General features: G+C 53.6%; 7 protein-coding genes, 1 long non-coding RNA gene and 1 pseudogene across 18 annotated transcripts; 3 read left to right on the top strand and 6 right to left on the bottom strand.

The window, feature by feature from the left end:
* Positions 1–1,447: 1,447 nt before the first annotated feature.
* Positions 1,448–11,419, bottom strand: CHMP1A (charged multivesicular body protein 1A). The gene is made up of 7 exons (XM_079118488.1): positions 11,307–11,419; positions 9,067–9,086; positions 7,650–7,727; positions 6,180–6,326; positions 5,077–5,205; positions 4,550–4,737; positions 1,448–3,122 (listed from the first exon to the last, which is right to left on the bottom strand). The coding sequence occupies exons 1-7, from the start codon at positions 11,311–11,313 to the stop codon at positions 3,101–3,103; spliced, it is 591 nt and encodes a 196-aa protein (XP_078974614.1). The 5' UTR covers positions 11,314–11,419; the 3' UTR covers positions 1,448–3,100.
* A 30-nt stretch (positions 11,420–11,449) lies between these two features.
* Positions 11,450–17,678, top strand: SPATA33 (spermatogenesis associated 33). The gene is made up of 3 exons (XM_079118489.1): positions 11,450–11,605; positions 11,677–11,835; positions 16,492–17,678. The coding sequence occupies exons 1-3, from the start codon at positions 11,569–11,571 to the stop codon at positions 16,701–16,703; spliced, it is 408 nt and encodes a 135-aa protein (XP_078974615.1). The 5' UTR covers positions 11,450–11,568; the 3' UTR covers positions 16,704–17,678.
* A 2,277-nt stretch (positions 17,679–19,955) lies between these two features.
* On the top strand, positions 19,956–26,836 carry CDK10 (cyclin dependent kinase 10). 3 transcript variants are annotated; one of them, XM_079118485.1, is made up of 13 exons: positions 19,958–20,099; positions 21,937–22,009; positions 22,608–22,679; positions 23,248–23,350; positions 23,481–23,562; positions 23,851–23,918; positions 24,305–24,357; positions 24,482–24,551; positions 25,151–25,210; positions 25,390–25,513; positions 25,585–25,724; positions 26,141–26,193; positions 26,374–26,836. In XM_079118485.1, the coding sequence occupies exons 1-13, from the start codon at positions 20,013–20,015 to the stop codon at positions 26,469–26,471; spliced, it is 1,083 nt and encodes a 360-aa protein (XP_078974611.1). In that variant the 5' UTR covers positions 19,958–20,012; the 3' UTR covers positions 26,472–26,836. The 3 variants fall into 3 exon arrangements, with proteins under 3 accessions (XP_078974612.1, XP_078974611.1, XP_078974613.1); XM_079118487.1 differs by lacking the exon at positions 21,937–22,009 and having other exon boundaries at positions 20,081–20,099; XM_079118486.1 differs by lacking the exons at positions 24,305–24,357; positions 24,482–24,551 and having other exon boundaries at positions 19,956–20,099.
* A 177-nt stretch (positions 26,837–27,013) lies between these two features.
* On the bottom strand, positions 27,014–31,168 carry SPATA2L (spermatogenesis associated 2 like). 2 transcript variants are annotated; one of them, XM_079118475.1, is made up of 3 exons: positions 31,068–31,168; positions 30,436–30,739; positions 27,014–28,949 (listed from the first exon to the last, which is right to left on the bottom strand). In XM_079118475.1, exons 2-3 carry the CDS (start codon positions 30,736–30,738, stop codon positions 27,969–27,971), a joined length of 1,284 nt encoding a protein of 427 aa, XP_078974601.1. In that variant the 5' UTR covers position 30,739; positions 31,068–31,168; the 3' UTR covers positions 27,014–27,968. The 2 variants fall into 2 exon arrangements, with proteins under 2 accessions (XP_078974601.1, XP_078974600.1); XM_079118474.1 differs by having other exon boundaries at positions 30,992–31,137.
* A 3,786-nt stretch (positions 31,169–34,954) lies between these two features.
* Positions 34,955–46,121, bottom strand: VPS9D1 (VPS9 domain containing 1). Of its 7 annotated transcripts, XM_079117724.1 has the most exons (16): positions 45,584–45,825; positions 44,367–44,442; positions 42,977–43,069; positions 42,712–42,874; positions 41,537–41,648; positions 41,386–41,448; positions 40,912–40,964; positions 40,729–40,816; positions 40,472–40,557; positions 39,832–39,941; positions 39,445–39,753; positions 38,361–38,490; positions 37,901–38,109; positions 37,534–37,645; positions 36,225–36,329; positions 34,955–35,785 (listed from the first exon to the last, which is right to left on the bottom strand). In XM_079117724.1, the coding sequence occupies exons 1-16, from the start codon at positions 45,680–45,682 to the stop codon at positions 35,692–35,694; spliced, it is 1,902 nt and encodes a 633-aa protein (XP_078973850.1). In that variant the 5' UTR covers positions 45,683–45,825; the 3' UTR covers positions 34,955–35,691. The 7 variants fall into 7 exon arrangements, with proteins under 7 accessions (XP_078973850.1, XP_078973853.1, XP_078973848.1 ...); XM_079117727.1 differs by lacking the exon at positions 45,584–45,825 and adding an exon at positions 45,995–46,121 and having other exon boundaries at positions 39,445–39,941; XM_079117722.1 differs by having other exon boundaries at positions 39,445–39,941.
* A 344-nt stretch (positions 46,122–46,465) lies between these two features.
* On the top strand, positions 46,466–59,258 carry ZNF276 (zinc finger protein 276). Its single transcript, XM_079117729.1, has 11 exons — positions 46,466–46,692; positions 47,624–47,927; positions 48,461–48,507; positions 48,596–49,042; positions 50,311–50,389; positions 51,451–51,534; positions 56,780–56,890; positions 56,955–57,030; positions 57,388–57,505; positions 58,423–58,522; positions 58,592–59,258. The coding sequence occupies exons 1-11, from the start codon at positions 46,479–46,481 to the stop codon at positions 58,860–58,862; spliced, it is 1,851 nt and encodes a 616-aa protein (XP_078973855.1). The 5' UTR covers positions 46,466–46,478; the 3' UTR covers positions 58,863–59,258.
* On the bottom strand, positions 59,175–100,118 carry FANCA (FA complementation group A). Its single transcript, XM_079117721.1, has 43 exons — positions 100,049–100,118; positions 99,699–99,808; positions 99,266–99,359; positions 96,978–97,111; positions 96,761–96,856; positions 95,406–95,479; positions 93,860–93,972; positions 93,234–93,316; positions 92,700–92,733; positions 92,139–92,205; positions 89,673–89,782; positions 88,625–88,701; positions 88,175–88,316; positions 87,826–87,959; positions 86,567–86,677; positions 84,594–84,689; positions 84,457–84,516; positions 82,422–82,510; positions 81,691–81,751; positions 81,569–81,618; positions 78,948–79,021; positions 77,062–77,175; positions 75,425–75,561; positions 75,059–75,129; positions 74,709–74,802; positions 74,393–74,580; positions 73,408–73,504; positions 72,378–72,551; positions 71,213–71,286; positions 69,639–69,767; positions 67,183–67,267; positions 65,309–65,460; positions 64,713–64,818; positions 63,763–63,819; positions 63,510–63,614; positions 62,808–62,920; positions 61,828–61,963; positions 60,953–61,015; positions 60,507–60,612; positions 60,056–60,128; positions 59,720–59,891; positions 59,535–59,627; positions 59,175–59,395 (listed from the first exon to the last, which is right to left on the bottom strand). Exons 1-43 carry the CDS (start codon positions 100,092–100,094, stop codon positions 59,288–59,290), a joined length of 4,302 nt encoding a protein of 1,433 aa, XP_078973847.1. The 5' UTR covers positions 100,095–100,118; the 3' UTR covers positions 59,175–59,287.
* A 5,232-nt stretch (positions 100,119–105,350) lies between these two features.
* On the bottom strand, positions 105,351–112,999 carry LOC306647727 (DNA mismatch repair protein Msh2-like; annotated as a pseudogene). The gene is made up of 3 exons (XR_013766937.1): positions 112,934–112,999; positions 106,424–107,399; positions 105,351–105,706 (listed from the first exon to the last, which is right to left on the bottom strand). The product of XR_013766937.1 is annotated as a DNA mismatch repair protein Msh2-like (transcript).
* Positions 113,000–113,038: 39 nt separating this feature from the next.
* Positions 113,039–115,016, bottom strand: LOC306648818. The gene is made up of 3 exons (XR_013760501.1): positions 114,836–115,016; positions 114,565–114,708; positions 113,039–113,812 (listed from the first exon to the last, which is right to left on the bottom strand). It is a non-coding gene; the product is annotated as an uncharacterized lncRNA (long non-coding RNA).
* Between the last annotated feature and the right edge of the window lie 3,561 nt (positions 115,017–118,577).

The following is a 118,577-nucleotide window of genomic DNA, read 5'->3' as shown; positions in this document are numbered from 1 at the left end:
GGGAAGGGTCCCCCTGGAGGGCTGCAGAGGTATAATGTCTCACTTGGCTAGCTATGAAGTGCTTCTCACAAGCAAGGCAGCAAGCAATGAGCCAGGCCACACCCATCACCCCTGTGCCTCGGAGGCTGTGGCAGGAGGATCCAAGCTTTGGTCAGCCTCAGCAAATCAGTGGGATCATCTTTCAAGATAGGAAAAGTACAGAGGGCTGGGGGTATGGCTCAGCACAGTGCTGCAAAACATGGTGAGCTGCCATGCTGACTCCACAGCAACCTAACAGAAATCAGGATCTAACCCAGGCAGCCAGAGGGGCGCCTACCTGCCCTCCAGGCACACTTCTGACTTGGAGAGCACTTTCTGCTCACAATAGTTACTTTTTGCTCATCCCCCATCCCAACCTGGGGTGGGCCTGACCTGAGATGGGGAACAGGGTTACCCAGTGTGCAGTGTGAGCTGGTCTCACCTCACTACAGGAATCCCCCTGCCCCAGGCCTCCTACTCAGCAACAGAGCCCTGCTAGCATCTGGCAGGCCCGAACAGTGCTCTAACCAGTGACCCTGCCTTCAGACAGCCTGACCTACGCCTACCCTATGTGTGAGGAGGTGACCACATGTGCTCCTGTGCTCATGGAGGTTGACCGCTATGCGCACTCGCAGGTCCTTTGGCTGCAGGGCTAAGTGGTAATGAAGCTGGGCGGGGCTCCAAAAAGGAATCCCCGATGCCAGACCCTGCCTATGGGTGCTCGTTTCTAGCCACCACAAGCCACAGTGAGCCTGGCTATAAGGCGCTAGTGCCGAGCACACTTCACCCAGTAAAGCACTCCCTGCTGTCATAATCGGACTCATCCTTAAGTTCTTCTGCGATGTGGTCAAGAGCCTGAAAAGACTGGGGTGGAGATCTGTCTCTGGAGACCTCCTCAAGCCCCTGCCTGGTGACACTCCATCTTCTATAACACACAGGCCTTTTCCGAGGACCCATCAGAGGTCAGGGAGTCCTGGGAACAGGCTGCACAGAGGTGTCAGTGCAGGTGGGTTCCCTGGTTGTGCCCAGCAGTGTGGCATCTGTCAGCTCTCCTCCAAGGACCTGCACCTGGCCTTCCCACAGCTCCTGCCAGGACAAGATGGAGGCCACCGCAGATGCAGAAGAAGCCACGGGGCTGCTGAGGCCGAGGGGCCGGGGCGGGTCCCCTGTCCTCTGCAGGTACAGTGCAGGATGGGGAGGCTCCCACAGTGGAATGTACATGAAGGGATCTACCAAAAAATGATGGCCACCTGAAGAGGGTGTGCAGAATGCAGGTCACTGTCCAGACCAGACACAAACACCACCCTGCGTGGTTATCGCTGGGTGAGCAGGGTCCACTCCCCAGCCAAGAGGTGGATGTGAGGACCAGGCTTTCACTGTTGAAGATGAAACAAACACGTACTAGACAGGCATGCAGAGGGGCCCACGGGCCCACTCTGGCAGGAAGGTGCCTCCTGGGAGCATATTGAGGGCCTGCAGGCAATGACAGGCACTTGGCTTCTCAGACCAGAGCAAAGCTCAAGCAGGTTCAGGCATCAATTTATTTATTTACAACAGCGTTTTAGGAAGAAGGCAAACACGCCCACCCTGCTCTGCCCCAGCACTCCACCTGCTAGTGCTGCCCAGACCTTGGCACCCACTGCACCTGAGCAGGGCTCTGCGAGCTCCCCGAGGCTGTTCCCCAGGGGACATCGACTCTTCTCTCCACACCCAGCATGCAGGTCGACGGCCAGGGTCCTGATGGGACTACGACCAGACAGTGCCTTGACCACCCCCATTTAGAACGACCAATGCTACCCCTTCCCCCCAACACCACCCACCGTACAGAACCAGGGCTCCAAGTAACAGAAAGAACGCAGGACAGTGAATCCTGGTCAGAGTCGCCACATTTCTGCACTGGAACCTGGGTCTCTTTGGGTGGGCATCACTGGTGGTCCCCCACACCCATGCTGAGAAAACTGGAACCCAGCTTTCTACTTCGGCCAAAAAAAAAGAAAAAACCCAAACCCCAAGAACTTTGAGGACATTAAGTAAACTTTAGGAAACAGAAAAAACAAGATAGCAGCCTATGCCCCAACCCTTGGGTCCTTCCAGCCAGTCTCACAACATACCTGTGGCAGTCCTCAAAGAGCCACCAGGCTGGCTGGGGCTGAAGGTGACGGTCCTGCTCCCTTCCCTAGCCACTCTGGCTTCCAAGCGGAGGAGGGAAGCGGGGCAGTGGCCAGGGGAGTGCCCGCTAATTTACAGTAAAAGACAGACTGTGGCAACCCACTGAGGAGCGGGAGGCACTGGCAAAGGCCCTGGGAAAGAGGCCATGTGGCTGGGGGAGCCTCGGGTTCTGGCTGGCACTGCGGGAGACACAGCTTAGCCCAAGTGGCCCAAGGCACCTCCAGAGGCAGCTGCCCAGCAAGGATGAGAGCCCCAGGGTAGGCATACCTGGACTGGGAACTGGGTAATGGTCTGTCCCAGTGACTGGTCACCTCTAGGAACTGAGGGAGCCAAGGGTAGGAGGCCCCAGCAGGGCCAAGACCCCAGGCCTGAACCACAGAAGAGAGTCATTACCTATAAATATCCAGGAAAGTGTCAGTGGTGCTGGACACAGGTCCACAGGCACCTTTTGTGGCAGGCTGTCTGTCAGGGGTAGGCCTCTAGGAGCTGCCTGGCACAGGGGTGGCCCCGATCCCCACTGTCTGACAGTAGGCAGCAGGGATGTGGCCCCTGGAGTGTGAAGGCCCCACAGCACTGGGCTCAAGTCCACACAAATCCTCTGGCCAGTCCTGTCAACTCAGCACAGTGGAGGACTGCAGGGAGCATGCCAGGCTCCAGCGTTGGCCCAGAGTCAGCTACCCACACCAGGGTGCGCAAACTCAATACCAGGATGCAGATCCACTGTCTGACCTAAGAGGAACAGGATCAGTTCTGAGTCCACCCTGGCATGGCCTGACAGATGTGAGGAGCTGAGAGGCCACGGCTGCCGGATGCAGCTCTGCAGGATCAGAAGACGGTGAGGGACAGTGGGAAGGAGAGATGAGATCCACCAGCACATCACAGGGCAGGAGAGCCAGTGCACGTGGAGGTACAGTTAGTTCCTCAAGGCAGCCAACCTGGGAAATCAACAAAGGGTTACGTGAGACAGGAAAGGCAGCGACCAGCTAAAACGCTGTGTTCACACGTCAGATGCTCAGAGCCAAAGGACCCTCCCTGCCCAGAGCTCACGATCCTTTTCAGATTTCCAAGGTCATCCTGAGACAACAGGAGTAAAAACACCAGAAACAGTCAAGTACCATGAGCCATACTTAGAAAAAGTAGATTTCCTTTTTTCACCCCAGTTCTATGGCTTGAACCCAAGGGTGCTCGACCACTGAGCTACATCTCCAGCCCTCTTTATTTTATTTTATTTTTTATTTATTTATTTATTTTTTCTGAGTTCAAGCAAAGATTGATTGACAGAGAGGGTCTGCCAGGCTGCCCCTCTGCAAGGAGCAGCAGCCTGCAGGAAAAACTTCTAAACTACATAGTCATGTACAATGGAGTAGTTAAAAAATAACAGGTCTGGCCCTGTGATTGTTACTTGACATCTTTGCTGTGGTTTTGGTTGTTAGGGACTCTTTCGGGGTAGCCCTACTGGGAAGGTCATGCCTGGGTGGGCAGGTGCTGATTTTCAAAATGGAGTTAATTTGGCCTCAAGACCTAACAAAGAGTATGTCATTTTATATGAGGGACTTGAGCATCTGAAGGTTTTGGGTATCCTTGAGGGTCCTAGAAATCAACCCACAACTACCAAGGGATAAGTGTGTTTAGCAAATGGTGTGACTCCCTACTGTATCCAGCATTGACCTAGGGGAGACTGGACTGTGAGGAGAGGGTGGGGGAGGACTTTGGATGGAGCTAAGTGGACAAGGTAGTGTGAGAAGGCTGGGGTGGGTTCATTCAGGGAGGGGGCAATATCCCAACCAGTATGGAAGAATCAACCTGGCTATAGATGATAAAGCGATATGACTCAAAGTGTTTGTCATCTATAAAATAGTTTCTTTTTAAAAATATTTTTTTTTAGTTGTAGGTGGACACAATACCTTTACTTTATTTATTTATATGTGGTGCTAAGGATCAAACCCACTGCCTCACATGTGTTAGGTGAACATTCTCTTTATTTTGAAACAGGGTCTCAATAGGCTGGCCTCGAATTTGTGATCCTCCTGCCTGAGCCTCCCAAGTAGCTTTGATTACAGATGTGTATGACTGCAACCAGCAAAGATTTCCCTTTCTGAAAGGAGCTATGTGTACACAAACCTGTGATACCATATCAGACACAAACTGCCTCTATGCAGGGCTGACCAGGCAGATGAAGAAGAAATATTGAGAGCCCGGACAGGGGTGTTCCTTGAGCTAAAGATCCACCACTTACAACTGACAGTCTGACTGCAGTGGGTAAGATGACCTAGCCTCAGCCCAAATGCCTTTAGTGTCTCAAACTTGCAGCTGCCCCCACAGACAGAGCACAGGCTGATGGCTGCTCAGGGCACCACCCTACCTCCGGGACAGCTGGTCCTCCTGGCTGCGAACAGAGCTCTCCCCGACGGCAGAGGCACCCTCTGGCAGCTGGCTGAGCTGGTCCAACACCTCCAGGCCATTCTCCTCAGCAATCTGCACAATGAGGCTGTCCACCTGCTCCTGAGGTGTGGTCAGTGTGGTGGCTGAGCTCATGGAGTCCTCCATCACCTAGGGAAGAGCATTCTGGCCAATCAGGGCCAGGGCTGCAGCAGCCCTCCACAGCCTCACAAGGCCCCGTCTCACTTTTTCAGTCTCCACCCACAGGCACCTTCCTCTCACGCTGGTGTTTTCAGGATGCTCTCTGCTCCCTCATCCTTTCCTGCTGCTCCTTCATCTCATTCCCCTACTGTGTGCACCAGCTCTGAGGGCACTATACACATCTGTGCGCTCACCTATCATCTGGTGTTCCCTACACTCCCTCTCCAGGTCCTGGTGGAACCACTTCAGAGGACTTTCAGCAACACCAGGATCGAGCACCCTCCAGTCCTCAGCATAGCAACTACGTACCGACGTGTGCACATCCAGATTCTGCACCTGCTGCTCAAACCTGTCCATCACGGCAGAGACCTTCTGCAGGTCCATGGTGCTCAGGGCCTTGTCCAGTGCTTTGGTTACCTGCGCCATGTTCTTTGTCACCTGGGACAGGAGAGGGTTGGGAAGGAAACAGGACTAAGGGCGAGCAAGGGTTGCCCACCAAGAATAGGTCCTCTGAACTCCAGATCCTTAGGAAATGCTATCAACTGAATACACAAGCACAGGACCCAGCACATGAACACTTAAGAAACAGTGAGGAAATTCACAATAGCCAGATTGTGGAACCAACCTAGATGCCCTTCAATTGATGAATGGATAAACTGTGATGTGTGTGTGTGTATATATATATATACACACACACACACAATGGAATATTACTCAGCCATAAAGAATGATAAAATTATGGCATTTGCAGGCAAATGGATGAAACTGGAGAATATCATGCTAAGTGAGATAAGCCAATCTCAAAAAACCAAAGGACGAATGACCTCGCTGATAAGTGGATGATGATACATAATGGGGGGTAGGAGGGGTTAGTGATAGGGTTAGAGTTAGGGTTAGGGAAGGGGGCAATAATGGAGGAAGGAAGGACTATATAGAGGGAAAAAAGGGGTGGGAGAGGTGGGGGGAAGGGAAAAAAATAACAGAATGAATCAAACACCATTACCCTATGTAAATGTATGATTACACAAATGGTATGCCTGTACGCCATGTACAGAGAAACAACATGTATCCCATTTGTTCACAATAAAAAAAAACAAACAGTGAGGACATGGTAGTGCTGCATGCTTGCACCTCTCTTTCAGAGGGGCTCTGCTGTGAAGCTAAGGGGTCTAATGAGACTCCTCAGCCCACCTGGGACAAATCTGGCCACACAGGCTTTGCATCTTATGCTTTGCAGAGGACCCCTGCCCACTGAGTGGCCTTCCTGAGCCCTTTCCTGTGTCTACCCAGCACTCCCACTGCCTCAGCTCTGTGCTGACCCAGCTTCCCTACTCTGGGGCTGCCCCAGATCCAGCCGCCAGACCCTTTTCCTGCTTCGGTCAGCACGAGTGATACCAGGACCCCACACTCACCCCCTTCATGGTCACGGCCATCTGCACCTTGGAGGTCACTGCATCCACACGGGATGCCATGCGGAGCCAGTTCACGCCTTCATTCTTTTTGCGGATGGCATTCTCAGCATAGACTCGGGCACACTCCACATTTTTCTGCTGAAGAGCCTGATTCAAGGCGAAAAGTCCATGGGGGAAATTGGCAGTTTGTCTGCACACTGACTAGGAGAGCCTGGTGGTGACCTCTTCAGCACGTGGTTTGCTCTCATGAAGTGGGGAGGCCCTTCAGTCGTCCCCAGGCACCTCATCGACAGTATTCATGAGGGCCGGGGTGTGACTCAGTGGTGGAGCCCTAGCCCAGCATGTAGAGGCCCTGGGCCCCACACCTAGCATGTGCACACCTCAACTGGGACCTTTGTAAAACTGTGATGCCTAAGCCAAGCCCACCGAGATCAGGGGCTGGGTCCGAGGGTGGACGGCAGTCGGCCCACCAGGGTGGTTGGCCTGCTGCCGCTCACCCCAGCCACTGCTGCACAGGAGCAGAGGACAGAGCCAGAGTCCAAAGTAGATACCACTGCTGTGGGAACGGCACAAGTCACTGTCACATAGACTGTGGCCAGCTGCCTGGGAAGCCAAAATCCATACTTCCAAAGCTGCTTCACCAAGGAAGGAACATTTTATTGCTGTTGTTTTGGTGTTGGGGACTCAACCCCAGGGTGCTCTACCACTGAGCTCCAACCCCAGCCTTTTATTTTCATTCTGAGATGGGGTCTCATTAAGCTGCCCAGGTCGGCCTTGAACTTGCAATCCTCTTACCTCAGCCTCCCGTGGAGCTGGGATTACAAGTATGCACCACTGCATCTGGCTTTTTTTTTTTTTTTTAAATCTTTTTTTTTTAAGCAATGCTGGAGCTTGAACCAATTACTTCCTGCATGCTAGGCAAGTGCTGTACCACTGAGCTACATCCCCAGACAAGAAGGCAATGTTTTAAGAGCTGCCCAAGATTTTAATGGAAGTTCCACCAAGAGCAGGGGTCCCCAACTTTCTTTCTGCCCTGCCTTCTCAGGATTCTCCCAGGAGAGGCCCTCAGAGAGTTTCCAGCCCTGTCACATCACATGGAGGTCCCTCTACCTCTGCCCAGATCCTGATGCCCAGGGCACCAGCTCTGTAGAAGAAAATGATGCGATCATGGCAGGGATAGCTAATTTAGGCACTATTTAGGCAAAGCAACTTCAGAATGTCAGAGGAATAAAAGGATGGACATTCAAAGAAAACCAGCAGAGGCTGTGCACTAATCACCCCATCTGCACATCCCCATGGGCCAGGAAGGTAGAGACAGTTGCTGCCCCTTCTCCCAAGCCTGCTGGTCTCAGGTATGGAAGTAAACACTGCAGGGCTCAGAAGTCACAGTGTGGATCCTAGAAGACAGCACCAAAACAAAACAGAAAAGCGCAGAAAAGAACAGAACCAAAAATTGGAAAAGCCACACACCTTCTTCACTTTGGCCTGCTCTGCCTTGGAGTCTTTCTCTGCCTTCTTGGCCAGCTTCTCCAGCTGCTTTGCTGTGAACTGAGGAGAAACCGAGACATCCTGAGCTGGACTGGACACCTGAAGCTCACATTCAAGGTCCCACTCCCCATCCCTCCCACCTCTGCCCACCCTGGATTAGCCACAAACTGCAAAGGCAGAAGCCCACCATCCTAGGGTCGAGATTACAATAGCTTGAGGAAGGAAGATGCCCTCTGACAGGTTTTCTAAAACATCCATTCTCTCCACAAACATCCCAATCCAAGCCCTCCCCCAGAATGGAAGGCTAGAAAGGTCACTTTTGTGGACCCCAATTCCTGCTTACAGAAGACCACTGATTTGTTTCAGGATACCCCCAAATAATAACACAGAATTCCAGATAAAAATACTGAAAATGCTGGGTGCAGCAGTGCACACCTGTAATCCCCATGGCTCAGGAGGTTGAGGCACAAGGTTCCCAAGTTCAAGGCCAACCTCAGCAAGGTAGCGAGGCCCTAAGTCACTTAGTGAGACCCTGTCTCAACATAAAAAAATAAAAGAGGCTGGGGATGTAGCTCAACAGCAAAAGTGCCCCTGGGTTCAATCCCCAGTACTAACCAACCAACCAACCAACCAAGGAAACACACAAAACCTAAAAGTATCATCTCCCCAGGACTCTGCAGACGGCTCCCAGAAACCTGTCCTGCCAACACCAGGAAACATCAATACCCATGACGCCTTGCAGCTGCCTGGAGCCAGTCACTCCTGGCCACTGCCACACCACCAGGGGTTGGCTTACTGGTCTTCCATGCCCCTGATCTGCTGAGGGCCTGTGCCTACAGTAGCAGTGCCTCACAAAGATTTGGTGTGATGTGAGGCCACTTCAGAACTACATATGGCCGTCTGTGGACCCCACCTCTGCTCAGCCTCAGTCAGTGAGAAGCAAGTTACAGATACAGTTAACTCTGGATGAGTAACTGCGGGCCATTCAAAGAAAAAGTGTAGAAATGTGCCTAGGGTTATTAGGAAGCCCAACATGAGGGTTACACTCCAAAGTTCTTTGAATGTGACTTTCAAGCACCTCAGGGTGAAGCTTAATTGCTTAGTAGGACCATCAAGGTATACACATAACACCCAGGCTTGTTTCTTAAGAGATAATACATTCAGTCTTTCATGGATGAGCTAGCGTGATCTGCTTCCACTCAGTCAGAGACAAGGAATGAATTAATGTCATAGAGCCAGCTCAATAATCCCATCTTTGGTCAGCAGTCTGGGCAGGTGTTCAACTGTTATAATCTGTCCCAACTTTGTGTTTCTAGGATTCTGAGTGTTACTTGTACTATGTGTCCCCATTTGCTAATCACCAGGACAGCGCTAAGACAGATGGTCATTTAATACATACCTTCAACTGGAACAGGGTATCTGTAAAGAGAGAGGACATGGTTTGAGGACTGGAAGAAACATGACAAGCAGCAAGTCCAACGAGCAGATGGGCTCACTGAGACCCCTGCAGACACTAGGAGATGGCGCAGAACAGAGAGCTGACAGCACTGGCTGGGGCCTGTGCAGATGGGCTCACTGAGACCCCTGCAGACACTAGGAGATGGCACAGAACAGAGAGCTGACAGCACTGGCTGGGGCCCGTGCATGGAGTCGGAAGACAAACTAGTGGTCACCCCAGCCTTGCTAGTCGCAGGGCTGTAATCAACCGAGGCACTCCCTTAGCCAGTGTCCTTGTCAAGAATGTGGGGTGGGTGTGAGGACAGGTCACGTGACACACGTAGCTCCTGGCCATGGTGAGGACTTGAGATGGTGGTTTATACGTAATGCAACTTTACAAAAGACCCTGGGAATCCTTACCGACCTAATGATGTTCAGTACTTAACACTCCACTTTTTATGTACTCAATCTTCCAAAGGTAAATGGGGGGCTGGGGCTGGGGCTCAGTGGTGCAGCACTTGCCCACATGTGTGAGGCACTGGGTTCAATTCTCAACATTACATGTAAATAAGTAAAATAAAGGTCCACTGACAACTAAAAAACATTAAAAAAAAAAAAAAAAAGTAAATGGATAAAAATAGCCAAGTGATAACCAGCTCCATGGCAGCTGCCATTTCTAAGCCTTCTGGCACAGGATACCTTCCCTGCCCACACTGCAGATGGAGTGTCCTGAACAAATCCATTGTTGCCCCAACTCACTGCCTGTTCACCACAACTCAAGGGCCAGGTAGACTTGGATTGATATCAATTTACTCAATTTCTAAATCTGGAGAGTGCTGTGAAACCTGCCTCCTGAAGGGTTCACCACCAGCACAGAAAGAGGGCTCTAGGGGGTTTACCTTAACTTAGAATGAAGGAGAGCTGGCTGCTGAAGGGTCCCAGAGAATTCACCCTCACCCAGCCCAGCATGGGAGTGCTGAGAGCTGGCTTCTGATGGGTGCGTCACCCCTCAGCCTCGAATGAAGGTCCTGAGTGCCAGCTCCTGAAAGGCTCACCCCCAATTCCTGAATAAAGGTGCATTCCACAGGTGCAGGTCAAGGCTCCCCTTTGAGCTCCGTGCATCTAGCTATCTATCTTTTCTCAGTACAGGGGCTCCTCAAGGCCAAAGTTGGCTGTGACTCTGGAAAACAAGGCTACCCTGACACATGGGCTAGCTAAACAGCGCCACCAGGCCCAGTCCATCCCACCTGGCAAAATCCCCTCTGTTCTAGTCTAAGGGCCCTCATCCAGACTGTGTGAACAAGATCACGAAGAACAAACAGCTGGAGAAACTGGCTGAAGAACGTCTCCTCCAAAGAACCAGGAGAGCTTTTTCTTCAGGGGCAGTTAGGTTAGGTGTTACCTCTCATCACTCCAAGGTGATCTGTAAAGAATTCCTGAATTCCTGCATGTTTTCTTCATGACAATGACGTGATTATATACTTTCTCCCCAAGCATTTTGGAAAAAAAAAATGCTTTTGAAAAGAAAGTACCTTTTAATCTATCACACTACCCCATAAATGTTTCTGCAAATAGAGGTACCTTAGTTTTGCCATAGGTTCTTCTTGTTCTTTGGAATCCCTGGGCCCAGGCACCACAAAGTGAAGGAGGGCCAGGGAGTCAGACTGCCTGGGTGGATGGTTCCCTTCCAACCCATTTCCCTATCTGTAGGATGGCTGTGCAGCTCCAATCTCAAAGAGCTGTTGTTGGGCTCACCCCTGGGCCTGGCACTTGGAGCTCTTTTCCTATTTCTCTGAGCGGTGTTCTGGGGTCACAGAGTGCAACCACACCTTTCCTGGTACCTCTGTCCAGGCATTCTAAGGCCCCAAAGGCAAAGGTGTACATGGTGAGGAAGGCTCCAGAGTCCTGGTCTCCTAAAGGGATGCGGGGCCAAGACCTGGGGGTGGGTCTCGCAGGTCAGGATGTGGGGTGGGGGATCAGAAGGCTGGTTAAGGTGGGATGTGGGGTCGGGGCCCGTAGTAAGAGTCTCTCGGGTCTTGATGTGGGGTCGGGGCCCGGGAGGCCGGCTTCGGGTGGGGATGTGGGGTCGGGGCCCAGGAGATGGTCTCCCGGGTCGGGGGCCGGGTCTCTCGGGTCCGCGAGGGGTGGGGCTCGGGGGTCAAGCCCCAGGCCGGGGTCCTGGAGTCCGCGGCCGCCCCTTACCGTCCATGGCCAGTCCAGCAGCAGTACCCCCGGGCCCGCGCAGGCGTCTCGACCCAGCCTCTCAGCTTCGCCGGGTGGGGACTTCCGGGTCGCCGCCACTTCCGGCCGCCGGCCGCTCTCGCGAGAGGATGAGATCGCGTGAGGAGCGCGGTTGCCGCGGTGACCGGCGGCGCCGCCGCCCACGGGCGGGCTTTGTGAGTCTCTGCGCGCGTGGCCGCGGAGGTGCTGGGACCCCGGTGCGCCGCGGGCGGCGGGCTCACCTATGGGACTTTCCAAAAGCAAGCCCAAGCCCAGGAAAGGTAAAGGGCGCGCGCGCCGGGCTCCCGGGCCCCGGCCGGCGGGCCGCGGCTGACGCTCTCGCGTGTTTCAGGTGAGGAGCCGAGGAAGGGGTCCTCCTACTCGAGCTCGCGGTCCAAGGACAGGCTGACGGAGGCCAAGCTGGCAGACCGGGAGCCCGAGCGGCTCGCCGACAGCCTCCTCTCGAGGAAGGGGTCGGCCAAGCACGGAAGGCCTTCTGCGTCGTCGGAAGGTAGGGGCAGGAGGCCGCCTGGCAGGGCGTTCGGGATGGGCCGTTTCCAGGACCCTGGCCGCGGGGCGGGGGTTCGTTTCAGGGCCTTTGTGCAGGCGGTGAATATCCAGAACTCTTGGTGGGACAGTAAGTCCGTGAGCGACTAGGTACGTACGGAGTCTGGAGCACTCGGAGCGAAGCCACCGGTGTCATCGCGAGGGCCGGACAACTTGGGGACCACTGTGATGCCTTCGGTGTGCCAGGCCCCGGAGTGGACCTGGGGGCACTGCCCGCCGCAGGGAGCCGTGAGGAGCCAGCCAGTGAGACAAAGGACTGAAGCAGTGAGCAAGTTTGTCCCCTTAAGCCGCTTAATGTGGAGTGGAGGCGTTGAGGCCGCAACCGCGGGAAGAAGCCGGAACGCGTCTTCCGTCTCCTTTATCCTGTGGATTTGGAGGGGACTGTTACGTATTTAAACAGGGAGGGGTGATGGACTCTGCCTTGGAAAAGTGTTTCTGGCTCCAGCAAGGAGGCTAGTTGGGAGAAGCACAGAGCTGTAAGCTGGTGGGAACCAGTGAGGCTGTGGCACTAGGAATTCCAGAAGGACCCAGGAGGTGGAAGCAGCAGAACCTGCTGTCTGATGGGATGGGGTTCATGGGTCAGATGAGAAAGAATGATAAGAGGAGCAGTGATTGGGCAGGAGCTGGACTGCGCAGCTCAGATGAGATACCTGTAGGCCATCAATGGCCGCAAGCAGGAGGCAAGGTGAAATTCAGGAACTCCACTTAAAGGTAGGAGGCTGCAAGAAGAGCCAGGATCCTAGGATTGCCTTTGTCTCTCAGGGTGCCTTTAGCCATAGTTACAAAAAGCCACCAAATGCAACTGAGGCCAAAGCCTCACAGAGGATGGAAGGGTTGGATGTCATTCTGCTGAGCATTCAGAATGGTCTGCTCAGCAGCTCAGCATTGACTAAGTCCTGACAAGGACTTGGCTGTTCTGCTCTGCTGCCCTCATATCAGGGTGGCTTCTTCCATAGTCCCAAGGTAGCCAGAGGGCCCCTGGTTTTCCTCACTGTCGTTAACAAAGAGAGCTTTCCCAAGTGGACTTCAGCCACCCTGCCTGTCTAGGTTGGGCTCAGCTTTGCAAATTCACCAGGACTGGAGGAGCCATGAGGCACTACAGCAGGCAAGACCTCTGTCAGCAAGGAACTGCCAGTTGAAAAGGCACCAGGCAGCACCTGTCACACAGCACCTCTTCAGAGGCAGGGACATGAAGAGAAAACAGCAGGTCAGGAAGCAAGAGGGAAGATGAGCTTCAAGATAGAAGGGAGAATGTGTTCCTCCATGCCGTGGAACGTGTTCTGCAGTAACAGGGGACCAGCCGCTGACGTGCTGCACTGTGGAGCAACCCCAGAACATGATGCCACATGAAGGAAGCCAAGTGCACAGTGCAGTACAGGATGAGTCCTTGTATCTGAAGGTCAGCTCAGTGACCTCCTGGCAAGTACAGGGGTGGGGATTGGCCACATTCAGCACAAAGACTTCTTGGGATGATGGAAATGTTCTTAAAACTGAATTGGGGGGTTGGGGATATAGCTCAGTTGGTAGAGTGCTTGCCTCGCAATCACAAGTCCTGGGTTCAAATCCCAGCGCCGCAAAAAAAAAAAAAAAAAGTCTTTGTTTACATTTGAAAACTGAATTAGGGGACTGGGGCTGGGGTTGTAGCTCAGTGGTAGAGCACTTGCCTGGCGCATGTGTGAGGCACTGGGTTCGATTTTCAGCATCCCATATAAATAAAGGTCCACGAATAAACTACTTAAAAAAAAAAAAAAAAAGAATCGGCCCAGCACACCAAGGGGTTGTTTTCTCTCCCTTTGGAGCTGACCTGTATTTTCCATTGATCGTTTTCCTTGCTTTACTCCAAAGGCATCTCTCTTTTGAGATTGCCATCCCCTACCCTGTTCTCCCTTGAATGTGTATCCACTTTCCTAAATAAACCTGTCTGTGCCTTAAAAAAAAAAAAGTATGGAATTAGGCCAGGTGCAGTGATGCATGCCTATAATCTCAGCTCTTCAGAGGGCTGAGGCAGGAAGATGCCAGGTTCTATACTAGCCTCAGCTACTAGGCAAGACCTATCTCAAAATAAAAAGTCCTGGGGCTGTAATTCAGTAGTAGAGCACCCCTGGGTTCAATCTCCAGTACCAAAAGAAAAGAAAAAAAAAAAAACTGGATTGGGCTGGACCTGGCTGTGCACACCTGTGTTCCCAGCTACTCAGGAAGACTGCTTGAGCCCAGGAGTTTAAGGTCAGGCTGGGCAATTTAATGAGACTCTGTCTCAAAATAAAACAAAGGGTCGGCAGTAGAGCACCCAGGTTCAATCCCCAGTACCACAAATTAAAAAAAAAAAAAAAAAAAAGGAAAAAAACAAAAAGAACTGGTGATGTGGCTCAGTTGTAGAGTAGTAGAACACCCCTGGGTTCAATCCTAGCGTGGGGGCATGGGTTCCATCCTGACACACACACACACACACACACACAAATCCAGTCTCAAAAGGTCACATGCTGTATGATTCCATTTGCGTAACATTCTCCAAATGACAAAATTATGGAGAACAGACAAGTAGTTGTGGGGAGGGGGTGGATGGCGGGGATCTGTGGTGAGGGAATAGTCCTGTGTCCTACGTGGCATACATCTGTACACCTTGGGTCAATGCCAGTTTTCTGGTGTTGATATTCACTCAGTTATAAAAAGTGTAATCACTGGGGAGAACTGGGTGAAGGGTATATGGGAATTTTCTGTTCTACTTTTGCAACTTTCTGTAAATGTATAAATTTTAAAAAATAAAAACTTTAAAAATATATCAAAAGTTGTAATTAAAATGCAGTTCCAGAATTTTTTGCCTTTTGCTTCAAATCAGACTAAATAAATGGCAAGGATGGATGACTTCAGGTTTTTTAAAAAATGTCTTCCAGTTTCAACCACTATTATGAAAAATATGAAAATTTGAGACTATAGCAGTAAATTCCAAATATTTGTTGTAATTTGAAAAGAAAGAGGATGCTAGACAGTTACATATATTTCTAAATCCTGGTTCATCTTGTGACATAGACTTACTGGACAGAAGCAAAGGTCCAGTGTGCAGTTAACTGTTTGATGTGGTAAAGAAGCATAAAGACAAGATATCAAGATTGATTTCATATCTGGAAAAAATATATACTTCCAGTACAAAAGAGCAGAACAATGAAATGGAAAACATGAAGAACTCTGTGTGTGCTTGTATGTGTAATGAGAGTAAAATAAAACTGGCACCAGGTAGAAATGATATTAGCCAAATTATATCATTATATTGTGCATATGCAAATACTTAACAATGAAACCCACAATTATGTATAACCATTATACACCAATAAAAATATGGAAAAAAAAAAGTAACTTTGATGCTTGATATCAAGGCAAAAAACAAGTGGAAAAGGGAAGAATTGTATAATAAATGATGCTAGAAATACTGCCTAACACTTCTAGGAAAAACACAAGTTGGATTGTAGCCTTTTGTCATACACAGATGGTTTCCAGATGACCAAGTGATCAGAATAAAATGATGTAAATATGAATCTGATTTTTCTAAACCTCAAAAACGGACGTCACAAAGGAATATTGAAGGGGCTAGGAAGACTGAGACAGGATGATCACAAGTTTGGGTCCTGCTTGGGCAACTTAATGAGACCTTTTGCAATTTAGTGGGATCTTGTATCAAAATTAAAAAAATAATAATAAATAAAGGCTGGGAATGTAGCTCAGTGACAAAGCACCCCTGGGTTCAACCCCTGGTATCAAAAGAAAGAGAAGAAAAAGAAATATTGAAGATCTGCCAGGGATGATTGTGTAGGCCTGTAATCAGCCTGGGCAATTTAATGAGGCCAGGTCTTCAAAAAAAAAAGAGGCTGGGATATAAGTGCAAAAGAATGATACACCTGTACACCTGCAGAATGTCTTTCTAGACCAGTTCTAGAAATCTTGCCTGGCATGCATGAGGTCTTGGGTTCAATCTCCAATGCTGCAAAATAAATAATAAAAAACGTGTTGATATCACCAACCATCCACTCTCCCCTGTAACCAGGTTCATGCAATATTAAGGGAATTGGGGCACGTGAAGCAAGCTCCAAAGGAACATGACCAGCATGTGACTGAGCGTCTTGTCTGTGCATCTCACTGGGCTCCCATGTGCCCCAGTGGGTGGAGGGAGGAGGCTGGGAACCACTTGGCTTTCCTATCTTGTAAGGTGACAAACTCAGTCACCTTAACAAGTGTATGCAAATGGCAGTACCTGAAACAGCCTTTTCTAGCAATTTTAGCAGGTAAAGTTCTGTACAGAGGTGTCTCCAGAGTTAGAACCCTCTGAGCATCTGGGGCAGATCTGCCTTTATATCCTCTCCTTCCTGTGTTGTCACCCTGCAGGCTTCTCCCCAGGGCACAGGAAATCTAGAAAGTCTCCCGTTTCTCCCTTGAAGGAAAGCACTGTGCAGCTGAGTTGTAAATCCATGTGAGCTTTGGAACATTCATGCACTGTCTCTCCTGCTAACCCTGAGCCCAACTCCTTTACTCTGGCCCAAGACAGGTCTTGTCTGCATTGTGGAAGTTCCCCACACACCCACTAAATGCCTGGATGTTTTCTTCCCTCTAGAGAAACCTGATGTAAAGCAAAAGTCGAACAAGAAGAAATTTGTCATTCCGCAGATCATCATCACTCGGGCCTCAAATGAGACTCTAATCAGCTACTGTTCCACTGAAAGCGAAGAGCAGAGAACCATTCGAGAACAGGCTGATTGGGGCCCCTACCACCGACACAGGAACCCCAGTACAGTGGCTGCTTATGATCTGCATACTAAAAAATAAACAAGCACCCCCAAACTCTGAGTCTCAGCCACACTGGCAAAAGGGCCACCCTCCCTGCCCCTTGGGAGGCAAGGGGCCCTCAGTCCACTAGGTTCTGCCACAGTGGCCACCTTGGTCTTACCTTCCCCAGGGCCACTGGCAGCTTGATGGAGTTTCAGTGACAGGTTCAGAGTGAACTTTGTGGTGCTAAATGAATAAACTAGCATGTCCCTGTTGGAAGTGGCTGGCTGTGCCGGGTGATGGGCAGCAGGCGGCACCATGGACTCTGATTTAGGTGGGCAGTAAGTACTTGGAAGTTATAGAAAATGGCCTGTCCCCAGACTTGGAGAAAAGGCCAGAGTCTGAGTACAATCTTTAAGGTGTAATGTTGTAGAGCAGAGAGTTGCAGGGCTGCCACATGCTACTGGCTTCTGTGCTGCCTGTGACTTGACCTATTGTGTCCAAGGCCCAGAATAGCGCAGGATGTACCCTGGGGTGGGCAGACAGGGTACTCAGGCTTTGGAAGTGACCTTGTCAATGCTATCCTGTCTTTCTGGCCCTGTGGACAAGGGTCCTGGTAATGAAGGGCCACTCTGGGATAAAGGGATGATATCATTAGAGAACTCAGCTGACTCCACCCTCATCAGCAATCTTCAAGTCAGATTGTTACCTGACAGTGTTCTGACCTGTCTGATCTCATGAATTTTGTAACATTTTGTTAGTTTTGTTAGTTTCTAGATTGGCTGACCTCAGAGGACAAACCAGAACCAGGGGACAGTGGCATGTCCACTAGGACATGACCACAATCTTCTCAGGTATTGAGACAAGAGGGCCCATTGCCTGTCACACACACTGACCTTCCCCCCCACCTTTCTTTTTTGTAATTTATTTTCTATTTTGAGTCAGGGTCTCACTGAGTTCCTGAGGCTGGCCTCAAATTTCAATCCTCTTACTTCAGCCTCCTGAGTTGCTGAAATTACAGGCATGAGCTACCAAGCCTGGCTCCAGCAGCTTCAAATATATATTTACATACATGTATTGGATTTCCATCCTGTACATACACAAGTCCTATCTAGTAAATATACAGACATACAAACACACAGCCTTATAAACTGGGCTGGAGATTGGCAGGCAGACGTCCCTGGGTCTTCACTGCAGAGCTCTGCTCTTCCTAAGTGAAAGGAGGTATTTGATGGTGGAGTACCCGCTCAGGAATGCTAAGCTCGAATGCCATCTCAAGGAGCCCTCCCAACTGCCACCTTATGCCTGTGTCATAAAACCTCTCTATTATGTACATAATACAACCTTGTCTATGTAGTATGTACATGTACATGTGGGCTTAACACATGCATACATTCATATATACATCTTTATTTCACACATACATGCAGACCTACCTACTACATACACATATGCAAACCTATCTAATATGTACATAAGTTCTACCTAGTACGTACGTACATACAACCCTATCTTGCACCTTATCAAAATATACATGTAGGCCTATTTAGTACACACATATGTATATACACATACCACTTAAGTAATGAGCAGATAAATTTTCAAAGTCAAAGTACAACATAAAGATGATTTTAAGCTGGTCATGGTGGTGCATATCTGTAATCCTTGCAACTTGGGAGCCTGAGACAGGAAGATCACAAGTTTGAGGTCAGTCTGGGCAACTTAGCAAGAACCTGTCTCAGGGACTCTGGTTGTAGCTCAGTGGTGGACCCCTTGCCTAGCATGTGTCAGGCACTGGGTTTGATCCTCAGCACCACATAAAAAATAAGTAAAGGTATAAAAATACAATAACATTTTTTTAGAAAGACCCTGTCTCAAAATAAAATAAAAAGAGAAGGAGGAGGATGACTGGGAATGGGGGATGTAGCTCAGTGGTAGTGCACTTGCAAAGCATGCACAAGCCCCTCAGTTCAATCCTTAGTTAGAAAAAAAAAAAAAAAAAGAAAAGAAATGGCATTGTTTAAAGACTTGTGTGATTGTGTTTTAAACTACTCAGGAGAAAGCAGTCTGGCAGAAGTCTGTTTTTAGATATCTGAGATTTGCCACTGAAGTCCTACTTTGCACTGACCTAAGTGACCGGAGCCTAGATGGGACTATGCTCAGGGCGCCTGGGAGCAGGAACAACCCAGTTTTGCAACCTCAGACAAGTCAACCACAAGGGATTGGTGGCAAATGACATTTTATGTTGCATTGCATGCCACACACAGCTGAGTGCAGTTCCCTGGGACCACTTGGGCCTCCTGAGCATTCCCTAGTCAGTACGTTTCCCTCCCAGCTTTTCTCCCAGCTGATTCCAGAGCCAAGCAGCTTTCCCCGACCTGCAAAGAGAAATGTAAGAGTGGAGTGGGAGTACAGGATCTTTTTACCAGTGCCACCTCTGTATTTGGCACATACAGGCTGAAGGAAGACAAGTCCCAATGTACAGCTGGTAGAAGTCCTGTGCTGAGCAATCAATCCCTTACTTCCTTCCGAATGATGGGCACCCCTCCTGCCCAAGGCTCCAGCCTGTCCCTAGAGATGGGGTGAGTTGCTGTCATGCAGGACTGAACTCCTGGGGAGGCTACTCTTGGGCTGCCTCCTGTTGCTCAGTGGCATCACAGAAGAGTTCAAAGCACTGGAACTATGGTCCATCTGCTAGAACTGCTACTTGTCCTTTAAACATCTCTGAAGCTACAAGATGTGAAAGAAACATCAGAAGTGGGGAGGGGAGACATTTTCTTCTATTTGGACAAAACCAATTTGAGCCTCCTCTAGGACTGACTGCGGGCGGTAGTTTCAGGCCTGCTCCCTCAACTGGATTTCAATGGAGCCAGATTAGAAGACTCGCAGCCCTGATGCTAAGCCTCCCGTCAAGGGCACTTTGTAAAACTTCCCACCTCGCTTCCTTCTTCCACTTTGCAGGGCTGGGCCGGAGACTGGCAGGCAGACGTCCCTGGGCCTGCCTGCATTCACTGCAGGGCTCTGCTCTTCCAAAGAGGAGGGAGGTGAGGGATGGTGGAGTACCTGCTTAGGAATGCTAAGCTCGAATGCCATCTCAAGGAGCGTTCCCACCTGCCACCTTCCGCCTGTGTCCAGCACAGGACTTCCACCAGCTCTGGGGCGTCCCGCCAACCCCACGTGCTTAGCGCAGAGGAGGCACTCAGAGGCGGGTGGAAGGCTGCAGCCCGGGATCAAGGCGCGGGCAGAAGCTCCGCAGGTGGGACTTGCCAGGTCCTCCCGCGGTTCCCTTGGTAACCGTTGCCACCTGTAGCACGACCCGGAAGCAGATCGCGCGCCTGCGCGCTCGCAAAGCGGCGGACGGCCCTCGGCATGGCGGAGGCCGACGCCGAGTCGGAGCACATCCGTCTCAAGTGTATCCGTAAGGAAGGCTTCTTCACGGTGCCCGCGGAGCACAGGGTGCGACGGGCGCGACGGGCGCGACGGGCGGGCCGGGCGGGCACTGCCGTCCGGACGGGCTCTGCCGCCGCAGCGGGAGCCGGGCGAGCACGGGCGCAGCGGTGCCCTCCGCCTGCGCCGGGCGCACTCGAGGCCCGCCAGGCTCCCGCTGACCCCTTTCGTGGTGAAGGTGCCGAGTGGTTTTTAGCAAGGTGGACATAGGTGTAAGGAAAGGTTGGAAACGGCGGGGTTGAGTTTCAGCTTACGGGAATCAAGAGCCAGACGTGGTCGGGCACGCCTGTAACCCCAGCGCCTCGGAAGGCCGAGGCAGGAGGATCGCGAGTTCATAGCCAGCCTCAGCAATTCAGCGAGGCCTTAAGCAACTCAGCGAGACCCTGTCTCTAATAAAATATAAAAAACGGGCTGGGGACAGTGGTTAAGCACCCCTGGGTTCAATCCCCAGGACCAAAAAAAAAAAAAAAAAAAAAGTATCAAGAGATTGTGACCCAGTGGCAGCAGAACCACACTTGGTTTCTGCTGGGGTCGCACAGCATTCAGATGTGCCCCAGCAGCTTGCAGAGTTCAGAACACCGTGCTGGACGCTAAGGCTAAAGCAGTAAGGGGGGAATTGCCCTCAAAGGGGAGGACAAGGCTGATGGCATTAATGAGCAGCGCATGAGACTGGAAGTATCTTGGGTTTTAGAGAAGAGTTGCTGTTCAGCTGGGGTCAGGAAGAAATTGGCAGAACTGGCATTTCTTTTGGACCAGGAAGTGTGACCAGATTGGACATGAAGATGAGAAGGGGTGGCATGCCAGACTCAGGAGGCAAGGACAAAGCCTGGAGAATCAGTGTGGATAGGGAGCACCAGGAGAGTAGGAGTGTGAGAAGGGATGCCTGGCGGGTATCCTGGAGGGTGCCAGGCCCATGTCAGAGTAACAAGACTAGGGGGTCAAGAGAAGGGAAAGCAGGTGGAGCCGTTAGAATCGGAGCCTTGCTGCAGATACTGCTTAGGTCCAGGAAAAGTGCTCATTCAGTCCTCCAGAGACACCACATCATGGAGGGTTGGCAGGGTGCAGGCTCTCCAAGCGGACAGAGCTTTATTTCCTGTCTTCACTAACATTCTAGAGAGGTAGCTATTTTCCAAAAGGTGGACCTTGAGCGAACCAGGCGAGTACTCCACTGCTGAGCTACACGCCAGCCTTCTTCTGCCTGTAGCTCCCCATTTCTCATCCGTATGCTAGCCTCCCTGGAGGGGAGTGAGGGGTAGCCAACTTCCTTTGACCTGGAGGTCACACGTGGCACTTCTGCTCATATCCCAAAGCCAGCTGCCAATGAGCAGTTTTTCTTTTCTTTCTTTTTTTTTTTGGGGAGGGGGGGTTGGGGGGTGTTCTACCACTGAGCTACATCCCCCACCCTTTTTAGTTTTTATTTCGAGACAGGGTCTCACTAAATTGTGAGGCTGGCCTGGAACTTGGGATTCTCCTGCCTCAGCCTCCTGAGTGGCTGAATTACAGGTGCACCACTGCACCCAGCCTGAGCCATTTCTTAACACAGAAACACATCACAGTGACTGAGTGGTGGAGGTAGTATTCTCTGCCACAGTGGTGCCTGTGTGCACAGTGGGTGACTGCTGCAGACAGCAGGCATGTAGACAATGGAATTGAGAAGGAATGGCTAGGCCACCTTTGTATTTCATTCAAAGTGGGCCCAGTATCATCCTCCCCCTTTCTTAAAAGAGAAGCCCAAGTGTGTGGCTGCTTTTCTTTGGTGAGCAGGACACAGGCAGGCTTCTCAGGGCCAGGCAGGTGAGAAATGCCTGTTCTCAGTTGTTGTACTGGCAGCACCTCTCTCTTTCAGTTGGGACGATGCCGAAGCGTGAAGGAATTTGAGAAGCTGAACCGCATTGGCGAGGGCACCTATGGCATTGTGTGTGAGTGGCCACCATAGGGTGACTGCTGAGTGCAGACTGTGTTGCCACTTGGCAGCTGTGGTGGGCTGGCAAAAGCCTGTTCAGGAACTGTAACTCCTGGTGCAGTTGCCACAAACTTTACACCATGTCTGGGCAAACCTGTTTCAGGGTCCAATATCAGTAACCCAAACATATAACCATGTAACAGAGATAGTTCTTAGACCAATGAAAGATAGAATTTCCAAAAGCAGTTGAAGTTCATACTGGCTCCATTGGTGTGAGACTTCTGCTGAGTGTTTGGAACAACACTTTCAAGGAGCTGTCCAGATAGAAACGTCTAATGTGAAGCCATGAGCTAACACGCTGACCAAGAGGAGAATGCACAGAGAGCTTGAGGCACTGGAGGCCAGGTTTTGGAGAGTAAAACTGGGCATTCCCACCCAGCTCCAATGAGGGAGCACCCAAAGAGCTCCTCTTTTGGATAGGGGTATTGCTTGCACAGAGTGAGGACTGAGCACTGGTAGGCGATAGGTTCCCAGAGAATAGGAGAGGAACCTGGAGGAGCTCAGGAGGGGTCCTGCGTGGCACAGGGGGGCTTGTGATGGGATTTCCGTTCCAGATCGGGCCCGGGACACACAGACAGATGAGATTGTTGCGCTGAAGAAGGTGCGGATGGACAAGGAGAAGGATGGTGAGTGGGGAGAGAGGTAGACCATTGCAGCTAGGACCTCAAAGCAGGAAAGGGTAGAACTGAACCCTCTGGGCAGTCTGCAGGATGGTTAGGGGCTGGCTCAGCCTGTCACCTCCAGGCTAAGTCTGTGCAGTCTGTCCCCACTGCCTGGAAGCATCTGGATTCTCTCCTGCCCTTCTTCTCCCTCCAGTCTGGTGATTCACCTCACTTTTGTCTCCACATCAACCTGGCACCCTCACTGAGCCCCAGCACCTGCCTTGGATCCACCATGGATGCCCTCACACAGAGCAGTTAGCACAGAGTTGCTGATTTTATTGATAGGTGACGGTTAAGAGTGGTGTTCAGGGCTGGGGCTGGGGCTCAGTGGTGGAGCGCTTGCCAAGTGTGTGAGGCACTGGGTTCAATTCTTGGCACCACATATAAATAAAGGTGTTGTGTCCATCTACAACTAAAAAACAAATATGTGGTGTTGGGATGGCCGTGTCTCCCTGAGCTGGGGACAGTGGTAGTCTTTCAGTGGGTGTTCCCAGAGCAGGGCAGGGGCTCACTGAGCCCATCTCTGTTACAGGCATCCCCATCAGCAGCCTGCGGGAGATCACGCTGCTCCTGCGCCTTCGGCACCCAAATGTTGTGGAGCTCAAGGAGGTGGTCGTCGGGAACCATCTGGAGAGGTGCTCCTGCTGGACCTACAACCTGTGTGGGCCCTGTTCTCCCGTGCCACCTTCCTGCAGCAGGAGAGGGCCTCTGCCCAGCAGGGAGAAGATGGGAGAGGGCATGTGTCTTCCTGTATTTTTCTTCCAGCATTTTCCTAGTGATGGGTTACTGTGAGCAGGATCTGGCCAGCCTCCTGGAGAATATGCCGACACCCTTCTCTGAAGCCCAGGTATGTGAGGGGCACATCACAAGCCCTGGTCAGCGCACACTGTACCAGACGTGGCTGTCTGGGGGGGGGGGGGGGGGGGTATCAGCCCTTTTGAATGTGGTGGAGTGCAGGAAGCCACACATCAGCCACTTGGGAGAGAGGTGGCAACTGCACCTTCCTGGTTAGGCTGGACAGAGCAGCTGCTAGGTTCCTGAAGCTGTGTGATGACCGGCTGGCCACCAGTAGGGATGTGGAACATAGAGGCTCCACCATGGGATTGCCCTGACCCTCACCTGGGCCTCTATACAGGTCAAGTGCATTGTGCTACAGGTGCTCCGTGGCCTCCAATACCTGCACAGGAACTTCATCATTCACAGGTGAACTGAGGTAGCCCAGAGAAGATTAGGGCAGTTGCCATTCTTGCATTGGGCAGGGTGGTCCTAGCCTCCCCCACTGCAGTCATTCAAAGTGCCCCCCAGCAGCAGATGTACAGAAGTTCTCCAGGTGCTTGGGGGAAGTCTCTCCTGCCAGGTACTGCTGGGAGCAGGGAGTGGGGGGCGGGCCTGCATGGCCTGGAGCAGGAGGCCGGCCTTACCTCAACAGTTGGAGCTCCTGCACCCAGCTGCTCCTGTCCTTGCCATTGCGCCCCTTGCTTTCGAAAGGCTCAAAGTGGGTGGGGACAGTGTAAGACCGGCTGTGATGTCAAGACTGGTGAGTCTGCCCATGGAGCTTGCTTCCTGGGGACACTGATGTTCTGTCTCAGGGACCTGAAGGTGTCCAATTTGCTTATGACCGACAAGGGCTGTGTGAAGACAGGTGGGTGCAGGGTGCTGGCCCCGTGTGTGTGGAGGTGGCTTTCTGTGGGCATACCTTTGGTAATGGGGGTGTCGGTCCTTGCAAGCACCCTGAAGAACCTCTCCTCCCCCTGCCTCTGCTGCAGCGGATTTTGGCCTGGCCCGGGCCTATGGTGTCCCAGTGAAGCCAATGACCCCCAAGGTGGTCACCCTCTGGTGAGTCCCTCCTGGGGATGGGTGTACCAGTATAGATGAGCTGAGAGTCTAGGAGACTTATAAAGGCTGGGCCTAGGACAGCTTCCCAGGGCAGCCAGGGCTGACCTTGCAAAGGGTGACAGCTCGGCTTAGTGGCCTTAAGGAGCCTGCCTTGTCTAGATGAGGCACCACTCTCCTGAGGTTGTGTCTTCAGAGCTGGCTCTGAAGCACCTTGGGAGTTGGGTGGTCTACAGAGCTCTTTGGAGTCACGCTGTTAACATGCAAACAGCCTGTGGCAAGGGAGACCATGGAGTCTCAGACCTGGACCAGGGCGCCTATGTGGCGCCTCTGCAGTATGCACTCAACCCCACTGAAGTGGGCTGGTGGCCGCAGGCCTGCGCTGAGTCCTGGTGGTTCTCTCAGAGTGTGGGACGTTCATGCGGTGGCTCTCCATTAACAGCTGCAACCACTGGGGCGCCTGGTTTTCAGGCCTATAGTGGAGGGCAGTTGGACCGGCAGTAGTGGTCCTGTTGCTCAGGCTGTGTGGACCCTCTGGGAGGCTTGGCCCAGGCTAGAGGAGAGGGCACGGCCACAGCGAGCTGCAGTGCCTTTCCGTGCAGGTACCGAGCTCCGGAGCTGCTGCTGGGAACCACCACCCAGACTACCAGCATCGACATGTGGTGAGAGTGGCCGGTGGAGCGCACCTGGGCAGGGCAGGCATGGGGCTGGGTCCCGTGGGCCTGAAGGAAGCATGAGAGTGCAGCTGCAGAGAGGCCCTCAGGAGCAGCCTGCCCTTGTCGTGCCCTCCTCATGCGTCTGGTGGCACGGCACTCAGGTCCATGACTTCTCTCCCCTGCAGGGCAGTGGGCTGCGTCTTGGCTGAGCTACTGGCCCACAAACCCCTTCTCCCAGGTACCTCTGAGATTCACCAGATCGACCTGATTGTGCAGCTGCTGGGGACTCCCAGCGAAAACATCTGGCCGGTGGGTAACCTGGCAGTGCCCTGTTCCCCCTGTGCCCAGCCCCTCTGTGGCTCAAGCCCTGCCTCCTACAGGGCTTCTCCAAGTTGCCCCTGGTTGGCCAGTACAGCCTAAGGAAACAGCCATACAACAACCTCAAGCACAAGTTCCCCTGGCTCTCTGAGGCTGGACTACGCCTACTGAATTTCCTCTTCATGTATGACCCCAAGAAAAGGTCAGATCCCGCCTGTGGGCAATACTGAGTCAGCTCTTTGGGATGGGAAGACCCTGATCTCTACAAAGGTGGAAGGATCCTTCAAACCCACATCATTTATTTGTTCTCATGGTGCTGGGTCTGAACCTGAAGCCTTGTGCAGGTTGGGCAAGTGCTCTACCCCGCCCCAGCTTGCAGAGCCCTTGAAAGGTGGTTTCTCCTAACGTAGGCGGCATTGCTGCCAAGATGTCCAGGTTGGGTTGTTTCTGCTTCCCCTGGTTATAATCTAACTCTCTGAGGTTCCTCTTGGTTTCTGGGCCTCTTTACCATCAGCCCTGCTATTAGAAGTTTGAAACAGGGTCTGCTGATTTGAGCTGGGGTGTGAGGGAAACAGACTTTTGAGGCCAGCATCCCATTAATGGGCTGCTTTTCTCCAGGGCAACTGCAGGAGACTGCCTGGAGAGCTCCTACTTCAAGGAGAAACCCCTACGTAAGTTCCCTAGACCCCTGGAGCTCTGTTCTCTGGGGACTTGCTTGCCTAGTGGCCCTTTTTCATGGTGGGTGGACCCCCAGGGCAGGCAGGATGTAGACACCCCTGGGTAGGTGAGGACCTGCTCTGCTGGGAAGCCATGCTCCCTGTAGCCCAGCACTGAGCTGCTCCTCTCTGTAGCCTGCGAGCCGGAGCTCATGCCCACCTTCCCCCACCACCGTAATAAGCGAACTGCCCCGGCCACTGCTGAGGGCCAGAGCAAGCGGTGCAAGCCCTGAGGTCAGCCCACATGCACACGTGCCCGCGCCAAATGACCAGGCCAGCCACGAACTGGGAATGCCCTACAAACCAGGCTGTGCCTCCTGGGAAGTCAGGGGATGCGGCTTGGCCCCACGCCTACCCTCGACCATCCTGTTGCTGTAGCTGACTCCACCTGCTGTTTCTCTGTGCCCAGAACCAGGGAGGGTATGGACATGGGGTGCTGTAGGGGCGGGGGCTCCAAATTGTGAACCCAGGTGGGCTGGGCTATTGAGGCAACACCTGGTGACTGCACAGGGTCTTTTCTGGCAGAAACTTCTGAGGAGGACACACTGGTGCTGAAATCTCAGCTGGTACAAATTAGTGAGGTCTTGGAACTAGGGTTGGGTGACCACAGGGGCTGCCCAGGACTCAGAGAGGCTGTGGTGACCCTTGGCAAGGCTGGGAAGGAGGGGCCAGGTGTAAGGTGGGGGCCATGAGAAGGGGTACCCTTGAAACTCCGAAGGAGAGAAGTAGTTGGCTCCCATCCTAAGAGTAAAGAGAAAAACTTTTCTAATAGACCTGGTTTCACCGTTGTTTAATGTACTGTGGGGTTCTTATTTGCGTGACATGGACAGTGTCCTCTGAGTGCACTGGGGAGGAAGGGTGGGATGGGGATACAGAGGTTGCTGTACCTGTCCCCTGAAGGTGGTGCACTTCCCCATCCCTGGGTGGGCTGGCAGTCCTGGGGACCCTGGTCTAAGGAGCCTGAGGTTGCCCCCAGGGAAAGCAGGCTGTGGTTTCTCCTCTGGCATCTGCAACAGCTGCACAGAGCCACCGTGGACATAGCAGTCTGATGGTCACCCTGCAGGACTTGCCCCCTCTTCTGCTGGGAGGCAGCAGGGGTGCTGGTTGCTGAGACTTGCACTCTCCACAGGGTAGAAGTGGCACAGCTGCCTGGGTTCCACCAGCAGCACCTCCTGGCTGTGACCCCATGGGGGAGGCCAAGGCCCCCACAGCTAGGTTGACATGCACCTGGCTGCTTCCCAGACTGACTCAAGTGGATCTTGGGACCTTCATGGTGTCCCTTGCAGATCCTGAGGAAGCCACATGGAGGGTGGGCAACCTGCTGTCCTGAACCACAGGCTGCAGGGAATGGGCCAGGAGCTGTGGGCCAGCCAGCAGGTGAGGGGCTTTTAAAGGGGTGGGGGTCCTTCTCGGGGATGGGTTTGGGCACTGTTGACAGGGACCCTTCACTCACCATACTTGGCATGGGTCTGGGCTTGGAGGACAGGGACACATTGGCAGGTATGTCAGTCCAGCTCAGGGCTTACTGCTGCTAGGCCTCAGGCCTGAGCCTGGGGCTTGGGAGAAGGGCCTGACACTGGTCCCAGGCAGGAGCTTTCCATGGAAGGCTCTACCCCCACCTCCCTGGACTCCTCCAGGGATAGGAAGGCCAGGGTAGTCAGTGGCTTTGGCCCCTCCTCGAGAGCAGCACCGTGGAAACCTCTGAAAACCCTCGAGCTGGGCCAGTGGGGCTAAGGGTGGGCCCCGGGGCTGCTATAGAGCAGGGTGTCCACCTGTGCACGCTGCAGCCACAGGCGCCTCTGGGCATCGCTGAGCAGTGCCCGTAGCGAGTGACTGGGGCGGCAGGCTGACAGGGCAGTGCAGTGGGCAGCATGTAACTGGTGGCAAGTGTCACAGCAAAGGGTAGGCAGGGCACCAGGGGCTAGACAGCTGTGTGCCTGGTAGCCCAGGGGCTCAGGGACAGGGCCATAGGCCGAGGCTGACACCCCCTCTGCCCGCACATGCCTGGGGCTGGCCCGCCCTGGACTCCCAGGACCTTCAGGAGCAGCCAAGTCCCCAGGCCGAGTCAGCTCACCATGCAGTGAGAAGAAGGAGAAGGCAGAGGGCTCAGGCTCCAGCTCCTCCTCCAGGGCCCCATAGGGTGGGCTGCTGGCCCCAGGCAGCTCCTCTGTAGGAGGCTCCCAGGCCCCACCTGCAGCACCCCACAGTTTGGCACTCTGCTCCCAGAGCGGTGGCCTGTAGGCCAGTTCCACAGGGGGCGAGTCTGCACCTGGTGAGGGCTCCCCGTAGAGGCTGGCCTCCTCTGAGCCCTCGTCCTCCTGCAGGTCCCGGTATAGGTCCAGTGGGGCCCTATAAGCAGCAGGGGTGCCCCGGGGAGGCAGAGGTGGTGGCTCCTCGTCCTGGGCCAGCCGCTGCTGCAACCAAGCCACACAGGAGGCTACGTCCCCACTGGCCCGCCGGGCCCTCAGCAGCTCTTCTGCTGGCAGCACACTGGTGCCCAGCTGGGTCAGCACCTCGCCTAGGATCTCACACTCCAGCCGAAGGGCGAAGCAGCCCAGGGCCACCTGCACCAGTTGGCAGGCAGGGGGCAGGGCGGTCACCATCAGGCGGTGGCTGTCCCTGCGCACGTAGCCCATCTTCTGGAAGCTCTGGATGAGGAGCTCCTCGGAGAGCACGCCCTTCAGCACGTGCACGTAGCCCCCCGAGAAGGTCTGCAAGGGAGGGGCCTGGTCAGCTGCTCTCTGCCAGCCAGGCCCCAGGACTGCTCTCACCTGTCTGGGGCAGGCCCAGATGTCAGAGCCCTGCCTAGAGCGCAGTTCCACTCGGACTCCACCTCCTCTTACCCCTGGACTTTCTATTGTAGTCTGTTCCCCTTAACAGGTGGCCTCTTAAGCACTCTCCTGCTTTCTACTTCTTCACAACAGTGCTGGAGACCTTTCCTTACCAGGGCCCAGGGAAAGAGGCTTTGTGGCTTTTCCTGCTGTGTAGTATTCTCCCACAAGGATGAAAGTTCTCAAAGCACTCCAGAGATGGTTCAGTTTTGTTGCAATGCAGGGCTTCTCCAATGCAAGGCAAGTGCTTTACCAGAGTTACACCCTAGTCCTCTCCTGCCAGTGGGTGAGTACCCTGAAATGGCTTTCTAGACTACAAAGCTGTATGTTTCAAAGCTGGAAGAACGAAAAGGATCATCAGGCCCATAGCCTTGAGCCTCTCCTAAGTAAGTTCTGAAATTTCAGGGCTCTCCAGAGCATTTCTCTGCTTACAGCATTTGGAGGAACACACACCTCCCAGGCACTGAGCACCAGCAGTAGCACTTCCTCTTCTGTAAGCCAGATGGGCTTGACTATTGTGTTCCTTTCTCAGATGAAATGGGCTTGGAGGGATTAGGTAACTTGTCCAAAGCCACCCAGCCAGGAGGCAGAACCAAATCACAAGCCAGCTCTGCTCCTTCCTAGCCTCCCCCTGCGCTTGTGAGCACCTCAAGGGCAGGCCTGTCCATTCTGCTTTTGTCCCTCAGTGGGGCTACCCAGCCCTCCTTACCCGCTAGTCTGAAGGGCTGAATCTAAGTTCAACAACCTCGGACCAGCAGGTGTCCCAGTGGAGCTGCCGGCTCCCGAGCTCCTCCGAAGGGGCTGCCCGCTGCTAGGCAACCGGCGGGGGCGTACCTCGCCCACGTGAGCACTGACGTTACCACCCTCCCACTCCTCCCAATTAGCTGGGAGCATCCGGCGGCCCTGCCCCCTCCAGCTCAGGCCGCTCCTCGGGTAGCCAGACCCGCACTGGATGGACTTGGCCTCCGAGCCCGGCTCGGGCTGGGAACCAGGTCCGTGCCGTCCCCCTCTCTACGGTTTTCCCTCTGCCTCAGCGTCCTCCTTTACAGATCAGATCAGGCGGAGGAGTCATGATGCCTATGGGCTTTAAAGTCCCCCTGTACGCCTGTCCTAGGATTTCCACGGCAACTAGGGCCGCGGGGCCCGGCAGATAGGCACCCAAGCATGTCCTGTGCCCACCCTTGTTCTCAACACTGAGAGTGACCATGGGGACCTCAACACGCCCACGACCTCTTAGCGCTCCGAGCGCTGAGGACTCCTGAAACCCCGAGAGGAGGCGCACTCCCGACCCGACGGTAACCAGCCCCAGAAGCCTAGGCGGGCAGCGGAGCTGAGGCTTTGCCACCGGCGGCGCCCGGCGCCCTACCTTGATGGTGGTGAACTCCTTTCTCCAGGGCAGCAGGTACAGGTGCACGGCTGCCAGCTCCAGCAGCTCGAAGGCCCGGGCAAGGCCGCGGAGCGCGGGCGCCAGGTCGGCGCGGCCCCACAGGCCGTCGGTGAGCAGCGCCAGCGCGTCGTCCTGAAGCGCCCCATGCAGGTCGAAGTCCTCCACCAGGATCTGCCAGAGCACCGCGCGCAGCGAAGGGTCCCCGCACACGCCCGCGCGGCCCCGCCGCAGCTCGCGCTCCAGGCACAGGCGGTAGTCCTCGGACAGCGAGCTGCTGCCCATCCTGGCGAGCGGGGCGGGGCGTCAGGAACTGGAGATTCCTCCCTCCCGACCCGGAGTCCCGGACCTCGCCATGGGGCCGGGCCCTGTCTACAGCTTCCCGCCAGATGAACGCCCCTGCTGCCCACACAGCTCCCACACCTGCAGACCTCCGCCCTACCAGCTGGGCGCTCCCCCGCGCAGCACCCGCGGGCGGCCTCCAGTGTCTACAGCCTCCCCCGGCCGGAGAGTCCAGCCCTGCTCGCGGTGCGCATACAGCGTGGACAGCAGCCCTTCCCTGGCGTCCCTCGCCCACCAGATGGTGTTGTGGACCCCACGGGCGACGGCGATACCTGGCGGTCCCCAGCCGTCCGCGAGCCGCCGCCGCTCCGGTGAGCCTTCCCACAGCCGCGCGCTTCCGCGGGTGTCGACGCCGCCCCGACCCTGGCTGTGACGGCGGGGGCGGGGCGGGGGCGGAGCCGAGCGCGGCACCCCGCCCCGCCGGCGTGGGCGGAGCCGAGCGCGGCACCCCGCCCCGCCGCGCACCTGCGCCGGACCCCCCCGGACCCGCCCCCAGGCCCGCCCGCCGCGCTGCGTGAGCGTCCCGCGAAGTTGTGCCCCGCAGCCCTCCCACCGGGCGGCCGCGCCCGCTCGCTCATCCAGCCACACGACTTCCCGAGCGACCCTCCGAAGCGCCCGGATCTCGCGGAAGCAGGTGGCCCCTCTCCTGGCGGCCATTGGCCGAGTCCCTGGAGGGCGGGACCCCCGGCGGGGCGGGGCCGGGCTGGGCCGGGCCGGCGGCGCTGGGGTGGGATTAGGGACAGGTATTTATACGCCGGTTAAAGCAGCAGCCTCAGGCGTGGCCTGTCCCCACTGGCTCTGCTCGCTGCTCCCTACCTCCCAGCCCCTGGGCCTGAGAGCATCGTCTGGGCATCTTCGAGGCGAGAGGAAGGCGTCCCTCTCTCAGCCAGCCTGACTTCAGCTGCAGAGCTGGCCGGCCGCACATCCACCAGGCGTAGTCTGGGCCACGACCCTCAGGGTCGTTTGCCTTCCCTTCCTCTGGTTTCCTTTGCTCCAGCCCGGACTCAAGTCGCCTTCCTCGCAGTCCCCTGAGGTGGGCGGGCGGAGGAAGTTAAACGCTTGAGGCTGCCTACCGAATGCAAGCAGGGTATTCTTCTATGTCCACCTCTCGGGCAGCTTCTGCTCCTTTCCTCCTCAGGCCACCAAAATCAAGGCCCAAATGTGTCCCAGAAGGGACCTGCCTGGGAAAAGGTACCTGCCTCCTCTTAGAATTTTCACCAGAATATTTTTAGATGTTTCTAAAGAGATTTTTAAAACATTGTAACCAAGTAAGCAGATCTCCCGGAGGCATTTTGCTGACTGCTACTAAACTGGGAATTCTTGGCTTGGTTTTTTAGGCACCCAAGGGGTCCCACCAACCCTAAGGGGAGCTGACTTCGTATGCCTGCCGGTCTTCATTTTTTTCTTCCTGTCAGAGAAGGATGGAGTGAACCTGGGATTGATTCCTCTATCTCCTAGCTTCCTTCCTCTTGAACCAGGGTGTGTTTGGGGCCTGTGGCACTGGGACTTCAGAGGCCAGATCATCAAAATGCCATGCCCAGCAAGGCACAGTGGCACACACATCTTAATTCCAAAAACTCCTGGGGCTGAGTCAGGAGGGTCACAATTTCAAGGCCAGCCCAGGCAACTTAGGGAGACAGTGACTCAAAAATAAATAAAAAGGGCTGGGGGGTGTGGTTCTGTGGTGTAGTTCCCCTAGGTTCAAGCTCCAGCACCACCACAAAAAGAAAAGAGAAAAAGTGGGGGTGTGGCTATGCTCCTGCCTTATTTTGGGACACAACTCTTGCGCCCCCAGCTGGTGCCATACGGGCACTGGCAGGGGTGGATCCCTGTATACCTGCAGTCTGGGAATACAACTCCTGGGAGACAGGGCTTTCCAGGACCACCAAGATGAGGTCATTTTGAACTGGGATGGGCCCTAATCCAAGATGATTGGAGTCCTTGCAGGAAGAGAGAGTTTTAAACACAGACACATGAGGTAGAAGACCATGTGGAGATGGAGACGGAGATGGGATGAGACAGCTCCAAGCCAAGGACCTCAGGGATCCTGAAGATGCAGTAGCTGGAATAGGCAGGAAGGAGTCTTCCCTAAAGCCGTCAGAGGGAGTGCAGCCTTGCTGACACTGAGACTTCAGATTTCTGGCCTGCAGAATCATGAGAGAGTAAATTTCTGTTGTTTTGGAACCCCCATTTTGTGGCATTTTTGTTACAGCAGCCATAAGATACATATATAGTCCTCGCATGTTCTGACAGTCCTGAGGTCCCAGCTGACCACCAGCAGTTGACCTCAGACATGAACAGATAGATCTTCAGATGGATCCAAGCCCTCAGCATTGGGTTACCCCCATGTGGAAGCTGCCCTACCTGATCTGGGGCCCCTCTTACCCTTCCCCAGATGCAAGGTACATGCACAAAACCAGCTGGTGCATCCTCACTTTGGTTCCTGCTTGCCCAAGGATGGATGCTGTGCCCCTTCTGTCAGTGGGTCCATCAATACTTATATGGCTCAGGAGTGCAGCTCATCACTGCTGCCCCACAACTGTGTCCTCTCCAGTGTGACAGGTATGAAGTTCCTGGATTTTTGTTTTTTGTTTTTTTTTGGGGGGGGGGGGCGGGTACCAGGGATTGAACTCAGGGGCACTAGACCACTGAGTCACATCCCCAGCCCTATTTTTGTATTTTATGTAGAGACAAGGTCTCTGAGTTGCTTAGTGCCTTGCTTTTGCTGGCTCTTAACTTGCAATCCTCCTGCCTCAGCCTCCCAAGCCAGTGGGATTATAGGCATGCACATGACCGCACCCAGCAAAGTTACTGTTTTAACTTGCGGTTTTGTTTTATTTTTAATTTTTTCTGTACCAGAGATTGAACCCAGGGGTGTTTAAATTAACCACTGAACTACATCCCCAGCTTTTATTTTTTAAAAATATTTTTAGATGTTGATAAACCTTTATTTTTTCTATTCTTTTACTTATATTCAATGCTGAGAATCAACCCAGTGCCTCACACATGCTAGGCAAGTGCTCTACCACTGAGCCACAGCCCAGCTCCCCCAGCTCTATTATTATTATTTTTTATTTTGAGACAGGGACTCACTAAGTTGCTGAGGCTGGCTTTGAACCTGCCATTCTCCTGCCTCGGCCTCCTGAGCTGCCAGGATTACAGGTGTGTGCCACTGTGCCCAGCTTTAACTTGCATTTCTTTGTTGTGGTTCTAAAACCTACCTTCCTCCCACATGGCTAGTGTTTTTTTTTCTTCCCTATACATGGCCTGTTTGTAGCCATTTTTTGTTTTGTTTTTGTAATTGGGGCTTTTGCCTTTTATTGACTTGCAGGATTTCTAAAGGGAAGGTTGGTACTTGTCCTTCCTGTTGCAGAAAGACTGAGGGACTAAGCAGCACCTGGACACACCCAGGAGACAGCTGGAGGCAGCCCCAGCTCTCCCCAGGCAGAGCCAGCAGATGCAGTCCCAGGACTCCCTCATACACAGCCCTCCTGTACCGCTCTGTGCGGCGGGACTTTAAAGCCCATCTTCTCAAGGCCTGCTGAGGGCACAGGGATGTTGCCACCCCCTAAGGCTCCCTGCAGCCTGCCTCCCTGCCAGATGCTGTCCGAGCACAGACATCACGAGGCACCCATGGAAGCACTGCCCTGGCGAGCACTCGTCTCTGTTGTCCCCATGTGGGATCAGGGCCACCTCAAGGCACTCTGCACGTTCACTTGAGAGGTGCTGCAGACCAAGGACGTGTGTGTCCCCACGTGGCAGCTCAGACATCACACGTGGCTGTTGCGGGGCACTTATACGTGCGTCTGTGGACAGGCCGTCATCACAGGGCACCTGCATGCACCCCTGTGCGGACAGCCTGTGTCTCATGGGGAATGATTCCTGAGGCCGTGGGTGCTGCTCAGAGCTCCAGAAAGGAGTTCTGGCCTGGCCCTGGCCTCCCACCAAGTCCCTGAGAGTTGTGCTTCCTGGAGGGAAGCCTACACCTGCCTGGTCAAGAACAGCCCCAGGAGGCCCCTGCCCTTGTATAAATGGTCTGGAGGCAGGTTTAGTGTGGGTATCTGGACTCAGTGGTCTCTGCAGTGCCCAGAAGAGGGTGGCCATGTTGAGCCCTGACATCATCTGGCCAGTGGGGTGGAGACTGAGCAGCCACACAGAGTCAGACAGCAGCGACTCTTTATTTTAGGCCAGGTTGGTGGCCACACAGGGCGTGTGGCAGTCAGGTGACCCTTGGGCTCACACTGGCCAGGGAGAAGCTATATAGAGGTGGGAGCTGGACAGGGGCCCTGGAATATTCATCACCCACTACCAAAGTGAGCCAGGGGCAGGGAGTGTCAGAGCCCCAAACTCAGGACAAGAAAACCCAGACCAACACAAGTGAGCAGGGCAGCTGCTGTCCAATCAATCACAGTCCCATACCACCATGCCCAAGCTATTGGGGTGGGACTGGCAGGCTCTGGCAAGAAACTGGCTCAGAAGTGCTTCAACTGTTCTGGGGGAAGGGGGACTGCTGCTCTGGCCAGGCTCCTGCCTCCCTGCCTTGTAAGGGCCACTTTAGTGTTGGGAGGCTGGGTTGAGCCTGCCAGTTGCACAATGCTGGAGGCCTTGCCAGGGGTGTGCAGGCCCCAGGAAAGTAATAGCTCCAGTTTCCCTTTACTGGGTCTGAGGCCAGCAGAGAACAGAGCAGGGCCCACTCAGAGGCTGATTCTGCCCCATTCTGTTGGGAGAAGCAGCTGCCTAGCGCCTCTGGGGCAGATGTTAGAAAGGGGCCCGAGCAGGAGACCTCTGCACATCTGGCCCATGCCCCACCCCAGGGCCAGGCGTGCAAGGCAGCATGGAGGCCACAGGCTGTCTTCAGTGGTCCTGTGGCTTCAGGTCCCTGGGGCCTGGCCTCCACTACTTGCCCAGGGCCCCCCGGGGCAGCAGTTCCACGTAACTCAGGGCGCTCTGCAGTGATGTCAGGCAGTAGCCCTCCTCTCCAATCAGGTAGCTACAAGGAGGCAAAGGCATGTGTCATCTGGAGGGGCATAACGCCCCAGCACTCTGAAAAGCGACATCTGCTGTGACAGGGCAGGACCTGAGCCTGAGGTAACAGAGTTGGGCTGTTGGGGAGGCCTTTCCTCACCACCCGTGTTTGTCTGTGATTTCCCTGAGCAGATGCTGCCAGGGCCTGCTGAACAAGGGACGTGGGACACTGAGTGAGCAACCCATGCACACATGCACCTCAAGCACGGCTCAGAGGTGGTGCTGGGGCCTCAAGCCTGCCTTGGCAGCCCATCTGCCCAGCCTGTCATGGCCTAACACCACTTTCAGATTGGGGTGAAGTCCCCTGGTGGATATGCCTGTCCTGTCCCCAGCCCTTCCCAAGGAGACACCTGGCTGGGGGTACATGCCCAGCCCTGCCCCTGACTGGCCCAGGGTGTTCCTACCCCTCATGGGTGAATTCCTCCAGAGCAGCACACTCAGACACCAGCTGGGGGAGCCCACTCCTCAGCACCACGAAGGACAGAATGGGCAGCAGGTCATCAGCACCACTGCTGGGCAAGAGCACAGTGGCTGGGAGATCCATGGCCAGAGGGTCCTTCCACTCCCCAAGCCTGGGAGCCCTGGAGTAGTCTTGGCCTTCCTGACTGCTCTCTGTATCCACCTGCCCATCAGCAGAACAAACCTCCTACTACAGCGAGGCTGTGCCCAGAGGGAGCAGGGACACTTGGCAGCCACTCCCTTGTCTCCAGTCCTGAGATCTCACTGGCTTTCAGGAGCCTGGAAGCAGGATGGAGGGATGATCCCCTTCCTAGTGGTCTGTCCCTGCAGGGTCCCTGCAGTATACTGGTGGTTGTGGGGAAGAGGCTGAGCAAGGAGCCAGGGAGACAGCCAAAACCTGAGACAGGGGCTTGAGCTGATCCCCTTCCCTGCAGGCAGGAGATCCCCTCCACCTGCTGCACTTGTTCATGAGTCTGTCACCTATAGAGACATGGTGGCCCTGCACTGGCTGCACACCATGGCTGGTGTGGGGCAGAGACTGGGACTCACATACTCTTAGCCTTGGAATTCATAAAATGGGTGAAGAGGTCAGTGGGAGCCAGGCCAGCTTGGTCAGCTCCTTCCTATCAGAGCCTGAAGTGGCTGGGAGGAATCTGCTCCCTTCCCTTGGGTGAAGCTCTGCCCTGCACTGCTGACCTCACACAGGGGTCTGACCTTGACCTGCAAGGTCCCAGGTGCAGGGCAGCAGGAGGCAGAGCTCATGCAGGGTTGAGGGAGGACATGGCCTCCAGGTCAGAAGGTTGCTAAGTCCAGGGGCATCAAAGTAAGGCACCCCAGACCCCTGGGCTAGGCACTTGGGTGGGGAAAAAGCAGCCCATCCAGGACATGCCAGCCATGCCCCTGGCTGGGAGGTCAGTGCAGGACCCAGGGACTTCAAAGTAGGCAGCTCCCCTGTTCACTCTAGATGTGTGCCGATGGGGGGTACCAGCATGTGTCCGTGTCCCTGAGAAGCCTGCCCAGCCTGAGGCAATGCTAGTGCCTTGCCCAGATGGGTTGGATGTGAGGGCAGGGACTGGGCCTCAGTGGACTGTGCTAAAGTGAGCAGCCATGGATGCTCAAGATGCAGGATCGCCGGGTCCTCCTCAGCTTCAGGGCAAGTGGGTGAGTTCTCTCCTACCTAGGCCTCTGAGGGCAGGACAGCACCTCCTACCTCAATATCCCTCCCAGGGTGCCCCAGCCCCTCCTAGGACTCACATGGCAGCAGCCGGGGGTTGGGAGCTGGCCTGGTGCGTGGCTTCCTGGGCATGGCAGTACTCCTCTGCACAGACGCAGATGGCCCGCAGGGTCCGCACTGTGGCACAGATGCCTGACTTCAGGAGCGGGGAGTACAACAGAAGGACCCAGCAAAGACAGGAAGACCAAAGGTCCCCATGTGAGAGTCCTGCTGCTGTCCACCCACTCCTGATGTGCAGGGCTGGGAAGAGCTGGTGCCTCCCCTCCCAGGGGTGCTGCCCTCATGTTTTGCCAGAGGGTGTCCTGTAGCCCAGAGGGGCAAGCACAGGCCCAGGCCACCCATGAGATGGGGGCCTTGTAACCTCCCGCCTCTCAAACCTCCTCGCACCAATGCACTCCAGCTTCTTCTGGGGGCAGCTCTCTAGGACCAGCAGTCCCAGCTCCTGGACTGCGGTGCTGTAGGGGTAGGTGGTGGCCCCCTGGGCCTCAGGGTGCTGGGGGAGGAGCTTGGCGGGGATGCCGAGTGCTGTGGGAGGTGCATTCCTGTAGAGCTCCATGCTCCTCCTCAGGGCAGCTTCCTGGGTGCAGTGCACACTCCTGGGGCAGAGAGAGAGGTCAGCTCAACCCTGGAACAGAGGCAGAGCTGTGGCTGGGGGCCCCTGGAACTCTGTCCTGGGGAGCCCTGGCAATGAGCTCAAGCAAACAGCCCAACCATTCCCAAGACCCGAGTCACCTGTGAACTAGACACCCAAGGATGGCCTCAGGCTCAGGACAGCACGCAGTGCTCCAGAGCCGGTCTGCACCTGCAGACGCCAGGTCTGGGGATGTTTGGTGGGCTGGGTGCGTACCTGTAGAGGGCCAGCAGCAGGGGCCACAGTGGGGAGAAGAAGGGCTCCTCAATGCACGCCAGGCAGCGGTCCTTGCAGGTGGCTGTGTTCAGGCTCTCGAAGGCCAGAAGGGTCAGCGAAAGCAGCCTGTCTGCCAGGAACAGAGTTGGGGCTGTCCAGACAGGCCCTTCCACTGCCATTACCTCTGTAGGCTCTAGGTCCAGAGCCATGGTGTCCTCCTCCCCAAGAGCCAGCCTGTGTGGCTGAGCCACAGGAGGTATTCAGGCTCGGTGGGGAAGTGGTCCTTCCACTTGCCTTTAATTCCCCCATGCCCACCCCTGCTGTGCTGGGTGAGTGCAGCCTGGGGCAGCAGGGAGTCTGAGGCCAGAGCCCTTCCTGCACCTCCTCCCTGGGGCTGATATCCTATGCTGCTCCAGTGTAGCTAAGGGGTCTGCAAAGGAGAGGGAAGGATGGCCCTTTTCTGAAAAGGACCTGCTCCCAAGTCTGTAGGAAACTACGAGCTTTATAATCCTATGTGCAGAGAAGTCAGGCCCCAGAAGGGGCATGACCAGAGCCCTCAGGACATGGGCAGCACAGGAGCTAGCAGCCCCTTCCCCACTCGTTCTTAGAAAACCTTGGAGGCCTTTATCCCTAAAAGGGACTCACAAGACACCTGCCATCCCGAGCCCTAGAGTCCCTGTGCTGTTTCTCAAGTGGAAAGGCTGAGGAGTGAGCTGCAGACTCCAGATGGCTGCACACACTGGACCAGCAGTCCTTGGGCTGGGAAAACGTGAGCCTAGCTGGACCCAGGGCACAACCTGCTGTCCAGAGTTCGACAGGCAGGCCCTCTTCCAACGGAAGAGTTACAGGGACCAGGGATGGGACAAGGAGGATGGACAGGCCATTTTGCCCTGCTCCCTGTGTATCCTAGAGAGGACACAGCCTGGGACAGAGCGAGGCCCTCCCTGGGCTTCCACACTAGCTGCCCATTCTCCAAGGGCCTGGCTGGGTCAGGTTCCACTTAGCCACATGGCGGGTGGACAGAGGCTTCGCTGTCTAGGGTGGGGCTTCAGGCAGGGGCTGCACACCGTGCCCGGCGGCTCACCGACAGCATTGTGTATGTCCTTCACTGTACTCTTCAGGCACTCCAGCAAGGGCTCCCTCTTCATTCCTGGGGTCTGTGGCTCGGGCTGTCCCCCAGGACCCCAGCCCCACCTCTCAGACATAGCCAGAAACTGCTCCAGGTCCTCAAAGGAGCTGTCCTTGTCTGGCAGGCAGGCTGAGGCTTCCGTCAGGGGTGAAGGAGGCCCAGCCGGGCTGCTGTCTGCCCCTCTGTCCAGGGGCCTGGGTTTGAGTGGGGGCATGGTGAGCATGGCAGGGGGTCCATCCTGGGGCCTTGGAGCCACACTGGACTCTGGAGGGGAGAGCATGCAGTAGAGGCTCTGGGAGGACCGAAGCCGCCGGCTCCCAGGGGCCAGCAGCACATCGGCACCTGGGGCAGACGCAGTGCCGAGGGCGCCCCGGCTCACAGCGGGGTAGAGGGCACTGTACACCGCACACTGGAGCTTCTTGAGGAGCTGCGAGATTGGGTGGTCAGGAAGGCTGCAAGGAAAGTGGTGGGCTGACGGGCAAAGGCAGCGTGATCCAAGGGGCCGCCAGGAGGGCATGCACGACTGCCCACCCTGGCCTTGCTCCTCAGCAGAGAGCATGAGCCAGAGGCCTCCACGGGGCTGGACGCAGGCCTTGGGATGGGAAACCAGCTCCAGCCTGTCACCCTCTGTGGTGTCCCCCTGTCCACAAAAGACTTAAGAGACTCCTGTAGGGTTTCCTGTTGGCAAATGTTGCAAATAAAGTGTGACCTGCCCCATCTGGGGAGGCTGGAGGAAACCAACAGAAACCATAGTGCAGAGGCGGCCGCAGCAGAGAGCCCAGCCTCCACCAGGCCACAGCTGCTGGATGGAGCATCAGAGGCCCCAGTGCCTCTGCCAAAGTTCCTGCCCCTGTGGCCTGCTGCCCTGCCAGCTGCCTCCCCAGCCCTCCCAATCTTTTTTTTAAGCCTCTTCCATAGTATCCAGCTTTTGTGGGAGAAGCCCCCAGAGGGCTGGTGGGTGGGTCTATGGGGCCCAGAATACCTGAGCAGGTGGGAGACCAGGTTGGTCACCAGAGACAGGTCCCCTGGGTTCCTCTTGAGTTTGGTCTTCCAGTGCTTTGGCCAGTCCTGTAGGACAGGGGGCCTTGGAGGAAAGCACTGTGGGTCCCACAGGATGGGATGCACCTTGTCCCCGGACAAGGGTGTGCAGAAGCCCTCCCAGGGTGTGGGGAAGACCCAGCACCAGTAAGCCACGTAGTCGTGGCTCCGCCGCCCACCTGCTCAGCCAGCAGGACTCACGTGGTCTTGCTCGTACTCGAGGATGGCTGCATAGAGAGCCCGCTGTTCCCGCTCCTCTGGGGTCAGGGCAACCTGACTGCAGAACCTCCTGGAGGAAGGATGAGCTGGGCCCAGGGCTGGACTCGTGGGCACAGGGAGCCCCCTAGGCCTCCCACCACAGCCGAGAGCCCAGCGGAGACGCACCTGTTGGCAGCCTCCTGAAGCCGCAGGCGGCGCTCCTCCATCTTCCGCTGGAGCTGGGGCAGCAGAGTCAAGGTACTGGCACGTCTGAACTGAAAGGACCTCCCCTTCCCAGTCCCTCACCAGCTCCGCATGAGAGATCCTGGGGTCCAGCAGGCAAGCAAGGCTGCCACTGCCCTCCAGGGGCACAGATCAGCAGGGGTGCAGATCAGCAGGTGGGCAAGGCCAGGACAGGCAGTGACCTGGGCAGGGTCATTCCCAGGGAAGATGTCTGGGGGAGTCACAGCTTATGAACTTGAAGGATGAATGGAGTCACTTGGTGCTAGAGGGGATGGGCAGCCCATGGAGCAGCCAGGAGCAGGACAGCCATGGAGGACAGGGCCCTCCCTAGGCCCACTCTGCCCCATCACTGCCCTAAACTCAAGACCACACTCTGACTCTCTCCTTGAGGACCACTAGGATGGGCAGAAAGGATGCTGTCTCCTCCCGGGCTTTGGCGATCACCAGATTCTCCATCATCTGCCGCTGTAGAGACAGAGTCTAGGAGGGGAAGGATGAGTCAGGCCTACTCCTCACCCACCTCTTGGGCCCTTCCTGACCAACCCCAGGTCCTCCCTGGCCCACTCACCAACGATGTCTTCTGCATGGCCTGGCTGGGGTCCAGACGGGCCATCCTGGCCTCGTAAGTAGCCTTCAGCTTCTGGTTCTGCAGGGAAGCTTCCTCCAGCGGTGTCAGCTCTCTGGAAATGGTGCATGCTGCTGTCCAGACCCAGGACCAAGTGCCTAGTGGCTTAAGCACCTCCCTCGTGTCCCTCCTGACCTCGCTGAGACCAGGACATGGTGGTGAGGGCTGAAGGAGATGCAGGGGTGGCTGGGTAAACTAGACGTGCCTCCCCTCTAGTCTGCCACTGAAACATGAGACTCCTTACTGCCAGGATTTTTGACCTATCAAGAGAAGCTGGACATTTGAACTTCATTGAAAATTAGTTACGTACCTATGGGAACAATATGGAACTCTTGAAAAGCACACTGTATGGGCCTAACAGATTTGTTTGCAGCCTGCAAAAGGGAACCCTGTCTACTTGGGTCACTATATCTTCAAATAATGCCTCCCTTCCTTTCCTTTCTCCTCTTTTTAGAGCTCAAAAAAACATGCTGGCCTTCCATTTCTCGAGTCTGTGACACCTTCTCAGTTCTTTTGACCGAGTGCCAATTTCCTGCTTCTCTCCCCAGCTGTCTATGCCACTGTAGAGTCACTAACTTCTTTTTGTGTATATGTGTGGATTCCCACTGGACAGTATAATTTATTCTTGTTCCCAGCTAGTTGTTTTTAAATATTTTTTTAGTTGTAGACAGACACAATGCCTTTATTTATTTATTTTTATGAGGTGCTGAGGATCAAACTCAGTGCCTCACGTGTGCTAGGCAAGTGCTCTACCACTGAGCCCCAGCCCCGACCCACCTAGTTTTTAAAAGTAACTTTAGGATTGTGTGTCTTGTTCCATTTCTGTTCAGTTCTTTCTGTACATGGTCTGACCTCACAGTTTCTTGTTCCCAGCAGGTGTTTTCAGATGCAGAGTGTCTGAGAGCACCACCTGAAGACTCTGCAGGTGTGCTTTTGTTGTTTCTTATTTCCTTCTCTGCTTGGCTATCTCTGGCTGTGGGCCTCTGAGCTCATGAAAGAAGGTGGTTTCTTCCTAAGACGACTTGCAGACCCATTTTAACTAAGTTCCCTATGGTGGGCTCACTATGCTTGGCCTCCAAACCCAGTTCCCAGCCTCAGTGCACCTCCCTCCATCTTACTTCTTAGAGCTTTGTGAGTCTACCACCTGGAGTTTCTGGAAGATCTCAGGTGGCAGAAAAGGAGAAAGCTTCCCTCCTTCATCTGAACACACCCGGCGATGTCGACTGGCAGGTGAGGGGACTGGGGCAGCCACGGGCATGGCTGGCTTCAGGTGCATTTTTCCTGCAAGCACACATAGCCAGAATCAGCAGCGGGGGGCCCATCACACAAAGCAGATGCAGACTGGGGGACACCTCAGGAGAGCCTCCTTTTCTGGGTACCCACCGAGCTTGGCAGCTGTTGACTGGGCCCGCTCCAGACACTGCCCAGCTAGCTTCAGCATCTTTGAGGTGTCAGGGGGCACAGTCTCACTGGCTTCTGGGGAGGCACGAGAAGGCTGGTTGTAGTCAGGTCTACTGTGAATCGGAAGCTTGCTAAGATAAGAATGGGCAAGCCCATCCCAACTCACTCTGACACCCACCGGGGCTCATGGTCATGTGCTCAACGGGTCTGAATGTCAGAGCCCTGTACCTGTACTGGACTGTTACTCCTCACTAGGAGGTCTTACCTGCAACTACTGCACCTCTGGGGCAAGGGCCATGCTGCCTCTGTGGCCACTGCACAGAGACAAGGACGTGTGGAGGGACTCTTGGGGCCATCTCTGCCTGCTACATGTGCTCACAGAACTGCCTTCCTGCAGGTTGGCAGCAAGCCCGTCCTCCCACCCTGTCTCCTACCCAGGGCCTCCAGTGTTGCCCTTCCCTCCACAGAACCAATCCCAAGCAGGCGCCCACTCTGTCCTGGACCCCACCAGCCCTAGCTCCTAGACCTACTGCCCTGCTCCCCTTACAGCAGAACCCGTAAAACTCCATTTTCTCATTCCCAACTCCCCTGAAACTGTCCTTACCCATGACCAACTTGCCAAAGATGGTAGCCTGCTCAGGTTTCTCTGTCTCCAGGGATGTCACTTTCCCTTGATAGCATCTCTTCCCAATGCCTCAATCATGGAGTGTGAGAGGTCAGCTGAGCTCCCTCCCTCTCTGGGGAACAGGGGTGACCACTGGTTTTCTCTGACTGGCGCCTATGTCCACTGGGCTGCTTACTTTCAGACTTAATATGTTCATGGTGGAATTCTCCACTTCTCCCTTCACAAATCTGTTCTGTCCCACCATCCACCTGAGCTCCCCCTGCCCTCAGTGAGTCTGGTCAGTCCCACTGCAAGGTACATCCCAAGCCTCTTGCTGCTCCTTCCTCCAGTGGTTCAGCTCCAGCTGTCCTCTCGGAAGAGGTTCCTTCAGTCTCTGCTCCCATGCAGGCCTCTCCCACAAAGCTCAAAGCCTCCATGAGCTCTTTTGCAACTCACAGAGGCACATAGAACCCTGCCCACACCCATTCCCTTCTCGGGGCCTTTGCATGTTCTTCGGCTAAGAACACCCCTGCTTCTGTGCAGCCCACTCCTTTCTGCCTTGGGCCAGTGTCTTGTCCTCCTGAGAATCCATCCCCTTGCCCATAGCACTGCCCCTTAATGCCACCATGCCACACTACTACAGTTCATGCTCATGACCCACTTTCAGCTAATAATTAGGCTGGAAGGACACAGAGATCTCAGACCTGGGAAACATCAAGAGCTAAGCTCCCACAGCGTGCCCTCGTGAGAGGCAAGGCTGAGCCATACCTTGATTTGTTTCAGCTTCTTCCAGTAAAGCCTGCGAGATGTAGTGGATGCTCCTCAGGTATTCTGTGTATGCCTCCTGTGTCCAGGGGAGAGAAATGGCAGAGGTCAGGCCACTAGAGGGGGTGATGACAGCAGGTCACTGGTATTTCGTGGGAACAGGAGCAGTAGTGCCTGCTTATCCTTGAGAGACACTCCTAGCCTGTGGTGATTCACCTGGGGCAGACAGTATCCCTACTGTCCAGACTTGAAGGAAAAGATGCCTAAGAATGATGCCAGAGGGCTTCGTTCTACAACGTCTGCACTGGGCAGTGAGAGCCGGGACCACCTGGGCATCAAGCTCCCTTTGATGCCTTTCTCTCCAGCACAGGAAAGAACTGATTCATTCAGTGGCCTTGGGAAGCAGCTTCAGCAGCTGATGCCATTTTTCACTCTGTGCAACAAGTTTCCTTCCTGTGCAGCGCAACCACCATTCACTGGCTTAAGAAAAATATGTCCTGAGAAGTTAAGGAGGGAGTGAAGCTGCAAATCTCACTCACTTTATGGCTTAGGTTCAGGGAAACCCTGTTCCCACAACCAAAGAACACATATCCCCCCGCTCCCAGGAGCTGAAACAGCTAAATTCTGCGTTTCTAGGGTGCGACTGCTCCGACCAGGGCTCTGACAGCTCGGGATGGGGAACCACCGCACGGAGTGCTAGTTTTCTTTTAAACCAGTTGTCAAATCATCCACCTTTAGTTAAGTCTGCACTTCAGAGACAAGAACAAAATGGATTCCAGCAGGACTTCTGACTCTTGCCCCAGAAAACCAACTTGGGCAGCTAGTGTGGCTCCATCGGCTTTGTCTACCTGGTGGCCGTCCTCTGGGTGGCAACCCTTCTCAGGTCAAGTCACACCCCTCCCTGCCTGCATTTCCTTCCAAACGTCCTCTGAAGGCTACTGCACACCTCCGCGTCGCCCGAGAGCCGGCAGGCGGCCTGCTCGGGGTTCGTCCCGGGTTGTCTATTGCCCAGAAACACACGGACCTGTCAGTCACGTAAGCCCCGGGATGCTTCACACCCACCCGGGCTCGGGTTCTGACTCGCTGGCCAGACGGAGCTCTGCCCGGCGCGGCGCGCTGTCCGAGTCCACCCCGCGCCCACAGCCGAGCTGCCGGCCGAAGGCGCCCAGCCACCGCCCACCCTCGCCCACCAGCCGCCGCGGCGCCCCGTCCCGTCTCACCCGGGGCCGGTTGCCAGCGTCCAGCTCGATGGCCCCGTTGGCCAGTTTCATGGCACTCTGTAGCGGCCTCGCTGCGCTGTCCCCGGCCGCAGCGGCCATAGCACCGGGCGGGGGAGGCGGTAGCGGCGGCGGCGGCCGAGAGGCCGGGCGAGAGGCCGCCGGCCGGAACCCAATACGCGCGGCCGCGGGAGCCACCGGAGTTGCGTACTGCCGGAAGGGGCGCGGCTCACTTCCGGCTGCCCGCCCCCGCCCCACTGAGCAGGCCTCGGCCCCTCAGGTGGAGGGAGCGCGGCGCGGGGGCGGGTCCTGTCAGCGGTCGGGGGCGGGCCCTCTCCCCATCCGGACCAGAAGATTGGTGGAGAGAGCCTCCTCGCGTGGCTGCCGAGAGCCTTTAAGAGCAGCAACCCGCACCTCTGCGTCTGCGGCCGATGGGCCTCTCGGCCGCCCGCGCTAGGGCAGGAGGGCTAGCGCGCTTTCCCCTCGCGGGTTTGTCACGAGTTCCAAGCGACTCTTGTCCTCCCGAGGCCAGACCCGCGGTGGCAGCAGCGGGCAGTGTGGTCCTCGGCCGAACAGGACGCGTTCCCTGCCTCGCCGGTGTCGGGTCCGGAGACGCTGAACGGCTGGGTCAAGCCGAACTAAGCGCGCCGGCGAGTGGGGCGGAGCGGAACCGCGCGGGACCGAGCGGACCTTCGCAGCGTGGGGCCGAGCGGGGCCGAGGGAACAGGCCCGGCGAGTCGAGAGGGCCCGAGCGGAGCCGAGCGGGCCCGAGAGGGGTCGAGCGGAGCCGAGCGGGCCCGAGGGGGACGAGCGGCCCTGAGCGAGCAGAGTCGAGCGCAGCCGAGTCCGCCCGAGGCGTCCCGAGTAACTCGGCGGGGCTGTAGTGGCGGCCGCCGCCATGAAGCGGGACCGGCTCGGCCGCTTCCTGTCTCCGGGGCCGGCGCGGCCGCGCGGGGGCTCGGGCGGCAGCTGCGGCGGCCGGGCCCGGGGCCGACCCCCGCGCGGCGGCGCGCCAGGCGTGGACAGGGCGGCGGCCTTGGCGGCGGCGCAGCTCGGCTGGGCCCCGGCGCGGGCCTGCGCGGACGCGGGCGAAGACGGAGCGGATGAGGCAGGTGGGTCGGGCCGCTTGGGCGCTGCGGGCCGGGGTCGCTGGCCACTTCGCCCCGCTGGCGCGGCGGTCCCAAGCGCAGAGGGCGTCGGGGTTCACAGAATGCTCCCGGCCAGCTGTCGGCCGTCGTGGCGGTGACCTTCGGCAGGACGGCGACCCCCTAGGCTGCTAGGTGTTCAGTACTCAGATTTTGACGTCGAGCAGCTCCGGCCTTCATTCCTGATGTTTTTTGGTGCTGGGGATTGAACCCAGCCGTGCTGTACCATTAAGCTACATCCCCATCCCTTTTTGCTTTTGAGATAGGGTCTCGCTAAGTTGCTGAGGCTGGCCTTGAACTTGCATCCTCCTGCCTCGGCCTTCCGTGTTGCTGGGATTACAGGTGTGCACCACTGCTCCAGGCCCTGCTCGTCTTTGTTCTGTGCACTCTTGAGATAACTGCTTATCTCCCTGAGCCTTAGGTTCCTGTTGGTGAAAGCTGATCCGTAAGGTGTGGTAGAACCGAGTTAATTGTGAACTACTTGTGCCCACCTGCTGCAACTTCTTAGGCTCATGGCAGCAGTGTACTTGGTCCATGTAATGCCTTTGCCCTTTTGAGAAGGCCTTTCTGTGCACTCTTGTTTAATCACTGGGACCAGGAAATGAGGTGGCATCCTCATTTGGCAGACAGGAGACTCAGGGATGGATGGTATGAGCACAGCTTCTTTCTAGAGCAGGAACAAAGTTCCATCCTTGCGGAGACATTTGGAATTCTTGAACCAATGAGCTTCCCAAAGGCTGGATGTCCAGCTGAGCCCAGCACCTGAGGCCTTCCTCCCAAGGCACCAGAGTGTACTTCCCCACAGGCTCTGGGCACTGGCTGAAGAGTTCAGCAGAACTTCTCAGGTATCTGCACAGCTGCCAGGCTTCCTGCTGACTGTTAACATTGCTTTGCCCAGGAACAGGCCGGGCTCTTGCCATGGGGCATTGTCGCCTCTGCCACGGGAAGTTTTCCTCACGGAGTCTCCGAAGCATCTCTGACAGGGCGCCTGGGGAGAGCTCAGAGAGACCATCCCCAGGGGAGCGTATCTTCGCCAGGGACTTCCAGCGTCTGCTGGGTGTGGCTGTGCACCAGGACCCAGCCTTGTCCCAATTTGTCTGCAAGAACTGCCACACCCAGTTCTACCAGTGCCACAGCCTCCTCAGGTCCTTCCTGCAGAGAGTCAATGTCACCCCAACAGGCCAGCGGAAACCTTGTGCAAAGTAGGCCTTTTTTTTTTTTTTTCTCCCTTTTCAGTAGTGGGTATCAAACCTAGGGCTTCACACATGCTAGGCAGGTGTTCTACCGCTGAGCTACAACCAGGCCTAGTAGCCCCAGAGTAGGCTTTTGTTTAGTTTTTTAGGAAATGTTCAGGGGTTCAACATGTCACAGGAAGCACCTGGTATACTGGGAGCTGTTTCAGGGCCAGGGAGTACCGAGGTGGGAGTGTTTGCAGTGGGACAGATGGGCAGTGACTGGCTCTGCAGAAGCCAGTGTAAGCAGCCCTGGGACTGCAGGTACCATGGACCCATAGGAAGGCTGCCGGACCCTGCCCAGACTTCAGAGATGAACTGGGAAGTGTTGGGACTGGCAAGGTTTTCCCAGGATTCTAACGGCAAGGGGCAGCCCTTGGAACGGAACAGGTCTCCCAGCAGAGGGTTTCCAGTGGGAGGCAGCTGGAGAGGTTCCTAAATCGGGAGCCCTGCGGTGGGCCTGAGGTTCTGCATCTGCTTATGGCCACACTGATCCTTTTCAGGGTTGGTGCTCAGCCCCCCACAGTGGCAGAGGAAGGAGCTCGTCTGGGTGAGTCTGCCTCTGGTGTGAGGGTGGGCTTCACTTGGGCCGGGAGTTGGCCTGCCATGGGGCTGACATCTCTGTTGACTCTCCTCAGTGGATCTGATCACCTCGAGCCCCCGGTGCCTGCACGGCTTAGTGGGGTGGGTGCACGGACATGCGGCCAGCTGCAGGGCCGTGCCCAGCCTTCAGAGGACACTGTCCTCCGAATACTGCGGCATCATCCAGGCTGTATGGGGCTGCGATCAGGGCCACGACTACACCATGGACACCGACTCCCGCTGCAGAACCCTCTTGCTGGACAGTGCACTGGCAGTCAAGTGGGCCTGGGACCAGGAGACGGCCCCACGACTCACCCAGAACCAGGAGTCCAGCCCCACAGGGGCTGCCCCTCAGCTCTCCCAGGGCAGAGGGACCACAGTTGAGGCTGAGACCAAGATGCTGCCCAGCATGGATGTGGCCTCACCTCCCTCAGACGGCAGCCCTGTGGGACCTGGGCCAGGCCCCCCACCACAGCCCAGCCATCCCCCCTCCGAGGCCCCAGGTAGGAGGCACCTGGAGCCTGTGCTAGGCCAGGATTCTGTATTCCCTTAGTGGGGCAGGGTCTTCAGCTGAAAGTGAACTTCCACACCCACCTGGGCGTTGGTCATGCAGGGAACTGGGATCTGACAGGAAAAGATTTGGAGCCAACCTCCTCATCCTGGGAGCAGGTGGGCACCAGCCTGTCTTGGCTTTTCGTCCCTTCCCAAGCAGGCTCTGCTCTAGCAGTTATTGTGAAGTTGCTCATCTGATGTCTAGTCTTCCTCCAAGCCAGTGCTCAGGGCAGAGGACACCAAGGGAGAGGACGATGGGGCCCTTCTGTGGGGATGTGGGGAAAAGAAGCCACTGCTTTGGGCCAGCTGCCTGCTGACTCCCTGGCGTAGGCTAGTGTGGCAGCTTCTGCTGCTAACTGGCTGAGGGGAACAGCCCTTCTGTGGGACCCAGACCCCACTTTATGGGGTGCAGCTGCCCCCACATATTGTGTTGGGAGGGCCAGGGCCAGCTTTCTGCTTACCTCTGGTCTTCTATGAGCACCTGCCCACCTGTGGGCACTTGGCTGGCTCCTATGTGAAAGTTCACGGTGGGTCTCTAAAGAAATGCAGCCACCCAGGTGGTTCAGCTAGAGACACATGGACAAGACAGCACAGCTCCAGGGAAGGGCCTTGGGGGCAGAGTCATGAGTGTCACAGGTATTTCAGAGTGTAAACTGCACAAGAAAATTTGATAACAATACTTTTTTTTTTTTTTTTTTAATATTGTTACTGTATTTTTTAGACCTTATTTTTTAATGTGGTGCTGAGTATCGAACCCAGTGCCTCACACATGCTAGCCAAGCACTCTACCACTGAGCCACAACCCCAGCCCGATAACAATACTCTTAAGCCAGGTGTAGTGTGCACCTCTAGTCCCAGCTACTCAGAAGGCTGAGATGGGAGGATCGCTTGAGCTTGGAAGTTCCAGACCTACCTGGGCAGCGTAGCAAGACCCATCTCAAAACAAAACCCAAAACCCAATAATCTTAAGTGTCCCAAAACTTCCAAGTATGGGTCACCCACCTAGATTGAGGGCCTGAGTCTGGCAGGGGTCAGACTTGCTGATGGCAAACATCTGGGTGGTTTCTGCACCTCTGGGCATGGGGATTGGGCTAGGCTAGAAGGGGGCCTGAGGCCTGAGGACCCCAGGCTCTCTGCGGAGGCTGTTGCAGCACAGGCATTGCTTCCCGTAAGAGCTTTGTGCTGCATTGGTAACAGGAGCCTGTTCTTCACTTCCCAGGGCAATTGGGTGAGAAGCAGGTTCCGTCTTCAGCCTCGGATGATCGGGTAAAAGACGAGTTCAGTGACCTTTCTGAGGGGTGAGAGAAGAGTGGGTTTAAATAGCCTAACATTTCTCCTTCGAAAACCAGACTCAGCCACCTGAGGGGCTGTTGACCATGCCTGGTGGGCACTCCCTGCCTCCAGGGTTGGGAGGAGAGGCGAGGCCAGGGTGACTTCCAGAGTGTCTTGATCCTGACTGGGGACCTCTTGGGTTTCAGAGTCACCTGAACCCAGCACAACTTCCCAAGAGCTAGGGCAGTTCCCAGCCCAGGGCGGTGTGGAGTACCTTTGTTTAAACTGCCACCTGGTTGTTTCCTTCTTAAAAGCCTTAGCTTTCTGCCAACCCAGATGCCACTAGAACAGAGGATGTCACACACTGCCCTTTGTGATGGCGTTGACGCCTGAAGCGGCTCTACTCAGGAGGTGGAGAGGGCTGGCCTCTCTTGGAAGGGAGTACCCTCAGGGTCTCTTAGTCCTGGGCTGGAGTTCACCCCCTGCCATCCTGCCCCATGGCCTTGGCTGGAGCCCAGATGCACTCTAATCCACATGGGGAAGGACAGTTGGTTTTTGGTTCACCTCCAGCAAGGAGACTAGGTGTGGCACAGGCTCAGCTGCTGGTTGGCCACAGGCCTTCTTTCATGCAGGTGAGTGGCAGCCTAGGTAGCACAGTGGGCTTCTTAGCCTGGCTTGTTTGCTGCCCAGCAGAGACCAAATAGTGATTTGTGTTTTAAGGTGAAGGTCACAGATCTTGCCTCTGAACTTGGGAATGGCTGACAGCGAACCTGTCAGTGACCATAAGTCCAATCTGAGAGTTCACCCACCACAAAACCTACCTTCTCTGAGTCTACACCCTCCTGGCCCAATAGAAAAGCTCCCTTCAAGTCAGGAGAGAGGGACTTGTGGGGACTGCTGCCCGAGTTCAGTGACCCTGGTTTGTCCTTCCTGTTAGGAAATGGTATTGGAGATGGTTTTAGATTTCTTAAGACGTTTTCAGGAGAACTGAAATTGGGCTATGGGATCTCTGCTATCTGGAGACAGGACTTGGGTCTGTTGCTGGCCCATGCCAGGGCTTTGCTGAAGGTTCTCTCCTCTTTCCTAGAGACTTCCTGAGTGAAGATGAAAATGACAAGCAGCAGCATACACAGTCCTCTGACGAGTCCTTTGAGCCTTACCCAGAAAAGAAGTAAGGGTGCAGCCCTGCTGGTGGGTGGGGAGCTGTGGGTGAGCCCAAGTGAGCTCCTCCTGAGACCTGGAGACAGATGGGACCTAGGCCCATGCTTCCTGCTGATCCCCTGGCCCCGTCTCTCTAGCCCAGTGGGTGTGGTTTCTGAGTGACCAGGGCCAGGTGGACAGATGAGTCTGCGTCCCCTTAGCTGCTGTCAGGACTGGGACCTGGTCTCTTTGTGAGGTGGCAGGCAGCTAACCCTAACCCTAAGTGCATGCCACCAGGACACCTACCTTGACTGCTTTCTGCTCCCTGGGCCATGCTCTGAGACCTAAGGACCCAGCTGGTAAGCACTCTCAACTTGGACTCTTGTACTGAGGTGTAGTGTTTTTTTTTATGTGTTTTTGTACTGGGGATTGAATCTAGGGACCTTAATCACTGAGCCACACCCAGTTCTTTTATTTTTTTTATTTTGAGACAAGGTCTCACCAAGTTACTTAGGGCCTTGCTAAGTTGCTGAAGCTGGCCTCCAACTTGTGATCCTCCTGCCTCAGCCTCCTGAGTCACTGGGATTATAGGCATGCACCCTGTGCCTGGCTTTGGCATTGTTTTATAGCCAGGCAGCTACTGTCCACTTCCTGGAGTTTCTGCTATCCCCTTTGACTCCTCTTTGCAGACTGTCTTCTCTCCAAGCAGACGTAGGGTGCTACAAGGAGGGTGGGTCATTTGCACCCCTTCCTCCTGGCTCTGTGCCAGGTATTCCACAATACTTAGTAGCCAGCTGACGCCCAGAGAGCCGGCAGCTCTGAACACAACACTCTCAGCCAGGAAATTCCTACAACCAAGATAGACATAAACTTGGCTTCCTTTTTTCAAGAAAGTTCAGAATTCATGGAAAAGAAACAGAGGACAGTAGGAAGTCCAGGAGGGCAGTCAGAATGAGAACACTCAGGCCAGCAGACAAAACAGACTGGGGGCCAGCGAGGGTCTCACACAGGAAGCATGGCTGTGGTGCAGCCAGGGCTGCCACGAGGAGGCCCTGCTTCCTATGTAGTGGCCTCTACAGGCTAGTCTGAATCTTGGGATGCACTTGGAGCTTGCTGGGCACTGGTGTGGTAGGGCTGTGGGACAGGAGGGACAGGTGGGTCTCCTTTCTGGACAGACTTGGGAGGGGAAAGTGCTGGACGTCTGTTGCTATCACCCAAGAGCACAGACATGCATGCTTTGGATTGGGACACGTGATGTATCCTGGCTTCTCTAGAAATAGGAGCTATTTAAGTGGAAACTACTGCAGGAGAGGAGACAAGGCAGCAGTGGACATGGTCCTCTGCTGACCATGATGTGCATGGTTACACTTGATTCCTCAAGTGGTAACATGTGAGTTTCAGCTGGGAATCTACAAACACGAGGCCCTGAGCAGACTCAGTCCCTGTGCCTAATTCACGAGTATTCCTCTTTGGTCATCCTCACTTGGACTCTAGACAGGCCTGGCCACTGGGTCCTCAGCCTGGAGATGGGTCAGAGCACAATGGTTCTAGCCAGAGGTCAAAGCCAGGATCTGGCCTGAAGGGTGGAACAGCTGAGTGGGGGGAGGCAGGATGTTCATTTGTTGAACAGCTTCAAAGGCTTGCTTCAGAAGTGGGATGAGGTGGCCTGTCATTGACAGGAGAGGGCCACCCTGTCCAGCTATGGGACAGGCCAGGAGAGGACACTGGACAGTTACCAGACAGGGAGATGGAGCAGCATGCATGTCAGCAAAAAGGTTCTTTTAATACACTTTGAAGAGAGCAGTTATTTAAACCACTTCAGCATACAGTCCAGTTGTTTCGGGTGCAGGCACAGTGGTGCATTATCATCATGACTAGAAACTGCCTGCTAAGCACTGACTTCGCTGTTCCTCAGGCACTGCCCAGGTCTGACTCATGCGGACCGCACAGCTCATCCCCACTGCAACGTGTGAGAACCTCTCCGTGGCTGAGCAGCGCTCCATCGCAGGGATGTGCTGTTTGGTTGCTCTCTTGTGTGGGATGGTGTTCGCCTCTTGACTGTTACAAAGGACGTTGTAAATGGTGGTGTGCATGTGTTGCATTCCTGCTTTTGACCCTTGGGGTGTATACTTCAAGGTGGGATTGAGGCTCACTTGGTGTTTGATGTTTAATTCTGAGGAGTTGCCTTGTTTCCAGGGTGGACGCACCCTCTCACTCTGCACAGCAGTGCATGAGGGTTCCACATCCTTGCAAGGTTTTGTTCGTTGTGCAGATGGTGTGAAATGACTTCTTTTCCTTGTGATTTGCAGTTGCCTGATGGCGCTATATGATTCTTGGCCATTTGCAAATTGTTTTTGGAGAAATATTTGCGGGAGAGTGGTACTGGGGAATTGAACCCAGGGGCTCTCCACCACTGCATCACTTCCGCAGCCCTTTCATTTTTTATTTTGAGACAAAGTCTCACTAAGTTGCTGAGGCTGGCCTTGAACCTGCAATCCTCCTGCCTCAGCCACCCACACCACTGGGATCACAGGCAGAATTTTCCCATTTTTAAACCAGGTTTGCTCTTTGCTCTAGAGATAGTCATGTATTTTGGATATCAGACCCTTACCAGATGGGTGATCTGCAAACACTTTTCTCCTGTTTTGTCTTCTCACTGTCTTGGTAGTGCCTATCAAAATATGACATTTCAGATTTTGACCAAGTCTAAATTTACCTGTTTTTCTGTTGTCTGTGTTTTTGGTGTCATACTTAAGGTACTACTGCCAAATCCAAGTTTATGAAGATGTACTGCTGCCATCTTCAAAGAGCATTATAGGTTTAGCTCTGTGATTTAGGTCCTGATCCACTTGAGTTAATTTTAGTATATGACACCATTTGCTAAGAGATGTTTTTTCCTTATTGAACGGTGTTGGCACCCTTGTTGAAAATCTGGAGGTCGTGTGTGAGGTTCTCTGGTTCTGTTCCATTTGGTTGGTATGTGTGTGTCTAACTGTATGCAGGAAGTTTTGTCTTCCAACTTGTTTTTCAAGTTTGTTTTGGCTGGTTAGTATTTCTTAAAGGTCCAGGTTAAATTTTAGATGCGTTTCTATTTTCGTTTTTATTTTGCAGTACTGGGGTTTGATCCCAGGGTCCGCCCATGGTTGGCAGAATGCACCACCACAGAGCTACACCCCCCCTTTGGCTGTAGTGGAGCCCCGCAACTGGAGGAGGATGATTGGCTCTTTCCACACAATGTGGTCTCTGGCTCCAGCAGCTCTGGTGGTTTTTAATGTGCAAATTTTTTGCCTTTGATTGATTTTGTTCCTGATTATTTTACTTTTATTTACTTTTCTTTCTTTCAGGTTCTGGGGTTGAAACCAGGGGTGCTCCACCACTAAGCTACACTCCCAGCTCTTTTAAATTTTTATTTTGGTACAGGGCCTTGCTAGTTGCAGAGGTTGGTTTTGAACTTGCATCCTCCTGCCTCAGCCTCCTGAGCGCTGGGAATCAGGCGTGTCTGGCCTGTGTATTTTGTTTTGGTGGGTACCACATCATTTTATTTCTTTGGTTTTCCAACTTACCTATTTCACAGTACAAATTCAGTGTCCCACCTGCCTGGCCACCTTGCTGACCTTTATTGAAGATGGCTCTGAGAGGAGGCTCAGCAGAAAGGCAGGGTCTCCAGCAGACAGCCAGGCTGAGAGACGGTGGGGGGCCCCAGCAGAAGGATCAGACCTTTCTCCCAACCCTCTCCACACTCTGCAGGAGGCTGCACCTCGGTGACCTTCAGTGCCTCAGGGCCTTCCCTTAGAGGTCACCAGGGGTCCTCTTGGCATCCCTGTACTGCTCACGCTGAGTCCAGCCCCTCCCCCGCTGGGGATCTGAGGCAGAAGCTTGCCCCAGGTTCATTTCTAATATTATTTTGGGGAGCATATTTGAGTAAGGAAGGTCCCACACCCCAAAGAAACTGGACAGATGGCCATGCTATAATATTTCTATTGCCCCCCAGGAAAAGCCAAAAACAGCTAGCTAACCAACCTTTCTATACAACCCCAAAATATAACTTTGAAGCTTCCAACGCCAGCAAGGGGGCCTGGCCAACCCACGTAAATCAAAACAAAGACACAACAATAAAAATATGACTGGTAGGCAACCAAAAAGAATGTCTGTGCTCCTGCAGCTTTCTGAAGGGAGAGATGGCTGAACCAGAAAGTAATACCAGTGTGATCTTGGGAGTCAGGATACACTGTGGGAGCCACAGCAAAGGGCATCTTGGCCAAGCCAGGGGCTACCTCAGGTCCTTGACCCTCCAAACTGGTCCCTCTTCCTCCCCAGCCCCTCTGCACACCCCATCAGCCATCAGCCAGGGTGAGCCTTTCGGGTTTGGTAGAGTGCACACTTCCTTTCATGTGTAGCAAGTGGAGCAGGTGTGCACTGGTTTCTGTTCCCTGCAGTCCCTGTGCATGCTGAGTGCTTTACCACCAAGCTGTGCCTTCAGCCCCTTCACTGGTTATTCTTGTGTCGCTACGTCTGTGGATGTGTGGTCTGTGAACAGTTAATCTTCCTTTCCTCTGCATGGGACCTCTGTACTGTGGGCATCTTGCCCTTTTCCCCATGGTGGAACTTCAGCCCTTCACTGTTGAGTGCAGTGTCTGCTGTGGGTTTCCTTGAGGACTTTACATGTTGAGGAAGCCTCTGTTATTGATTCCTTAAGTGTCTGGGCCCAGAAGGAAACAAGTGTGCCTGTGTCTTCTGATGTCCCTGGGAAACCTGCTGTGGCTTGAAAGCACCATCCATATTTTTGGATGCAGCTGTTTTTGGATGGGCCTGTTCTAGCCCCAGCCTTGTGGGTCAGTCTGTATTGCAGCCGCAGTTGAGCACACAGCCCATCCCCCTGACAGCCCCCTCTCAGTCTCTGCCTGCTTTCTGGGCCTTTCGGGCTCTAGAGTCTCCAGAGAGGTGATGCTGGGCTCTTTTTTCTGGTGTGAGGCTGTGGTGAAGGGACTGACCATCCATCTTCTCGGCTCCATTCTCCATGGTGTCTGCAGACAGGCTTTGGCTCTGAAGATGCACCAAGCGTTGGTGAGACACTCTGCTATCTGGGCCTGTGCTATCTCCCAGAGCAGCACCAGCTTTGGTGGCTACTGAGGTGGGCTCTGGGACAGCCTGTTGCCACGGAAGCAGTGTGGTCATGGGAGCTGGGGTTTGAAGAGCAGCATGGAGTACCAAGGACTGTACTTGTCTTGAGTGGCGGTCAGAAGCACCACTGAATCTGGGGACGTCTTTTTTCTCAGGGTCTCTGGTAAGAAGAGCGAAAGCAAAGAGGCTAAGAAGGCTGAAGAACCAAAACCTCGAAAGAAGCCGGGGCCCAAGCCTGGGTGGAAACAGCAGCTCCGCTGTGAGAGGTGAGGGGCTGTGGTGTGGGCGCCCTGCTCCCTGGGCAGTGCCTCACACGTGCTGTGCTTGCAGGGAGGAGCTGCCCACCATCTACAAGTGTCCTTACCAGGGCTGCACGGCCGTGTATCGAGGGGCCGATGGCATGAAGGTGAGGAGCAGAGCTGGGGGTTGGCATGAGCCCAGGCCACTGGAGATGCAGCCACTGCCAGCACGGTCCCAGGAAGGGTGTGGAGTTGGCTCTGTGCTCAAGACGCTGCCTGTGGGCCCAGAGTTAAGAGCCCATTGGGGACTGGGGTGTAGCTCAGTGGCAGAAACTTGAAGGCCCTGGTTCCATCCCCAGCACCACACTAAAGCACAATGAAGAGCTGGTGCATGGAGCAGTTGGATCTGCCCTGCTTCCAGGAAGCAGGCTGTCCTCTGCTGAGGGAAGCAGGATGTGCTGCTGCAGGAGGCTGGACTCTGATAAACCCAGCCCTCCGCCTCTCTTGCCTGTGCCCTCCTGCAGAAGCACATCAAGGAGCATCATGAGGAGGTCCGCGAGAGGCCCTGCCCCCACCCCGGCTGCAACAAGGTGTTCATGATCGACCGCTACCTACAGCGCCATGTGAAACTCATCCACACAGGTACCTGCCCTCCCAGGCTAGCCCTTCAGAGATGTGACCCTAGTTTGGGTGGTGCCCATGGCTGGGCACCCTTCTAGGAGGACCAAGGCTGTCTTGGTACTAGATGATCTCGGTGAGTCCACACACAGGAGTGAACACCCCTGCCCTTTTCCTTCAGGGCCCAGCAGCTGTCAGACTGACGGCATGGGAATCTGGAACCCTGTGGGTTCACCTCTGTAGAATGATCCGTCCTTCTCAGGTTATGACTTGTGTGCCTCGTAGATGTGTGAGAATCAAACACATTAAGGACAGTGAGCCTCCCACCACCACCCTCGGCCGCCTCCTGCAGAGGCCCCCACTGGGCTCCCTTGGGATTGCAGTGTCCCAGATGCTGCTGGCCTGAGCCTGCAGATCCCTCCCAACAGACATGCTATAGGGGCCGTCCCCAAACACTAGAGCCTTGTACACAGTGGTTTGATTGCCAGATCATTCACCATGAAGCCCATCCATGTGACATTTGTTATTGCTGGACATTGTTATTCAAAAAAGAACAAAAAGCCTGGGGATAACAACGTCCAAGGGTGCTCTACCACTGAGCTCCATCCCCAGCCCTTTTAATTCATTTTGAGACAGGGTCTTGGTAAGTTTAAGTTGCCCAGGCTGACCTCAAACTTGGGATTCTGGGATCCTCCTGTCTCAGCCTCCTGAGTGGCTGGAACTGCAGACCTGTACCACCACGCCTGCCCAGAAGCCAGGTGGCATTTCTATGCCATTTGGAAGCTTTTGTTGGTATCAGGAAAATATCCATCTGTAAACAGGCCCCTGGCGTGGGCCCACCATGCTGTGCCAGGTCATAAACTGTTCCTCCTGGGTCTTAGCCGTCCCTCATGGGGCTGACCTGTTTTGGGGACCCACGCGCACTCCCTTCTGGTCTCCAGAGGTACGCAACTACATCTGTGACGAGTGTGGGCAGACCTTCAAGCAGAGGAAGCACCTTCTTGTCCACCAGATGCGCCACTCAGGAGCCAAGCCGTTGCAGTAAGTGTGGTCTGGGTGCCTGGAGGCTGGGACCCGTGTGCAGCCTCCCTCACCTGCCTCTGTCTCCAGGTGTGAAGTCTGTGGGTTCCAGTGCAGGCAGCGTGCATCCCTCAAGTACCACATGACCAAACATAAGGCGGAGACGGAGCTGGACTTTGCCTGTGACCAGTGCGGCCGGCGATTTGAGAAGGCCCACAACCTCAATGTGCACATGTCCATGGTGCACCCTCTGACACAGACCCAGGACAAAGCCCTACCCCTAGAGGCAGAGCCACCACCTGGGCCCCCAAGCCCCTCTGGGGCCACTGAGGGCCAGGCTGTGAAGCCAGAGCCTACCTGAGGATGACAGGTGGGACAGTGGCACTTAGAGAAGCTGGCACTCAGCAGGTGTGATGTGGGGGTCTAAAGACATTTCCACGTTCCCTACCCTGGGGCACAGCTCTGCCTGCTCCTGGGAGTTCCACCTGCATCCCTGCCCCTCGTGCCCAGTAGGCACATGTTGGGCAGGATGGAGGGTGCCACTCTCCCTTGGCTGGTCAAGGGGGGGGCTTGTGTTGTGCAGCCTTTCTGTCACCCACTCTGGGACCACCAGCTTATTTTCCAAGTACTGAGAAACTTAAGGCCAGACAGGTTAAGAATAACTGATCCCAACTACAGCAGTCAAGGAGATTTGTAATCCATCTTCTAGTGCAACAAGAGCTTCATGTTATGCTTGCAATAAATCATTTACAGTGGAGCCAGGCTGGTGCACTGAGCAGAGTCCAGTCAGAAGAGACGGGGCTCCTGGTGGAGGTCAGGGTCGGGCACAGCCTGCTGCCTGCTCAGGAGGGCACTGCTCACTTCAGGGTCCCAGTCTTCACGCCCGGCCAGCAGCTGTGCAGAAGGAAACCACTACTCAGGACCAACAGCCCAAGGGAGCCCATCTGCAGACCTGGTGCCAAGACACAGGGAGAGGCTGTTGGGCCTTCAGCTAAGGTGTGAAATCAGACCCAAGAAGAGTGTCTTGGGTTACCTCTGCCATGTTTGAGGAGCTGTTTTTCAGGCACTGAGGTATTAACTGCAGCAGAAAAAGCCGAGCTTCTGTTATCAGTTGCACAGGGTTGCCCTAGAGAACAGTCACGGTCAGGGCACACTGGACCAGGACTGACTTGGTGTGCCACCCTCACCCCCACCATTCCCTGGTAGGAGCCGTCTCACAGGCTGGGGAGAGGACTGGTCATGGAGCTGCAGTCTCCTGCTGGCCGGAGTTGATACAGCCCTGGTCTCCCCATCTATGAAAAGGTGGACCAGCTTGAGGTACATGTCAACAGCAACACGCAGAAAGGCCTCTTCCCCTGTGACAGTGTCGTCTTTGAAGTGAGAAAGAAGACTAGAGATAGAGACAAAGGAGTTTAGTATAGAGTGCTTTCACCCACCTGTGGTACACAGCTGCAGGCAACCTTCCCTACCCGGTGGGAGACCAGGCTGCCTGGGGAAGTGCCACCCCCTCTGACCACCCTAGCTCCCAACAACCAGCCCAGCAGGGATGGTTACCTGTAGAAGGCAAAAGGCAATAGCCTGGTATGCTGGTCTGGGGCCAGGCGGAGAAGGTGCCCTAGGCCAGCATCTGCAACGCCAAGGGGCCTCAGTCAGCTCTAGGGATGCCATGGGGACAAAGGGATGTCATGTGTTCTGGGAGGTGTGTCTGGATGCAGTGACAACATAAGGTATGGCCGCCTTGAGGACTCCCTTCCCTGGGTCTGGGAAGATGGGGTGATGTCCTCAGGCAGGAGAGCAGAGACACCCCAGACTTCCCAGTGATCTGATAAATCCTGTTGCTTCAAATAAGTTGTACTGCACTTGGGCCCACCTGAACCAGTTATAAATTTAGCAAGAAAACAGCTTGGCTTATTCTTAGCCACTGGCTGCTTCTGAAGGAACCACCCGGCTGCCCTCAGCACGAGCCAGACAGTAGCCAGGCTTCCAGTCCCTCAGACCTCCTCACCTGTCTCTGTCAACTGGAAGAGCACCAGCCAGTTCACCCTCCTCCTCTGCAAACACGCAAGGACTTCAGCACAGGTGCTCACAGCCTTCAGGGGGTCTGCCGTGTCCTGTAACCCAAAGAAGAGCCCCAGGAAGGGCTGGGCATGGCCTGCTGCAGTCAGGAACACGAGGTGTGCCGGGGGTGGGCCCTTTTGGCTCAGCCATCAGTTGGCCACGGCCTATAGTAAGTGTCACCCTGGGCCCTCTGGATGGAACAAGGCTCAGGCAAAAGCAGACACCACAGCCCCTTAATGCCCACACCAAGCCCTGAAATACAACATCCAAGGAAAAGTCACACTGGAGATGTCGAGATCCAATACCAGGTCTCATGGACCTGGGGTGCACTGTGTGCACCCTGCCTGGCCCATGGGGAAGGAGGGCAACTCAGCTGAAAGGTCACTCACTCACGTTTTGGGCCAGATGCGATGAGAGCAGGTCCATCAAGGAAAAGAAGAAGAGGGGGAGCAGCAGCTGCAGGAGACAACAGGCAGTGGGTCATGGTGGTTCCAGCCCAGCAAAGCAGACCTGCTGCTGCAGCTGAGCTAGTCCTCAGAGCTCCCATGAACATGACCACTGCTGAGTTATCTTACGTTGCCTTCAGACAAGAGTAGTGTGGCACCAGGGGCTGCAGGGGACCCTGCTCAGCCTGCTCCCCAGTAAGGCTCCTGCCAGGCCCTTGAGGACCACCAGCCCAGTCTCTCTCCCTGAGCAGGGCCAGCTGGGGGCCTGGCTGGAGGCTGGCTCTGAAGCCACTAAATTATTTCTAGCAAAAGTACAAAAGCTTTAGAAAATGTAGGGTGTTTATTTTGTGATGATCGCATCACTTGGCTGGCTGCAGATCTCATTCTTGGGGTAGCATGTGAATTGAGAGCCAATGTGGGTACCTGCATTGGCTGCTCACCCCCTGCTTGCCTTCCACGTGCACAGTCATAGCATGTGCAGCCTATGTGGGTGCTGCTGCTGGGGACAGTGGTCAGTCAGGCTTTTGGGGACCCAGCAACCAAGGGGCACAAGCTGAGTCTGAATGTTCCTGTGCAGAATGCGGAGCCACCAGCACAGTGGTACTGTGCACTCATGCCTGATGGTGTGCAGGGTTGTGGTAAGGAAAGTAATGGGCCCAACAGAAGCACTTGAGTGCTAAAACTATACATCAGGTAGTTTCACTTCCAAATAAAGTGAGGGGAATCTCGTTTGTCCCTGGAAAAGACACATCCACTAGGCAAACCATGAGAAATGCCCCAATTAAAAATATGCCTGCTAAAAAAAAGTAGCCCATGTCTTGCCTCCTCTCTCTCGCAGTCCAGCTTCTTCAGCTGTCTGATGCTTTCTGTCGTGACTTCTTTCACTGCAAAGTGCAACGCAGCAGCTGAGACCCAGGTGGGGCTGGGTGCAGGGGCAGTCGAGCCAGGGGCCAGAAAGCTGGGGCGTGTGAGAGCTGTGTCATTGCCGTAGCACAGAACCAGCTTTCCAAGGAGCACATGGGCTCAGTCGTGGGATGTGAGATCTGGGTTCCGCGTGAAGCCCTGGCAGGGCAGGGTGGCAGCCCACGTGGAGGCATGCTGAGGAGCAGGGCCTACGCCCCACGCCTATGCTGTCAGGGGCCAGATGCCCGAGCTGTGGAGTAAGAGTCCACTGGGAACTCCAAGGGGTACTGGGACTGGCCAAAGGGATCCAGCTCTACCCACAGTGGAATTTGGTCATTAAGGGAGCACTCTCAAGTTGCTTAGAGTGTCACTAAGTTGCCAAGGCTGGTCTTGAACTTGGGATTCTCCTCTCAGTCTCTTGGATTATAGGATGTGCCACCATGTCTGGTCTGGCAAAGAGCCCTGTTTTCTATGTGCTGAGGTTTCAGGCACCCCTGGTGCTGAAGGAACTCGCAGGCATCTGGAAATCAAAACTAGTCACCAGGAACCATGAAGGCTCTCTGTCCCTTGGCTGCTGGGACCAGCACGTCCTGGGAGGCCCTCTCAGAACTGTCCTAGGGAGGACAGACTGCCCTGAGTGCCACAGGTCTGACCGAGCTGCTGGGTGGAGGGCTGAATATCAGCACTCTCACACACTCGACGCTGACAGTCTGGGGCCAGTGTTAGATGTGAGAGCAGGAGATGAGCCAAGGTGGGAAGCTGAGCTGGGACATGACCTGCCTGGCTGCTCCGACTGGAGGCTATTAGCCTGGTTCTCTCCTCCCCTTTCTCAGGGTCCCAAGCAGCTGCCACCCAGGACATCCATGAAACCACCCAGTCATCCTGCTGCCAAAACCTACTTGCTGGCAAACTGCTGGGCTTCCTGCAGCCTCTGCAGTTCAAGAGGCAGCGGGCTCTGGAAGCATTTTCTCCACCGACTGTGCAGCACAGGCTCCAGGCTTGACCACCATGCCTGAATGGGGAGAGCGAGCACAACGAAACAGGTCAGGGCCGCTGTACTTGGCCCCACCTCCAGTTGCCAGGCCCAGAAGACCTGTGTAAGACGCTGCCACACACATGGCCAGCTCCCCAGAGCCCTCACTGGGGCTTCCCAGGTGCTCCCTGTGGCTCACATTCCATTGTTGTGTAACTTCAGGCAGCACCTTGTCTACCTCGCTGGTTCAGAGCAATCCCACAAGGCACCTGTACTCCAGGGCAGGACAGGGGAGGCCCTGCCTGATGACACCCTGCAAGAGCTGGTGCCCTGCAGAGAAGGAAGCTGGCAGTGTGGCACCAACTACCCCCTATGTCTTGGAATGCAGGTCAGGCGGAGCCCCAGGAGGCAAGCAGAGGCAGCCTGCACAGCCCTCGGCGAACACACAGCAAGTGGCAACTGGACTGCAGGGACTGTGGCCTGGAGGGCAGGCTGTGAGGGGCCCGTCCCCTGCTGCACACCAGTGTGTCCTCTAGCTCCCCTTGCACGTCTCAAGTCACGGTGACCAAGATGGAGACAGACGCAGAAGGTGGGAGCAGCAGCTGAGTAGCCAGGCAGCCAGGCCTACCAGTGCAGAGGTCAGAAGGATGGGGCATTTGGTCTGGCACTCAGTCAGGGTCAGGTTGGCTGTCAGCAAGGGGTCATGGCTCCGTGCACAGGCATTCAGGAGCCCCTGCAGCAGAGAACACAGCAAAGGCTCGGTGGTTTCACAACCCAGGCACCCTTGTGAGCCCAGGACCTAAAGGGCACCACCCCACGGGAGGATCTGTTCCCAGGGACTCTGGGAAGGTCACATAGGAGGTGCTAGGGAGACCAGTTACCCTGAAGAAGTGGATGGTGATGTCGTGGGTCAGGGCACCTCCCTGGGAGAAGTTTCTCTGTAAAACAATTCAACAGGCCCGTGTCAGAGGGGCAAGACCAGCATGCAGTGTGCTGCAGAGATCTGGCTATGAAGCTAAAGAGACGACTGGCCATCAGCCAGAGGGCTGTCCCAGGTGTGCTGCCAGGACCTTCCCAGCCCTCACCCGTCACGACTGCCGCCCTGCTTCAGCTCAGACACGTGGGCTCCAGGGGGAGCCAGGAGCCGTGCTCTGACTCTAGCTGAGGGTGGCAAACAGTGTCATCCTATCTCTCTGCTCCTGTCCACTTCCACGGGCTGCTGGGGATGGAGCCCAGGGCCTAGCACACATCAGGCAAGTACCCCACCACTGAGCGACATCTCCAGCCCTTTTTATCTTATTCTGAGTCAGGGTCTTGCTAAATTGCCCAGGCTGGCCTGGAACGTGTGATCCTCCGGTCTGCAGCCCCCGTGTCCCTGCACTGACAGGCTGCGTGCCACACCCGGCCTGACTCCTGATGCTAAAGCTTTCACTGCCCTCCTTCCCATCCACCTGGCACACGGCACACTGAAAGGGAAGCTAAGCTCATCTCCAGTCTTGCTGTGCGCTGGTCCTCAGGCACAGTGAGCCGGTGACTTGCAGTCCCCAGTGATGGACGCAGGGTGGGCGCCATCTTCAGGCAGCTCGCACTAGCAGTGTCTACCACAGAAGGAAGCAGGTGCCTGGCAGGCAGACTCCCACCAGCCTGACCTCGAACACTGAACAACCGAGGGAGCGTTGCAGAGACAGCCGCCTGCAGCCACACTTGTCCCGCGTTCGAGCTCTCAGCTCTCTGGGCATCGCTCACTCACCTGTGACTTCTGTTCTTCTCCCAGCAGCCCTGATCCATGCCCACCTCCCACCGCCCCAGGCCAGGCTCACGGAGCACCTACCAGCTCAGAGTTGACCAAGTGGAAGAATTCCTCGCAGAGGGCGGCGGCAGGCCGCTGGGCCTGCAGGCTGCCGACCAGGACAGATGGAGGCAGGCGAAGGAGGAGCCTTGGAGGCAAGGGGCAGTGTGGACAGTGAAGCCAGCGCACAGGAGCACAGGCTGCAGCCTTGCCTGGCTCTAGGGAGCACCCTGCAGCCTGTGGCACCACCAGAACCAGTGTTCTGATCCGCAGCCCCACCAAATGTGTCTGTCAGCCCCTCAACAGTGCTCAGGGTGCTGGGGTCCAGCAAGACGTGTCAGCAGAAACAAACAAAAAAAACAGCGAAGAGCTGTATGGTGACCAAGTGGAGGCCACACCATGATCCCCAGAGTGAGAAGCAGCACGCCACTCGGTCACAGAAGGCACACCTTGAGCACGCAGTTTCTGTCTTGACACTTACAAGTGGACCAAAGTCTGCATCCACAGCACCTTCCACCCCAGACCTTCCCCCCACGGGAACCAAGTAGATGACCCCTCCCAGGCTTGGGGAGGGCACAGAGGAGGGACCAGCAGAGAAGCCTGGAACCCACATGTGACACTGCCCTGCCAGGCCTTACCATCTGCATGCAAGGAGCTCTTGCTGTCTCTGGAGGCTGGTGGCCACACCTGCCCCACCCGCCAGAGGCTGGAGCCGGCTGTAAAACACCGAGAATACAAAGTGTCCCCGAGAGGCTGCGCCTTGCTCCAGTTCCAGGTCGAGAATCATCTCCTGGAAAAGGCAAGTCAGATGCTCGCACACTTCACCTCACTCCCAAGTGAGAGACAGGCTTAGGAGAGGGTCCACGGAGGCCACAGATGGAAGGAACAAACGTGACAGCAATTCTACCCGGAAATCATCGTGACTGCAAAGACAGCTGGGAAGGAGTGACTTGACCCGGGCAGCCCTGGTAGGCGAGTCCCCGTTACCTCTGCCCTCTCCATGTGTGCGTGTGCATGAGCGGACAGACCCAGGGCGAGTCAGCTCTCAGGCTTTGCTGGCCCAGGCCCCACCAGCAGCACAGCAGCCACTGGCCTGCCCTGTCGCGGGTCCAGGCAGGGTTCGGTGGCTTTCTGCTAACCCCTTTATGTTGGAACATTCCCACAGAGTTTAAACGACACTGACGTTTTCCAAGAAAATGAGTGTGACTTTTTAAACGCCAATGGATGCTCAATTCACTCAAGACAATTAAGAATCCCACTCTGGAAATGCATCCCGACCCTGTGCCCTGTTCAGTCAGAATACACAATGGTGGTGCTTCTCTTCTGAGAGCAGACCTGATTCCATTGTCTGGGCTGGGAGCTACATCGTCACAAACGGCACGAAACCAAGTTGCTGGCCCTCTTCTCTGCATCTTCCCCCTTTCCCATTGCTCATCCTGTGTCCTGAGGGTCCAGCCCAGCAAGGACAAGCTCCCAGCACTCTGGCCACATGGCCACTGTGGACAGGCTGGCCTTGCTGATAGGCAATAGAGACTGTCTGCCATTTCCCCAGGCCAGGCTGCACGGAGCTGATGAGGAGCGTGGGCTCCTCCACGCTCACCAAAGCCTGCCCCAGGCCCCATCAGCGGTGGGCAAGACAGGGAAAGTGCAGACCCCCAGGCCCCTGCCCAGGTCTGCAGGTGCCCTGGGAGCAACACAGAGCAGGGGCGGGAGGAGGGGCAGCGCAGGTCTCAGGAAGTCAGCTGAGGTCACTGTGGAGAGAAGGCCAGTGTACACACATAGTGCCCACGTAACCGAACATGCCTCAGGTTGGCTCATCACAGCCTATCACGCAACCAGCTGCCTCCCTGGTCACTGCATGAACATCCAGGGACAGGGAGAGTGGACGTGGGGCAAAGGTCAAGGGGGCAGGGACATCTCTTAGGGGGCTGGGGATGGAACCCAGGGCCTTGTGCATGCTAGCCAAGCACTCTACCACCAAGCTACATCTCAGCTTGGTGTTCCCTGGTTCCAGTTGACTTCTCTGGTATCATCTTCCAGTCCTTCATTCCCCACATTTCTAGATCCAGGCTTCTAAAGAACAGCAGCATAAAGCCACATGTGTGAAGGTGACAAACGCACAGCATACTCCCAGGGCACAGCCAGGCAGAAGCAGGAGGCTGGGCGCTGTGCCTGCTCCTGGGTGGCCCGAGAATGCCTGAAACGTGGCACACAAAGCGCTACCACCACACGGTCCTGTGCACGTCAGTGACCCCAAGCTGCCTGCAGACTCTACACACTCTTGGTGCTCTGCAGAGTTCCTCAGCAGAGGGGCATGGAGTGACAGTGAGTCTACTGCCAAAACTGGCATCTGTCACCACACCTGGAGCTTCGGTGACTGTCACTGGTGTGCACAGCACACTGTTGCTGTGGGTGGCGCAGGTCAGGCACTGTTTCGTAAATCTGTCAGGAGTGCTTGAGCAGGAGACAGCTCGAGGTGGGGACACAGGAGCCCTGGCACCCTCCAGCTCACCTGCAGCCTGGAAAGAAGATCCCCACTTCCTGAGCAGCCACCAGGGACCCAGCTGGAGCTCTCCGAGTGGTTCCAACTCCTCGAGCTGAAAATGGAGTGGCACAGAAGACTGGTCAGCATTTCCAGCGGAGACTGCAACGCCCACTCGCCTGCTTCCAGTGCCAGGGCACGGTGCTTCTGGTATTAGGACACTCCAGCAACAAGCAACAAAACTAACAATTCTAGAAGCCTAAACCTAGCAAACACGGAAGCATGTAGTAGGGAGAAGCAGGATTTATCCCTAGAATGCAATGCTGGATTAACAGCCAGATTCCAGTTAATGTAATCACTTATCAATAGAATGAAAAACAAGAGCCACAAGATCACATCAATAAATGCAGAAAGAGCATTCAATGGGATTTCACACCTGATCATGTAAAAACCACTTGGTGACGCCCTGCTGGGCAGCTTGGAAAACACTGAATTTAACTGTAAAGACAGAAAGCTTTTCCCCTAAAAAGAGGAATAAGACAAGGATGCCCTCTTATACTTCACCGCAAGTTCTAGCTACAGCCACTCAGTAAGAGAAAAGAGTAAAGGCATCCAAAGTAGAGAGGAGTTACATAACTGCTCCTCATGGCCTTCACTAAACCTGGGACCCACACTAAAGTGTCAAAGCTGACAAAGGAGCTCAGCAAGTCAACATTCAGAAATAAGCTATATTTCCACACACCACAATTAACCCAGCAACACTGAGGGACACTGAAAAGAAAAGAATGATATACATAGGGACAAACTCAACCCCAAATGCATAAGGTCTGTACACTGGAAACCATAAAACACTGTTGAAAGAAATTAAAGAAGACCTAAATAAGCTGGGTTTGGTGGCACACGCTTGTAATCCCAATGCCAGCCTGGGCAATTCAATAAGACCTTGTCTCAAAATGAAAACGAGAAGTGTGAAGGGCAGGTCGGTGGTGGAGCGCCCTGGGTGCAATGCCTAGTATCCTGCAAAACAAAACAAAACAGACCTAAATAATGGAAAGACATCCTGTGGTTGTAGAGACTCGGTGTCGGGAAGATGGCGATATCGCCCAAACTGATCTACAACCGAATATACTCCCCATCAGTATGCCACATGGCCATGTAGACACTGAGGAGCTGCAAAGGATGCAGAAGAGTCAAAACAACCTTGAAGAAGAGGAACAAAGCTGGAGGACTCACATTTCCCAGTGTCAAAACCTACTGCAAAGCTACAGCTATCAGTGTGCAGAGCTGGCATACAGCAGATATGTGGACCAGCAGGTGGAGCCGGGAGTCCAGAAACCAGCCCTGGAGGCAGATCTGCTGACGTCCGATGAGGGTGCCAGGACCCTCCAATGGGGAAAGAACAGTCTTTGAGCAGCAGTGCTGGGACAGCTGGAAAGAGTGGAGTGGACCCCTTCCTCACACCGCATGAGAATAAGTCAAAATGAAAAAACAAATGAAAACCCTAATACAGATACTAAAACTAAAAACAAATAAATAAACTGAATTCCATCAAAAATTTCTAAAGCTTTTGCTTATCAAAGGACAACACAGAACAAGAGGACATTCACAAGTCATGCGACTGCTAGAGATCATATCCAGGGCATGTAAAGAACTCACACAAAGAAACCCAGAATAGCTAAAGCAATCCTTAGCAGGAAGAATGAAGCAGGGGGTATTGCAATACCAGAACTTCAACTCTACTACAAAGCAATAGTAACAAAAACGGCATGGTATTGGCACAAAAATAGACAGGTAGATCAAAGGTACAGAATAGATGACACGGACACAAACCCAAATAAATACAATTTTCTCATACTAGACAAAGGTGCCGAAAATATGCAATGGAGAAAAGATAGCCTCTTCAACAAATGGTGCTGGGAAAACTGGAAATCCATATGCAACAGAATGAAACTAAACCCCTATCTCTCACCCTGCACAAAAATCAACTCATAATGGATCAAGGACCTCGAAATCAGACCAGAGACCCTGCAGATTATAGAAGAAAAAGTAGGTCCAAATCTTCACCTTGTTGGCTTAGGATCAGACTTCCTTAACAGGACTCCCATAGCACAAGAAATAAAAGCAAGGATCAATAACTGGGATAGATTCAAACTAAATAGCTTTCTCTCAGCAAAGGAAACTATCAGCAATGTGAAGAGAGAGCCTACAGAGTGGGAGAAAATCTTTGCCACTCATACTTCAGATAGAGCACTAATTTCCAGAATATATAAAGAACTCAAAAAACTCTACACCAAGAATACAAATAACCCAATCAACAAATTCACTTGCTGACCCTGCATGCCAGGGGTCAAACAGCTGCTCCAGGAAGCCCGCCCCTAAGTACCACGTCTGCCCAGATGGTCTCGTGTACCGTGGCGGACAGAGGAGGGAAAGCGCGTTCTCAGAACTGCCTCAAAGTCAGATGCTTTTGGTATTGCGTAGCTGACCTTCGATAGGAGTCCATCAGCATGTTGACCAGCACCGTGCACGCCACCTGCAGGTCTCCGTCACAGCCCCCTGAAGCGGAGGGTGCAGGGAGGTAGTGCTCGTAGATCGCCCACTGGTGGAAGTCCTGTCTGCAAAGCGAACGCTGGCGTTAGTTCTGAGGAAGACAAGCATCACAGCCAGGGTTTCTCCCTGACCTCTCTGTGGGCCCCACCAGAGGAGCACAGTGAGTGACTGCTGGGATGCAGGAGGGCAGGACCAGCGGCACGGGACCTCAGTGGCTGCAAAGGTGTCATCTCAGGGGCAGGCCCACCCTTGCAAACTGCCACCACTGACCAAGAAAAGTCCAGACGGGGTCGTCCTGCAGGGTGACCAACAGTCATACCCTGATGGACCTGGTGAACACAGCAGCAGCTGCACAGAGGTGGGCTCAGTCACAGAGGATGTCTGAACCTCACCTGGTCCACCTGCAGGCACGGCTGGGGCCTGAACTGCAGGCCCCAGGGAAGCTGGTGCAGGGTCTCCAGGAGGGGGACTGCCCGTGAGCACAGGAGCAAGGCCTCTCCATCTGTGCTCTCTCGTGTGATCAACAAAGGAGAGAGAGGAGCTGGGTGGGTGGTGCACACCTGAAACCCCAACTGCCCAGGAGGCTGGGGCAGGAGGGTCAGACAAAAACTGACAGGGGCTGGGGTACAACTCAGTGGTGGCACATCCTGGGTTCCACCCGTGCCACACAGCACCGGACGTCCAGGGACACTTCTCACCCAAGGGTCCAGATGCGGGTCTGAGAAGTCCGCACACCAAGAAGGTGGCTCTGCCATGTCTGCTGCTCCTGCACCCACGTGCCCACTGCAGCAGAGGCCGTGTGAGTGCGGGAAGAAAGCCCTTCAGAGCCAACTGGACACAGGCCTGGCAGGAGTGGCATTTGCACCTGGGGAGCAGCTGCCGGTGGTGCTTCCGGCCTGGCCTTCTGCCTCCCTGTGTCCTCTAGCTCCACCCAGCACCCGGACAGCACCGCATGGCGTCTGTGTGGAAGGCACTGCCCTGCCGCGAGGCAGGGCCCGGAGGGTGCCCTGGGCCTTCTCTGGCCTCGAGGTCCTCCGCTTGTTTTGGAGGCCACAGCTCCTCTCTATGCCCCAACTCCACACCTCAACCTGACGTTCAACACCCCAGCAGGTGCCCAGCGCAGCACACCTGGCCGACGGCCTTCGGCCCTGGCCCTGCCTGCCTCATAGCTGGTCCCTCACTCTCCAGGCCCGTCTGCCTGGGCAGCGCTCATCCCTCCTGAGTCCAGTTCCTCGACGCAGCCGCCCAGGTGTGCAGGGCCCTCCACGCACCTCCTCTGCTCCACCTATGCATAGGTGCCCTTGTGGCAGGTTCGTCTGGTTTGCACTGCATGCCCAGCTTCTAGAACATTCTAGGAAAATCTGCCACACAGTAGAAGCTCCATAAATCCTTCCTGAATGAAATAACTGGACTTGTGCGCAGAGGCCAACAGTCAACCCAGCATCACACTGAGTGCAAAGACTGACTCAACAGAAAACAGGCCACTTGCGAGCAGCTCCCTCGCACTCACCTCTCTGTGTCTGACAGGGCATCAGCTCCAGGCTGGACGTCTAGTTCCAGCTGCAGCCAGTCTCTGAAAGTTAGCTGAGAGACAAGGGCAGTCAGCACCGGGCAAACCCCACACCCCACACCAAGCTGCACACTGTCACTTTATCTCAGAAATAAAGGCCTGTCTGAAGCCAAACCACAGCTGAAGAGCCATGTCCATTCCACCCCCACGAAACCCAAGGATTCCAACTGACATCAGCCTCTGACCACAGAGGCCAGGACCTGGGCCTCAGATCACCGGGCTCCAGGCTGGCCTCTCCTACCAAGTGCGTTTGCTCCAAGCCCGAGTGAGGACAGGAGCTGTGTGGCTCTGATGCTGTCGCGCTCACTGCCCAGCCCTGAACCATTGGCCTGCCGGGCGACCAGGCAGCGCGAGTCCTCCTGGCAGCCCAGCTCCTCTCTGAATGGATGTGGTCAGCTGGGCTGCTCTCAAAGCCTCGCACTGCAGGGAGCCCTCAGCAGGCCCTGCGTGCGTACAGGCCAAGGCTAGGCACCTGGGCACAAGCTGGGCGCAGGCCCTGGGAGGAACGGCCACGTCCCTCCCATGCTCGGGTGCTGAACACACTGGGACGCCTTGCAACCCACCTTACAGGTTTTCTGTTTTGTTTTTTCGATTTAACGACTGTTGAGACACCCGAGGGAATGCTGGGCCTGTGGGAGCAGCCCTGGGAAGGTCGGCATCCAGCAACTGAGACATGCTGGAAAGAGCACGAACCTGCAGTGCCCCCTCGAAGGCCTGGCAGACGCCTCCGCAATGTGTTTTTAATCCACCCTGAAAATTTTCTGTAGGAAGTTATTATCGTGCCAGGACAGAGGCTCACAGCTGTGATCCCAGCAAACTGGGAGGCTGATGTCGGAGGGTCAGTTGAGACCAGCCTCAGTGATTTAGTGAGGCCCTGTCTCAAGAGAAAGAGCTGCTAAGGTAGTTCAGTGGTAGAGTACCCTGGACTCCACGCCCAGAACCTGTCGGGGGAAGCGGGAGGCACATCAGGCCTTCCTGGTGTTCTGAGAGCCGCGCAGGGAGCCACGGTGCCCTCAGAGGTGCCTCAACACCCTGGGCTGCCCTCCTCTCGGAGCTCAGGCTCACACAACCGGGAGGGGCACCCGTGAGCAGCAGGACGACCCACCCGAAACCCCTCTGCGAGCAGCTCCTGGAAGCGGCCCTGTCTCCACAGGGCAAGTGCGGCCATCTTCCAGTCTGAGGGGGAAGGGCACGCGGGTCCCCAGGGAAAGCCTGCTGCGTCCTCTTGAGGGAGAGGTGCTCGGGCCTCGGAGAACAATCTGAATACAAGAAACTGAAACTGAAACAGAGACGTGCTGGTGAGAAACAGCTCCCCCAGCCTCGCCCCTCAGGTGACCCCGTCCCACCCCAGCCAGTGTGGCCAAGCTCGGCAGTCGTGGCCCCCAGCCAGCACCTGTGAGCACCTCCGACTGAGCTGCATCTGGGGTCACAGGCTCCACGGACCTGGAGTCACGCTGCCCTCCAGGGTCTCCCCTGCTGGGGGTGTCCCCAGAAGTGGGAGGCTGCAGGGAGCATCGCTCACCCAGAGGGAGAGAGCACCTGCCCGTTCTTGAGCCTGGGGCCACTTGAGGGCAAACTCCACCCAGCGAGGCTGTGGGAGCAGGCTGGGCCTCCTGCCCTCCACGAGGAGCAGCTCAACACTGGGCCCCGGGACTCAGCTCCCCAAAGCAGATGACAGGAGGTGTGGGGTGCCCAGGTCCCCCGCAGTGTCTAATGCAAGGCACCAGAACAGGGCAACTATCAGGGCGGGGGGCTGCCCTGTGGAAGATGGCCCTGGGCTATAGTGCCCACTCCCCTCACTGTGGACAGTCAGGGTTGGAATGCTCACTGAGTCTCTGCCCTTCTAAAGCAGCAGGACCTGCTAGACAAAGGCACTGGCGTTTTTCTCAAAGCGGAAGAGGCTTCTCGTGAACACTCATCTTTTAGCCTATCCTGCAAGTACAGTACCCGTGGCCTTACAAGAGGAGATAGGGGCAGCTGCTGCCTCACACCCGGATTCAGCAAGGAGACACCCAGATGGCCCCAGCAGCCCCCAGCCAAGGCCCGATGCCCGACAAAACCTGAGGCAGTGGCAGACGTGGCTCCTGAAGAACCCAAGACCCGCAGGGCAGAAAACCAGGAACTGGCAGACCCACCTTTTTGACAAGACCTGGAGACAAACAGCTGCACCAGGAACCTCGAGGCTGAGGAGAGAACTTGCTCAGAGCATAAGAGATCGCCGCCGTGCAGAACCTGCAAACAGCAGTGACGACCAAAGTGACCCACGCAGAACAGCAACGAAGGGAATCTCAGCACGCTGACCTCAGGGCCTTCACTCCAGGTGGCCTTGGCGGTCATCCTCAGCTGTCTCCTGAGCTGGAGCTGTTGTCCCCACAAGTCCCCGTCCACATGAAGGCAGAGATGCACACCATGTGAAAACAGCACGTGTTCACTATAGATGTACAAGGAGTGAATCTACACCACCAGCCTCTCGGATAAACCAGGGAACAGGGTACCCAATGAGGGACACAGCCAGAAGGAGGACAGATACCCTGAGCTCAGGGCTGTGTTGTCTGCACCACCTTCTGAAAAGAAGCCTGCAGAACCACGGTCAAAGGTGCGTGCAGGGAGTGTCCTGAGAGACGAGTGTGCGTCTGTGCACACAAGGAACACCTGAGCTCAGCCTCGGCCTCCGTGCGGTCGGTCACACGAGACCAGCCATGTGGCATGCAGAGGCAACAAGGAATGAGAACAGAGCCCGTCCCCTGCAACCAGAGCACCAGGAAGATCGTGAGCAAGAAAGGAGACGCAGCAAAGACGGCGTGGGCGCAGGCTGCAGACGTGCCCAGGCACCCGCCATCGCTCCTGACGCGTCCAGGGGCATCCACATGAAGAGACCACAGCGACCCCCTGGCAAGGAATCCATGACCAAAGCGAGTCACAGGAGTCCACAAGGTAGAGACTGCTCCCTCTAGGGGCTGACTTTCTGCACATCTGTCTTTTCTTGTCTTTTGGGGGGCTGGGGCCCCAGGTCATGCATGTGCTGGGCAAGCGCTCCCCCCGAGCCGCATCCCAGCCCCCCAGTCCTCCACGGCCTTCTCTATGAGCACTTAGAGCACTGAGAGGAGGGACAATGGCCACCTCAGGCAGAAGAGCGAGGACTCCCTGGTGTGGCACGTCACGAGGCTGTCGAGGAACCTTGGGACAGGAAGGCCACCGGCAGGGGCAGGAGGACCTGGGTCCACCTCCGGGAGCGCAGACCCAGGCTCACCCAGGTGGACAGCCAGGGCAGCCAAGCCCAGCACATGTGGGGCACTCAGGCGTGGGCCCTGAAAAAGGAGACAAGTGGCGGAGCTGACGACAGCCCCAACAAGCTGGAAGGGTCCTGGGCTGGGAGGACGGCCAGGCTGCCCACCCTTCAGCAGCCCTGGGGTGTGGCCTGCAGGAAGCAGCCTACCTGGTGCAGCAGCTGGCAGAGGCGGGCAAGGACTGCAGGGAGCAGCGCTGGTCCACACAGCATCCTCACGAAGAGGGCTGCCCAGGGGCCCTGCCTGCAGACAGCAGAGACGAGGAGGCCCTGGCCGCTGAGAGCCCACGCACCCTCCCACCACTGAGCGACGTGCAGAAGCCTGCGTAAGAGCCGTCACTCCCCCAAACAAGGGCCAAGGACAACAAGCCTCCCATGAATTCCCACTTGATGCAACTCAGCCTGGACATCTGCTCCTGGAAGCTGCGCTCAGGCCTGCCTGGCCTGTTGTCTGGGTGCCCCAGGACAGCCCAGGATCACCCAAACTCCCGCACCCTTACCTCTCTGGAGGGGCAGAGCTGGAGGCCACCATCAGGCTCTGACAGAACTCTGCAAGCAGGAGATCCACCACCTGGGAGACATGGCCAGCAGAGACTGCAACTCCCACCACCAGCCTCGGGAAGCAGCCTGCGCAGGCACTGGGGGGCTGGGGACCCCCAGTTTCCAGTGTCCTCACAGGACAAGGAACTCAGCGCTGAGCAGCAGCCGCAAACCCTGACAGCGAAGGGTCAGGCCTGGGGCTACAGGCGGCCTCTGCAGCAAGGATGCACACAAGTGGGCTGCCGGGTCCTCAACACCTGACCAGCCCCTCACGTAGTCAAGAAGCGGCTGGCACACAGCCTGGCTCGAGGGCACTCGGCACTTACCAGCTGCTCGGGCTGCTGGAGCCCTGGAGCAAGGACGCTGAGCCGGACCTTCCCAGCCCCACGCGGGCTGCCATCCTCCCCGTGCCCCAAGGCTGCGCACAGCCCTTCAGAAACCAGGGCCATCTGAGCAGATATGGCTGCACACAGAGAAACCCGCCAGTGAGACAGGAAACGTGGGTGGAGTGCATGTGGCCACCGCTGGCCTGCACCTCTGGAGGACCGGGTGGCCTCCCCACAGCCCACCAGGCAGTGGAAGAGCTCATTTTCATTGCAAGAGGTGAGCAGTCAGACCACAGACACATGGGGCCTCTACCTCGTGACACTGAGCATGTGGTGGGGACAGACTGGGCCTGCTGCCACCACTGCCTCTTTCTGATCAGCTGAGGGGCAACGTGGCCTTCAGCATCTCAGACCCCAGCCCGACCTTCCCCCATGCTGCCAGACACCAGGCGAAGGCCAACGGCCCCGCTCAACCATGAAGCCCAGCGCTTCTGGACAAAGGCCAGCGGAGCTTCATCAGGCTTTGGCTTAGGCAGTGGAACTCTTCACGATGCCCTCCAAATGCCACATCCTCCAGGCCTGGTGGCACAGGCCTGTGGTCCTAGCACTTGGGAGGCTAAGGCAGGAGCATCACTGGAAGCCAGGAGTTTGGGTCTAGCGAGACCCAGTCTCAAGAAACAGCACGAACCACCCAGGACCTCAGGAGCACGGCTCTGCTTCCAGCTGCACACGGCCTCACAGAGGGCCTGCGGGGCTGCACCTGCAGAGCTGCTGCAGGGCTGCTGGCCTGACAACTCAAGCTGGTTACACTGTGTGATATGGGCATGGTTTGTCCCCAGGGTGGTGCCACTGGTGGGGGTCCCTGGGACATCACCTCACAAGGCCCGGTGTGGTCCTCCAGCACACTGGCTGGGCCTCCAAGAGGCTGAGAGGCTGTCACTAAAGTATGGGCCTCATCATCCTGGTCTCCCTGGCCTCCTGCTTGCCTGTGCCCTTCTGACCTGGCCATCCACCACTCCCCTCCTCCTCTGCCAGGTGTGCAGTCAAGCCCAAGGGGCCACTAAGGCTTGGACTGCCGGCCTCCAGAACTGTGAGCTAAATGCGCCTTGTTTCTTTACAAACCCAGCTTTGGTTATCTTATTGGAGCAAAAGAAAGCAGCAAAACACTCAGGAAACACACAGCTCACTTATTTTAGCCTCTGCATGCATCCTAATAAGAACCTGGAAGTCCTGCAGTCAGTGTGCACTGCCACCAACTACTGGGCCGTGCTAAGGGGCTCTGCATACTCTCACTCCGTGGGCGAAGCCTTCACCCAACTCAGTGTTTCAGAACTGTCGTAAGGAGGGAGAGACAGAGTAGAGGCCCAGTGCACCTCACGTGAACTCCGGCACCAGGATAAGGGAAAAACAGCCTCACACGAGCTCTGCTCAGCTTTCTTCCTCCACTGCCCATCCTGTGGGCTGCCAAATACCACAGTATTTATTTTTGCCAAGAGTCTGGGCAGCTACAGTGAAACCAGCCTCCCTCTTCCCTTGAGCCCAATGCGCGGCAGCAAGACACACAGCCTCCATCGCCATGGCTCCAACTGCATGCCGACACTCCTGGGAACAGCGCGCCGCCAGGCACCCGTCCTCACCATCACACTGGGTAGGGTCTGCCATCAAGGCTCTGAGCTCTCCCAGCGCGGCCCTGAGCGGTCCTGTGGGCTCCTCGGCACAGGTGGGCTCTGCCCTTGTTCCCGAGGTTGCACCTGAGGGTGGGGAGGCAGCAGGGAACAGGTTTGTACAGACAGCAGGCCTAGGCAACGAGCAGACAGTGAATGCTGACGCTGGGTGCCACGCGTCACATCAAATGCTCACGAACAAGAGTTGTGGTCTTGCAGACCATGGCCATGAGTGTGACAAGCTCAGATGTGACGGAAAAGGATCCACATAGCCAGGGGTCGGGGCGGACAGGCGGTCACCTGTCCCCTTAGCAGGCCCGGGACTGAGTCAGTGGCTGTCACCAGCTCAGCCTGCAGCTAGATCTGCAAAAGATCCTGGTTCACACTCCCACACATTGTTTTCACTAGAACAGGGAAGGTGTGCCTTAAAGCAAAGTGAGCTCACGTCTGGATGGCTGGAGAGGCGACCGCTCACCAGCGCACAACCATGCCTGTGGTCTTGTCCAGTAGGAGCCAGCAACCAAGGCTCTGCTCGAGAGCCACAGCACACGCCAGGGAAAGCGCCTGGGGACCCAAGAGCTGGGTGCAGGGGTGCACGCCTGTGAGCCAGCAACTCAGCAGGAGTCATGAATCTGAGTCTCAAAACAAAATTTAAAAGGTCTGAGACGGTGGGCATGGGGGTGCACTCCTGTGGTCCCAGAGGCTCAAAAGGCTGAGGCAGGAGGGTGGCAAGTTCAAAGCCAGCCTCAGCAACTTATCAACACCCCGTCTCAAAATAAAATATAAAAAAGGGTGGGGATGTGGCTCAGTGGTTAAGAGCCCCCGAGTTCAATCTGAGGGCACACAAGAGTCCAGGAAGTATAGCTCAGTGTAGAATACCTGCCCAGCAAGCATGAGGTTAAGGTTTGGTCCCCAACACAGGAAGGAATGAAGGAGGGCAGCTCTCTGAGAAGCCCTAACCATGTGCCTGTGGCCTCAGGCCTCCATCTGTCCCCAGCACAGCGCTGGTCCCTGGCTGCTCAAGGAGCTTCACACTCCGACCATTTGAGTCTCCTGGGTCTCCATGACTGCTGGGAACTGGCCAGACCCATGGAAGGACTGGAAGCAGAACTGGACAGAGTACTGCGTCAGACAGAACAGGCTTATTCCGCCTGCCTGGCCCTGCAGGTGTCAAGAGACGTAAAAAAGGAACAAACACAAAAATGGACACAGTGGCCATGCCTGCAGTGTCAGTGATTCGGAGGCTGAGGCAAGAGGATCATAAATTCGAGGACAGCCTGGGCAGCTTAGTGAGACCCTGTCTCAAAGTAGAAAATAAAAGGGCTGTGGTGCAGCTCAGCAGGGGTACGCTGCTGGCTCAAGCCCCGCACCCAAAGAAAACCCCAAACGAAAGCAAGACCCATAGACCCTCTGCTTCAGTAATGATGTGCTGGTCCCTGTGAGCGAAGAAGTAACAGGGAAAGCACCAGGCTGCTCTGGACGGGCCCTGACTGCCACCGTGAGAGCAGGCAGGCAGGGACACAGGTGTGCATGTGCAGGAGTGTGTGTGTGTGTGTGTGTGTGTGTGTGTGCGCGCGCGTGCGCGCAGCCCCCACCCCCCAGAGACACCCTGCACCCCAAGTGCCGCACACCCACACACCTCCAGCGTGCTCAGTGTCAGCACATGCGTCCACGGGCAGGGGCTTCCTTTAGAGGGGCCAGCACAGGTGGCCTAGAGAGCCCCGGCTCAGTCAGTGGCACCACGGGCGGCCCTGGCCTGGAGAGGCCAGCCCAGCCCTAGAGGTCACTGGCACGGTCTTGGGGCAGGGGCTCTGAACCAGGGAAATCTGAAGATCCACTCCAGCGATGGCAAGACCTACCTTCTGGGGGCTTCTCGGCAGTGCAGCAGGCCTGGCGGTAGGCAGCGTACAGAGACTGGGGGATTTTATCCGCTCTGGGTCAGAAGACGACAATATCCAAGTCAATACAATATTGTCATTTTTTTTGTTTGCTTTTGCTTTTTGTTACCAGGGATGAAACCTAGAGGCACTTGACCACTGAGCCACACATCCCAGCCCTTTCTATTTTGAGACAGGGTCTTACTGGGTTGCTTAGGGCCTTGCTAAGTTGCTGAGGCTGACCTTGAACTTGCGATCCTGCCTCAGTCTCTGGAGCTGCTGGGATCACAGGTTTGTGCCACCACACCCCGTTCTGTCATGGTTTTAGAAGAAAAGAATCACCTGTGATTCTTTAAAACACAAGGGCTTCACACGGCACTCACGACACGCCAAGCACACGTCAGGAGTCCAACCACTGCGAAACCCTAAGGGCACTGTCACACCACACGGGGAGAACCTGCCGATGCCCCCGTGGTCCCTCTCCAGGCTGCCCCTGGACTCTGCCCCGCCACTCAGGGCTTCAACCTGCAGCACGGCTATGCCGCACACCTGTTTCTTGCCAGTCTGCCTACAGGTGCTGGGCACAGACCAACCTGTCGGGCGCCCATGCCAAACCCTCCCTGGGCCTGCGCCGAGCACTTTAGGGCTTTTCCTGGGGCTGTGGAACACACTGGGGGCCTCAGCAGGAGGCGGTCGAGTAGTCGCAACCCTGGAAGGAGGCCTGGACCTGCCCTGGCCACATGGACTGTCCTCCATCTCCTAGGCCACGCCTACTGCCCTCTGTGCCCAGGGAGCACCAGCCCACGGGCTCCCCACACCACTGTATGCACACCCTTGGTCAATGGATTTGAAACTTGGATGACACAAGGTTTTCTAGAAACCTACAAAAGACTCAAGAGGAATAAAAACAAAAAAACCTGACTAACCTAACAGCTATTCACAAAATGGAGTCAGTGACACCACGGACGTTACCAGGACGTCCTGACACAGCTGTGCAGCCGAGCTCGGCCCAGGCTTCAGCCACAGGAATCTCAGTTCCACACACTGCTTCAGGGAATGGAAGGAAGCTACCCATCCATCTTGTAAGGCACTAAAACTTCAATGCCTAAAGAGAATCAGACACAGGCTTCATGAAACCTGCCCTGACCGTCACTAAATCACATCCAGCAGTTATTAAGAAGGCATCGTGCAAACAGGCGTCCCAGGAATGCAAGGACAGGTCAATGGCAGGAAAAACCCACCAGTCATCGCTGCAAGGACAGAGGAAGAGCACAGTCTCCTGAGAAGACACGCACTCAGGACGTCCTGAGCAGGCCAGTGAGGGGGCCTCCACCTCCTCCTCCTCCTCCTCCTCCATAGGAAGGACATGCACTGAACAGACCACAGCAAGCACCAAATCGCAGCAGCATTCCCACTGCGGTGAGGAACAACAGAACAGGGGCTGCCAGCTCAAGACTGCTACCATTCTAGGTTAAACCAAAACACCTTCCTATCACAGCAAGACAGAAGGCAAGAGACCAGCTGGCCAATGACCAGAATTCCTAGCTACCAGGATTCCCAAACCTCAGCTGTCGCTGAAGAAAGAATTCAAGAGAACATGCTGTTCATTGTAGCAAAGAAATCTAGGTACTTAGTAGTCACCTACAGAAGATGCACAAGAAGACACACCAGAGAACGGAACACTCGCTGCGTAAGATGCCACAGTACTCAGACCGACCTACGAAGCCAGTGAACCTGTGCTGGAGATTCCCAGTGTCCACTCAGGCTATGCTTCAGGAGTCCAGCCTACAGGCGTGGACATCTGTCGGCCATGCAGTCTGCTGACCGGGGCCTCGAGTGGTGCGTGCTGGAATGGTGCTCAGGCACAGAGAGAACACCACGCAGCGGTGAGCACACAGCAGGGCAGGAGGGCCCGCCAGGGGAAGCATGGGCTGTGCTGGTCTCAGCTGGACAAAACTGATGTGTGTGCAGACGCAAGCACACACACTGGACGCAGAGGTGGACGGGAGTAACCCAAGAGAAGCACAGAGGAAGGAGCAGGCACCTCCAGCGACCCCAGGTGGCCACAGTCAGGAGGCAGGCGCCCAGAAAGGCAGCCCACCAAAAAGAAGCCATTTTAAAAAACAAAGATAGGGCTGGGCTGTGGCTCAGGGGTGGAGCGCTCGCCTAGCCATGTGTGAGGCACTGGGTTTGATTCTCAGCACCAAACATAAATAAATCAAATAAAGGTCCTTCGACAACTAAATACACATTTAAAAAAAAAAAAAAAAAAAAAAAGTAACCAGCTGGGCACAGTGGTCACACCTGAAATCCCAGTAACTCAGGAAGCAGAGGCAGGAGGATCACAAGTTCTATGCCAGTCTCAGCAATTTAGCGAGGCCGTAAGAAACTTAGCGAGATCCTGTCTCAAAATTAAAAGGGCTGAGGATGTGGCTCAGTGGTTAACCACCCCTGGGTTCAAGTCCCAATACCAGGGGGAAAAAATATATCCAACTAATTTTCGAGCCAATGTTTTACAAATAAACACAGGTGACAGACATTTCTCTAAAAAAGAACCACGTTCTCTGCATCATCAAAGTCACTCTAGAAAAGCTCCCACATACCTTTTTAGGGCTTCTATAAAAGCCACTCGAGAATCCGGGGCCGCTGGGAGCTGTGGGACAAAGCAGAGCCCAGTGAGGAGCGCCTCGCTTCCAGAGGGGGCCACGCAGGGACACGCACTCACCACTCGTGGCGTGAGCAGGGCGGGCAGGAAGTGGGACAGGTAGTAGGGTCTCCTGAAAATGCTGCAGCACAGAAAAGCAGATGGCACCACGGTTAAGTCCAGGGCTCTGCATGGCGCCCTGTGGCCCAGCCTCTGCTGCCTCTCCCAGGGTGCTGGCGATGGCCCTGGCTCTGGGAGTCTGGGCCATGACTGCTTGCTCCGGGAGTGGCCAGGGTCGCTTGGGGACCATTCTACACTTTCTCCTTGGAGCTGCTCTAGAATCCCAGGGCTGCCTGCACTGGTAGCAACCACCATTCAAGGTGTTTTAAAACCACACTGAAGTCAATAAAGTCTGCTGTTCAATTCCCTGTACTGACTCCATGTTGGTCCCTAAGAAAGCATTAATTAAAAAACCACTGCTGGGTCAGTCATGGTGGCCTGCACTGGTAATTCAGACTCAGGAGGCTGAGGCAGGAGAATTGCAAGTGTGAGGCCAGGCTTGGCAACTTAGTGAGACCCCCATCTCAAACTAAAAGAGCTGGGGATGTAGCTTAGCAGTTAAGCATCCCTGGGTTCAATCCCCAGTACCAAAAAACCCAAAACACACCACCGTGACACTGGCCTGCGGTCTTCCCTCCTCACAGGGCTCCAGGGGCAATGCCCGCCAGCTGTCTCTGGGAGGAAGAGCACCCTGTGTCCTGCAGCAGAACACAGCCCCCGACCCCAGCACCACCGCAGCCAGCAGCCCCTACCTGGCCTCCATGACGGGGACTGGGACCCTCCCCGTGTGCTCAAACACCACCAGGGCCTTCTCCACGTCCTGGGCTGCCTGGCTGCAGGGCTGGCTCCACACAGGGAAGGGAAGGAAGGGAGTTTGAGGAGGAAGCGGAGGTCAAGCACAAGCCCCACCTTCTTGGCCCTGCACACCAGAGAGGGACACGAAGGCCACTCTGGAGCCCCGAGAGCGGCAGGCCTGCTGGTCCCGCTTAGTTCGCACTGGTGACGACGGAACAGAGTGGGCTAATGTTGGTGCTGCCAGGACCCTCCGCACATCTGCAAGTGCGAGCCGAGGGCTGGGAAGTGGCTTAGCGAGGGCGCCTACCCAGCACGTGTTAGGCCCTGGGTTCCGCCCCCAGCACCGCAAAAACTACATGAATGAAGGTAAAGGTTGAGGAGGGTGCTACCTGAAGGTGATGGAAGATAACATTTCTACGAGACAAAAACGGAGGGACAGTGCAGCTCGGGAGGAAGGAGGGAATCAGCCCAACTCTGAATCTCTCCCAGGGCCTTTCCCAGTAAGTGGGCCCAGGGAGAAGCAGACTCACCCCTTCCCAGGTTCACCCCAGCATCTCCACCAAAAGCAAACATGCACCCTTCCCAACCCGACAGCTTCTTGAAGGAAGTGGATACTGAATCGCTGGGTCCTGGACTTTGACCTTCCCCCACTGCAAACTAGCCCTGAATGGAGCACAGGAAATACTGAAACTCTGGGAAACAATGGATCCCAGAAAAAGAAAAGAAATGGGCAAGGCCTGAGTGCTCATCCCTCTGGATCTGGACTCCTGTTTCCCCAGGTAAGTTTCAGCCGTTTTATAACCACCCTAACTTAAAGTTCTAACCCGCACAACCAGCCTGACTGTCCAAACTGCACGTCCATGGACTCCAATGAGACTATGAAACCCAACTCCTTCTGTAACCTGGGGGCCGGCTCACACCCAGAAAGTGGGCCCTTCCGTGCCTGATCCACGGACCTCGCTGCAGAACACAGGAAAGCTTGCTGACCGGAGGTTTGCTTCCATCTCCTGCCTCCATCATTTGTGGGCCATGGGCTTACCCTACCCAACCAGGGGAACTGGGACACATACATGGACTGTCTAGATACATGGGGACAGAGAGAGGGGACGTCAGCGTGCACAAGGCCCCCAGATAGGCGGGGACAGGGAGAGGGGACGTCAGCATGCACGAGGCCCCCAGATACGTGGGGACAGGGAGAGGGGACGTCAGCATGCAGGAGGCCCCCAGATTTGCAGGGACAGGGAGAGGGTCATGCTGACTGTCTTCTCCCCTTAGAAGCGGGACCCTGCAGCCTGGACCCTGGAGAAGCTACTGCCTTTGGGTCACAGATCCCTGCCCTGACCCCATTTCCCTCTTTCTGCGGGGGGTGGGGTGCTGCCCTCAAGACTCCCCCGTGGGAACTGCGGAGACATGACCTTTGAGATCTAAAATCTTGGACACTTAGGAGCGACTCATGAACAGCAGCAGACCTCAAACGGGAACCAGCGCATTCATCCACCCGGCCTCTCAGCCTCTCCACCTGCCTCCCAACCCACACCGCAATTCAAGTCTTAAAGGACGGAGCGGCTGTCCTCACAGAGACTCGTGTCACGCGGCCAGCTGACACCTGGTCCACGGAAACAGCTGGGGCTGGGCTGTGCCAGAGCAGTGGCAGGGCGCCTGCCTCGCACGTGTGAGAACTGAGTTCGAGCCTCAGCCCCACGTAGAAGTAAAGAAAGACACTGTGTCCATCTACAACTAAAAGAATATACAAAAAAACAGCCGGTTCCTCTCTCTCTCCTAGGTGAACACAGCGGACCGCCTCTCCACTCAACCCCAAGACACTGAGAAACCCCAGGGGAAACCCACCCCAGTGTGAGGCACCTGTGGGCCACTGCTGGCCAGGCACCCTCAGGGACCTGCAGCGAGCCAGGTGCAGGACAGAGGGCCCAGGAGCTCACCGGCCAGGAATGAGGCCTAACCCCAGACCCGCAGAGCAGCCAGGCGACCTACCTCCGTGACATCCCCAGCTGAGGACGAATTCCCGTAGAGTCCCATGTTCTCCAGAGAAACCTTCAGAAAGAAAAACTAGAACCTAAGAGCAAAGACAGGCTCTGCCAAGTGCCGCAGGGCCAGGCGGGCAGACTTGCCTTGAGGTCAGCCAGTCGTGTCCTAGCCAGGGCAACATAGTCAGCCAGGAGGGTGCGGAACTTCCCAGGCACCAGCGGCGGGTGGAGAACGTGCACCTGCAACGGCATGTGGCGACGTCAGTCGCACCAGGGCCAGGGTGCTGCCCCCCCAGACAGCCCCTGACAGGAGGGACACACGGCGGCGGGGACCACCCCCAGGCAGAACGTGGAGAGGGAGCTCTGACGACAGGCCAGGTGCGGAAGGGACGCCAGGGAGGCAGCCCAGACCCGGCCTCAGGTACAGTGGCTCCAGCTCCACACCACAGACCCCAGGAACGTCCCAGTCAAAAGGGACAAAAGCCACAGCGCCAAGCACAGACCAGCGGTCCACACCAATGCCGCATCTGTGACGCCACCAGAATGACGGATCCGCGGTAGAAGGTGCACCCTGGAGCGGGTGCCCCGGCCCCTCAAGGAGCTTGCATCCATGGGAACTGGCAATGCAGACCAGAAACAAGGAAGACAGGAGGCAGGCACTAACCCAGGCTGCCACGGGGGCTGCAGCTGCAGCAGGCCAGAGAGGGCAGAGAGCTTGCCAAAGACGCCAGGAGAGGGCAGGTGGCTGAATGTGGGGCAAGGTTCTGCACCAGCCAGGGAGAAGGCGGGAAGGCCTTGGGACCCAATGCCTCACCACAGCAGTGGAGGCTGGGGTGCACAGAGGACTCGGGCCCAACCTAATTCAGCAAAACGGCACCCAGAAGCAGCCTGGAGCTGGGAGCAGGCAGGCACGGCCAGATCTATCCCCCGGCTGTGGGAGCATGGCCTTCTGCTGCCACATCCCTACACAGCCTCTCTGGAATGCAGTGGGAATTCCTGAGTGCAGGCTGAGACGTCAATGTTTACAAAGCCTGATGGAACCAAGCTATTCCCAGAACAGGTGCCCGTCAACAGATGAACAGATCAAGAAAACGTACACATACGAAGTTGAGTTTTACCCAAAACCACGAAGAAGAATGAAACCAGGGCATCTGCTGCTAAGACAACAAACGTGGAGAACATCAGACTCAAGAAAGACAAGGGTCAAATGTTTTCTTCTTCCATAAGGAAGCTAAAGCAAAGTAAGGGAAAGAAGGTGGGAAGGGAACCAGATTTCATGAAGACACAGGGAAGGTCAGCGGACAGGAGGACCAGAGGCTGGAGGGACAGGAAAGGGAAGAACTGTGGAATGAACCTAACAGGATAATAGCTCATGCAGGTCTACATGAACCACAGGGAATTCCATCTTTATGTGCATGTAGCAAGTGCCAATCAAAATCAACAAACAGGGAAAGGAAGATCGGGAGAGAGAGGAGGGGAGAGGGTGGGGATCGGCGTCTGACTCCTTGCATGTACAGCTTTGTCAAAACAAACCCAAATACTATATATAATTACAGTGCTCCAATAAAAAAACAAAAAGTAGACAAGAGGATGCCCCACCCCCACAAGGGCCGGGAGCAGTTATCTGATGAGCGAGAACCCCGCTGAGGCTGTTGTTTTGAGACAGTCTCACTATGTGGCCCAGGCAGGTCTCCAACTCAGCCGACACTCCTGTCCAGCCTCTCGCCTTGCGGGGAGCCCAGGCAGATGCCTCCACACCCAGTCTGGGGCTTGGCAATCTTGAAACTAACGCAGACTTGTTACAAAAATTCAAACGGCCACTAGTGTGAGGCCTGCTGCCTGCTCTCTACTCCTGAAAGTGGTGACCATAGGCAGTTTGGGCTGTATCCTTCCAGATTCTTCTCCTTGAATGTACACAAAACACCTCGTTTTTTTAAAAGGAGAGTGCGTCTGTCTGTTGGCTGCTCCTCCACCTGCTCTTCCTGCCCAGGTCCACTGCACCCCTGTCGGCACGAGCGCCCACCCTGGGCCTTGCCAGCAGCAGCCTGGGGACAGGAAGAGGCTGATAGGGCCAGCGAGGGCCGAGTCCCAGGGACCGTGCCACAGTGGCTCCTCACCTGCATGTACCGGGGGGCTTCCCAGGGCACGAGGCTGGACAGGAACTTGAAAAGGAAGACCAGCGCCTTCTTGCTGCAGCTGTGGTAGCCCCGAGCACTGCCAAAGGAGGCCTGGAGAGAGACGGAGGAGGCGCTGCTCAGTGAGGCACCTGCCCACAGGCTGTGCGGGCTGGAAGGCTTCGGGCTCAGACTTAGGACGGGTCACAGCTGTGCCCTGGCTGAAGACAGGTCGAACGTTCAGTCAGAGAAAAGGCAGAACCACTCGGAGGGCGGGGGTGTGGCGCCATGGAGGAGAGCTTGGCACACACAGGCCTGGGTCCACCCAGACTGCTAATGCAGACAGGAAGTCAGACACACACAGCAGGAAACTGTCACTGAACAGTAAGCATGGGGTCCTTTCGTGATGGAGAGACGGGACATAATCTGTCAACAGTCCCAACAAACAAAGACTCTGCTCAGCAAACCATTCCACCCGAGTGGCACCCGCAAACACAAGGTGACTTCCACGCCTGTCCAGAGCGGCAAGACCCCGCAGGAGCTGAGACGAGGACAACGCCTCAGGGCGGGAAGTCACAGATCGCCAAGGGAGCCCTGGAGCCCGGGTGCTGTGACAGGACCAGGGACCCAAGCGGAAAGGGGGTGGGAGACCTGAGGTCAGCAAGGCTCCAAGCACACCGCAGGAACTGCAAAGGAACACAGATGAGGGCTGCGCGGTGTCCCAGGCCAGGACCTGTGACCACGGGGAGAGCACCACAGCCCTGCAACCTGAGGACCCAGCTGCAGCGAGCCCCAGCCAGGCCTCAGTCGCCGAGCAAGGGCAACCCTGGGTCAGCAGCAGCCTCCTGGGCCCACCGTTCGCCACAGAAGAGGACTCTTGGTGTGCCCTCAACGGGTGCGTCCAGAGCCCTCAGCAGGCACGTCTGAGGCCAGCAGGTGCGAGAACCACGGGACAAATCAGAGAGCCAGTGGACAAAAGGAGGGACACAGAGCAAGGACACAGGGCCTTCCTCAGACCTGCAGGGAAACCCAGGCACAGGCATCCTGCGGAGCCGCCCAGCATATGCTTCTCTCTCACCCTGTGGTTTACTGGCTCTCCTGAAGGAAGGAGCCTCTCTGTGCAGTAGGTGAGGGAGGACACAGAGCCAAACATGGAGAGAGGTGAGGAAGACTGCTGGGCCATGCGACAGCACACAAGGGACATCAACGGTTCCGCCACTAGCCAGCCAGGAGGACGGCACCCAACTTCCAGGGTAACTCACCTTGAACCAGTCTGCGTAGGACGGGAATGCAGAGGGGCCCTCCAGGGCAGCCTGGCGCACGATCAGGAAGGCAGTGACCATGCTGTCCAGGTGGTAGCTCTCAAAGGCATGGGCCATCAAACGGGCCACCCAGTCTGTGAGACGGCGACACCATGGGCAGGCAGATCAGGCCAGGCTGGCTGGGACGTGCCTGCCCAAACACCCGCTTCCCAGGACCGAGCCAGTCACAGCGCAGACCCCAGACCCAGGAGGAGCAGCACCACTCTTGGCCCCCCCACGACAGGGCTCGACCCCACAGGTCTGCAGGCACCACCACACCCCACTCACACCCGCAGCCCTGGGCGCACACCCTGCACCAGCTGCGCTGCCTCTGGGAAGCAGACGACCAGTGTAGACACACAGGAGAGCACGCGCTGCCAGTTGACCTCATGCGTCTCCAAAACCTCCTGCAAACGGCTGACCGACTCCTCTGGACTCAGCATCAACAGGAGCTGAAATAAAGTCCCAGCTCCCTCAACAGCGCGGCAAGCCAGAAGCACCGGCATTGCTCTCCTCCCTGCAGAGCCCGGGCCCACCAGAAGGGCAGACAGCAAGGGTGCTCAGAGGGACAGGCGGTATCTCCTCTCGCAGTGACCAGCCTGGCTGGAGGGATCCTCGACCCCTGCAGGAGAGGCTCCTGAGTGACACGTTTGGTCTCCTAACCCCTGGCTGTAGGCCACAGAGGGTGGGTGGCGTCTCAGGGGGAGAGCAACCAGGATGCAGACCCAAATCCCAAGCTGGGCGCAGTGCAGACACTCACCCTGCGGTACAGCATGGTGAGCAGAGGGTGGGTCCTGGCAAAGCTCCACTCTCGCTGCCTCTGAATTGCATCGGATGCTTTGGGAGGGAAACAGACAGGAGCTTCAAGCTCCACGTGGAGAGTCATGCTCCAGTGTGTGCAGTTAACTGTCGTGAGGTGCGCCTCTCCCTGGGGACCTGGGGATCCCTGGCTCGCTCAAGTCCTTGTCTTCAGTGGCATGTCCACTCAGAGTCCACCCACTCTCTCCAGATCCTTTACTTCTCCAGACGGAACCCACAGGCATGGGGGGCTGACTGGCCCCTCTGTGCCTCTAGCCTGGTTACCTGCTGGCAATTCCCTGTCCATTCACAGCTTCTCCCAATGCACCAAGTACTTCTTAATGTCCCTACCCCTTAGCTTGGCCGGTCGTGGTGAGGTACTGGTGGGAGGGTGCTTGGTCCCCCAGGTGCTGCCTGTGCACCAGGCCAAGAGTGCTTGCCAGCCTTCACGGCCAGCTGGGCCCCTGCTGCAAGTCTGCCCAGGGGACACGCCACAGACCCAGAGAAAGCCCAACAGCCAAGACCCTGACTGGGAAGGGGTCTGGCGAGGGTCTCACACCAGCAGATGGCAGAGGACGGGGGGCAGACACCTGAGAGACCCCCTCACTGCACCAGCACAGGTGCTCAGTTTCACCAGGGCACTTATGTCCATTTAGAAAGCGGCCAGAAGATACATGTTAGAGGTGTTTCTATTTTGGTAGGAAGACAGGCAATAATTCTTGTTTTCTCTTAATTTGGAGTTTTCTAACAAGAAATCATCTTTTGGGGGTTGATGCGAGGGACGTAGCCCACGGCCTCCCATCACAGGCAAGGGCACACCTCCAGCCCAGATCACTTTCAAATGGAAGGACATTTACTGATAACAGCGTCGACGAAAACTTGAGCTATCCTAGAGCATTAAGTCGCACCCACAGGTCTCGGGGCCCAGGTTCCCAGAGAGGACGGAGACACAGACCAACAGGGGCCCAGGGAACTGCCCCCGAGTGCCCGGGGCCATGGTGCTGGGCTACCTTTCAGCACAGGGCTGTGAGTGAGGACCTGGGTCAGAGTGTGGCTGAGGAACCTCTTCAGCACGTCTGCAGAAACCCCGCCACGTGGGAGGGCCCGGAACTCGCCAAGCCTGGAACCAGCAGAGGGAGCTCTCAGGAGGAGGTGCCTCCGGACCTGCCCAGCCCCCTGGGGCCCTGGAAAGTGCTTTCTTGGCCAGGCCATGAAGTCACAGGGGTTTCTGTTTTTTCTTTCTTTCTTTCTTTCTTTCTTTCTTTCTGGGGATACAAGGAATGGAACCCAGGGGTGCTCTACTGCTGAGCTACACTCCCTGCCCTTTTCATTTTTTATTTTGTCGCAGAAGCTTACTAAGTTGCCCAAGCTGGTCTTGAACTTGCATCCTCCTGCCTCAGTCTCCCAAGTCCCTGTGATCATAGGTATGGCCACTGCACCAGGCCAGCCACAGGTTTTAAGTGGAATACAAGGAACGTTGTCTCATTAAGGAAATCAAACAATCAGGAGCTCAGAGAGCAGACACAGGCAGGAGGTGAGCAGCAGACTGGCAGGGTGGGCCATGACTGAGCAGTGATGGGCACCTACGAGGCCTCAGTCACCAGGAGCAGGCCAGGGAACGGCACCTGGCACGTAGGTCTGACCGCACAGCTGTGCTGCTATTAAGGCCAACAAGTATGAGTGGGCAGGGAAGAAGCAGGGGGCAGATGTTCCCGGGCTACGGTCCGCCTGCAGCTGTGCAAGACTCCCTGACAAGAGCAAGGAGCTCACAGCCCACAGTGGAGAGGGCATGAGAACCAAGGGCCCCAGCACTTAAGCCCCACACCCTGCCAGCCACCAGCGCTATGTGGATGCAGATGCCCATGAGACACCACAGCAGGGGACAAGCCTCAGCCCTGTCAGCCTTCTTTACAGGGTCAGCTTTGGGATGCTGCAGCTGGGGTGGCAGGAGCCTGGTCATTCCCATGACAGAAAGTCTGAACCTGAAGTTCTGCGACTTACACAGACCTAAGGAGAAAGAGCACAGCCACCTCCTGACTCGGGTCTCAATCTGGTCAGAGACTACACACAGGCTGTCTCGGCCGGACCTGCCCAGCCTAGCTCAGTGAGGACCCCTACCAGAGGGTGCCAGGATGGCGCCTCCTTACAGGGAGGCCAGAGAGCTGCCCTCACCAGAAGCCACAGTGCTGGCCTCTGCTAAGTCACACAGTCCACTGCATTTTGCTCTGGTAGCCAGCCTGGGCAGACTAACAAACACACGCACACTTAAAAGTAACGTGGTATACTCCTGGGTTTATACCCAGGGGACTTAAAATCGGGCTACTACAGTGACACGGCCACATCGACGTTTACAGCAGCTCGATTCACAATAGCTAAGCTATGGAATCAACCTAGGAGCTCTTCAACAGATGAATGGATCAAGAAAATGTGGTACATATACACAAGGGAGTATTACTCAGCCTTAGGAAGGGAACGATGGCATTTGCCAGTAAATGGATGGAACTGTAGACTATTATGCTCAGTGAAATAAGCCAATCCCGAAAATCAAAGGCTGAATGTTCTCTCTTACATGCAGATGCGGACTCACTATGGGGGTGCTGCTGCTGGTGGTGGTGGTAGAGGGGGAGTGAGGGGTTGGGGGAGTGAGGGGAAGGGAGGGGATGGGAAAGGGAACCACAGAGGAATGAATTGAACATAACCTTTCTATGTTCTTATGTGAATACATAGCCAGTGAAACTCCACATCAGTAACGACCCCAAGAATGGGAAGTTATGCTCCATATATGTGTAATATCTCAAATTACACTCTAAAAAGAGGAACGACAAAAAGTGGTGTTTCGTACCACTGTAATGGAAGCACTGAATCATACAGCACCTCAAGCACCTTGTGAAATACAAAAATCAGGAGCAAAACAATTAAAAGACTGAGAAGACGTGGAAATACGGGGAATCTGCTGGGCCCCTTGGAACTCCACCCTCAAGGCACTGACCCGCCATGCACTGATGCCAGTCCTGACCCTCACCTCCCATGCTCAACTGTGTGTGTCCATGGTGCCCTGGGAAGAGAAGGCCACCACAACCCAAGCCTGACACTGGGTCTGAGCAGGACTCAGAGAGCAATGCAGAGCTGGCCCAGCTGGAGGACGAGGAGCAGCAGCATGGGTCAGCAGCTGGTGTGGGGCTCTGTGTGGGGCCTAAGGGCAGAGGAGGAAGCCATGGGGCCCAGCTCGCTTCAGGAGGGAGAGGAGCAGCTGCGCAGGCATGGGAGGTCATGCTTGAGAAGTCCAAAGGACCCACAGGCTCCATTTCCTGAGGGACTCCAGAGGCAGAGGAGTAAGGGGGCTGGCCTCCTGCCCCCTCTCAGAAGAAGACTACAGACAAAGTGGCACCCTGGACAAGCGTTCAAACACCAGGAACAAGGCCAAGCAGGACATCCTCCCTGTGAGCTCAGCCCCCTCCCACATGCTGCCCACGTACCAGCAGCTCACCACCCTGTGATCTGAGGACTCCTCCTGAAGGCCGGCAGCCAGAGCGTCAAGTGCAACTGACGGTGGAACAGAAACAGCAGTCAGGGGCTGGCAGTCGTCAGAACCCACCCCAAGTGCCCAAGCGCACACCCCAGGTGTGACAAGGGTCAGTTCCCAAGTCCCAGGCCTCTGCAGGCCCTAATCCCGAGGGCGCCAGGCCCATCAAGACAGCCACCTGCCCACAGGACACAGGTCTGCCAGCTTGTAGTTTTGTTTTCCTTTCGTGGTTCGGGGATGGAATCCAGGGCTTGGACAAGGCAGGAAGTGCTCTGCCCCTGGACTCCATCCCCAGCCAGGTCTGCCAGCTCTAAAACTCAGCACAACACACCGGCTGCTGACCCTGTGTTAAGCTGGTATCACTGTCAGCCACACTGAATGCTGGCCAGAGGGGCCTCCTGTGCCCAGGCTCTGCAGCACCTGAAGGCCAGCTACTGCTTGGGGAAAGGCCCCCAGTGCCGGGACTGCTCCTGAGCAGACAACGCCCTCCCAGCTGGCGGAGCCATCGACTTACAGGAGAGCATGCTCCGCAGCACCTCGGCAGCCACCTGTCAGAACACAGCACAGTCGTCACTCGGCACGCTTGTCACTTAGAGCAAGAGCTCTGCAAAGAGGCCCACCTCCAAGATTCCTCACAAGCCTAGAAATCCCCCAACGCTGGCCTGAGGGAAAGGACAGAGCTCAAGGAGTGCCTGCCATGATGCCCAGCATGTCCCGCCAGGTCCAGGCTGGGACTCGCAGCCTGGCTCTGGGGCTCCTTGGCCAAGACTCTCTGGCCCACCAGTGTCACCTCCCCTCCTGCCCTGTCAGTCAAGGCCTGTGCTGCCATGAAGAACCCACCCTGGACACCTCTGGAAACTGGCACTCAGAGTGACACCTCGGGGTCACCTTGCAGCCAAGGATTTCCTCACACAAAGCTCTCGAGTGCGGACACAAAACCCAAGAGTTCCAAAAGGAGCTGCGGCCCGGGTGGGGCCTGCACTTCAGGCTGCAGCCCACTGCTGTCAGGAGGCCGACGCTGGCAGCTGCTCCCTGCCCTTCCTCCTACCTGGGTCATCGTTCCAGACTCTGCCACTCTTCTCAGATCCAAGTTTTCCTGAAATCCCCACAAAACCAACAGCTCCACAAAATCTGAAAAACCAAAAACCAAAGTATTTATACACATCATGGTTTTCAAACAGCTGTGAATCACAGCTGGATGTACAAGATTCCAGAGCCACCCAACCCAGGGGAGCGCCTACCCCCGCTCCCATCAATACTGAGTACTCACCCAGCAGACTCCCATCACTCTATTTTGGAAGTACTTAGCATAGATCAAATCTATACTAAGGACAAAGAGGTAGATTCCGAGGGATGTCTTATGGATGCTCCCCAACAGCAACTACAGGACACACAGCTCACCCCACCAGGAAGGAGCCTTTCGGAAGGGAAGATCCCAGGCTGTCTGCTGGGGTAGGGGTCACTGGCAATGCAGGGTCCGAGGCGCAGAGGGCAGACAGGGCTGGGCCACTAACAGAAAATGCAGCCCCTGCCCATCTCTAACCGCTGAGGCTAAACTCAAGCTCAGGACACTTGGATATGACACTCTGGGCCCCACACCCACAGGCATGGGGAATATTCTGCTTCCCGCCAACCCAGGGGACTTTTCCCAGGAACTGCCTGCTGTGAACATACCAGACAGCATAGCCCTGGTGACATCCAGGGATGGGCAGGAGGCATCTATCTGCTGGCACAGGAGGCACAGGTTCCTGAAGAGCCACGCTGCCAAGGCCCGCCTGTCAGGATGGCTGGGGAAAGAGTGCACAGTGCACCTGGGCCTGCCTGACCTGGCTGCATCCCCTCACCAGGCAACTTTCTGCAATCCTCATTCCACTGTGAAGCCTGTGCCTGGTCTTTTTGCCCATAAGTCCAGGGATCAGCTGCAAGGCCCCTGCCTAGCTGCAACGGACCCAGAAACAATCATTTTCAAAGAGTTCACTTATCTGCACTTACCACTGTGGGGATTCAGGGACAGGACATGAGCAGGACACCTGATGTCCTTTGCATTTATTTTCTATATGTCTTCGTTTCCTACTTCACTGGTTTCTGCTCTACCCCTTATGACTTTCTTCCTCCATTTGAGCTTAACTTGCTCTTCTCTTTCTAGTCTCTGAGGCACAAGGCGAGGTTGACTTGAGCGCATTCTTTTATGAAATATAGACTTTCACAGCTATGGATTTCCTGTAGACATTTTTTAGCTGTGTTCCGTAGACTCTGGAAGACTATTTTCATTCGCACGCACCTCGAGGTATTCCAGGTGCACAACAGTAGGAACGTGCTTTTGTGTAGTGAAGGTCACTACCCTGGTAAGTCTCCTGGCTCTGTCAGGTTTTAGCCTTCACCTCAAGATCATGAAGTCCTCCCAGGGCAGACTTAATGAATGGGCCTTTTCCTCTTTCATTCATCTAGAGGTTTTGTTTAGTTTTGCATATGGGAGACTGAACCCAGGACCTCAAAGGTGCAAGGCAGCACGAGGCCACTGAGCCAACTCCAGCCCTGGGTTTTTATGAAATAAGGAAAAGACACCACGACCTTCTTTAATCAGTGTGAGCCACTGTCCCGCCACCACCTGGTTTCAGGGAAGCATTTTCAACTGTGCCCCAAGGAGACCAGGCCCACAAACCAACACCCCAACCTCCAGCATACTGCCTAAGGCCAGGGCAGGGTCTCGCTGCCCACCATCTCCAATTCTCTACCACCACCTCCTGCGGCTCCAGGCACCAGGCACCATAGACATTGGGTCTCTGACAAACTCAAGAAATCCTGTTGGCTCCCCCTTTCCACCCTGCTGACCTGGTGTCCTCCGAGTTGCCACACCAGCTGCTGCTTGCCCACTGCCTCCCGCTCCCACACCTCTGTACACACCCTCCTCACCTGTACTTTTCCACCTTTATGGATCATAATTTTTTTCTAAAGTCCCTTTTCTGACTCCTTATGGGACTTCAGATGGGAATAAAATAGGTGCACAGAATTCTATCAACCATATTTATCTAGATGTCTTTTTTATTTTTTAGAATCATATATATCTCTTATACAAAAACAAAACTGTATTTAAGAATTCCAATCACAATTAATATTCCCTTTAAATGATGAAGCAATTGCTTCTCCAGGTGCTTTTGGGAAATAAATGATTGATACTAAACAGCAACGTCAAAGCAACACTAATTCACAAGTGTACTACCTTGCCAGCAGCTCCTGTAGGCTCACGACACTTTGCACATGAAGACGCCATGCAGTTTCAAGCAAGAGAGCGTTCTGAGGAAAATGAGTGTCATGAGTGTGCATGCATTCCAGCCTAGGCGGACCCCACACCCACTGAAGCACGCCTGAGGCCACACTGTGGGCTCCCATTCTCCCTCCCTCCAGACCTCCCTGCAGGCCCCTCTACTGTCCTGCTGGGCTTCTCTCCATTCCCGCAGCCTGACCTACTGCCCACCAGCCTCTGGCAAGCCACTCCCACTAACACAGCATCCCAGAATACACGCTGGATGGGTCCACCTCTTCTTTAGATGCTTTCACTGGCTCCTCATCGCTTCTGGGACAAAGTCCAAACTCATGAGTGGCACAGGAAATAGCACAGGCCTCCCAGGGAAGACCCCTGGATGGGCCAGGCACTCACACCATCCTGCTGGACACTGCTCAGTTCCCATTGATCTTTCCTACCACCACCTGCTATGCCCTCCCCTTCCCCACCTCCATGCAACTTTCAGCTCCTGAGAAGCCTTTCCCAACACCTTCACTGCGCACCTGTTAAGATGACACAATGCGATTCATGCGCACTTCATTGCCCTTGTCCCCAGTTAGATGCAATGAGCACAAGGACCATGACGATTGACAGATCACATGAGCACTCAGGATGAAACAATGGAAGCTACCACCGTGGCCATTTCTTCCCTTTTATACTCTTGCTCACTGCAGTTAGCACAAAGTGGTAACTGAGCTCTTTCAACTCTTCTAAAGTCTGCAAACTGCCCTGCGCAGTGGTGCGCACCTGTAATCCCAGCTGTCAGAGAAGCTGAGGCAGGAGGTCTGAAGCTCAAGGCCAGCCTTAGCAACTCAACAAGGCCCTAAGCAACTTAGCAAGAACTTGTCTCGACAAAAAATAAGAAGGGCCAGGGATGTGGCTCAGTGGTTAACTGTCCCTGGGTTCCAATCCCCGGTACCCGCCCCGCTCTCCGCAAAAAAAATTCTGTAAACCTATGAAGTTTGATTAAAAAAAAAAAAAAAAAAAAAAAAAAAAAAAAAAAAAAAAACACTGTTGGTATAATTTTAAATACTAAAACTGGAAAAGACTTCTTAATAATACACCCCAGAAGGCAGACCACCCTGCATTCTAATAAAGATTGCAAACAAGGGGCAAACACTGGCAAACAGGGATGGGGCCCTGCCTTTCCAGCACAGGAGCATCTGATGGACCCTTTTTCTCACTGTCTATCATCAACAAGATATTCAGCTGAATCCCAGGGACTCTGGCTCCACCCAAATCCCCAGAACACTGCTTGAAAAGACTGGAGTCAGGGTTGCAAGCTCAGTTACCTGTGCTTTCCATACTTCTTGACAGAAGGAGAGGCGAGAGAACATGCTGTGTTGCAGTAAATACTGAGCAATCTCAAGCAAGGAAAACAGTTTCTTCTGAAAGGACAATAAATCTTTTTTAAAAACAAGTAAACGACCTAAACAATGGGAATGTCCTACTCCCACACAGCTCACGAGCAACAACATGCCCGTCATCTGAGGAACACCGGCGTCTCACTCTTTGCTCCGTGCTGAGCAGCACAGGGTGGCTGGGCTCCTCACAGACCAGCTTGATACTGCAGGCAACTGTCCTGGCTGACAGGATCCCCACAGGAACCCCCAGCTTTGAGGCCTGATCCCGAAAAGCAGAGCCTTAAAGACAAAACAAAAGTCAAGGTTTCCCTGAAAAGATCAGTGATTTGAGTTTAAAATATCTTTCTAAGTTGTAGTATACGGAAAACTTGGGGCTGGGGAGATAGCTCAGTCAGTAGAGTGCTTGCCTGGTAAGAACAAGGCCCTGGGTTCGATCCCCAGCACCCCAAAAAAAAAAAAAAAAGACCGAAAACTGCCTTCGGAAGGGGAGAAGATGTAAAGGAAAAACATGAGGTACAAAATAAAGACATTTTCGTGGCCACAGAGGCTCCGCTACAGTGAGAGGCAATGCTGGGCCCAGAGCTGTGCACACAGCAGGTGCAGCAGGAGAAGCAGATAGGCTGATGCCACCATCAACAGAGAACCTCAGCAGGCCCTTTCAATCACTGTTTCCCTTCTCTTTTATTCCCAGTGCTGGGGATGGAACCTGGGGCCACCTATGCTAGGTGAGTGCCCTACACTGCTGCTTGGGGCCAGCAGTCTGTCTTCCTGACTACTTCAGCATCCAGGTGGCCACACCCACTGCCCTCACTGGGCTTCCAGTGCTCTGCTGCACACACCTGGTGGGGAGCAGAGGCCACAGGTGAGCTCAGCCTGCAGGGCTACCAGGGGGAACACAAATTCGGGCCCTCAGGCAGCCACCAGGCTGCTCCTGAGCAACCAGCCTCTAGTCTACCTTCTGAGAAGTGAGAAATGCTGGGCACCCTGGAAATAGGTAACACCTGCATGCTCATCATCAAGATTCTGAAAATGTGTACCAATTTGTACATGACCAAATGCAAAGGTTTTAGAGGCTTCAATACAGTATTAGAAAGCAACGGTTGTGGTTCAGAAACAATTCACTGTGGAAGGCTGGAAAATACAAATGCTAACTTCTAGTCACTTGTTTCAGTTTGTTGCCATGGGTAAATTTATTTTCATTTAAAAGGCATTTATCTTATATTTAAATTAAAAAAAAAAAATACACACATGGTAGCCATTGCTTTAGCAAGAAAAATAAATTTTAAAAACCAACGAGTGGAGGGCCCACAATTCTGAGGTTAAGGATAGACAGTGATGAGCTCATGCTCATCCGAGCCCTTACGAGACTACATCCATGCCTGGCCCTGGACTTGTGATCCAGCATCCGTGAGATTCAAAACCAGGTACAGCATGAAAATCAGGATCACTTCCCAAAGGCACCAGCACCAGAAGTCCTGGCAGAGCTGCTACCTAACCTCTACAGTCACTAAGAATAAATTACTGATTCAGTTAATTCCACTTTCTGTAAAAACAGTTGTCACATTAAAAAAAAATGAGGAGAGAGATTACACTATTTCAATATGATCTATCACAATGTATGAATGCATTCTACTATCACACAACTAATTAGAACAAATAAAATCTAAAATAAGAAAAAAAAACTATGAAGGACAAGAAGAAAACTAACAAAGTTTGTTATCTCCTTCAGAACTTTCCCTATCTCACTACCTCAAAACGGGAGGAAAATGGTAACCTGGACCGCACCTGCCCCCTGCCTGCTCCCCGCACACTCACCTGGAAACACACTTGCTGCCTGCTCCCAGCACACTCACCTGGAAACACACTTGCTGCCTGCTCCCCGCACACTCACCTGGAAACACACTTGCTGCCTGCTCCCCGCACACTCACCTGGAAACACACTTGCTGCTTGCTCCCCGCACACTCGCCTGGAAACACACTTCCCCCCCTGCCTGCTCCCCGCACACTCACCTGGAAACACACTTGCTGCCTGCTCCCTGCACAGTCACCTGGAAACACCCTCCCCCCCCCCCCCCGCCTGCTCCCCGCACACTCACCTGGAAACACACTTGCCCCCCTGCCTGCTCCCAGCACAAGCCCAAAGCAAATCACGAAATATGTGTAATTGGGGTTGTAACTCAGTGGCAGAGCACTTTCCTAGTACACGGGAGACTGGGTTGGATCCTCCACACCATGTAAAAATTAATAAAACAAAGGTATTGTGTTCATCTGCAACTAAAAAAAATGCTTTTAAGTGTACACATAACTGATTACTACACACAAAACAGAATGCCATTATTTGTAGGACTCTGCGGTTCTGCCTAGTATAAGCAGGTCACAGTCACTTCATGACAAGTCCTCTAACTCGAATTAAGAAATCCAAGTACAATTCACCTATGAAGGAGTGAGAACCATCAGTGTAGGCCTTGTCACTGTCGCAATCAATCAATCCGCTGAAGCACGATTTTTCACAGGGTGGATCTTCTATCTAGAACAAAAGCAGGGAGTGCAACACTTTCAAAATTCAAGCTCTGTGTAAAAAGCGGCTCCCACTGAGCATGTCTAATATTTTTAAAAGTGTAACTTTTTTAAAAAGATTACTTTTTTAAGTGTACTTTTGAGAATTATTAAATCCATTATCCAACAACTGCTTTTACCTCTAAAGAGAGAGCTGTCCCCAGCTTTTCTTCTCGCCCAGACACACCTGAGGCCGTTTCTACCGGTCCGCCAGGCTTCCCAAGCCTCCTCCTACAGAGCCCACGCCTTGCTGGGCCTTAAAGGCTCAAACCTAAACCTGCCTGCAGGGGCCAAACCGGCTTCCTCTTACCTCCAGCAAAAGGTCACTCGTGTTCTGGTGGCGTCTCAGAAGCTGCACGGCCGAGTTCTGCAACTTCTGTTCCCTTTCCGGATCATGCTTTTGCCTCTTGACCCTTCCCGCTGGAGGGAAAACCAGTGTCAAACAGCGACGCACCCTGTGCCAGGGCCTGCAGCCCGGGACTCGCGGCTGCCTGCAGCCCGGGAGCCCCGGCCTGGGCGGGGGCGCGCGGCGCACCGCGCGGCGGGGTGGGAGAGCCTGGCCGCCGGGGCTGGGCCGCCCCACCGCCGGCCTGGCTCGGGCGGCACGGGCTCCTGCCGCGGAGGGGCACGGGCAGGGGCGCCTGCTCGGCGCCCACCTACCCAGCAGCTCGGCCCAGGACCTCCGGCGACGCGGCGAGCCCGCCATGCTGCGCACCGGGACACCCTGGTGCTCGCGCCGCCGAGCCCGCGCTGCCTTCCCATTGGCTGAGCAGGCGCGCGTGCTTATTGGCTGGGGGCCTTCAGGCCACACCCCGAGGCGGAAGTCTGCTGCCGCCAACCTGGCGGTGGCGCACGTCAGAGCCTCTGGCCGCCATCTTGGTGGTGGCAGCCCGTGGAGAGCGCAGGACAACGAAGAAAAAGCCCTCCCGGGGTTTGGAGCCCGAATGGGCTATAGGGATTGACAGTGGCATCACGCGCGAGGAAACGGCGATGTCCCGGATGCGTCTTTCCTGACGAAAAGAACCTCAGGCCTGCAATGCTCCCGACTCTGCAGGGCAGCTCCAAAACCTGCAGCACCAGTATTCTGCATTTCTCTTACCAGGGGTTGCAGCGCGGAGGGGTCTCTCATTCCAGGAGAAACTGGCCAAAGGGGCTTTTGTGCCAGGGCATGCCGCTCCTGACCTCGAAGGTTAAGGCTGGAGGATGGAGCTCATAATGTCACCAAGGGAAAAGAGCCCCATAATTTATGCCAAAACTGAAAACCATACTCCTTTCCCGTAAGAGCGGCTCGTGCAACCGGATGTGCTTCCCCATACTTTTTCTGTGGGGGAGACTTACAGAGAGACCAACCGTGCTTTCTGCATGCTAGAAATAGGCTAGCCAACTACCTCCATAGCACAGATAAAGGTGGAGCAGGCCAGCTTCAGCAGCAACAGGAGTCACGTTTGAAAGCAAATGAAAGAGCTTACAAAAAGAAAAAGAATTGGAGACAGACCTCAACAGATCAGTGGCGCTTTAATGAACCACAGAGGAGCACATATTCAAGGTGAAATGGTGGTGGGCTTCAACAAGGGTCTGGGTTTTATAGGGTTTAGCAGGGTCAGCTCAGTTTTGGTGGTGAAGCCAGAATTAACGACAGGTAGTTAGTGTAGAAATAGGGAATCGGGTCAATTCGAGGAAATGAAGCCATGAAGCCATCTGCCTCTGGAAGTTGGAGGCTGCCCCTGGGAGAATGGAATGTCAAGGATCTCCGGAGCCCATTGATTACCAAATTTACCTGCCTTTATCAAGGACTGCAAGCAAGGAGCTGCTAATTAATGCCCCCTGGGCCCTTGCCTGCCTGGGTCACCTTGGCCCTCCCCCTGCCCTGGCTTCTCACCAGGCCTAGTCACATAGGCAGGAAGGAGAGATAAGGGGGAGAGAACTGGAGAACAAGAGACTTTAACCTATAAAAGATGGAGGGTGCGCTCACTTCTTGGGACTTTAGAACATCAGCCATGGCCCCCTTCTTCCTGCCGGGAGAAGTCTGTATTATTACCTTTAAATAAAACCTGCTTAATATGCTTGCCTTGGCTGCTTCTCTAGTGTTCAATCTTCAACATTAGAAGGAGCAGAGTCACCGGTAAACGGCGGTATCAGTGGTGGACTCATTCAGGTCAGAGCAGGAGGGTGGATAAGGGAAACTCCCTGGGCCTATTCTACTGGGGTTGGCCAGTCCAGCGGTAGTGGGGGTGGCAGTCGCTCTGTGCTCTCTGCACTCCCTTCCTGCTTCCCCTCTTCTGAGGCCTGGGCTTCTAAATGACAAAAACTCCAGTTTACCAGACATCTCTGGTACATCTGGCATGGGAGCAGGTAGGGGAATAGCCGTGGATAAGGGATGTTTCCTGCAGCCTATTTTTCATGTCCTGCATTCCAGATCTGAAAGGAGTATAGAGTTGAGACAGTTCATCATGTTGCCCTGCACTCACTTTCAGGCTCATTACTGTTAGGTCCTCAGGCCAAAGTGACTCAGCACCTGCCCACCCAGGCAGGACCTTCCCATTAGGCCCACTCCCGAGTCCCTAACTACACCAAATAACAATCACAGGGCCAGGCAGCTTATTTTTTAACTACTCTGATGTATGTGACTATATAGTAAAGAAGTTTTTCCTGCAGGCTGCTGCGCCTTGCAGAGGGGCAGCCTGACAGACTCTCTGTCAATAAACCTTTGCTTGAACTCAGCTGTGTCTCTAACGGATACTTGCACCAGCTACCCTAACAATCACGTCTTCCGTACTGCATTCACCCAGGAAGAGTCCCACCCTCTCCTGCCATGACAGTTGATGATCACCATCAGGATGATAGAAGAGACCATCAAAGGAGCAAAAAGAGCTAGTACCCAAAATCCTAGAAAACTTTGACCCCTCCCTAGGAACCACGTGGATACTCCTCCCCTCCCTCAGCTTCCCCTGCCCTCCGTATGTATGACATCCTCCGCCTGGGGTGGGGGTTTGAAGGGCAGATCTGAGAGCCATGCCTCCCACGTCCCCTTGGCCAAGAATAAAACTTCCTTTGTTGCTTGACCAACGCTTGGTTTTGTTAATTGGTCCAAAGATTCTAAGAGGGAAAAAGAACCCAGTGTGGGTCAAAATTGGTAACAAGAAGATCCCTCCCTGCTAAGCACCCAGACTACTCAGGATGGGGAAAACAGCCAAAGAAGGCTGCCATGCCTCAGTTTCTCCACTGGTAAGACCAGTCCCACTGCTCAGGGTGTTGCTGGGAAGGACAGGGGATCCTGCTCTTGTCTGCACCCTTGGAGGGGTATCTGAAAGTCCAGAGTCAGGGTGATGTGTCCAGCCAAGGGCTGGATCCAGAGCTGGGCCACAAGACCCCCAAGGTCTTGAGATCCACAGAGAAGCTCCCCTTGCACCCAACATGCACCTTCCTTTTGGGGAGCAGGTTGTGCAGTGTGGCTCAAGTCTCCACAGCAGGGCAGCTTTCCCAGCCACATGGCAGCTGGTAAAAGACACATGGTGCATCCATAAGCTTCCTAGAAGGACTGATCTCCAGGGAATGAGGTGGAGGGATTCCTACCACTCAGCTGCATTTAGAAGTGCACTGCTCCAAATTCCTGGAGGACAGCAGATGCTAAGAGAAGTGGAGGCGGGTAAGAGAAGGCAAGGGTGGAGAGAGTCTGTGGGGAAACCTTGTAACTGTCACTCACCCCCACTACAGCAAACCACAGCTCAGAGCCCAGCAGGCACACACACAGTGCCCATACACACACACCATGTACATAAGTGCACACTCAGACATGCATACACTTGCCATACACGCACACTCCATGTATATGCACAGACATGGTGCATACATGCACACACGCAGCATTTCAGTTAAATTTGACAACTTTCTTCCTTCTCAAACATTATTTATCAATAGCAGGAAAGAGTGGTGGAGGGAACGGTCAACCATGCTGTGACATAAAATTGCTGGGTTCCTAGGATTGAACAACCTGAGAGGCAGATGTACAGACACTTTCTACAAGAGCAAGGCTAGAGGCTGAGGCAGGAGGATCAGGAGTTCAAAGCCAGCCTCAGCAAAAGCGAGGCGCTAAGCAACTCAATGAGACCCTGTCTAAATAAAATACTTAAATAGGGCTGGGGATGTGGCTTAGTGGCTGAGTGCCCCTGAGTTCAATCCCCGGTACCAAAAAATAAAAAAATAAGGCTAGCACTCAGGACAGTCTTTCTTGAGATGGCTGGTCATTGCTGCCTTGCTCTGCTAAAACTTCCAGAGGAGAAAGCCAGGTAGCAGAGAGGAGCCACAGCCAGAGCCAGAGGGAGGCAGGAGCCTCAAGTTTTCAAAGAACAGATCTGTCTCCCAGAAGGTGGCACTGTCATGCAGATGGCTGAAGCACAGCTTTGCACCTCAAAGAGAAAACTGAAAGGCTCAACACTGAAGGGACCCAAGGCAACAGAAGAGAACATTCAAGAAAACCCAGCATGTCTGGGAATGCAGCTCGGTAATAAAGTGACCCTGGGTTCAAATATTAGTACGCCCCCCCAAAAAGTGTTAATATGCGTTTATTGACAAACAAATCTAAAGGTACAGAAAAATATTAATCCATTCAAAACCATACAAGAAACCCAGCACAGTGGCACACACCGTAATCCCAGTGACTCTGGAGGCTGAGGCAGGAGGATCAGAAGTTCGAGGACAGCCTCAGAAACTTAGTGAAGTCCTAAGCAACTTAGTGAGACACTGTCTCTAAATAAAATAAAAAAAGGCTTGGGGATGTGGCTCAGTGGTAAAGCACCTCTGCGTTCATCTAAAGTACCAAAAAATAAAATAAAATCACACAAGAGACTAATATTTTATTATGGGTCTCTCAGGTTTTCTTTTATTCTTTTTTAATTTTTAAGTTGTCAATGGATCTTTTGATTTCATTCATTTACTTATATGTGGTGCTGAGTATTGAACCCAGGGCCTCACACATGCCAGGCAAGCGCTCTAGCACTGAGCCACAACTCCAACTTTCTTTTATTCTTTTTCTTTTTCTTTCTTTCTTTCTTTTTTTTTAAATTTATTTTTATAGTAAACAAATGGGATACATGTTGTTTCAGTTTCAGTTTGTACATTGAGTAACAGCATACCATTTGCATATTCATATATTTACATAGAGTAATGATGTTTGATTCATTCCGTTATTTTTTTCCTTCCCCCCACCCCTCCCACCTCTCTTTTCCCTCTATATAGTCCCTCCTTCCTCCATTCTTGTCCCCCTCCCACCCTACATTAAGTGTCATCATCTGCTTATCAGTGAGATCACTCCTTTTTTGGATTTTTGAGATTGGCTTATCTCACTTAACATAATATTCTCCAATTTCATCCATTTGCCTGCAAATGCCATAATTTTATCATTCTTTATAGCCGAGTAATATTCCATTGGCCGAGTAATATTCCATTGTATATATATACCACAGTTTCTTTATCCATTCATCAATTGAAGGGCATCTGGGTTGGTTCCACAATCTGGCTATGGTGAATTGAGCAGCTATGAACATTGATGTGGCTGTATCTCTGTAGTGTGCTGATTTTAAGTCCTTTGGGTATAGGCCGAGGAGTGGGATAGCTGGGTCAAATGGTGGGTCCATTCCAAGTTTTCTAAGGAATCTCCACACTGCTTTCCAGAGTGGCTGCACTAATTTGCAGCCCCATCAGCAATGTATGAGTGTACCTTTTTCCCCACATCCTCACCAACACCTGTTGTTGCTTGTGTTCTTGAAAATCGCCATTCTAATTGGGGTGAGATGGAATCTTAGTGTAGTTTTGATTTGCATTTCTCTTATTACTAAAGATGTTGAACATTTTTTCATATATCTGTTGATTGCTTATAGATCTTCTGTGAAGCGTCTATTCATTTCCTTAGCCCATTTGTTGATTGGGTTATTTGTATTCTTGGTGTAGAGTTTTTGAGTTCTTTTTTTTTTTTTTATGCAGTGACCTTTATTTGTGAAATGATTTCATTTACAAAACTATTATTCTTTGCTATCACCTCAGCTTTCAGCTGTTTTAATTTTATTGTAATGTTTTCTTCCGACATTTCAGTAAAAGGCACTTGCTTCACCTTGGATAGAAACTCCTGAATAATTTTTTCACCTTGCTCTCTTTCCAGAAAGCACTTCTTTGCTGCTGGTTCTGTTTCATCATGTCCTTGTGAGGCTCCAATACTCTGAAACTCCTCAAGTTCCAGGGCTTTCTGTTTGGCACACTCTATTACATGCCTAGGGAAATTAGCAAGCTCTGCAACGTGAATTCCAAAACTTTGATCACAGACACCTTTCTTTGTCGCTGGCTCTTTGCGGTTCCAAAATCCATGGATATTTGTCACTGCCTGCAGCAACAACTTGCACGGGTCTTATGGGTGGTGGAGTGGAAACTGAGGCACTTCTATCTTTCTCTTTGGTGCACTGCTTTCTTGCTTGTTTATAGAGGATAGAGGAAATGAGGTTTACTTGCTTTGAGAGGAGAGAGAGAGAGACTTTGCTTAAGAGAGAAACTTTGAGAGAAAGACAAGCTTTGCTTAGAGCTTAGAGGAAGAGACTTGCTACGCCTTAAAGTCCTGCATCCTGTGAACTAAGGGTACGTCTACCTAAGGTGCCCTAGTGATGCGTCTCAGTTCTCCGTTCTGCGATCTGCCTTCCGCCGCTGCCTGCTAGCTGCTGTGCCGCTTTTCCCTACTAGCTGCCGTTGCGCATTTCCTAGCTGCTTTCGTTTTTGAGTCTTCTTCTACTGCTTTTCTGCTAATGGCTGCTGTGGCGTGTTTCGCTCCGCCTACGCTTATATCACCTCCAGGAGGCGGAGAGCAGGGTCACGCCTCTTAGGCAAAGATTAGGGGAGATGCTTCGAGCAGGCAATTAGTGCTCGAGAACACATGCGCATACATTGTGTGCGTGGACGAGAAAATCACCTGAGTGTGCTTATGTCAATTAACTTCCTCGCTGCTGATGTGATCAGGCACCATCCCGGCGCTACCAACATGGCACAGCCCCCAACATTTCTTCACCTGATAAAGCATAGTTAAGGTCTCTTCAGTGGTTAGTGCTGTGACATGTAGGTTATTAACAGTTGGTATCTGATTGGCCAAGGCAGTAAGTTCATGAAAATGGGTTGCAAACATGCAGAAAGCACCAATCTTTGTTGCAATGTAATCGGATATAGCCCATGCTAGTCCAAATCCATCATAGGTAGAGGTTCCTCTTCCCAATTCTATGATTACTAAAGAATGTTTGGGTGCAGACTTGAGGATAGAAGCAGTTTCCAGCATTTCAGCCATGAATGTGGAGACTCCTTTTAACTGACTGTCACCAGCCCCAACCCGAACCCAGATGCAGTCCACGATGGATACTTCTGCTGATTCACCTGGTACAAAACATCCAGTTTGGGCCATGAGTACTATTACCCCAGTTTGGCAAATATATGTTGATTTACCTCCCATATTGGGGCCAGTAATGATGTGGAACATCTGTTTATCTTTTTCAAAGTGTACACCATTAGGAATAAATGCAACTTCATCTTGAATTTCAACACAAGCATGTCTGAATGCTTTTAATATAATTCTTCCTTGTCCTTTCTCCAAAATGACGGGTCATACATATGGAACAGGTGCTCCATTTGACACATGAGCAAAGCTGACAACAGCATCTAGCTGAGCTAACACATCCGTTAGTGTCTGCATTGGCTCTACGTAGCCTGAAGAAATATTGACAATTTCTTTGACAATGACATCTTGGGCCCCTTCGTATTCAGCTTTATTTTTAGTGTATTCTTCATTTAAAGCAGACAACTTACCATTAGTAAATTTAACACCATTTTTCTGGATATCTACTGTACTAAAGTTTTTATTGTTTCGAAGAACCTTTTCTTCCTTACAGGTTACACGAAAGTAATAGCCAAACTGTGCACTGGAATCCAATTTAATCTGTTTGCCAGGGTCCAAACCAAGATCTCGGGCTGCACTTATTAATGTAGACTACATTTTTGAGTTCTTTATATATTCTGGAAATTAGTGCTCTATCTGAAGTATGAGTGGCAAAGATTTTCTCCCACTCTGTAGGCTCTCTCTTCGCATTGCTGATAGTTTCCTTTGCTGAGAGAAAGCTATTTAGTTTGAATCTATCCCAGTTATTGATTCTTGCTTTTATTTCTTGTGCTGTGGGAGTCCTGTTAAGGAAGTCTGATCCTAAGCCAACAAGGTGAAGATTTGGACCTACTTTTTCTTCTATAAGATGCAGGGTCTCTGGTCTGATTCTGAGGTCCTTGATCCATTGTGAGTTGATTTTTGTGCAGGGTGAGAGATAGGGGTTTAGTTTCATTCTGTTGCATATGGATTTCCAGTTTTCCCAGCACCATTTGTTGAAGAGGCTATCTTTTCTCCATTGCATATTTTTGGCCCCTTTGTCTAGTATGAGAAAATTGTATTTATTTGGGTTTGTGTCCGTGTCCTCTATTCTGTACCATTGATCTACCTGTCTATTTTGGTGCCAATACCATGCCGTTTTTGTTACTATTGCTTTGTAGTAGAGTTGAAGATCTGGTATTGCGATACCCCCTGCTTCACTCTTTCTACTGAGGATTGCTTTAGCTATTCTGGGTTTCTTATTCTTCCAGATGAATTTCATGACTGCTTGCTCTATTTCTGTGAGGTACATCATTGGGATTTTAATTGGAATTGCATTGAATCTGTATAGCACTTTTGGTAGTATGGCCATTTTGACAATATTAATTCTGCCTATCCAAGAACATGGGAGATCTTTCTATCTTCTAAGGTCTTCCTCAATTTCTTTCTTCAGTGTTTTCTAATTTTCATTGTAGAGATCTTTTACCTCTTTGGTTAGATTGATACCCAAGTATTTTTTTTTTTTTTTGAGGCTATTGCAAATGGAGTTGTTTTCCTCATTTCCCTTTCAGCTGTTTTGTTGCTTGAGTATAAAAATGCTTTAGATTTATGCGTGTTGATTTTATAGCCTGCTATTTTGCTGAATTCATTGATGAGGTCTAGAAGTTTTCTGGGGGAGGTTTTTGGATCCTCTAAATATAGAATCATGTCATCAGCAAATAGTGACAGCTTAAGTTCCTCTTTCCCTATTCGTATCCCTTTAATTTCTTTAGTCTGCCTAATTGCTCTGGCTAGAGTTTCGAGGACAGTGTTGAATAGAAGTGGTGAAAGAGGACATCCCTGTCTTGTTCCTGTTTTTAAAGGGAATGGTTTCAGTTTTTCTTCATTAAGAATGATGATGGCCATGGGCTTAGCATAAATAGCCTTTACAATGTTCAGGTATGTTCCTACTATCCCTGTTTTTTCTAGCGTTTTGAGCATGAAAGGGGTGTTGTATTTTGTCGAACGCTTTTTCTGTGTCAATTGAAATAACCATATAGTTCTTATCCTTAAGTCTATTGATATGATGGATTACGTTTATTGATTTACAGATGTTAAACCTTCCTTGCATTCTAGGGATGAACCCCACTTGATCGTGGTGCACGATTTTATTAATATGTTTTTGGATTCGGTTTGCCAATATTTTGTTAAGGATCTTTGCATCTATATTCATCAAGGATATTGGTCTAAGATTTTCTTTCCTTGATGTGTCTTTTCCTGGTTTGGGTATGAGGGTGATATTAGCTTCATAGAATGAGTTTGGTAGGGTTCCCTCCTTTTCTATTTCCTGGAATATTTTGAGAAGTATTGGAATGAGTTCTTCTTTGAAGGTCTTGTAGAACTCGGCTGAGAATCCGTCTGGTCCTGGGCTTTTCTTGGATGGTAGATTTTTAATGACTTCTTCTATTTCATTTCTTGATATTGATCTGTTTAAATTGTGTGTGTCCTCCTGGTTCAGTTTGGGAGGAGCATACGTCTCTAGAAATTTGTCAATGTCTTCAGTAGTTTCTATTTTGTTGGAATACAGATTTTCAAAGTAGCTTCTCATTATGTTCTGTATCTCAGTGGTGTCTGTCCTGATATTTCCTTTTTCATCATGAATTTTAGTAATTTGAGTCTTCTCTCTCCTTCTCTTTGTTAGTGTGGCTAAGGGTTTATCTATTTTGTTTACTTTCTCAAAGAACCAACTTTTTGTTTTTGTCAATTTTTTGAATAGTTTCTTTTGTTTCAATTTCATTGATTTCAGTTCTGATTTTAATTATTTCCTGTCTTCTACTACTTTTGCTGTTATTCTGTTCTTCTTTTTCTAGGGCTTTGAGCTTTAATGTTAGGTCATTTAATTGTTGACTTTTCATTCTTTTCTGGAATGCGCTCCATGCAATGAATTTTCCTCTTAGTACCGCTTTCATAGAGTCCCAGAGATTTTGATATGTTGTATCATCATTCTCATTTACCTCTAAGAATTTTTTAATCTCCTCCCTGATGTTTTTTGTTATCCATGTTTCATTCAATAGCATATTATTTAGTCTCCAAGTCTTGGAGTAATTTCCTTTTTTTTCTTTGTCATTGATTTCTACTCTCAGTCCATTATGATCTGATAGATCATACAAGGCAGTATCTCTATTTTTTTGCATTTCCTAAGGGCTGCTTTGTGGCATAACATATGGTCTATTTTTGAGAAGGTTCCGTGTGCTGCTGAGAAGAAAGTGTATCCGCTCGTTGATGGATGGAATATTCTATATATGTCTATTAAGTCTAGGTTATTGATTGTGTTATTGAGTTCTATGGTTTCTTTGGTTGGATTTTGTTTGGAAGATCTATCTAGTGGTGACAGCGGTGTGTTAAAGTCACCCAGAATTATTGTGTTGTGGTCTATGTGATTCTTGAAATTGAGAAGGATTTGTTTGATGTACAGGGATGCACCATTGTTTGGGGCATAAATATTTACTATCGTTATGTCTTCCTGATTTATGATTCCCTTAAGCAGTATGAAATGTCCTTCTTTATCCCTTCTGACTAACTTTGGCTTGAAGTCCACTTTATCTGATATAAGGATGGAAACCCCTGCTTTTTTACTGGGTCCATGTGTGTGGTAGGTTTTTTCCCATCCTTTCACCTTTAGTCTGTGGATGTCTTTTTCTATGAGATGAGTCTCTTGCAGGCAGCATATTGTTGGGTCTTTCTTTTTAACCCATTCTGCCAGTCTATGTCTTTCGATTGATGAGTTTAGGCCATTAACATTCAAGGTTATTATTGAGAAATGATTTGTATTCCCAGTCATTTGGCTGATTTTTGGTTTTTAAGTTGGCTTGGTTTCTCCTTTGAGTGGTTTTTCTCTAAAGTAGTTCCTCCCTTTGCTGACCTCCATTGTTGTTTTTCATTTCCTCCTCATGGAATATTTTGTTGAGAACATTCTGTAGTGCAGGCTTTCTATTTGTAAATTCTTTTAACTTTTGTTTATCATGGAAGGATTTTATTTCATCTTCAAATCTGAAGGTTAGTTTTGCTGGGTATAGGATTCTTGGTTGGCAACCATGTTCTTTCAGAGCTTGAAATATGTTGTTCCAGTCCCTTCTAGCTTTTAGAGTCTGGGTTGAGAAGTCTGCTGCTATTCGTATTGGTCTCCCCCTATATGTAATCTGATGCTTTTCTCTCGTGGCCTTCAAAATCCTATCTTTATTTTGAATGTTAGGCATTTTCATTACAATGTGCCTTGGTGTGGATCTGTTGTGATTCTGTGCATTTGGTGTTCTGTAAGCCTCTTGTATTTGATTTTCCATTTCATTCTTCAGGTTTGGGAAATTTTCTGATATTATTTCATTGAATAGGTTGTTCATTCCTTTGGTTTGTATCTCTGTGCCTTTCTCAATCCCAATAATTCTTAAATTTGGTCTTTTCATGATGTCCCATAGTTCTTGGAGATTCTGTTCATGATTTCTTACCATCTTCTCTGTTTGGGCAACTTTATTTTCAAGATTAAATATTTTGTCTTCATTGTCTGAGGTTCTGTCTTCCAAGTGGTCTAGTCTGTTGGTGATGCTTTCCATTGAGTTTTTTATTTGGTTTATTGTTTCCTTCATTTCAAGGATTCCCATTTGGTTTTTTTTGAGAATCTCTATCTCTTTGTTGAAATGATCTTTTGCTTCCTGCAGGTGCTCTTTCAGCTTATTGGTATTATCATTCATTGCCTGCATTTGCCTTCTTATCCTTTGCTTTGTGAATCATCTTAATCATGTATAATCTGAAGTCCTTTTCTGACATTTCTTCTAACATACTGTCACTGGATTCTATTAATATAGAATCTAGATTTGTTTGGATCATTTTCTTCCCTTGTTTTTTCATGTTGTTCATGTATCTTCCCCTCTAGCGCTGCAGATCTGGGGTATTGCAGATTTCCCCCTATAGGCTTATAGTGGCCCTATAGGTTTCCAAAACCCTTTCTTTAAGGGGAGATCAATATTAGCAGTGCTCAAACCAGACACTATGCAATCCTAGACCAAATAGCCCCTATGGGGACAATAACATCATGTAAATAAGGGAGAAAGCGACTCTGAGGGAACAGGTAACAGAAGGAAAAGAAAGCAAGAAACGTAAAGAAATAAAAACTTAAATATTTTTTTAAAAAAGGAGAAAAAAGAAAATCTACTGTATAATAGTCATATTGTAATGAAACCTCCCAGTGTTCAGTAGTCTGATGCATGAGAGGTACATGAAAATGAGCTTCAAGCCTCCAGCAGGTGTTGCAGGATGGGATTTGCCCCACCCGAAGATCGGAGCTATGGTTTCCAGGATTATCCAAGATGGCTGCTCTGACTTTCAAATCTGTTGGCAAATGGGGAGCTGCAGCTCAGTGGTGGACGTGGTCAGCTGGAGGTCCCAGAGACAGGATGCAGTTGGTCCAGCAGGGGTCCTGGAGGTCCGGTGTGTTTGGTGTGGTTGTGGGATCCTGGAGGCCGGGTGCAATCAGTCGGTCTGGGTTCCCAGTGATAGGGCGCAGTCAGTTGGTCTGGGGGTCCTGGTGGCAGGGAGCAGTCAGTTGATGTGAGGGCCCCAGAGGCAGGGAGTGATTGGTCGGGCTGAGGGATCCTGGAGACGGTTCGGTCAGTCCAGCCAGGGGTCCTACAGGGCCTGGCTGTTGTCTCAAAATGGCGGCAGCCACGTGTAATCAAACCTGCAGGTACTGTGACAGTGAACTTGCAGGCAGCAACAGGCTGCTGGTTCTCCACTGGTGGTCTGTGGTCAATCTGCTGGCAGCTGTCGGACGATCGGGAGGTGAACCTCAAGCATTGGGTGATGGATAGGGGTAAGGCAGGCGACGGACAGGAGAGAGGCAGGCAAATGGCGGATGATAGACGCCTGACAGTGAGCAATCTGCTCTCAAAAAAGGCGTCAATATGCTGGCAGATTGCAGGTCATCACAGCAGACAAATGGGGTAAAGAGCAGGGGATCGATAAGCAGCAAAAACTGCCTCACCGAGAAACAGATATCCTCTGCTTAAATCCGGTGTTGCGGAGCGACAAGGAACGCAGCCTCCCTCTAGACCACCATCTTGGATCTCCTCTCCAGGAATCTTTGATGCTTCTATTTTGGCAAAATTCTGTTCTCATCCACTTTCTGACTTCCCTACCACTGTGCGGCATCTGGAGAATCCTTCCAGAATAAACTCTGGCTTCAGGCGTGTCAATAACTCCATTTTAACAAGATAAAATACTTTGTTGTTTATAGTACTTTAACTGAAACACAGTGAGAGGGAAGATGGTAACTCTAAATTCAAATCTAAGAGCTCCTTGGAGCTTTGCAGAACTGGAGGGGGAGCAGGGGGAAGTGGTAAGGGAGCAGATGGAATGCTCACCCTCCGGGTTGGGGTTTTACCTGTTAGGACATAACTCTTAATAACCTTGTTTTTAGTAATGACACAAAGTAATTTTAAACACTTTTTAATTTACCAACCTATGAAAACACCAATAATGTTTAAGTATGATACCCCATGGAATTTATGGACTTAAGAGTACTTAATGTTATTTAACAATTAGCATTTTAACTTTGCAAATTAATCAGAGGTCTTTACAAACACATTTGAGTAGTCCTATACATGTTAAATTTAATTCACTTATTCTGCAAAAACCAAGGTATCAGACAAGTGTCCCGAACAGTATTTGTTATCTCTTTCCTGGTGAAGAAAAGTCCTAGAAACAATTGATATTAGACATTGTTTAACATCAACATTTCATTAGTTTGACCACCTAGAGACTTGTGAATTATTTTTAAAGACATTTCACTTTTATTAGTTTACCCAATTTAAATTGAACCCTTTAAAATCACATGAATAAAAGTATTTGGATCCATTTTTAAATTTCAATTTTAGGAGCACTCAGTTTTGATACAGACAAAACATGACATCAGACACAAAAACAAATAACAAAATCAAAGGCCTTGTAACTTTATAGGTGAATCTCCATTGCAATGTAACAGATGTTTAAAAATTCTAGTTGAATAAAAAATAGAACTGATCAAAAAAATCATAAGCTCAAAAAATATAGAATTAAAAAAAAACAAAAGTCCTGGAAAAATGATACGGCCGTTAATTACTTCAGTAAAGCACCATAAAATTTACTTTTGCTGGAGTTCAGGTAAGACTCTTTTTACCTTTTTTTTTTTTCCCCCTGGGTTTGAGACCAGTCTCCTACTAAGCTTTTAGGCTTCCTTTATTCACATTTCAATGTAAGCCTTGACTGAGATCTGGAAGGATCTAACAGGTTTTAACAGAAACCTTGTGCCTAGGGCATTTTAGCCATCTCATCAGGACAGGTTGGATGTCAAAGAAAATTATAAGATCTTATTTTCCATTACTTTTGAGAATAAAGCTAGTTTGCTAAGTTCCTCACTGAGATATGCCATTGGTTATTGAGCTGCCTACGGCTGCTTATCCAGAATTTATTTTCCCCTTTGTGACAAACAGGTAAAATCTTGCTTCATAGGTAAGCCGAGGACAAGAGCTTGAAGTAAGGCCCCTTCTTGATATTCCTGGGGCAGAATATTGTCTATAGTGGCTATTTTCTGTAGTATTGAACCTGTTGATGACATAATTAAGCTTTATTTTTTGAGATCTTTTAATTCCTATTAGCTAAGAAGTTTAGGAGTTCTGCAATGGCCTTTTGATATTCCTCCTGGGTGGTGGCACATAAAAGATGTACTTTACTTACTGGAGAACAATCACAGATGTTTAAAAATAACTCTAGAGCTGGATAAAAATAGAACTGATCAAAAAAAAATCATTAACCTAGGTATGTAGGATCAAAATTATGAGCTCAGAAATACAGCATTAAAGAAAAACAAAACAAAACAAGAATCCTAGAGAATGAGTTAGTTCTGTGTAGCAGCCCGGGAGTTTAAAACGCACCTCTTTTTTTATTTTTTCTCTGAAGTTACTCCCCCCCTCTCCCACTGAAACTGCTACAGTTCACATTCCAATGCAGGCTTCAGCAAGGCCAGGCAGCGGGGAGGGAGGGATTGCCAAGGACTTTTTAACCCTTTTTTTCCTGGTTGAGAAATCAGGTTAGGTTTGAATGCAGAAAATCACAAAACATTATTTCCCACTACTTTTGGGGAATGGAGCTGCTGAGCTCTCCGCCTAGGGGGATTGGAGTAAACAAATCTCTTAGGACCAAGGAGAAGGACTGTAAAGTACCCTGCAATGAGTATCCCTAAGCCTAAGAATAGGGGACCTGAAGGAGGACACAGGGAGCTCATCCTCCGACAAACAAAGAGGTGCTTAGGACAGACTAGTGACGGTAACTATGCGAACAAAGGGAACCTGGGCATTTCCATACTAATTGTCCCAGGTCTTAATCCTACAGTTCGGATTCCTGTGGGATTCCTGTGTCTGACCAGCAAGGGAAGGGGAGCATCCAGGAGGGAGTGGATGTGCGGGAGTGTTGTGTAGCCCATTTTACCCTCCAAAAATGAAGAGACAGAAAGCTGCACCTCAAACAGATGTGGGGTGCATGGAGAGAGAAGCTTACTTATCTCACTCAGCGTAGATCTTGGTGAAGATTGCATACTCCGTGGAGCAGAGTGCAGCAAACCCACCCTCCTTTAGGTGGTCCACAGTGAAGTTCTCTCCTCTGGCACAGACCTCTGAGAAGTGACTCAGGAGGAAAGTCTTAGGAGTCACCTGAGCCTGTTCCCTGTATAATTCCAAAAGGATGAAATGAATTTGACCAAATATGAATCTCCTTTCTATCAGGAGATTCATAGACCCGTTTTCCTCCAGATTGGAGATGAGAAATTTAAGAATGAGAAACGGTGAGAATAGTAGCGAACTGACACAATGAAGAATTCAGTAGGAGGCAAGAGTAAAGACCATACGATACAATACACAAACAGACAGACATATAGCGCACTAGATCAAAGTTGGCTAGTTGGTATTTTGTCGACAAAAACAAAGGCCCAGATGTGACAGAGTCGCCCAGATGCAACACAAAGGTTGCCCAGACGGTCGAGGGGACGTCTCCCGAGACCCTGCTGGGGTCCTATAGCGCGTCTGCCAGGACTTTGCCAGCCCAGAACCAGAACCTGCAGGCAATCCAGACAGAAATACGGCAATGCCTTACTCACTGGCCAATGATGTCACTTATGACTCTATGATCAGGTGTCTGGGTGGGCTTGGGGTATCCCGGACGAGCCCCTATATGTTGTTCTCAGCGGCTCGAGACCCCACAAAGACCACCAGAGACCACGATCAATGCAAGCCACAAAGAGTCATTTATTAGCAAGCTCAAGCCTGGTCCTCCCCGCACTCAGTAACCAGAGACGCTAAGAGGCCCTGAGCCCTTGTTCAGCAGGCTTTTATAATGAAAGGCAAACAGTTTTACAGTGCTCTTTTTAATTGGTTAACATTTGAACAGCTAAACATTAGTCCTCCTCTGGTTGGGTCCTGCCAATCTATTTGATTCTCATTGGGTCCTGCCAGAACTGAACGGTCCTAGAGGAAGAAGGGAGGAGGGAAGGGGTGAACTGTGCTGGAGATGGGTCGGAGTTAGGCCCCCCTGTCCTTGATAGATAAGGTTTCTAGGCAGCCGCACATTCCTCAGACAAATGTCTCTTAACAACCTCGATAAGCACAGGGCCCAGCAGTCCTGTTTGCGCCGTATTGGCTCTTGAGGGTGTAGTTGCAACTGCCTGCATCCTGGTGATTAAGATAGTTAGCTGCACAGATATCACCCTGTTCTCAACATTCCAAGTGTGGAATGCCTGGGTCAAGGCCAAGCACACCCTCCTGGCCTTCATGGCTTCGCTACAGGCACTGTCCTCTGTGGACGTTCAGGGGCACACCCTCACGTATGCAGCACAGTCCCACCACATGCCAGGCGTGGTGGTGGCCAAAGCGCCATCCCAGCTACTCGTGAGGCAGAGGCAGGAGGATCACTAGTCAAGGACAGCCCGGACAGTTTGAGACCCTGTCTCTAAAGCGTTTTAAAGAGGACTGGTAGTGTGGCTCAGAGCTTGTGTAGGAGGGTTCAGTCCCCAGTACCAAAAAACAAAACAAAAAACCTGCCAAATCCAGTGACAGTGTCCAAACAAGGGCCAGAATAAAAGGTGGCACACAGAGAAGTCGAGAGCTGGAGACAGACTGGAGTGTGGCAGCCACAGGCAAGGCACACCCAAAGCCACCACAGCTGGAGGAAGCAAGGCACCAGCCGCTCGCCAGAGCCCCTGGGGAGCTGGCCTTGCAGACGCTGACCTCTGGACCCCAGAACCTGGGGAGGAGGTGCTCCTCTGCAGCAGCAGCCCCAGGAACCCACATAACCACTGTTTCTGTCCCCTCATGGTGTTAGCACAGTGAGAAGGGGCGCGTGCACCCTGTGTCATGAAAGTAAGCTTGCCTGAGGGCGCCTGGGACCTCTGAGCGCCTGAGCATCACCTTGGCTCTGCTGCCTCCCTGCAGACAGAGCTCCTGTGCAAAGGGCCAAGACGGTGAGTACATCAGCTCTGGGGAGCCTATAGTCTCCATCACAGTCACTCAGCTCTGCCACAGCAGCGGAAAGCAGCCACGGACGACAGGTCACAGTGGATATGGCTAAGTGCCAATAAAACTTTATTTACAAAAACAGGGAGTGGGTCAGATGTGGCCTGAGGGCCACAGTCTCCAGAAAGATCCTTGTACTAAGAATGAAGAAAGCTGACCTTGACTTATGAACTCACAGGAGACTAAGCACCGAAAGGTGCTGAGAGCTGGGGTGAGGGCAGGGTCCACCTGGGCTCACAGGTGGGACAGTCCTGGGAGGGATGACGTGATCTGCATCGCTCTGTGCTCTGCATTGTCGACCACAGACTGAGAGGGTGAGCAGGCAGAGCAGGGAACAGCTAGGTTCTGCCAATTATCAGAGGCTGTTTGTGTTTTGAAGGTTGATCTGCCACATGAGAGAGTCCAGAAGGTTTTTTTCTTTTGCCCTTTTTATTTTATTTTATATTGAGACAGTGTCTTACTAAGTTTCCCAGGCTGACCTTGAACTTGAGGTCCACCTGTCTCAGCCCCCAGAGTTGCCAGGATCTCAAGCTGAGAGTTTTGATCCTGTACCACAGGGAGGATGGAGATGCCAGGAATGGAGGGAGGAGATCCTGCAGGCCCTGTCTGAAGTGTGTCCGCTGCTCCACTCTTCATCTTGGTTTTGTCCTGGGACCTCATCAGGGCAATGTCTTGTCCTCTTCTCTGGATCTTTCCTCTGTCCAGCTTCAACCACCAGCCCAGAAACCCTGCAATCCCCCCACAACAGCTCTTCCTCCCAGCTGTCCTGGGTTCCCTTCCAGAAACCGAGCACAGCCTGGCTCTGCCTGGCATCCCTTGGGATACAGGGCTTTATCATTATCCCAAAATAAACCTAAAGCACAAAACCCCAGCTTCTTGCATTTCAGCTTTTCTTCTCAGACCCCTGAACTCTGGCCCTGCCTGGCTGCATGGACCATGACAAAGAATGCATTCAGGGGCTCTGTGTCCTGGTAAAATGAAGCTAGGCTGCTCACTGCCCAGTGCACAGAATCCCTAGGGAGAAGCTGACCTGCTTTTGAATCTGAACTTGACTTTGTGAGGTGTGGGCCAGGAGTCTCTGCCTCCACTCTCTGCAGGCAAGGCAATTCCACCTGTGTCTGGGCAGGTGCCCAAGGTCTTTGCTCTGGAGTCCTCTCTGCCTGACTCACTCTTATATTTGCACCCAGGCACTGCATGTGTTCTTGCTACACCATGTGGGCCCTGGAGTCTTGCACCCCTGAAT

The sequence above is a fragment of the Sciurus vulgaris genome, assembly GCF_902686455.1.
Source record: "Sciurus vulgaris genome assembly, chromosome: 17".
Classification (NCBI taxonomy): domain Eukaryota; kingdom Metazoa; phylum Chordata; class Mammalia; order Rodentia; family Sciuridae; genus Sciurus; species Sciurus vulgaris.
The sequence above is the reverse complement of the archived record's forward strand: the minus strand, read 5'-3'. Positions and strand labels throughout refer to the sequence as shown.

Bases quoted from the DNA above. Each gene is read 5' to 3' on its own strand.
- ZNF276 (XM_079117729.1), top strand. From the start codon at position 46,479: ATGAAGCGGGACCGGCTCGGCCGCTTCCTGTCTCCGGGGCCGGCGCGG. The intron at 46,693-47,623 runs GTGGGTCGGGCC...TGCTTTGCCCAG, and splicing joins AGACGGAGCGGATGAGGCAG to GAACAGGCCGGGCTCTTGCC. The intron at 56,891-56,954 runs GTGAGGGGCTGT...CTGTGCTTGCAG, and splicing joins CAGCAGCTCCGCTGTGAGAG to GGAGGAGCTGCCCACCATCT.
- CHMP1A (XM_079118488.1), bottom strand. The intron at 7,728-9,066 runs GTATGTATTAAA...GTTTCTCCTCAG, and splicing joins ATACCCTGTTCCAGTTGAAG to TTCACAGCAAAGCAGCTGGA. The intron at 5,206-6,179 runs GTGAGTGTGGGG...CTCCTGTCCCAG, and splicing joins TGGCCGTGACCATGAAGGGG to GTGACAAAGAACATGGCGCA.
- SPATA2L (XM_079118475.1), bottom strand. From the start codon at position 30,738: ATGGGCAGCAGCTCGCTGTCCGAGGACTACCGCCTGTGCCTGGAGCGC. The intron at 28,950-30,435 runs GTAGGGCGCCGG...CCTCCCTTGCAG, and splicing joins AGGAGTTCACCACCATCAAG to ACCTTCTCGGGGGGCTACGT.
- CDK10 (XM_079118485.1), top strand. From the start codon at position 20,013: ATGGCGGAGGCCGACGCCGAGTCGGAGCACATCCGTCTCAAGTGTATC. The intron at 20,100-21,936 runs GTGCGACGGGCG...TCTCTCTTTCAG, and splicing joins CGGTGCCCGCGGAGCACAGG to TTGGGACGATGCCGAAGCGT. The intron at 23,919-24,304 runs GTGAACTGAGGT...GTTCTGTCTCAG, and splicing joins AGGAACTTCATCATTCACAG to GGACCTGAAGGTGTCCAATT.
- FANCA (XM_079117721.1), bottom strand. From the start codon at position 100,094: ATGGCGGGCTCGCCGCGTCGCCGGAGGTCCTGGGCCGAGCTGCTGG. The intron at 92,734-93,233 runs GTAGGAGGAAGG...GTGTTCTGACAG, and splicing joins AGTCTGGAACGATGACCCAG to GTGGCTGCCGAGGTGCTGCG. The intron at 86,678-87,825 runs GTGAGTTACCCT...GTCTCTCTCCAG, and splicing joins CCTACGCAGACTGGTTCAAG to GCCTCCTTTGGCAGTGCTCG.
- VPS9D1 (XM_079117722.1), bottom strand. From the start codon at position 45,682: ATGGCCGCTGCGGCCGGGGACAGCGCAGCGAGGCCGCTACAGAGTGCC. The intron at 41,449-41,536 runs GTGAGTGGGCCA...TTCCCCTCCTAG, and splicing joins CCATGCAGAAGACATCGTTG to ACTCTGTCTCTACAGCGGCA. The intron at 39,942-40,471 runs GTATTCTGGGCC...CTTTCCTTGCAG, and splicing joins CTGGTCTCCCACCTGCTCAG to CCTTCCTGACCACCCAATCT.
- SPATA33 (XM_079118489.1), top strand. From the start codon at position 11,569: ATGGGACTTTCCAAAAGCAAGCCCAAGCCCAGGAAAG. The intron at 11,606-11,676 runs GTAAAGGGCGCG...CGCGTGTTTCAG, and splicing joins CAAGCCCAAGCCCAGGAAAG to GTGAGGAGCCGAGGAAGGGG. The intron at 11,836-16,491 runs GTAGGGGCAGGA...TCTTCCCTCTAG, and splicing joins GCCTTCTGCGTCGTCGGAAG to AGAAACCTGATGTAAAGCAA.